We start from the raw sequence: 144,179 nt of genomic DNA, 5'->3' as shown, positions 1-144,179 counted from the left end.
TGCCGGCAAACAGGAATAAAGTCCCAAAGAAGCATGGAAAGTGTGGTGCGACACAACAGAGAGATGGGACGGCCCTGTGCTGCAGCTGCGAACCTGCGAACTTGTCAATTTCCTCGCCCTGCCTGCTACCTGAGGGGAGCTCAGCCCCTCCAGAGGAATATGGAGTGGGCTTAAGCCCCACCGCCCTCCCTCCAAAGTTAATACCTATGGTATCACTACCACCTCTGGGAGCAAATCCCAGTGTTATTGTTTTGTTAAATAATTTTTATAAAAGATGTTCCCTTGCTACAAAACTAACAAAAACGGGGGGGGGGGGGTTTACATTTTTCATCTCCACTTTCAATTCATAAGAGTCTTTTTCAGTTCGTTTGCATGTAAAAGTTGACAGCTATGGGAGATAGTTATGTGTCCCTATTTTCCAGGAACTGTCCCAGATTTACCAAAGCCACCCTGGTTTCTTATTTGATCCCAGAATGTCCCCCTTTTCCTTTGTACATCCCTATTTCTTCAGAGAAATGTTGGAGGGAATGCTGTTGTCTGACACACCCCCCCCCCCCAGCCGTCTGAAGGCAGCCCTGTATAGGGAAGTTTTTGGATGTTTAATGTTTTGTTACGTTTTTATATATGTTGGAAGCCGCCCAGAGTGGCTGAGGCCAACCAGTCAGGTGGGCAGGGTATAAATAGTAAAATAGTCCCCATTTTCACTGGAGAAATATTGGCGGGTATGCAACACTCAGCTTCAATGGATGTGCACAAGTTCTAGTGTTATGAAAGAGAAAAGCTTTTACCTATTCCCTTTCTACTCACCATGTATAATTTTATACGCCTCTTACTTGTCTTTTCTGTGAACGAAAGTCTCACATGCTACAACCTTTCCTCATAGTTAACTTGCTAATAGCCTCAAATCATTTTGGTTGCCCTTTTCTGAAGATTTTTCAGCTCTGCAAGATCCTTTCTTAGGGTTGGCTTAGCCTGGAGCCATGAAACCCTACAACCCTGTGTCCTAAAAACCCCCACTATTAGCCTAAAGTAGGACTCTTTAAGAAATCTAAGCCGTTATCTCCTCTCATACAGACACTTGACCCCAAGAGTGAGCAAGAGAGTTATAGCCATGAAGCCACAAAGACCTGCAATTTAATTTTTAAATGCTGTATTATAATTTTTAAAAGATTCTGATGACCGGTTTTACAAATGCAGCCGAGGTCTTAAATGTGTTGACCTAATCTCATTAATTACTTGATGACAGTGGCAGTTAATATTCGTGTTTGAGTGATAAATAGAAGAGGTTGGTGAAGCTTATTATCAGTGTCATAAATCTCACACCCAATTACATTAGCAGTCAGTGGTTCCCCCCACCCCCTTGTGAGGAGGAAACTACAGTAACTCATAAAAACAGGATATATGGTGTAGTGGTTTGTGTGCTGGATTAGGACTGGGAGGATTTGAGTTGCCCATTCAGCCCTGGAGAAAACCACTTGGGAAAACCACTTTTTGTTAGCCTAACCTGCCTCACAAGGCTGTTGAGGGAATAAAACGGGTTCCTTGGAAGAAAAGATGGATATAAATGTAACAAAACATCAATTAATCCCAGCTCTTCCTGTAGGGAGAAGCTTTCTCTTCATAACCAGAAATAAATTCAACAACATGCAACCCCTCCTTTGCTTTAAACGCTTGTTCAGTCAATTATTTAAACTGAGGTAGACAAGCCGTTTGACATATTATGCAGAGGTAAACTCAGGTTTATCACAAAATGAAATCTCAGCAAGCAGCTGCAGCTAATCATATGTTTAGTGCAAATAGGTCCCGAAAGCTGGGAGCAGGTTGGCTTCTCAGGTTCTACAAATGCCGGAAACTTAAAAAAGAATAAAGAAAATACTAAGAATATCATATAGTAAAAGGCCAGAGGCATTCCTTTTAGGAATTTTAAACGATATTCCAAAAGACGAAACTATATGCAACGTCTGCAACAAGAATCCTGGTGGCTAGGTATTGGAAAGGGAATCAGTTATCCCTTAGGGGAGAATGGTTATGTAAGCTTTCAGAATATTTAGAATTAGCCAAATTGACAGATATAATAAGATAAAAACCAAAAAGTGAAGTGAAAAAGGCATCGGAGTGCCTAAATGAATACCTCAAAAGCCAAGGTTCAAGGACAGAAATCTGGCTGAGTTTGGAATAACCTTGTGAAGTGAAAGGATAAGAAATAGGGATTTATATCTAGATGCTAGGATAGAGATAAGGAAAACAGGAAGATACAATGAGAGGTAAAGGGGGTGCTGTGGGATTGGTGGAAGTCAATGTTTGTTTTCCTTTTTAGTGTTTATATTCTTAATTTGTAAAATTTGGATTTTTTTTTAATATGCTTGTTTTTGTGTTTTGTGTATTGTTATTTTTCTTTTGTTGTTGTTGTGTGGAAAATACTAATAAAATTTACTATTTAAAAAAGAAGAAAGGAATGCATTTACTGGCTGAGGGAACATAAGGGGGTGTCAGGGGTGTGACTACAGCCATGGAACTTTTCTAAATTCAACCTCAACTTGCCATTGGTGTGGAAAGGAAAACCTCGCATTGACTCTCTAATAATAATGACACGTGAGGTGATGACACATTCACTCTTAAAAAATATTGGATCAAAACAGCAACTATTCCACTATGAATGGTATGTGAGGAAAAGTCCCAAGTCTTCAGATAACAGCAATATTAGATACTGAGCCACATGCATTGCTTCAGCACTTTCTCTTCAAATCCTTAAAGAACCACCTTGCAAGGTGGCCAGTATTATGATTATCTCCATCTTCTCCCTGTTTCCTGAGGTAAAGTGGCCACTGTTTTCATGAAAGAGGAATTGGGTTAAAGAGCAGGCTATGTTCGGCGTTCCTCTCTCCCCTGACCTTATTCAGGGAGTTCCAAATAAAAATACTAACTAATAAAATAGGGATAACACCAAGCCTGACCGTCTAGGATGCTGCTTTGAAGTTACCAATAGAAATGTGGTGCTTTACCACCACCTAGTGTTGGTTTATGAGACCTATCAAAATACCATTTCGTGAAATAATTTCCCTTGTTTATTTTTGGATGGCATCCCCGTTTCCGCTGTATTATTGGATAAGGTGAATGGGGAATGTGCATAGGCTCTCCCAGTGTGATTCACATGACACCTCTCCCTCCAGTTGCTTAAAAAGCATGTGAGGGAGATGTTTAATACTGGGTGTGATGGGGGCGGGCACAGCCAGTGGATTCAGCTTCCCCTCTCCTGATCATTGCCAATTTAAGATCAGGTCCAGCCTGTAATCCAGAGGAGCATCATCTTTGGAGGCAACCTCCATTTGATCAACTTTTGAAAGCCTTCATTTTAATAGCATTTGCAGCCCCAATAGCAAAATCTGCATGTAGGCTTTAAAAACTGAAACTAGATACTGCTTGCTCAACAGAGGTAAGGTAAGGTAAAGGACCCCTGGGCAGTTAAGTCCAGTCAAAGGTGACTGGGGTTGTGGTGCTCACCTCGCTTTCAGGCCAAGGGAGCCATTGTTTGTCATAGACATATTTACCTAACAAAACACGCACCACCATAGTGGCGTACATTAATAACCTTTTTTGACACCTGGGAATTTCCATCTGATTTATTCCCAACAAAAAGGACTCTGGTTATTCTGGAAAGGTGCTTTTAAACATTCCCCCCCCCCAATTCATTATAACTTATTTCCTAATAATAATTTCCCTTTTACATGTCCACCACATATGAAAGAGCATACCCTCAACCTCATTACATTTCCAGCACTTATCTGATTCAGTCTTATACATCTTAGCAAGTCTGCTTAGAGTTAAATACCATCTGTAAATCTTTTTCAGGTAGTTCTCCGTGAATTATACTGTCGTGGGAGGGGGGAACTTTTCTCTATGCACATTCTCCAGTTTAGAAACTTCTATCATGGCACTTCTTACTTGCCTTATCTTTAAATGAAATCCCCAAATGCTGATGATGATCTCCTAATGTCTGCAGATCAAGCTGCTTTCAAAGGGAGAGAGGTTTCAAAAAATAAACCCTACCTACATCCAACCTCCGTGCGAGGGCAGTGACTTAAAATCTGAAAGTGCCAATGTTTATTACATCTGGGATTAGGTGTTTGCATTGTACGGCTCTTCACGGAACACCTCCTGGGTACAGCTATATTTGTAACAATGCTAATTGGAAATATGGCCTAGAAAATAATAGCTCTATCAGTCACTTAACAGTCCCAGGAGCTCCCTTGCTTTTTGTAAGGTTGGTCTGAAAAGCTTCATAGCCTGAAATTGACAAGGAGATACTTGAAACTGTCAAGCAAAACCAAAGATTTGCACAGCCAATGTGGTGTGCCATCTGTCCTGCCTGTCCAGAACTCCTATGCATTTAAATAAGGGTATGAAAACAAGAAATCCCACTGGAGCAGCCATTTCTGAATTCTTAACAGTGATGGCAGAAGCTTCACTTCACTCAGGGTACAGAACTTGTGGCCCTCCAGATACAGTTAGGACTACAATAGCTGACCTCCAGCTACTGCTGACAAAAGACACTCAATTTGGGGGATGGACTATTGCTCCAACTTTCTTTCGGAAGTCTTGAGGATCCAGTTCTTCCTCATGGTCATGTGTAACACAGGAATACTGCAGGTCCTTTTTCAGCAACCAGTTGGCATCCACCTGCCTCGAGAAACAATGGAGTGTGCCTCTGGGGGTGAAGTCCAATCCCTGGAGAATCACAGCACCTGCTGTGGCTGCAGAGATCAGTACCTCAGAACTGCAGTCGCCTGTGTTGTTTTTGCTGTGTTAGCAGCACCAAAGTGACCCCTCCGAGGTGCAAGCCTGGGCAGTGCGTATGGAGGTTCTGGGCTGCCCAGAAGACAAGACCCCTCTCTCAGCCTCACTGATGTGGTCCAAAGGAAAGCAGAGCAATATATTTGGCACCAGCTTGACTGCAGGAGTTGCTGGAATGAGGCATACAAGGTGTCATCCAAGCATTGTAGGGACTCAACTCTGGATTTGTGCAGGATTTACTCCTTAGCCTTTTCTTTTCCTGAAGCCATCCCACAAGGCAGTTTTACATGCAAGCTCCTTGTTTCTTGAATGAATTTCATTTAATTATTATTTTATTACTGAATATAGCTTCACAGAGCCTCCAGGGCAGCTGGCTAACACAAATAATAATAGAAATATCCCCTGACTTTGAGAAAGGTATACATCTTTCTTCAGGTAGGAAACAGCTGTAACACAAACAAATTTTGGTAAACTATTCCAAAGTTGTGAGTGGTAGAGCATATATGTAACCAAATGACCTTGTAAAGACTGTCAAGCAGCATAGTTGTGCTTATCCTCCTACCCACCTGTTTTTCAGTCAGTAATTTTCCATTGCAAACTAGAAATATACATAACTTACTTGAACTGATTTCCTGCATGAAGTTTCTAAGTTGCTGAGGGCAATGAATTCTGAAATTGTAATTTGCTTTCAAACGCCTCCATAAAGCTACCCTTCCCCCTGATCTTTCTGTAAACAAGCAAACAAACCCACCTCTCCAGTGGATCAGGGATTTTCCTGAACAGCAAAAAGAGAAAGATGGGCTGTACCTTCTTCTCCCACAACCACTGGATACATTGGAAGGGCCCCTATTGTCTCATTGCCTCTGTTTTATGTGCTTTGCATGTAATAAAAATGCTAATAAAAAGTTTTACAAATATTTTAATATAGACTTCAGCTGGGCAAGTTAAGAACAGGAAGGAATTCATTCTCTAATTTACTTTAGGGCACAGTATATTTAGGGTCACGCTTTAGGGTCACGATGGCCACGTGACCCGGAAGTGTCTTCGGACAGCGCTGGCCCCCGGCCTCTTAAGCGAGATGGGCGCGCAACCCCAGAGTTGGTCACGACTGGCCCAAATGGGCAGGGGTACCTTTACCTTACAGTCTATTACCCCCCCCGACATGTTTTAGTTTCTTCTTTCCGCAGAAGAGAAGATTCCCCACAATTTAAAGCATCAAATGCTAATGCAATATTCGAAGAATTACAAACATAGGATTTTCTTTAGAAACGCATATGCAATGCCCTGCAACACCCTGCAACTTAAATGAATAAATGAACTTGATTAAAAGGATACAGAATTGATACACACACATTTATGCTTACCTACTCCTCTGGGCTCACTGCTACCTCTGCAGTTGCTTCTACACAACCCCAATCACGTGCAATGATTTCCACTCACCTAGTTCTTTCAGGTGGCATGTTTTACACAAAACTCAAGACACTGGACATCACCTGCATGTCAGGTAAACTCAGCACCAAGAAGGACCATGTGGGTGGGTGTCTGTACATGCACGTTGACTGACTTGAGAGAAGCAACAGGAGAGGAAGCAGCAATCATTCTAGAAGAGGTCTGTGCTTAAAAGCGGTCTGAGCATCCAGTGGCTGAGAAGGGGAGAATTAAGTGTTCCTTATCTTGCACCCCCAAAATGTCCCATCACTTCTTTAACTTCTCTGCATTTTGCTGTGGTTTCTTCTTCATCTTCTTCTTCGCTTTTGCTTTTGACATGGTGTCCAATGCAGACTGAGAATGTTCTTCCGAAATATCGGACAAGAGCAGTTTCCCAGACTGGGTTGGGTATTTGGTCTTCATCAAGCTTTTAAAAACAGACTGAGAGAGCAAGTGTTTCAGATGTTTCTTCATCCCCTTTAGCATCTTCTGTTTTTCACTCTCATTTTGCTCGTCGGGTCGGCCTCCTGTAGACACACACGCACAGGAAGGGGGGAAACATAAATCCCAGCACAAATAATCAAGAGGGGTTCTAGAAGTTTTGTTACTTAAAGCTGGGGGCTGGTGAAAAGCATAGGGAAATCTACTGATAGATCACTGGACAATTTACAGTACATAGTTAAGGGTTTCTGACTCCCAATAATTAAATGATGGCATGTAAAACAAGATTCAGTGTGAGCCAGTGTGGTGTAGTGGTTAAGAGCGGTAGATTCGTAATCTGGGGAACCAGATTCGCGTCTCTGCTCCTCCACATGCAGCTGCTGGGTGACCTTGGGCCAGTCACACTTCTTTGAAGTCTCTCAGCCCCACTCACCTCACAGAGTGTTTGTTGTGGGGGAGGAGGGGAAAGGAGAATGTTAGCCGCTTTGAGACTCCTTCGGGTAGTGATAAAGCGGGATATCAAATCCAAACTCTTCTTCTTCATTGTACACCTTTAGGCACCAGGCAAAACCACTCCTCTTTAATCTTGCCTTGACAAGATGAAACATGAACATCTGCTACACTTGGACTCCAAGTGCATTGATCCTTCAGGAAGCATTAAAATATGAGACTGGCATTACTGAGGTTTGCAGCTTTTTCTTTTTCTGAATGTCTGAACTGGTGCTAAGCTGTGCCCACTCTTGCTGAGTCTGAATGAAGTTTATGCCTTACCTGCTCTCCCCCCACTGCCCAACTTGTATACAACCTCAAACATTTTCCAAATGCATTTTAGATAAATACAACAGTCCATAAATAGAGCTCTTTAGATGTGTGAGAGTACCCAGGTTATTGCCTTCATTGCTGCATCCAGGAGATATGCCCCTTATTACACCTTTCTCGGGGTGGTTCCTCCCTCCCAAGCCCAAACACACACACACACACACACACACACACACAACTGCTACTTGCCTATTAGTTCATCATCATCTAAATCAAGCTCCAGCGCTTCTGCAGCTTGCTGGAGCCATGAGTTGTGCTGCTTCGCTCGGCTGTTGAAATATTCCACCTTCTCAATCTTTCTTGCCAAGTTCACCCGCTCCTGCAACGAAGCACAGTGAGGTTATGCAGGGACAGGACGTGGGCACGCAAAGCAGTACATGGACAAAGGCAATATAAGGGCTAAGTTAGACATGGCACTTTTTCACTGGGTGGGTCTTTCACAATTGCTTTTTCTTCAACAAATAGATGGTACAGGTCTGTGGATGTCTCTGGCCATTGTTATTATTATCATTATTAATATTTTAATTACCTGCCCTTCACCTTGTTAGATTGCTTCTCTCACAATAGCAGGGGAGATGAAAAAGCTTCCACAAACTTTGCCTTTGTAAGGAATTCACTAATTCTAATGAACTCATGGGACTCTAGGTTAACCATTACTCCCTAAATTTTGCCATCCCTGTTATCTTCTGGAGATACTTCAAGGTGATGGTTTGTAAAGTAACCCTTGGACCTCAGTCTACAAACATTACTGACTAACAAAGGGGTCAAGCTGACTTGGAATGAGGAGACCACCTGGGTTGGAACTGGCACTCAGTTGCAAAGTTCACTGGGTGATCTTGGGTAAATCATGGGCTAGTTTGTCCAGCTACCTTGTTTTGGAGGACTGCCATTAGGCCAAAATGGAAAGAGGGTCTAAGTACGCTAAACTTGAAGCTCCAGCATGCCTTACATTGGTCTTTTATGGAACATCAGCAGACTCAAATGGGGAAGGACGAAGCCAACAATTCTGAATTAGAAAAGCTTTCCCCACTGACAACAATTAGTTATCTTCCACTTGTAACATTGTGGTGTACAAGCCTGCCTTAAGAAGTTTGGGTGCAGTGTAACTTAAGTCAACCAAGCTCTGTGGATATAAACATATCCTATGTTTCGGTGGTTTAACTGGACTTTTGTTCAACTGCAATTATTAATAAAAAGATTGGAAAATTATTTGTAAGACTACTGCTGTTTCCTCTATTTTGTTCCCCAAAACATTTGGGATGGAGCAAGCTACCACCTCAAAACAGACAGAAACAAATAATATAGACCCAGCTTCAAATTACAGTGGTACCTCGGGTTACAGACGCTTCAGGTTACATACGCTTCAAGTTACAGACTCCGCTAACCCAGAAATAGTACCTCGGGTTAAGAACTTTGCTTCAGGATGAGAACAGAAATTGCACGGCGGCGGCACAGTGGCAGCGGGAGGCCCCATTAGCTAAAGTGGTGCTTCAGGTTAAGAACAGACCTCCGGAACGAATTAAGTACTTAACCCGAGGTACCACTGTACATAGCATTTAAAACAAGCAAAATGACAAAGAAACTGGAGGGGAAATATATTTATTTTTCACTGTTATTTTATTAATTGAATTTATATTCTGCTTATCCTCCTAAAGGATCCTTTTCTACAATGCAAAGCAATGGAAGCGATTATGCTCCACTAAGTTATATTAGAACCACCAGAACAATTCCCAGTCTTTTGCCCTTAGCTTTCAACACATTTTAATTCAACAGTTCTGCTAGATGAATGTTCTAGATGAAAAATGAGATCTGGCAGGGCGCTGCCAACATTAAGAGCTTAGAATGTAGGCACCAAAGAAAGTCCCATGCAAGTCTGCAAATGGGACATGGTGATTTATCTATGCCTATATTCCATATTTAATAAGGGATTAAATTATTAAAGCCGCAGAAGTGACAGCAGGGTGATGAGCAATTTGAAATTCTTAAGCAGCCAAATAAAGGAAAAATTAGTCCTGAAAAACATTCATTACTTGCAATCAACTACTGAAAACTAAGCTCATTAAAAACAGCTTTGATTTTAATGTCTCCACATAACTCCTGCTCTCCTCTTGTCTTTTTCTCTACTAGTGATAACGTAATGTTTTCTTTTCTGGTCTTCCAACCCTGGCTGGCAAGATCTAAAGGAGAGATGAGCACTGAAGAAGCTGAACCCTGGCTCTACTCGAGTGGAGCAGCACATATCTGTCATGGATGATTTGGTTTAGATTCCTGCATTGCAGGGGGCTGGACTAGATGACCTGTGGGACCTCTTCCAATTCTACAATTCTATGATTCTATATCCAACTTTATGCCACCTCGCTTTCAACAACTTGTCACATGTGACCAGGACATTAATGCAGGCTAATATGTTGACTGGCAGAGAAGGGATGGATCACTCTGTCTCTCCTCCACCAGCCCACTTGCTAGAAGCATTTTTTAAAACAAAAAATTTACAGCAAGCTTGGCTCATGAACAGCCATCTCAGTCAGAACCACTGTTCCAGATCTCACTTCCCAACCAAGTTCCAAAATCAGGTGTTAGGAACAGACATCTGTTACAAAGCCTTGAGCAACTGTGAAAAGCGCTGCGGTTGAGAAATAAAATAAAAACCACAAACACACTACTTTCAAAGGAAATATCTATTTCACCTTGATTGCAGTCATGCATTTTGTTTCAACGGGGAAAAACGGAAGCTCTTCGTTCTTCTCCAGCGTCTTGTAAATCCTTTTGAAATTCATCATGTCGCTTGGGCCAATCAGAAGCAAGCTCAGGCCCTCATTGGCAGCTCTGGCAGTCCTGCCGCTTCTGTGCACGTAAATCTCAGAGGTGCGAGGAACCTGCAACAGCGAAAGAGATTAAGCACTTCTGTGGGAACGGGTCTGAAGTACACAAAAAGAGAACAACGCATAACGCTCCCCAGCAGCAAGCAATTTCACACCTACTATGGCACTGTTTCAGTTTATCTCAATGTGCGCTAACTCTTGGGAGATATTGGATTCCACAATTATGTGCAAGCCCAGAAATGTCAGAGATATCTGAAACGACAGGCTGGTTGGCACATGCCACAGTTGCAAACAATGCTACTAACCAAAAAAAATCATTTCTACAGGGCTGAGCAACAGCAGAATAAAGAAGAAAGGAGCAACACTCAGAAGGTCCAAGTGTGTCTGTTCCTACATTCTCTTAAGTTTACCTAACAGACTACTAGTCTTGAGAACCTACATGGGAATATTTTAATGACAGTCCATCTTAGGTAGAAGAATGGAAAACATATAAATTATATTGTTGACATCTGTCTTGGAAGGCAATGGAGGAGTGTGCCTTTGTTATATACAGTGCAACAAACAGACACAACACCTTGGCTTTAAGAATTAAAAAACAGTGTAAATAATAACCTATTCAGTTGCAATTAAGAGCTAAATTTGCACCATGAAGTATAAATGGAAAACTTGATTTTCAATCCCCCTTAAATCAATGATTTAAATCAGCTTCCCTGCCTCCCTGCTAACTGAAATCATCTTGATTAAAACCAATTCACCATGCCTCTCTTTCTTCTTCTGTGTTACAACCCGAAGACAGGCCACGAAGATCGCTTGTGGTCTTCAATTTACCGCCAGGCATCAATGTATTACAAATTCATGAACAGAGAACAGTAGTACATTTTGTTCTGGTACCTGGTAATGTATGACATGCTGCACGTGAGGAATGTCAAGACCACGAGCGGCAACATCTGTTGTCAAGAGGGCACAGCTGAAATTGCAGAAGTGGAGACAATGGTTGTTTTATTAAGGAAAGAGGGGGAGGGGAAGAGCTCCCTAAAGTGCATTAACACTGAATTCAGTATTACCAGAAGGCCAGATACAGTAACATAAGCAAAATAGGGCTGTGTCATAAGTACTGCAGAATGAAAAGAAAGGCATAAGGGACAAAAAAGAAGATAACCTATCTATTTAAGACTGCTTTACTTAGCCTATGAAGGAGGGGTGGAGAAACCTTCAGGGCTACTGTTTTGTTTCCAGTTACAATTCAGACTGCTAGTTTTCGCTTGCAAGTCTTGGGAGCAAGGTTATCTGAAAGGCTTCTTCCATGTCAGCCTGCACAGGTTTTAAGCTCTATGGGAGAGGCATCTGAAGCACACAGGGCAAATGTTCAGTAGAGAGCCTTCTTGACGGCTGCGCCCAAGCTCTGAAAAAGCCCAGGACACAAATTCTCACGGCCCTCTAGCAGCTACGGTGCATAGCTGTCACTTTTTCCCTTTTCTTGCGATGAATCCTATTCGGAATAAGGGAATTTCCCTTTAAAAAAAGGGAAACGTTGACAGCTATGCTACGGTGGCTCATCTACCAGAAGCGATATATTTAGCTCTGGACACATATACCTGATTCTGACCAAACTAAGCCTCCTGATGCAAATCATGCTCTAGGAGGCTTAGTTTGGTCAGAATCGAGTATAAAGTTCCATAAGGTAAAGGTAAAGAGACCCCTGACCATTAGGTCCAGTCGTGGCTGACTCTGGGGTTGCGGCGCTCATCTCGCTTTATTGGCCGAGGGAGCCGGTGTACAGCTTCCGGGTCATGTGGCCAGCATGACAAAGGAGCTTCTGGCGAACCAGAGCAGCGCACGGAAAAACCATTTACCTTCCCGCCGGAGTGGTACTTGCTTTCGAACTGCTAGGTTGGCAGGAGCAGGGACCGAGCAACAGCAGCTCACCCCGTTGTGGGGATTCGAACCGCCGACCTTCTGATCGGCAAGTCTTGGCTCTGTGGTTTAACCCACAGCGTCACCCGCATCCCATAAACTTCCATAGTTAATGCTAAATAAACTACTTCTGGTAACTGAGCCACCATAGCAGCTAGAGTTCTGGGCTTTTTAGACTCGTCTACCCATGTACTATCTGAAACCAGATGTGAAATATATTGGCATTATTTTCAGTTCTGAATTGATTTTAGAATGTATTTCAATTAATTGATTGTGATTTTATGTAAATTGCGCTATTTTTACTGTGGTTAGTCGCTCTGAGCCCAACTTTGGCTGGGGAGGGCAGGATATAAATAAAATATTTTAATAATAATAATAATAATAATAATAATAATAATAATAATAATAATAATAATTGTCAGGGAATCAGGAGCAGGAGCACTGGGGAGAGAGGATTGGGAGAGCGAAGGGGAAGAATCTGAGGGCAGTGTAGGGGAGTATGACAGTGGCCCGAGAGATTCCATGAGCTTCTCCAGCGAATCAGAAGATTCCCAGAAGGGGGCGCCGATGGTCAGGGCAAGGGGGGTCCCAGGGGGGACGCACCAGAAACAAGGAGCCAGAGGGGAACCCCAAAGCAGCAGTGGAGGATCGGGACCAGTTTCCCCACCAGAGCATAGTGGGGGGGAGGAGTCACATGTGTCAGGGCCAGCGTCTCCTCCAGAGAGGGAGTCAGGGCTGACCACGCCTCCATCGGAGAGTGGGGGAACGGAAGGGAGGTCAGTTGCAGCTAGCCCCCCCGAAGGGGGAAGCAGTGGCAGCAGCAGTGAAACGGTCAGGAGGAAAGCTGCTGGCTGGGCGCGCGCGCCAAGTTCAAATGTGCAGGCGCGCGGAACAGCAGGAGACCCGGATGGGGAACCAGCTCCTAAAGCCCGCCGGAGGGAGGGAGAAGGCTCAGGGGAATCAGCGGGAGAAGAGGCTAGAAAGGGCGGAACCCCGGCGGGCAGGCGGACCCAGAGGAGGAAGGAGCAGCGGAGAAGGTGGAGCAAGGCTAGGATCTTAAATTGGTGTCAGGGGGGAGGAGACTCAGACGGAGCATCAGTGGTCTGACACTTTAGACGTGGGGCTGCGCGCTGCGGCTCTGGAAGTGAAACTGAACTTCAATAAAGACTTTTATACTTAACAACGAAGCAGCGTTGGTCCTTTGTGAGCTGGGACCTAGGGCAGCCCTGACAGTATGCTCCGTCCCCAATAAAAACCTCGCAGCGTGAGTTGGTGCAGCGAGGGGCAAGACTTGGTGTTTTGCGAGCTCACGAAGATAGGCAAAGATGACTACAGAGAGCCAGGTGAAAGAACTGCAAGAAGCAGTCACGACGCTTTACGCAGAAGTAGCTGCATCCAGGAAAAGAGAAGAAGAAGCAGTAGCGCTCTGCCGGGATCTGCAGGCCAGGTGGGACCGTTGGGGCAAAGAGGGGCTGCCAGGACCCAAACCGGAGGGAGTTGGCCTCGGGAAGAGGGGGGGCAGCCTAGTAGCCCACTTTGATGGGAACCTGCAGCAATACCCTAACTTCAGAGCTGACGTGGTTTACGCGCTCAATTTGCTTCGGAAAGACTTTAGAGATGAGGAAGAGAAGGTGGGCTTCATAATCACTCATTTGCATGGGGAAGCAAAAGCGTGGCTGCGGAATTTGTGGCGCGAAAAAGACCCCGCCCTCAAAGATTCCGATGCATTTATCAAAGCTATGGACGCTTGCTTTAAATCTACGGTAGATGTAGATATTGCTCGGAGGGAAATGCATGGACTACAGCAAGGGAAAGCGACGGTGAGGCAATATCACTCGCGCTTTTTTGCCTTACTGAACGTGCTGGGCTGGGAGAAGGACTCTATTGCTGTCAGAGACCTGTTCTGGGAGGGGCTAAGTGGAGAGGTGAAAGATGAGCTGGCAAGAGGGGAACGACCCCAAAGTACCCAAGAAGTTGCCCAAAGAGCGTTGGCAATTGGTGTGCGCCTGGAAGGACGCCCTTGGAGCAGGGAGGAAGGACGTAAGGCAAGCACCCCAGCCAGGACAACCCCTTTCTTTCCCAGAGAGGCGGGGCGGGCGCTGTCCATGCCTCCTTTGGGAAGGGGAGAAGAGCCGATGGAGATTGGTGGGGCCAGGGCTCAGACTGCCAGCAGAGCCCAAACACCGGGAGCAGTCAAGGGGAAGGCTCCTAGAGGGACCAGGAAGTGTTACATCTGCGACAGTGCACAGCACATGGCCAAAGAGTGTCCCCAGAGGCTCCAGAAGCACACTGCAGCCTCAGCAACAGTAAAGGGAACAGGTGAGCAGCCGAAACAGCTGCAGGGGGAAGAAGAAGCCTGGTTGGAAACAGAGCCACTGGGGCCCAACCAGGCAAGTCAGTGAAGCAGTCCCCAGAGATTTTACAGCCCACAGACCCCCTCCCACCCAAACCAGTGGTGCAACTCACCGCATCGCTCCAGTTGCCCAATGGGCACACCATGCAAGTACCAATAACCATTGACTCTGGGAGCAACGCAGACTTTATTGGAGTGGACTTTATCAAGCAACATCGCATAGCACTCATGCCAGCCACGATGCCCCTAAACGTCGTCACGGTCGATGGCAGGAAGCTACTGGGAGGAGAGGTGGTACAGCAAACACCACCGATGGTGATGCAAATTGGAAACCACCGCGAAGTCATCAGCTTCAACGTCACCCACCTGTCGGACATGCCCATAGTGTTGGGTATGAGTTGGCTGGATAGGCACAGCCCGGCATTGGCATGGTACCAGCGGCAGTTGACCTTCTGCTCCTCCTACTGCGCAGAACACTGCATCCAGACCCGCCAGGAGGAGGAGGGGCAAGAGGATGAACCGCAGCTACACCTAGGCATGGTGCAAGCGGTACCCAACAAGTACAAGGAGTTTTTGGAGGTCTTCTGCGAGAGGGAAGCGGATAAGCTGCCTCCCCACAGGCCTTACGACTGCAAGATTGACCTCCTGCCGGGAGCGACGCTGCCGACTGGGAAACTGTATTCCATGTCTGAAGATGAACTGCAGGAACTCAGGGAGTTCATAGATCACAACTTGAAGCGGGGGTTCATCCAAGAATCTAAAGCAGTGGGGGGCAGTCCCGTGTTTTTCGTGAAGAAGAAGGACACGCCCCAACGGAGACTCATAGTTGATTATAGGACCATAAATTCCAAAACAAAGCCCGCAGCATTCCCCATGCCCAAGATCGACGACCTGCTCGCGACGGTGAGGAAGGGACGGATCTTCACCAAGTTGGATCTACGAGGGGCGTACAACCTTATACGCATGCGGGAGGGCGATGAGTGGAAGACAGCCATGTTTACACCTTTAGGCACCTATGAATATCGCGTAATGCCTTTTGGTCTGCAAAATGGCTCCCATACCTTCCAAGCTTTCATGCATCACGTGTTAGCGGGACTCCTCTACAAGAAGTGCGTCTGCTTCCTGGACGACATCCTGATCTTCTCGGAATCGCAGGAGGCTCACGAGAGGGACGTCAAGGAGGTCCTGCAGAGGCTACGGGAGCACAGACTTTACGCCAAATTAGAGAAGTGCCAGTTCGACATGACGGAGGTGGATTTTCTGGGCTACAAGCTGTCCGACAAGGGACTCGCCATGGACAGCGCCAAGGTCCGCGCGGTGTTGGACTGGAAGAGCCCGCGCAATCGGAAGGAGGTCCAGAAGTTCGTCGGCTTCGCCAACTTTTATCGCAAGTTCATCAAAGGGTTCGCGAAGGAGACGGCGGCCATCACGGACACCCTCAGCTCCAAGAAGAAGAAGTTCACCTGGACGGACCAGGCGGAGCAGTCCTTTCGGAGACTCAAGCGTCTCTTCGCGTCCGAAGAACAGCTGCTACATGTAAACCCCAGCAGACCAATGAGGGTTGAGACGGACGCCTCAGACAGAGCGGTGGGGGCCGTCCTGTTGCAGTCAGATCCGCAAGGGGAATGGAGGCCGTGCGCATTCTACTCCAGGAAACTCAGCAAGGCGGAACAGAACTACACCATCTGGGACAGGGAGTTGCTGGCCATTCATGCAGCTTTCAAGGCGTGGCGGCACTTCCTCGTTGGAGCCAGACACACAGTGCAAGTCCGCACGGACCATAAGAACCTGGAGTACTGGCGCACGGCGCGGTTCCTGAACCAGAGACACATCCGCTGGGCGGAGTTCTTTGCGGATTTCGATTTCCGGATAGAATACATCCCGGGAGACAACAACGTCATGGCGGATGCACTATCCAGGAAGCCGCAGTATCTCGAGGAAGCGGCGCCGGTGGCGGCCAAGCACATTTTCGCACCGAAAGCGTGGGCGTGCGCTTCAGCTGCCGTGGACCTGGACGCGGTGCGTCGAGCGCTGCAGACGGATTCGTTCGCACAATCCAAGATGGAGGAGGTGCGAAAAGGCACAGCGAAGGACGACGAGTTCCAGATACGAGACGGACTGCTCATCCGCAAAGGGGCTCTCTACGTGCCCGGAGACGACCTCCGCGCGAAAGTCTTGCAGCAGCTACACGACGCGCCCAGCGCTGGGCACTTCGGCAAGGACAAAACGGCGGAATTAGTAACCAGAGACTTTTGGTGGCCCAAGGTGAGGGGAGAAGTCGCGGATTACGTCTCCAGGTGTGACACCTGCCAAAGGGCCAAGCCAGTACACAGGAAGCCGGCGGGTCTACTAGAACCCCTACAGACGCCGCTCGAACCGTGGGAGAGAGTGGCCCTGGACTTTGTCACAGATCTGCCCAGCTCGCGAGGCAAAACAGCGGTGCTCGTGGTCGTAGACATGTTCACCAAGATGGCGCACTTTATTCCGTGCGCGAAGGTGGCCACAGCGGAACAGACCGCCAAGCTGTTCATAGACCACGTGTTCAAAGCTCACGGCTTGCCGCGGTCCATCCTGTCCGACCGGGGTCGCCAATTCGTCTCGAGCTTCTGGCAGAAGCTGCTGGGCATCCTGAACGTCAAGATCAACTTAGCGTCGGCACGACACCCGCAGACCAACGGACAAGCGGAGAGGGTCAACGCCATCATGCAGCAGTACCTGCGATGCTATGCCAATCAACAACCCTCGACCTGGGTGGACTACCTACCGCTGGCCGAGTTTGCCTACAACAACACGAAGCACGGGTCTACGGGAGTGACACCGTTCTTCGCCAATAATGGGCGGCATCCCAGAACTTTCCCGGGGTTAGAGACGAAGGGGGAGGGGGAGCCAAGGGGAGCAGAGCACTTAGCAGCAGAGTTACAGGAGGTCCACGAGCAACTCCGAAGGCAATTGGAACTGGCGAAACACGCCTACAAAATGCAGGCAGACAAGCACAGGAGGGTCGGGGAGGACATCCAGGTGGGGGACTGGGTCTGGTTAGCAGCCCAGGCAGTGCCGGCCAGGACGCTAGCTAAGAGGAAGCTCAAGCACAAGCAGCTGGGACCTTACCAGGTCGCGGCACAAATCAATCCAGTGGCCTTCCGGTTGACACTCCCGGAGGGCTCCAGAATGCACCCAGTCTTTCATAGGTCAGTGCTCACACCCTACAGGGAACCCCACAGGTTTCAGGCGACAGGGAACGCGCCAGACACACTTAGTGAATCTCCGAAGAGGGAGGGGTCACGGAGGGCGACGCCACTCAACGAGGTCACAGAGATTTTGGACTCGAGGTGGGGGGAAGAGGGGGTGGAATACCTCCTCGCCAGGGAAGGTACCCCAGCCAGTGCCAACAGGTGGGTACCGTGCTATGCCGTGGAGGAGCACTATCTTAAAGACGAGTTCCATGCACTCTTCCCACACAGACCTATGCCGGCAGAGTTTTTCGACGACTGGCTCTTCACACCCACACTTTCAGCCAGCACGTTCCAGGGTTTTTCATCAGCTGAAGAGATGACGCCGGACACTAGCTCCTCGGAGGGGTCTCTCTCGGGGTTTGCCACTGACCGCTCCTATTGGTGGGACACTCAACCGGAGGTGGGGTGGCGCAGGGAGCTGCTGCGGGGACCTTTGCAAGCAGTCTCACCAGAGGTACCCGGGGGAGGGGAGGACATGGACGTGTTGGGGGAGGATCCTGGATTCGAGCACATCAGCAGAGAGATGGAAGCAGAGGAAATCGACTTCGACGAGCCCGTTGCGGTTGGGCCGGATCCAGTGGACCGGCTACACACCAGGGGGGAAGAATGGTATCCCGCACTCACACCCACAGGACTGGAGCACCCGGAACCCACACCCGAAGAGGGGGAGGGGGGAAGGGGGGGCTTCGAGGGGGGGATGGATGTCAGGGAATCAGGAGCAGGAGCACTGGGGAGAGAGGATTGGGAGAGCGAAGGGGAAGAATCTGAGGGCAGCGTAGGGGAGTATGACAGTGGCCCGAGAGATTCCATGAGCTTCTCCAGCGAATCAGAAGATTCCCAGAAGGGGGCGCCGATGGTCAGGGCAAGGGGGGTCCCAGGGGGGACGCACCAGAAACAAGGAGCCAGAGGGGAACCCCAAAGCAGCAGTGGAGGATCGGGACCAGTTTCCCCACCAGAGCATAGTGGGGGGGAGGAGTCACATGTGTCAGGGCCAGCGTCTCCTCCAGAGAGGGAGTCAGGGCTGACCACGCCTCCATCGGAGAGTGGGGGAACGGAAGGGAGGTCAGTTGCAGCTAGCCCCCCCGAAGGGGGAAGCAGTGGCAGCAGCAGTGAAACGGTCAGGAGGAAAGCTGCTGGCTGGGCGCGCGCGCCAAGTTCAAATGTGCAGGCGCGCGGAACAGCAGGAGACCCGGATGGGGAACCAGCTCCTAAAGCCCGCCGGAGGGAGGGAGAAGGCTCAGGGGAATCAGCGGGAGAAGAGGCTAGAAAGGGCGGAACCCCGGCGGGCAGGCGGACCCAGAGGAGGAAGGAGCAGCGGAGAAGGTGGAGCAAGGCTAGGATCTTAAATTGGTGTCAGGGGGGAGGAGACTCAGACGGAGCATCAGTGGTCTGACACTTTAGACGTGGGGCTGCGCGCTGCGGCTCTGGAAGTGAAACTGAACTTCAATAAAGACTTTTATACTTAACAACGAAGCAGCGTTGGTCCTTTGTGAGCTGGGACCTAGGGCAGCCCTGACAATAATATTTTAGGCACCAAGAGAAAACGTTTCTGTTCAACCAGGCCTTGGGCTGATTAATATTCTACAGCCTTTTAAATGTGCCTTTGGGAAGGGTGTGTGTGTTACTGTTTCGCTGTTTTGTTTTTAATTATTCTGTATTTTATTCTGTGAACCGCGCTGAGATCAAATCAATCAATAAATAAATAAATGTTCCCATTCTTACTGATAAAGCCCTAAAGGTTTTTGAAGGTCCACCTCCTATTCTTTATTTAATTCACAGCTCGAAGTTCCTCCCTGAAGAGACCCCAAGGAAGTTAACAGCATCAAGTCAAAGTATCCAGGACACAACAATTAAAATGAAAGTCATGATACCCCATGGCCTAACAATGCCAATCCCCTCCCAAAGGCCTGGACAAATAGAACTGTCTTTGAATTCCTCCCAAGCACAGCTAGGGGGTGGGGACTACACCATTACCTCCAGGAGGGGTTCTGAACGTGGTGGGCCACTACAGAGAAAGCCCTCTTGTGCACTCTCATCCTCCTTGCCACTTGCAACAGCTATACTGCTTTCAGGGTGTCTGCCCTCCACCGCAAATTATGGGTTGCGGCATATGGAGAATATGGCTTCTTCAAGTACCCATTTAAGGCCTTGCACACTAGTTCCAACACCTAGAATTGGGCCCAGTAGCTCCCCAGCACCCAGTGCAGTGCTCTCAAAATTGGAGAGATGTGCCTTTCTCCGGCAGCTCTGCTCTGCCCAGAGCTACTGCATTCTACTGCTGCAGCTTCTGGACCATCTTCAAGGGAAGCCCCATGTGGAATGCATTGCAGCAATCTGCATGGGAGGTTAGCAGAGCATGGGTAACTGAAGCCATGCTATTGGATCCTGTCACTCAACTGTGTTCAGTATCAAAGGCCTTGCTCTGTGTTCTACCTCCACTGCAGGTGTAGCTGGTAGCACTTAAGACAGGGCCTTCTCTACTATGGCCCCCATGCTTCCCACCAAGTTCCCCAGAGAGAATGCCTTCCCAAATTGGTTCCCTCCGTTTTAAGCTTTAGGCGCGTTGTTATTACTTTTCCCCTTAAACGTTTTGCCCAGCTTTAAATTCTGGTAAGTTTTTCAGCGTTTCCTTGCTAACTGTGCTGCGTCGCATTACTCTGTTCTTGTTCTCATTGTGTTTTTGTCAATTCAAGCAATGCACTTTTGAAAAGCGGCATGATCTTAATCGATAAAATAAACCAAAGGGGGGGGGGAGAGAGAGAGAGAGAGAGAGAGAGAGAGAGAGAGAGAGAGAGAGAAACCGACCTGGGGCGTTCAGCAAACCTCTCCAGGTTTTTCAACCTTTGCTTTTGGTGCATGTTTGCATGAAGAGGCAGGAGGTCGCAGTCCAATATCGTCAGGAGGGCAGTGAGCCGCTTGATGCAATCTATACTATTTGCAAAAACCATGGTTCTGCCTGGGTACTGGAGGAGGAAATAATACAGGTAGTAGTCTTTCTCCTCTGTATCACAGTGGATCCTGGTCTCGGTGAGGGTCTCCACGGTTGCCTCTTTCCTGGTCAAGTCTATCACTTTGGGCTTGCCCTTGATGCCAACTTTTTCCATCAGCATTTCCAGCTTGGTCTTCTTGTCTATTTTGACAGCTCTCTTCTTGTGGAGAACCCTAGTCGGAGCCTGGTGGATCAAAGTCAGGGTGGCAGAAAAGACAAACGTCTGGCGTTTTGGGTTATATTGCGAGTCGCTCAGCATTTCCAGCAACTGAGAGAGTTCCTCGAAATGCCCCCTCTCCACCATCCGGTCCGCTTCGTCGATCACCAGGCACCTGTCAGACGGACGCGAGAGACAGTTTTAAGAGTGTTTCATTTTGAGATAAGAGTAGATCCGACACGCTTCAAAAGAGCCCTACCTGCTACGGCACACACAGAAAAGAACAATGGCCTGGGGTGTGTAAACAGAACCACAAGCCGATTCTTATTCCGTAGGCTTGTATAGATACCAAAGTGGGAAACCAAGGTGCAAGGAAACAAAAGTCTGATGGAATTTGCACCAGCAAATTCAAGGACTTTGCTGTTGCAAAGTGACGACCGCTAGGCCTGGTGTATCAATGCATCTCCCAGGACTGGTTTGAGGGCCAAAGCATGATGGCGCCTTCACCCGACTGTAGACTGTGGGTGAAACTGCCACCACTCCTGACCGTAAGGTGCCAGAGCTGATGCAGCTTGTTATTCCCTTAGCACACTGGTGGCAGAGGAACTCTCTGTCGCCAGCACATGGTAGAACAGGTTCCATCAGCGCTGTGGCCAATGGAGGTCATTATTCCCTTGGCATGCCAGGCACTGACAATGGAGGGACTCCCTCTGCTGCCACTGCTTGGCGCACCAAGGGAGGAATGAGCACTGGTGGAGGAAGAGGAGTGCGGGGGGAGTGCCCCGCCTCCGGCAGGGTGCCATCACAACTGCCCCCTGCCCGTGCTGGGCGCCCCACCCCCGCAGGCGGCACCCCCCATCCCCAGGACATGTGCCATGCTCCAGTGGGTGGCGTGCCCCACCCCCAGGATGCGCCCCACGCCCCTGCGGGTGGCGCGCCCCACCCCAGGACGCATGCCAGCCCTGTCCCCTGGTGCCGGAGCATGAAACTCCGCCACTGGGAATGAGCTGTAGTCTGGGCCCAGGAGGAACCAGGGTGAAACTGATGCCACTCCCGCTAACCCGCAAATGAAATCTTAAATGTAGGTTGTGGTTGCCACCATGGAATGTCTAGGCGCCATTTCTTTTCAATGGGATTTGTTATCATCATCATCATCTTGTTCATTTCTATACCACTTTATATTTTAAAGAACAAATCTCAAAACGGTTTACAGCATATTGAAACATCAAATAATGCAATCCGGAATACAACAAATTCAGGCTTCAAGGAAAATATTTCAGATCCTTCCCTAAGTGACATTTTGCTTTCCCCAGAGATCTCCAGGTGATCACAGCTGGACCCACGGCAGTCGCAAAATGCACCTGGCGCCTGGCTGATTTCTAAGACTGGTCGCCACTTGCCAGTGCCTGGAAATTTGCTTTGAAACGTGGCATGAGCTGGGTGGAGGAGAAAATCTGGTAAGTCAGGCCAATTATGGAAACCGTTTCCATCCTCCACCCACCTCAATTGTTCTATAGTAGCTTCATGGTCTCTGCTGTTCATCTGAATGAGCCACAGTATGTTCAGGCAGGTGCAACAGAGCTAAGCAGTCCAAGTGCAACATCAAGCATGCGTAAGTGTCCCCCGATTCTCAAAGCAGCAACTGTGAACTTCAAGGGAAAACCCTAAAAGATCCTGCAAAGTGTTTACTGCAGAGGTGGCTAACCATGGTGCCCTTGGTGTTGCTGAACTCCAAATCCCATCAGCCCCAGTGAGAACCACCAATGGTCAGGGCTGATGGGAGCTGTAGTCCAAAAACATCTGGAAGGTGATACACTGACTACCTCTGTACTATTGCTTAAGCAGGAAGTTCTTTAGCATTGATGATCTTAAAAATACCCAGATAGTATTTGCTCGTTTGGGAGAAGGAAGACATATTTGAAAAGGGATCTTGAGTACCTGAGTTGCCGCAGGTTTGAGAGATGTGGCTGCTTCTCCTGTATTAGCTCCCACAGGCGCCCCGGGGTTGCGATTACAATCTCGGGCTTCCTTTTCAGAACTCGCTGCTGCTTCTGAGGTGCCATTCCTCCAACAAGAATGGTTGCTTTAATGCCTAAAAGACAGAAGACCAATAGGACATTAAGGTCCCTGGAGCATTGTTGCAGCAGCTATATTTCATAAAATTTTCTGGCATGAAAGTCATGAGATGCTGCACCATGTTTGTAAGAAATCACTGGATTTACCTCCCCTCTTTTAGGAGCACAAACCTCCACAAAAGCATTTCCCAATTTTTTTAAAAAAACCAACGAACTACAAAGATGACCTGCATCTCCAAAACAGCATTTATCCCGTATTCAAGATGGTGTGCACTCCTCCTAGTAGTGGATCATTTTAAAAATTTAAAAAATCCTTACTGATGCGATGCTGAGCCCCCCCAAAAGTGGAATTCTCAACCTGTATAAATTATGCAAATAACAACCACTCTTATTCTTAATAATTTATCTTGGCTTTCTAGTTGTGTGAGAAAATGAACCGGGCAGGTCATTGAAGCGCCACCACCAATCACTGGACTTCTTACTCAACCACCTCTCTGGGTTCTCAGATGTCCACAGGCCATGCCCAGACACCTTCAAACATAGCCTCACAGCAAGGAAGGTTAGAAAGCTGCATTTCAAAAAAGAAAAGAAAAAAACCAAGGATTTTCTCAGCAAACTGATTGTGCATACCATAGTCTGTGCTTTCCCTACAGAGAAGACAGAAAACTGTAGGAAACTTTCTCTGCAGAGCATATTTCCATTTTAGGAAAGGGAAACTGAAGCAATGTACTTCAGCAGCAAAGTAAGTAATGGAAGACAGACCTTTATATGTATGTTAGATGAAAATAAAACTGATTTTATATATGCTATTGTCTCATCTCTCTTCACTGTATTGTAGAATCACTTCCAGATGCGTCATAGGAAGTGATTCACAAATGAAATAATAACCACAACAATAGCATTGATGGATGGCCATCTGTCATGGGGGCTTTAGTTGAGATTGCTGCATTGCAGAGCGTTGGACCCATGGAGCCCCTTCCAATTCTATGATTACCAGGAATTGACATTACCTGTGAATCTGTTCACCGCATCAATGTGATGCTTCACTTGGACAGCAAGTTCTCTTGTAGGAGTCAAGACCAATCCCAGAAGAGGATTGTTTTTATGTGTAGCAGTATTAGGTTTTGGGGAACCCAGATCACGTCCTGCACCCTCCAACACCTTCAGGTTTCCTGCTGCCAAAGACTTGTCACCGTTGCCATCATCATCGCCAGTAGCTTCACCTCCATCAGGGCTCAAGCCTCCTATATCCACACTCTCTTCCTGCTTGGGTACCTCATCCTCACCGTCCTCTCCTTCGTCAAGTGGGCTGTCCCTTCCACTTGCCAGTCCTGTTGACTTGCGCCACTTGAGAATGGAATGGATCATCGGAATGGCGAAAGCAAGAGTCTTACCACTTCCTAAACATGGACAAATGAAACGCAGGTTAGAAACCTAGGAACACAAGAGGAGCCTGCTGGATCAGGCCAATGGCCCACCTAGTTGTCATGGGGTTGCCAGGGTACACCTTTGAGGAGCGGGAACAGTCAGAGGGAGATAGAGAGGAAGTGACGGATGGGGAAGAGGGAGAGAGCCAGGAGGCGGGAAGGCTCTCTGATGCTGAAGCAGAGCCCCAGAACCGCCCAGGAAGTTCAGGAACAGATGAAGAGCCTGTCCCTGTGCCGTCTGCACAGGAAAGGAGAGGGTTAAAACGCAAGGATCAGAGACGTCCCATGAAACTTCCCTGCCTTTTCTGTTGGAGGAGAAGCCGGAGAAGACCACTCCCCGAATCTGAACGGGATGATTCGGACGCATGATTGTAATGTGCTGCTTGTACACGTGTAAAATAAAGAACTGTAAATACCTCTCTGAGTGATCAGAGGGTGCTTATTGTGAAGAGCATACACAAGCCATCACACTAGTCCAGCATCTTGTCACAGCAGCCACCCAGATGCCTGGGGGAAACTGGCAAACCCAGGAGTCCTCCGCCCCCCCCCCATGTGGTTTCCAGCATTGCTGCCTCCAACCATGGAGGCAGTCTAGACAACATGGCTGGTAGTCCTTGGTAGGCTTGCCCTCCATGATGTTGCCTAACCCTCTTTTAAAGCCATCCAAGCTGATGGCCATCATTGCCTCCCACAGAACTAAGCTCCAGAGTTTAACTAGGCACTTTCTTTTACCAGTCCTGAATCTTCCAACATTCAGCTTCATTGGATGAGTTCTAGCGTGAGGAGAAAGGGGGGGGGACATTTCTATATCCACTTTCTCCATGCATAATTTTATAAACTTCTACCATGTTGCCTCTCTTTGCCTTCTACCATGTTGCCTCTCTTTGCCTTTTCCCTAAACTAAAAAGCCCCAAATTCTGCACCATTTTTATAGGGAACTTGCTCCATCCCATTTCTTTTTAACACATCTTTATTTTTGTTTTTAAAAAACTCATTTAACAAACCATCCCCATACATCCCCACACCCCAAGAAACACTCCATCCCTATACAGTGTAAATGAGAGTCAAACATTCAACAGGTTGCTCTTTTCCGAATGTTTTCTAAACTGCCTTACGCTAGTGTAGCCAGGTAATTCCATATCAAGTGATTCAACTTTTTTACCTCATGTCATCCAATTTTCTTAATATTTTGTACACTTGTTGAATGATCAAAACTAAGCTTAAATCTAAAATTAAGAAACCAAACCAGCCAGTTTCCCCTGACTAGTCTGGTATTGTCTACTCTTCTTTGACTGCCAGCTCTTTTCCAGGATCTCAGGCAAGGGATTCTTTTACTTCAGCAGCTTCCTGCTCCTTGAAGTTGGTGAGGATTGAACCTCAGAAATTCTGGATGCAAAGGATATGCATTATCCCTCAGCCAGGGCTCCCTCTCTTAATTAAAGCCATGTAAATATATGTAGTTGCCTTATAATGAGTCAAATTGGCGCTTCTTAAAGCAGGCACCTGTCGTTGCTTATCTCACCAAGGCACTTCACAGTGGGTTCCTTTTCAACAGTAGCAATTAATAAATATAAATCATTGTGAAATCTTTTGAACAGATACATATTTTTTAAAACCAACAAATAAGTGCCTGGACTCTTAAAAAGTACTGGTTCCTTTGTAGGCTCCTAGTCTGTAATAAGACTCATCGCAAAGCAAAATGGCTACTGTGCTTAAAAAATAATTTAAAATTGCAGTGGTTTTTGGCCTGCTTGTTGTTGGGGTGTGCAAAGGCTGCTCTGCGGCTTCCACTATCCTAAGGTAACATACAAAGTAGTGTAATGCTACTGACGTGCAACATGTGTACTTGGTTGGATTTTTCATTCTACTCTCTGTCTTTTTGAAAAAGCTCTATAAAAGGAATTGTCTTAATTGACAGCTCTGATCAGCGCTCTCCACACACAGAAATGAAAACTAGGCCAAGGACAAACTGCATTCTACTCAACTCATCTCTCGTGATGCAATTTTCTGTTGCTGCCTTTGACATTTTTACTCCTTCTGTAGGAAATATGGAGTCACTAACCCAGTGGTTTCCCTCATAAGGAGTGGAGGGACTTTTCCCAAGTGAAAACTGGCAAACACACCAAATCTCCCTGCGCATATGTCCCTGCCCCCAGGTCTTGTGGTAAAGGTTGCTCACCCAGGCTGGCCTCTGAATTTGGAAGACAGTCCACCTAGGGAAGAGGGAACTGGCAGACATGTCTTCTATCACACCAATGCTCCCCCTCAGTAAGTGTTGAGATAATGTGAATTCAAGGGAAACGAAGTTGGGACCTTCTCAATTCAATAAGCCAGGGGTGGTTAACCAGCAGCCCTCCAGATGTTGCTGAACTACGAATCTCGTAAGTCCCAGACAGCATGGCCAATGGTGGAGGATTATGGGAGCTGTAGTTCAGCAACATCAGCAGAATGGCTCTGTAGCTTAAGCTCTCCAAAAAAATGAACGAATCTCTCCCCACCAAAATGAAACAAAACCGAGAGGGGAGTTGCCCAGAGCTCAAAAGGGGAAGGGGTGCAATCTGTCATGTTGACAGACAGGTCTTGGCTTGAATCACAGATAATCATTTTCTCAGGGCACTCCAATCACAATGTAGAGGTCTCTCACTCTCCTAGGGAAGAAAAGTTGCAATCCCTAAGTCTTAGGGGGCATGGGGAGCTCACACACTCCACCAATAAACCTTCTACCACCACCTTATGATTCATTCTGAAATTCAGAAAGCTTCATCCCCTCAGAAGGAGTGGTTATGCCTGCAAACTGCATCCAATTCGGCCAGAACATCAAAAAAGTAATAGACTTTTCCTTTAGTTAAGATTCATCAAATTTTAAAGGCGCCCTTCATGGAAATTTCTCTATCGGTCTACAATTTGGCAGGCTCACTACATTCCGGAAGAGTATTTGTCTCTCAAAATTTTATCCACTTTGGCCAAAAAGGGGAAAATGTTATAGTCACTGCAGGTTCCCCAGTACAGTGAATAAGGAAAACACAGAGCTTTGTTTTAGGCATAGTGGCTTAGAAGCCAGAGCACAGATTGAAAAAGAGAGTACAAAGCAACTCGGAACAGATTGGAATATTTAAAAACACACAAACACACAGATATGAGTTGAATCTTAGTGCCCGTGCAGCTGTCTGTGATTTGTTATTGACAATTGGCAGGTTATAAGAATCCATATTTGATGCCTGCCAAATTTGGCTGAGAGATGCCAACAAATCTAATACACTGAAATTGCCATATAAAATTTTACAATCAAAAAGCACGCTTCAAAGTTGAAAATTTGCACTCTTGCTTTTAACTTGTATTTTATTCTGTGAACCGCCTTGAGATCTTACGATGGAGAGTGTTATATAAATTTAATAAATAAAAATAATAAATTAATTGTTGTGGTGAAGAGGGAATTGCTGGTCTTGCCTACAGCAGTAAAATGTCTTGGGCCGGCCCTGTCCTCACCACTGATGTCCTGTTGGCCCTCTTCAATTTCACCAGCCCCTGCACCCAAATATTTTTCACCCACAAAAGAAAAAGCTGAAATTCTCAGCACACTGTACTTTGTGCTCAATTACCAAAATCCATGCTTCTATCATGTGCTTATGGAGGTACAGAATCAAGACATCTGGGACAGTGGAAGCAAAACAACCACCGTAGCAATGAGTTATACCTGTCTCTGCAGCTCCAAGGACGTCCATGCCATCTCGAATCGCAGAAGGCAGAGTCAGGGCCTGAATCGGAGTTGGCGCACTGAACCCTAATTCACTCAGTGCCTGAAGAACAGGCTTAGGAACGAAGAGGCCTTTCCATGCAGACATGTCCACTTCCTGACCTGAAGATAAAGACAGGAGTTCTGCCGTCCAGTTTTTAGGCTTTTTAGAAGCTTTAGCTGGTTCAGCAACATCTTGGGGAGGACATGTTTTCTTCTTCAACTCTCTCTTCCTCTTTTTCTTCGCTTTCCTTTTCAGGATTGTGGTGTCTCCTTCCACTCTCTCATCTTGCTCAAAGCTAGGGATGGCCTCTTTATATTCAGCCTCCTTCTCAGTTGTTACCAATTCCTTCACTTTGGGTTCATCACCACTCCTCATCTCCTGTTCCAGATTTTTCTCCTTCTTCCTCTTCTTTTTGGGAATTGTGCTATGTTCTTCCTCTTCTCCAGGCCTCCTAGTAGATTTTCTCCCCTTGGCATTTTCTTCTCCCGCTTTTGAGGAAGACACCAGTTTATAATCTGTAAGCTCCTCAAAGCATACTAAACCTCCAAGTTGCTCGTCGGCAAAGAGATTTGGGTCAATCTCAATGGGCTTCCATGCCCCTGTCACTTTGATGCCTCTTCGCTTAAGCTTGGATGGAGTCTTAAACTTACTTGAACCTCGCTTCAGCTTCATGACTGACCTTCAAAGAAGAACAAAGGAAAATATTTCAAAAATGGCTATCAGTTAAATTCATTATATAAAGTAAAGGTAAAGGTAAAGGGACCCCTGACCATTAGGTCCAGTCGTGACCGACTCTGGGGTTGCGGCACTCATCTCGCTTTATTGGCTGAGGGAGCCGGTGTACAGCTTCAGGGTCATGTAGCCAGAATGACTAAGCCGCTTCTGGCGAACCAGAGCAGCACACGGAAACGCCGTTTACCTTCCCGCCAGAGTGGTACCGATTTATCTACTTGCACTTTGAGGTGCTTTTGAACTGCTAGGTTGGCAGGAGCTGGGAACGAGCAATGGGAGCTCACCCCGTCGCAGGGATTCGAACCGCTGACCTTCTGATCGGCAAGTCCTAGGCTCTGTGGTTTCACCCACAGCGCCACCTGCGTCCCATTATATAAAGTACATAACATGAAATTGCAGAAAAGGAAGAGATGAAAGAAAAAAAGGATACTACTGTGCACTGTTTTAACACTTTATGCAATTATTAAATCTTTTTTTTTAAGTGACTCATAATGCAGAAAAAGTGATAAATGGCAGTACATCATGAAATTTGTTGTTTTTAGAATTAATAAACAAAGTCTGTTTTGTGCTGCTATAGCTGCTTGTAAAAAAAGCCAATCTGGATATTAAAACCATGTCCCAGATTTTCTTAAGCCAGTCAGAATTTGTGTGGTTTTCAAGGATTGAGCTATATATTCCTGCCACTGTCAATAAATTTAATATTAATTGTAAATCTACTTTGCTCTGCCTCTTCTTTGATTTGATGGAAGGGTATATCTTTATAAACTGGACTAAGCAGGTGTATCTGATGAGGCCATTTCAAATCAAAATGTAATTCTCTACAGCTCCCAGCTATGAGCATCTCTCCTTCATGCAATCAGCAGTCTAGTTTCTCTTCCCCTCTTGTTCATTCAGGCCATTCCCACCCTCCTTTCCTAGTCCTTCCCTGCTTCCCATGCCATGCTACCTTCTCCCAAGACCCTGTCTTTCCCTAGACCAGAGTTTCCCAACCTAATGCATTCCAGATGTTTTGGACTACAACTCCAATCATTCCAGACCATGGGTGAGCGGGGATTTGAACCCTGGTCTCCCTAGCCTGACACCCTAACCACTAGTCCAACAGCATTTAGAGGGCACCACATTGGCTAACTAGCAGAGACCTTCTCCTTACAGTCGTCCTTACCAGCCTGCTAAGTCCATTCATATGAAAAGTGACAACAGCTACTAGGACTTTTACTGTTAACATTTATCTTGGGGGCCGGGGGAGTTGAATAATCACTCATGTGAGCAACTCCTACAGAAACATGTCTCAATATGCCCTTCATAGGCTTGTGTTCTCTTCCTGGTTCTTTGAACATTTGGTTCTACATATTTTGTTCTGAACAACAATCCTCTCAGATTTGGTAGTGACTGTATTTTAAAAAAAACAACCTTCAGGCAGCAAGCATGGACAACGCAAGCTATAACTGGCAGTTGTGGCATTGGAATCATTAGACTCAAAAGCTGGTAGAAGATTACATGTACAAAAGAAATACAATTTTTCCTTCTGAAATTTGCAAAGGGAAGACATGAAATGAAATGGTGCCTTGTACTGTCAGCTGCATATTCCCTTATAAAGGATCCGAAACATTCAGCTGGGCATTCACAGAATCATAGAGTTGGAAGGGATCCTGAGGATCATCTAGTCCAACCCCCGCAGTGCAGGGAATCAGAATCAGAATAGTATTTATTTGCATCAGCCACTAGCCATAGCAATAACATAGAATAAACGTACTGAAGATAGATGTAAAAGCTTAACTATCCAAAATACATTTGCAATGCTGGGATTTTTTGCCCAACGTGGGGCTTGAACCCATGAACCTGAGATTAAGGGTCTCATGCTCTACTGACTGAGCTATCTCAGGCATTTGACCAGCCCCATAATGGTCACAATAAAGTTACAGCAGGAGGTCAAATGCTAATCAACAGGTCTGACACTTAGATGGCCCTTACAGTGGTATCTTGGGTTACAGACGCTTCAGGTTACATATGCTTCAGGTTACAGACTCTGCTAACCCAGAAATAGTATCTCAGGTTAAGAACTTTGCTTCAGGATGAGAACAGAAATCGTGCCACAGCAGCGCCATTAGCTAAAGTGGAGCATCAACAGTTTCAGGTTAAGAACGGACCTCCAGAATGAATTAAGTTCTTAACTAGAGGTACCACTGTACTATGAAACAATGACATCAACTTTTAAAAAATGTGATATATTATTTTAATTCTGCCCCTCCTCCACGGGACCCACATTATCATGCATACTACCCATTCCCCATTATTCTCCTTGGAACAGCCCTGTGAAGCAGACTGTGCAAACTGTGTGCAACTAACCCAACATCACACCATAAGCTTCATGATTGAATGAAGAACTGAACCTGGATCGTTCCAGTCCCAGTGGCTTCTGTAACTGATGGCAGCTTACTCACAGAACCTTGTGTGCCTGTTTGGAAATGCCTGCAGTTACATCTGGTAGCCAAGGGGGTACATTTTTCCATGCGCCTAGGTCCAGCCCCACCCCCCCAAAAAATAGGGCTAGGGAGCTGAAATAAAAGTGTGAGGTTCTACACCTTTATTCAATGCTAGTCATACTCAGAACAGCCCCACTGAAATAAGCTGACTTAAATAACTGACGTCCACTGGTTTCAATGGGTCTACTCAGAGTATGACTCAGCTGGATATCGCTCAGTGGCTTACTTCAAATATCTGAGTATTTAACATGGTTAATTGTCCAACAGGTCGATCCTATTCCTAAACTACAGTTTTTGTGGGATTCAGTATCCAGGTTTAAACATACAGTTGTTAAAACAGGGCTGCAACTTTGGGAAAGTAAGGCAGAAGTACCCACATTAACAGATGTACAATAGGTGGAAATTAAATAGCTGCATCTTTCTCCACCCTATACTGTACATGAAATGATTTATTTGGGGCGGGGGGGGGGAGAAGAGCTGTTCACATCAAATTTGGCTGTCACCTATGCTAAGGTAATGTGATTTTAAAATATATTTTAAAAATGTTTTTATATTATTGTAAACCCCTGTGATATATATTTATGATACAGCAGTATATTTTTATTTTAATAAGCAAACAAATAAACAACAGAAAATGTTATTTACCCCAACCAATTTGCAGGTGAACATACAAGGAAGAATCAAAAATAGAAATGAACTGTAAGTGTTCGGTTTTCAGATAACGCGAGACTTTTGGATCTCTGCTAATCAGCAACCTCCCAATTGGCCAGTCCACCCAGTAAAAGTGGTACGCAACAACATTAAGTTGCGAGCTTGCATCCAACACGCAGCCAACTGCACGAATGAACAGTTGACCAGGAAGCCATCCTAAATACGTTTTATTCAGAAGTTTAACTGATTCACCAGGGATTTACTTCCAAGTACTGAGGAGACCAATCTCCAAACCACCATAGCGCCATGAAGCTCAGTGGGGTGAACCCCCAGCTGATCGCCCTCCCCCGACGTTTCTCAACCAATCTTACCGTTACTGTCTAGAGAGAGAGCGCGCGCGCGAGAGAGAGAGAGAGAAGTACCCACTCAGCGAGGCATTAAACCGGCAATAACAAGCATTTTTAAGGATGCAGCCTTATAAATGGTAATGAAACTACAAGAACAGTAAATAGCAACCTCGATTTTACTTCTTTGGGAGCTGCCCTCCGTCCTTTCCTGCTACCCGCCCCACGCGGTTATCTCCTTCCAAGTTCTTATTATTTATTCTTATTAGCTGAACTTATTAGTCGCTTGTCACCCAAGGTCTCCAAGAGACTTACACTGAAATATCTATATGCATAAATATATTACACCACACAAATCTCTACGGCTGCACAAAAGTAATCCTTGCCTTCCTTCCTCCGCTCGCCTCCGAGGCTACTTCAGCGCGCTTGCCGGGTTTAACGGCCCAGCGAGCGCCGTTTGCACCCGCCGAGAAAAGTCCCTGCGAAGATCCCACCAGACACTGCACAGCGACGCTTCCGGGAAATCCCACCACGTGGGAGCCTCACGGGGGCGGCCATGATGCCGTGACGTCATCCCCCAGCGCCGGGCTTCAGAACTTTTATCAGGCTGCATGCTGGCTGCCTCTCCAGCATTCGAGAAGGCTGCGGTTGCTGCGTTGGGGCGGTCGTGTTTCTATGGGAAGGGTGGGGGAAAGCACAGGATGAGGCATCCGATTCTGCTGGTTGTTGTTATCCGATGGTCGGTTTAGATGAGCGTTACTACTCTGGTATCAGTTGAGTGGAGTTTTGGAGGAGTTATGTTATGAGGAAGGGTTCTTCCCCCCCCCCGTTGCTTAATTATGGCTGTTTTATTTTATTTTATTTATTATTTATTTATTTTATCCTCAGAGAATGTTCAGCACTTCATTAGCTCGAGTAACCAAGGCATAAAGGTAAAGGGACCCCTGACCATTAGGCCCCTATTAGGTCCAGTCATGACTGACTCTGGGGTTGCGGCACTCATCTTGCTTTATTGGCCGAGGGAGCCGGCGTACAGCTTCCGGGTCATGTAGCCAGCATGACTAAGCCGCTTCTGGCGAACCAGAGCAGCACACGGAAACGCCGTTTACCTTCCCTGCGGAGTGGTACCTATTTATCTACTTGCACTTTGCACTGCTAGGTTGGCAGGAGCAGGGACCAAGCAATGCAAGCAAGTCCTAGGCTCTGTGGTTTAACCCACAGCGCCACCCGCGTCCCTCTCAGCTAATCACAGATTAACAGGAGGATGATATTGCACACTTTCTGAGCACTTATGCTCTCATGCCCATAGGTCTGAATCGTTTGGCCCCTATTTTTTCTCGTTAAAAGTTCCTGAAGTCTCTTCACCTTGTATTGTTGTTACTACTGCTTCTTTTAAAATTGATTTTACTAATTATTGAAAAGGAGGGGACGAGAAATGGCATCCAACAAACATTCCCCCTCCACCCAAGCCCATTTCACAATTTTATTTTTTTAACAATGTCCTATATAGAATAGCAAATTGAAGCAGTAAAAATGTCAAAGCATATTCAATAAAATATCATTATTTTCCTAAATTCTCCATTTTCTTAATGTTACCGTCTTTCATGTGACCTATTTGCCCATTTTCCCATAAATGCCAGATTCAAATCTTGTGCACAACAAACTTTGAATAAATCCACACCCATCTACTGTTACTTGTCCTTCACCAAAAAGTCCAATTCTTGCCATTTGCGATATTAAAAACAGTTTAAATCAAATTAGTCACAAGAATAGGGCAGGTTCTGGGGGGGAAACCATACATAGCTCAACAGTAGAACGTATGCTTTGACTACAGGCTCAATTCTGCCTTTCCACTTAGGGGGGGGAAACAGGTTGTAGGTGGTGGGAAAGATCTTTTTCAGGGACACTGGTGAGTAGCTGATAGGCAGAGTAGCAAATATCAGGCGTAATGGACGAATAGTCTGACTTAATTTGGACAGCTTCCTAACTCTGCATATTGTGCATTGAATTCATTTATGGTGCTGGCTGGGCTTTGCAGAGGAGTAGAACTACTGTGGCATCTGCAGCCCTCCTGCTCAGGATGGATATGGCAAAAGTGCAGGCAGGATTATATAGGCCTGGATTAGATCTAATACTGTCAAGTGATAGCAGTGGAAACAGCTTGGTTGCCCCAGATTCCAGGAATGCCCTTTGGTTGGTTTGTTTTCTTGCAGATAGCTATCCCAACTTCAGCTGGTGGGGAGTCAACTGGGAGAGGTGGGCAGATAAACCTCACTACTTAATCCACCAGCATCCTGTCTAGTGCTAAGTGTGTGTGCATTGCTTTGCTATTGCTCGATCATGGGCTTAAAGCCCACATTAGAGGGTTGAGGAGCATCACAGACCAGTCTTGGCTCCTGCTAATAAACTTTGCTGCTACATCTCCACCTTAACAACCATACATTGGGTGACCATGTGCAGGAGCCCTGTGCATGTGCCAATGCACATCACATTTCTCCATCTGAGAAAGGACTCTGACTCAGAATACCATCCTTACACAGAAGAGCTGTGAGTGCCTATGTCAGTAGAGTCATACCTCGGGTTACAGACACTTCGGGTTGCGCACTGCGCCAAACCCAGAAGTACCAGAACGATTACTTCTGGGTTTCGGTGCTTGCGCATGTGCAGAAGTGCTAAATTGCGACCCGTGTGGGTCGCAGGTTGCGAACACTGCGGGTTGCAAAAGTGCCTTCTGCACGGATCACGTTCGCAACCCAAGCGTCCACTGTATACACAAGTCACCTGTCTCATGGTTGCTTCACGTGTGGCTGGCGGTGTGGCTGGCCTGCTAGCCTCCTGACACTTTGGACGGACATGTGACGGGCTGATGGAGCAGCAGTTCTTACCTGTAATCAGAGTTCTACTAGTCAAGCGGCTGCCAAAGGCCAATCTAGTCCAGCATCCTGCTCTCACAGTGGCCAGCCAGATGTTTTTGGGAATCCCCCAAGCAGGACATGAATGCAACAGCAGTCTCCCCCATCAGTAGCCTTGGACAGATGTGAATGTGAAGATGCATTTCCTGGAATTCTCTTTTCTGCCCAGCTGTTATGGGAGCAGCCCCATCTTCCGCTGCATCCAGTAACCTTAAAATAGTCCTCACCACACTGATAGAATTAAGGAACAGGGAGTGCAGAACTCCTCTGGAGTGCTGTGCACTTATATCATTTCCCTTTAAGTGTCTGCTGTTCTGACCCAGCAAGGCTGTTAATGTTCTTAATACAATGGCTGTATGGATTTGAATGTCACTTCAAGCTTCACCTAAGAAAGAACCATGTTATTTTCTCTTACTTTTCCTATTGTTCTCCTCCTCTTGCCCTCCCCGCACCTCCGGTGTTTTTCACTGAGAGAAGGGGCATGTGGAGAGTAACATGATGAGCGGGGGGGGGGGGTGAGTTCCAAGTAGCTAAAGTGCACTGCCAGAAGACACAGCATGTTATTTTCTCCTGTGCGATCGAGAGCATTTTGCAGGTTGATCTTGGCAAAAAAAAATATGTACGGCTTAAATTATACACCAGAAACAATGGAGAGTTTTTGAGTTAAGCATGAAGACAGACAGATGGCCGGAACAGCTTCTCTTATACTATGACACATAGGCAGAGACAGCAAACAGGAGATTTCTGGAAGGGAAAGGATGGGGCCAGACAGTGAAATGCAATTATTGCAATAATTAGTATGATTTCATCTCTCTAAGACTATCTCCGGTTGCTTCTCAGTCATTGGGGTGCTTGAAAAATATTCCTTGATGCATCCGTATTAGTAAAGAGAGGCTGAAAAGCAGCACCTTGAAACCATTTTCTGTCCTTGGAAATCATTACTATACATTACCTCAGAGGCACAGGCATAAGGAGATTGAACCACTCTGCCAACTCCTTAGGCTTTGAGGAGGACTGTTCAGGTGGCTTCTGCAACTGTGCCTTTAACAGACGCTTGATCTTCAGGGATTGTGCTTTTCAGAGCAGGAGAAAGATTTTATCATCTGCTAATAGCTACAGATGAAGCTGCTGTTACAGTAGGGTAGCCATGTGTCCAACTTTATAGCCCTCTATTTCAAGGGAGGTCAAGAAGGCCCTATGAAGGGCTCTCTGATCCTAGGTAAAGGTAAAGGGACCCCTGAGCATTAGGTCCAGTCGTGACCGACTCTGGGGTTGCGGCGCTCATCTCGCTTTAGTGGCCGAGGGAGCCGGCGTACAGCGTCTGGGTCATGTGGCCAGCATGACTAAGCCGCTTCTGGCAAAGCAGAGCAGCGCACGGAAACGCCGTTTACCTTCCTGCCAGAGCGGTACCTATTTATCTACTTGCACTTTGAGGTGCTTTCGAACTGCTAGGTTGGCAGGAGCTGGGACCAAGTAACAGGAAATCATCCCGCCCCGGGATTCGAACCGCTGACCTTCTGATCGGCAAGCCCTAGGCTCTGTGGTAGTCCAGTTTAAAAATAAAAAACTAGAGAAGGAGGAGCAGGGGCTTTGAAGATGCCCATCAGCCATTAGCATCCGGATAGGAGACTGAGCAGGCCCACAAGCCACTATCTTCTCAGTTATGGTGAGATGTGTTTCTAGTAATTTTTATAGTAATTTTTTATAAATGTGCATCTATAAATGTAAATTAGACTATGCAAGGTTTACGCTAATTTTTTTGGCCGCCTTTTTGTGTGATGCATTCCCCCCCCCCCCTTTTTGGCAACACATAAGTTGCCCTATGTTACAGGCACAGCTGCAGAAGCCCATTGGAAAAATTGGGAACCCTATTAAAATCTATCATGACAAAGAACTGACGACCCCAAATTATTATTTGTTTGTTTTGCAAACTGTCACCTTGCCTGGCAGCTCCTCAAAGTGGATGACACAAGAGTCCAGTAAAAATGAAAAAATACAGAATTAAACTCAACATAAAAAAGACTTTGATCTACAACATGCTTACTGACACTTCCAAATAACTCTAATAGCATTGTGAAACAGGGCTTGTCCTTCAGAAGCCATGCTGGCTTTCCTTCAGCAAGGTTTATTATATGCTTCTCAACTTTTAAAAAACAATACAATAAATTCCACCAGTTTTCGCAGGAAAAATGTTAAGCTAACCAGCCTATAATCTCTAGGATCCCCCCGCATCCTTTTTGAAATACTGGCATTAAATTGGATTCTTTCCAATTCTTCAGGAATGGAGGCTGATCTGAGGGACAAGTTATATGTTTCCATTAGAAGATCAGCAGTTTCACATTTGACTCCTGACTCCTTGAAGCATTACGCCTTCAAATCGACAGAATTACATATCATGCCAGTTCTTTAAAGTACAACACGCTTTAAAGAATTTGAAAGTTGTAACACATGAAGTTCCCAGTCTTCCCTACCAGCTGCACAAACATTGTTACATAAAAAGAATTCAGGGCCTTAATGAATTAAACAATTTTTTTGTCAAGCCCTTTCTTTACAACTTAACTGGAAAACGGTTTCTACTTATAATTTTTCAATGCTATTACAAACACCTTATGAGGAAATCCCTTCCACAGAAATTACTTGTGTCAATTGATTTTGAACCTCAAGGAGACATTTTCTTTTGAGAGACTGGCTCACATTTTTATGTATTTATTTAGTGGTTTTATGTAATGTGATCTTGTGCCACCTGATTAACAGAACATCAAGGTTTTAGGATAATGATTATGTTTGTGTTTCTTAAATATTCATTGTGTTTTGTAAGCCTCCTTGATTTCAGCTTAGAAGACACGGTTGAAATTTAGAGAGCAAATGATGAATAAAAATGAGGCCCTTTTTGAAAGGCGTTTATAAAGCCTTAAGGGCTTCAGTGAAGCAAAAAAATTCACAATAGTCCAGAACTTAAGTGCCATACTATTATAACTTCTGTCTGAGTCATAATGCCTGCCTTCAAGTTATCAAAACGTCATTATGAGTCTCCGACTCATATCAACTAAACAACCAATATCAAGGTTCTTGAGTCACAAACCAGATCCAGGCGCTCTTGGAGGAAACTGATTTTCTAAATCCATTACAGTTGGGGTTTAGACCTGGTTATGGTACAGGAACTAACTGCATTCATAGAATCTTAGAGCTGGAAGGGACCCAAGGGTCATCTAGTCCAACTCCATGCAATGCAGGAATCTTAGCTAAAGCATCCATGACAGATGGCCATCCAAAATCTGCTTAAAAACCTCCCAAGGAAGGAGAGTCCGCCACCTCTTACTCTCAGAAAGTTTTTTCAAATGTTTAGTTGGAATCTCCTTTCTCACAACTTGAAGCTGTTGCCTCGAGTCCTACCCTTCAGAGCAGGAGAAAACAATAATGTTCCCTCTTACTGTGTCCAGTTCTGGGCACCACAGTTCAAGAAGGACACTGACAAACTGGAACGTGTCCAGAGGAGGGCAACAAAATGGTCAAAGGCCTGGAAATGATGCCTTATGAGGAACGGCTAAGGGAGCTGGGCATGTTTAGCCTGGAGAAGAGGAGGCTAAGGGGTGATATGATAGCCATGTTCAAATATATAAAAGGATGTCACATAGAGGAGGGAGAAAGGTTGTTTTCTGCTGCTCCAGAGAAGCGGACACGGAGCAATGGATCCAAACTACATGAAAGAAGATTCCACCTAAACATTAGGAAGAACTTCCTGACAGTAAGAGCTGTTTGACAGTGGAATTTGCTGCCAAGGAGTGTGGTGGAGTCTCCTTCTTTGGAGGTCTTTAAGCAGAGGCTTGACAACCATATGTCAGGAGTGCTCTGATGGTGTTTCCTGCTTGGCAGGGGGTTGGACTCGATGGCCCTTGTGGTCTCTTCCAACTCTATGATTCTATGTGACAGCCCTTAAAATATTTAAAGATGGCATTGATTGCTCTGTATGATGTCAGGATAGAAACAGGGAAAATGTGTCCCTGTTCATTTTGACTTTTCAGCAGCTTTTGATATTATCAATGGTGGTATCCTTATCTGCTCCATCTGGGCTGTGCAGAAGAGTTTCCCAGGTTATTTGCAAACTTCTAGATCGATGCATATAAACTTCCACCCACCAGGTGCAGTTGGTTAAATGTGTTGGCCCTACCTGGTGCTAAGTTCTTGTAATATTGGCATAGCTTCTTCTGAAGAAGAGTAGTAGTGATAGGGAATAGTAGTCCTGTTCAGTCCTAGTTCCTGTCCCCTTGTGTGATTAATTGTGTGAAGCATGGGAGTCTGTAGGAGTTTTTCTAGAGGAGAAGACTGACCAAGTAAAACACTGAAGGGGGCAGGCAAGCCAGTTTCTCACTATATAAAAATAATGGAAAGAATAGTGCATGTACAAATTTGTCTTATACCTTAGGTTCTAGAACTGTTAGACTTTTTTTAAAAAAAGAAAGCAGGGGATTCAGAAATTATCGTTCATCCAGAGGTGGGTGAGATTGGTGAGGAATCCCCCTACCCCATGGATGCTCATGGTATGAAGGACAGAGTGAAGCATAGATAAGAGTTCTGCATCCAGAGGGAGTTGATGCATGTAGAGCAGACTTACCTCTATATACATGCACCCACAAAACACTTGGATTGTAGGGGAATTACACATTGCTGGGAACTGCAGCTGGTCAGAGTGCTGCTGCACTCATTTCCAGCTTGTTTGCAGGTTTCCCATAGGAGGTCTACATGGTCTGATCCAGCAGGGTCACCTTATGTTTATTTATTAAATGCATTTCTATCCCACTTTTCTCCCAAATTAGGACTCGTAGAGCCAATGGGGATGTGGGTGTCATGGGTGTTGCCTTGCTCTCTCTTGCACAAACTGTGACAACTGTCAAAGGCTACATTGTCTTCTGAATGTGGTGCAGCCTTTCTTCATAGGACTGGAGTCCTGCTTGCTCTTGGGAGATGAAGATCTCTATAGCCAAAACACATACAGATACTACCATTCAGTAGAGCCCATGTGTTTTTGGTAAAGAAAAAAAGAGATGGTACTTTTGAGGCTTTTCCTACATTAGTAAAACAAACTGTTTTCACTAGGTGAAATTCCTACTTTAAATATGTTGTCATTTTAAGTGTTGGTTTCTTTCTCCTTTTCTTGACAAAACATTTGTGCCTTTCAAAGCTGCACAACTGCCAGAACTTCAACAGACTAGACCTCATTACTGTTTTTCAATCTACAGAAAAAACTGTCCTAGCTGAATTACTACATATTGGGCAGTTGCTAAATGCACAGTGCACCTATCTGGATAAAAGGTAGCAATCATTGTTGTCATCATAACCTCCTCATATATATGGCAAGGGAGAGGGTGGGGGAAGTGAAATATCTGCACGTATAAAAAATCCTAGAATAGAGATGCCAAACTGCCAATACACACAAGCCCCGATAAAAATAAGAACATTACTTAACACAGCTTCCAGTTTGTTGCTAAGAAACTACTGCTTCATAGTTTCATTATTTTCATTTGCAGAAACATTACTGGTTGTTCTCTTGCATCTTAGTATCTGCTTAGTATAAAAAGTATAATTAGAATGTGCATGAAGTCAAATAATATTTCACATAATTTGATTTCCCCCTGCCCCAAGCCTTGTGGGGTCAGTCGGTCTACCATTTCCTGTTAGTGTAGTGAGTTATCCAGCATAACATGGAGGAAAAGGAAGAGTTACAGGAGTCCAGAGAGGCAATGCACTAGCAGCAAAGCATTTTGAGCGCAAGAATGTCTACTGAAATCATTTTTCAGTACGGCTTTCAGCAACAGCAGAGTAATTTGGGGCTTGTAGCCTTGGGGTGTAACCCTAAATCCATCTGTATAAATGGAGGTATCTCCTGTAATTAATGCTGTTCCGTTTGTACAATAGCACTCAGGCCTTTCCATACTGTGAGTGAAAGCGTGCCCCTCCTTCACTTCAAACCTTGCTTGCCTGCTGTTCCCAAATGCTCATCTCCGGTGCCATACGCTTGCTATCCATGACCAACTGTGCCTGTTTTCTGCTACCTGTCCCTGATAAATAACTGTCCCTGTTTGTTCCTCTTTATTTCTGCCTTTTCCTGAGATGCTTTCAAAACTCTGTGCCTGTGACGTAATGCTCTAGAGAGCTTTCAAGGAATTTAAACTCAAATAGAACTCAACTCAAATAGAAAATGCCAGACAAATAGGATGCGAGCCATAAAGATGTCAGGGCAGAATCACACTGTTATCTATGTTCATGGAGAGTAATGACCAATGTCTGCTTGTTCAGGGTGTATGTCATTTTAATCATTTTACCCTATCTGTGGTATAACCCTGTTTCTTTTCAACATTAAGTACATCTCAGATTATTATTCCTTACTTTTTAAAACGAAAGCTAAGAGTCCGGGGGCCCTGCTGCCATGGGGTATGGTACATGTGCACAAACCTGTGCTGTGTAGAGCAACAACAAATGCAATTCTTGCCTTTGAGCTGATGGCAACATTCCAGTCACACACAACTCAGAGGGTTCTGTACCCTCCTCACACATCTCTCCATGGAAGAGGAAAATTTCCAGCCCAGCAAAACAAACAAACAAAAAACAACTCAAGGAGACTGCAGGGCTGGTGAGGGTGCATGGACTTGGGAGACTCTGTGCTTGCCAGACAGTGTGACCTGGAAGGCCACATCCAGCCCCAAGGCCTGAGGTCTCCCAGCCCAGTGAGAACACAAAATTGAGGAAATTGGTTCTCCATATTTATTCCTAGCAACTCTTGGCAGAATTTTCCCCAGGGAATGTCAGTTCACCCTGCCCTTTGTAGGATCTGTACGATGAAAATCTGTGTATCTAGTTCTGATTCTCCAGTGCTCTATGCGAACAGATTAATTGACATTTATTGGTTAAAAGTAACAGTTAATTGACTAATTAAATTGGCGGGCTCACCAATAAATATATAAAGTGCCAGTAAAAGTGTATTCAGTCTTCCATTACATCTTATTATTGAAAATGAATTTTGACATGCCTAATTAGGAAGCAACCACCTCCAGGCCCAACCTTAACATGAAACAGCATGAAAGGTTTGCCTTGGGTAGCACATTCCAAAGGGGTTGTCCCTCCTGTCTCTTTGCATATTCAGAGCTGCCTGATTCTTAAAAGTGACTTCTGAAGTATAAGCAGTGGAATAAGAAATTGTTTATGTCCCCACAGCAGTATGGGCAAGTTGCAGAGACATCTAGGACTTGTTCCATCCTGCCTGGGGGTGCAGAAGTGAGGAAACACCACCACATTTAACGATTTCTTTACCATGAACCAAAGCAACTCTCAGTGTGCTTCCAGATAGGTGTTTATTGTGGAAGGGTACTCCTCATGCATGCAAGCTTTTTACAGCATCTACAAAACAATGCAGGCTCACTTTTTTTTTTTTATGTCTGTAATTTCCCAGATATAGCTGGGATTTGGCTTTAAAAATAGCTCAAAAACTACTTTTTTTGAGATTCTGCAAAAAATGCTCCACAATCTTCAATCTTTTGAAACATGGCAACCTTAACTGTTGTCAGTGACCAAGGACCAGCTTGCAAATGAAGCTCCCACATGGATGTATGTGCCCATAAGGTGGCCTGTCTCATTACAGTGGCCAATGGGCCTGGGTTGATGCAAAAAACTAAAGATGAATTTCAATAGGGACAAATGTAAGGTGCTAAACTTAGGCAGTGATAACCAGCTGAACAAATATAAGATGGGGGGCACCTGGCTTGCTAGCAATACATGTGAAAAGGATCTAGTAGTCTTGGCGGACCAGAAGCTTAACATAAGCCAACAGTGTGATGCCGCAGCAGCAGCAGCAGCAGCAGCAGCAGCAGCAAAAAGCTAATGCTATTCTAGGCTGCATCAACAGAAGTATAGTGTCCAGATTAAGGGAAATAATAATACTACACTATTCTGCCTTGCTGCCTTTTTTTTGTTTTGGCAGGGGAGGCCCAAGAGCATAAGGAGGCCCTGCTGGATCAGGCCAGTGGCCTATATTTTGAGTACATATTTTCTTCTGTGAACTGCCCTGAGACCTCTGGGTATAGGGCGGTATATGAATTCAATAAAGAAGAAGATCTGGTCCAGCCTCCTGTTTTCACAGCGCCCAACCAGACGTCCCAATGGGAAGCAGGGCCAATACATTTTGGCACTTGAGGCAAACCATTGTGAGGCCTGTTGTACAGGTGGCATGGTGGTGTGCGCATGTTGCTAATAAGGGGGCAGATTTGGCTTTCACAGAGTGCGCTGCTGTCGCTGTGTCAGCGGGTGATGCGTTCCTTGGAGGCCAGGTCTGCTGCCCCTGCTGATCCTTGCCCCCCTGAGGCCATCACCTCACCTTGTCTTACAGGTGGGCCGGCCCTTGGTCCCTGAGCACGTGACCACCCCCCTCCCGAGGGGGAAGAGAGCAGCCAACGAACGGCCAGCAGCCGTGGATTAAAAACGCCGTTTTATCCTTCACCACCTGAAGCGGGGCAAAGGGGTTGACAGTGCGCGTAGCAGGCGGCGGCGGCGGCTAGTTTCCTCATGAGGCGGGCCCATGTGGCAAACGGGAATGTCAAATTTACCTCAGGGAGAGGGGTGGGAAACAACAAATTAAGCCGAAACGGAGCCTTGGCCCGTCATATATAATATAATACTGTATATATGATGTGCCTGGACCGTCTTTCCGGGCGCGTTGCGATATTGGCGCGTTCGGGTCGGCCCTTTTTGCCCCTCCGGGGCCTCTGTAGCGGCTTCGTTGCCCTGGCGACGGGCTCGGCGCTGCCACACTGCCCGCGGAGGCGAAGGCGGCTCCGGCTCCCTCGCCCCTCGGGCTCCTCGAGTCGCGGGGGAGGGAGCGCGGCGCCTCTGGGAGCTGCAGGGCGAGGGAAAGCAGGCAGCCCGCCTGGGCCCATGAAGCCGCGTCCCTCGGAAGGGCCCTAAGTGGCCCAGCATCTCCCGGGGTTGGCATCCGGCCTTCCCGGCTTGGCGCTCTCTTGTCTCTCTCTCCGCTCGCGGAGCCCCATCCTGGCCCGTCACCAAGAGGGGGGCGGGGGAATCGCTGCGCTTCGGGGGCGGCGGGAAGGCAGGAGAGCCGCTCCTTTGGCGGGGGTGGGAACGCACCGCACTCTCGGGCTTATATATATGATAGAGTCGCTGCGTTTCCCTCCGTAAGCGCCCCCCCCCCAATCCATCTTTCCCGCCCTACAAAAAAAGGGCTATAAATCTTGTCATTCGCCCACCTCCCCGTTCTGCCACCCAAACCACCCCGTCCCCCCCCCCGGGAAATCTCCCCTGTTCTTGGAGCATCTAGGAAACGGCGCCTGCCCTCCCCAACCAACCCTTCTTGCGGGGGTGCAGGTCCCTCTAATCCGCACGCCCCCTAAATTTACATTTAAAATACAAACCAATAATCCCTTTGCACTCGTTCGGGGAAGAAGTTGTCGATTTCGCCTCCATCCCCCCCCCCCACTGCAAAACCCTCTTCAGTGTTAGCTTTCAGGTGGGCACCTGCCCCCATCTGTCCTGGAGCAGGGGGTCCCAAGATCTGCCTCCTTTCCTGGGCCAAAGAGGAGAAAAGTTGCAGCCTCAGATCCGACTCCACCCCCCCCCCCACCCCACGCCTTGCATTTCCACCCTTAGCGCCCCCACCAAAAAGAGAGAGGGAGAGAAAAGCAAGCAGGAGCGAAGTGAAAGGAGGACGTGCGTATATGCGTATGTGTGGTGGAGGAGGTGGAGGAGGAGGAAGGGAGATGTTGGTGTCTCCTTCTCCCTGGAAACGCTGGAGGGACTGAGGCGAAAGTGAAGCAGCAGCAGGAGTGAAAGTTTCCTTGCCGGAGCCTGGGCTGAGTGGCGAGTGATGCTCTTGGAGCAGCAACGGCGGCGGGCTGTGCTGGTGCCGCATTGTGTTTGCTGAGGCTCCTCCTGGGCGGTGGGGGCTCAGTAGCGTCCTACGAAGAGGAGGAGGAGGAGGAAGCAGCAAGAGCAGCAGCAGCAGAGCAGCCTCTACTCGCCCACCTCCACCAGTGCATCCTTTTAAGACGAGGAGAGGGTGTTTGTTGCCTGCTTGCTCTCTCCTCTCTCTCTCCCACCCTCTCTCCCTCTCTCTGGCCTCAGTGCAATGTGAAGCTTGCACTCAACCCTGGTTTTGTCAAAGACTGGACCTCCAACCTAGTACATGCATCCGATAATCATCTTCTCCTACAAAATGGATTTTAGCCAGAACAATCTATTTGGTTATATAGAAGATCTGCAGGAACTTACTATTATTGAAAGGCCAGTACGCAGGAGTCTAAAGGTATACCCCTCTCCCTCTCTCTCTCTCTCTCTCTCTCTATATATATATATATAAAACTGTACTTTCTAATCAAACTGCAGTTATTTCAGATTGGAATCTATTAAACAAATGGTACTACTATCTGCTATGTGCAGGCTCAGCTTGTTTTACAATGAAGAGATAGTTTGCACAGATAAGGGCATTAAATCATGTCATCCGACAGTAGAATTATTTCAGAAATGGGGTTTTAAATGTGAGGTGAGGGAAGAAATACTAGATATAAACTGCTTTAACTTGAATTAGGTTTTGTGATTATATAATTTGGGATCTTTTCCCTTTCCTTTCTTTCAGGATGTAGTTTAATAAATGGGGGGGGGGGACTATTCCTGATTTTTAAAAAGTGCACTACCTAATTTTTGAAATGTTAACAGAGATTCTGAGTATTAAAAACCAAAGGCCTCAAAACCCTGGAACTGTTTATAGACTTCCAGGAGACTGTTCCAGAGAAAGTGAGTTAAAAATTACAGCCTGACATTCTGATTCAGAAACTGAGGAAGGGGACAGCTATAGACCACATGTTTTGCATGCACAAAATCCTAGCTTCAGTTCTTACTATCTCTAGTTAGCAGGGTCAGGAAAGACCCTTACCTAAGAGCTTGGAAAGCAGATGCTAGTTGGTATAGATCATATTGAGCTAAATGGATCAATGGTCTGACTCATACAAGACAGCTTCATAACCAATTAAGCAGGAGCTTAATTTTCCATTGGCATCTTTTTAATTTCATGTACTCTGATTTAACTTATTTGTGTTTCGAGCTGTACAGCATAATTAACAGCATCATCCTAGGCATAGTCACTCAGGAATAAGTCACAGTGATCTCAATGATTAAGTATATTTATGTACTGTAAACTTGGGATGGAAGTAGTTGTTAACAGATTCAAGCATGGACTTGAGATGTTAATTATGTTAATTTGTGTTTCACACTTGACAGACACCAGAAGAAATAGAGAGATTGACAGTTGATGAAGAACTCAATGATATTGAAAGGGCTGTATATCTACTCAGGTATTTCTTCAGATAATGTTGTAGAGGGTTTTGTAATGTTACTTTTTCTCTAAATGTTTCCATCTCCATGCTTCATGGGGGTTTTTAAAGGGGTATTTAGGTTTGTTTTTTTAAAAAAAAATAGGTTTGGAATAACACCATGGAAGAAAGTTTAAAATGTGTGATGGTAGCATTTTATTTATTAAATTTGTATAAGGCCCTTCATGCACGTAGAGCATGAAGAAACGATGGGCATGCACAGATGCTTAGCTACTTTCTATTAAGTTGGCTACTTTCTACTATGGTCCTTCCCTCTGATGAGTTGGGCTGCTATTGTTTTTCTTTTTGAGGGTCACCAAATTGTGTGGTGGTATTAATAAGATTTCACATTGACTAACTCCATAGTACAACTTAATGTTTTAAAGGATTTGTTGTGTAGCACCTGAGAAATGCAGAGATGCAGATAACATTGACACAATCATCTGGTACCCTTCCCCACCCAGTCTGCTTGAAATTCTTTCTTAACAGATGTTTAACTGCCTTGAACATTTACTGTCCGAAACATGGGCTTCCTTTGACTTTCATGTAGATATCATCTTTGAAGGAGGTGCTGTTCTGAAAGATTTTCATTTAAACTTGCATTTTTATACAATGCTCACTAATTGAAGTGCCAGCTGTAAGCTTCCTTTCAGTTTGATCAGTTATTTTTAGAGTGCTCCAGAGCCATGTTTGTCTCGTTCTTTAAAATGTGCTCTGCTAATATAATCTATTTGTCACTTTTTAAGCCAGCATTTTTATCTGCCACTTATGCTTCTGATAATAGTTCCTAACTGGCAATAGCCATCATCTTGCTCTGTTTTTTTTTTTTTTAATTATCTCACTCACATGTGATTCGGAAGTACTTGCTTGAATTCACCATTTACCTTTTTCAGTGTTATCAACAGTATACTGTTCATGCAGATATTGGGTTCCATAGCTCTGGGTGACCTTTGTGTTGTTTGGAGACATAAAATAATTTTGTACATGGCTACTACCTCCACCTCATGAATATTGTTCCTCCAGTCTGCAAACCATGTCATATTTAATCACTTGCCTGGTCAACTTAGATGAAAAGGAAATGTATACAGGAAAGCGAATGGACAGACAAAGGATGGATGGAACACTCCATTGCTGCTGCTCTAACCTGTCTTAGCAGGCTACAAACCTTTTAGGAGGCTAGTAACTTTGGGGGGGGGGTTGTTTAAAAAGATATGGTAAATAATGAAATTTTTTTCTTGCACCATAGTTTGTTATTTTTCAAATGGGAGCCATATCTCATTTCCTTGGGCAGCCAAAAGGAACTGACCTCCACACAATCCAATATTTATATGTCTTGACTGGGTAAGCAGAGATTGGACCAATGTCTGCTCACCAATCACTGTAGTAGAGGCCACTCTGGTGGCTGTCATTGGTGATTCTATGCCTACCCTTAGCGTTTGCACAGTCTGATGTGCAAGGCAGGTTTCTGCCACTTTTTGGCCTCACAAGAATAGAACACGTTGCAAGCTGTCAGAGATGGAGAAAGAGAATAATGCAATTGTATTGGAAGGTTGCAGGCCTCAAATATTTTTTTGAAACAAAAAAAGATAAGATTGTATAATTGCTGATGTAGCTAGATAATTGCTATGCCACCCGTATATTTAACAGTTCTTAAAAGTTTAAGAGGATTTTTAACTGGTTTTGTATTCTTCTTGACTCCCCCCCCGCCCCCACTTTACTATACAGTGGCCCAGTTCACCTGTCATAGTATACTCTAGTTCATGGTTTACTATGAATGCACTGAGTTGAGCTGTTTCTCCTCTCTTTGCTCACACTGGGGAGAAACAAACTATGACCTATAGTTTAGTGTTACAACAGTTACGTCTGATCCTGTTTGTTCCAACAAACCTTAGTCCCTGTTTTGATTGTAACGTTAAGCCAAAGGTCATGGCTTGTTTCCTCCTGGCATGAGCTGGGAAGAGGGCGGGGCAAAACCGGAGCAATTTGCTTGTGCACAGTAAGCCATGGTTTATGGCTTATGACATGAGAATTAGGTCAATTTGTAGTCTCGTGTTGGTGGAACACAAATTCTTTCGAGTGTTCCTTTATTCTGGTTGAGGTATGTACATTTGGCTTTTAATTCTTTTCTTTTTGAGACACATGGTGAAATACGGTAAATAGTGTCGAGTGTCATCAGTGTAGCAACACTAGCATGCTTTTCTTGTTTGGGTAGTCTAGTTGTTCCTTGGTGCATCCCTGTGCCCCCCCCAACCAGTGATGCCAACCTCACCTAGTTTTTTCTGTACATTCAGTGGCACATAGAATACCTCTTCCTGACTGACCACACTTTTCAGAACAGGCTTTTCTGTAACAACTGCAACAAAATGGGTTGTGTTTTTTCCCCTATAGACTAGTTTTGCTTGTTTGCTTGTTGTTTTTTGCCATTCTATTTTCTTCCAGTTAGACATTTATTGTCATATTTCTGGCTGAACATCACCAGCATGCTGTTGGCTTGACTGATATGTGTTCTTTCTTTATTTTTTTGCTGTATGATTCTCTCCTTGAATCTCTAGCATTATTACATAACTTTTGGACATTATTTCATTATGGTCTGGTTCACGCTGTTCCCCGGAACACAGGCTCTACTTGTAGTAGGGTGCAAGAATGAGCTTTGGGCAGACATTTCCTCCTTGCCTCTGTCTTTCACATAGGCTTTTTAGAATCTTTTCTAGAATCATAGAATTGTAGAGTTTCAAGGGACTGCAAGGGTCATCCAGTCCAACCCCTTGCAATGCAGAAATCTCAGCTAAAGCATCTATGGCAGATGACCATCCCACCTCTGCTTAAAAACCTCCAAGGAAGGAGAGCCCACAACCTCCTGAGGGTGTCTGTTCCACTGTCGAACAGCTCTTGCTGTCAAGAAAGTTCTTCCTGATGTTTAGTTGGAATATCTTTTCTTGTAATTTGAAGCCATTGGTTTGAGTCCTATCCTCCAGAGCAGGAGAAAATAAGCTTGCTCCACATATTGTTGTATGCATGTAGGTCCTGCCCATCTACCTATCCCCTTTTTGCAGCACGTAGATGACAGGACTACTTTTGTAGAAATTTTTAGTTAATTGTAGTGTGCAAATCTGCGAATTGACCCAGGGTGAACAGGTTGCTGCCACTGTGTGCTGTATCAAATAGCAGAGCTTTCTCTTGCTCTCTTGCTCTTTCTTTCTTTGCCTTGCAAGTGAAGCCTGCCTTATTTGGACATTTGACCTCCAGACTTTGCTGGTTTCCATTTTATTTTGAAATCTGAAGATTTTTGTGTGAAATGTGTAAAAATGAGTGTGCTTTCTGAATCTGGATTGTAGGGGGGGAATGTGTTGAAGGTAACCTTTTAAAAAAAATATTTGACAAGTTGTGCCCCAGACAACATGGGACTAATGAGGTCATTTGACTTGATTGGTCAAACCATGGAACTTTATATTACTCTGATTTCATGTTTTGTACTAGAGAAATAGGAATAGCATTGAGATACTCAATGACCTGTTCATCCCAGGATCCCATCTCTGACAAAGCCACTTACTTGGTCACCTGTCCCAAGTAAGAATTGCTCCAAGGGATCAGGAGTTCTTACACAGCCACCAATCAGCCTCATGGGTGTAGGCAGGGGGAGGCACCTGTCCCCCCCTAAATCAATGCAAATCTTAGGTTCTGCCCCCCTAACAAAAGCCTGCTTCCCCAACAAAAATCCTGGCTACGCCCATGGTCACCCCCTTCCCCTTGCACCTGGAAATACTTTTATTAGAAACAATAAGAGAAAGCATGCACAAGGTATACAAAATGTACAAAGAGACATACTCAAATGACAGCCAAAATGTTAAGGGAAATTAATTTGAAATATCCAAATTGGGGGGTTGGATGGAAGAGAGAAAACTCTTATATGAAAATGAATCTGTAATAATAATAAAAAGCCAGCTATTTCTAAAATATATTCCTGAGAGCATTGCAGACATTATTAATTATTTTACATTTATTTATTAAATTTGTATACCGCCCTTCATCTGAAGATCACAGGGTGGTTTACAACATAAAAATGCAAAATACATAGTAAAGCAAAAGCAAAAACAAACCAATAATACCCCTCTCTCTCACACATTTAAAAGGTCACTGAATGTTACTTAGCCAAAGAACTGGTTATAGAGAAATGTTTTCCCCTGGTGCCTAAAGATAGGTAATGAACTTGCCCTGGGATATTTCAATTGGAATACTTTTTGCCCTATTCTTTTTGTGGCAAAATTTGGCAATCTTTCCCTAGTTTGCCCCAAAAGAAAGCATTGTGCTTGTGTGTCCTGCCTTTGCAGTTTATTTGCACATGATCAACACATACCAAATTTTCTTGCAAGTTAAGGTGACTTCTGATTTTCCCATTTTTGTCCAGCATTTTGCTTGTCCTGCTTACTCCTTGCAGTTTCTCCTAGTTCATACTTACAGCTTACTACTATCCTTTTTGCCTTTTTTCTTTAACCGATCAAAATATGTTCATAGTAGTAGCTATACAGCGGTACCTCTGGTTAAGAACTTAATTTGTTCTGGAGGTCCGTTCTAAACCTGAAACTGTTCTTAACCTGAGGTACCACTTTAGCTAATGGGGCCTCCAGCTGCCGGCACACAATTTCTGTTCTCATCCTGAAGCAAAGTTCTTAACCTGAAGTACTATTTCTGGGTTAGTGGTGTCTGTAACTGAAGCGTCTGTAACTTGAAGTGTCTGTAACCCAAGGTACCACTGTATATACTCAAAATGTTCTCACATACTCTTGTCATCCTTTCATCAACTCTGTGGGGTAGATCAGTATTATTATCCCCATGCATAATACTAGGGATAGGAATGGGGACTGAAACGGAGAGAATATTGGCAACTGAAGTGAGATTTGAATGTGGAACTTTCTGATTCATTGCTTAGTCACTGTGCTATACAAGTGTTGTACTTCATTTTAGGCTTTATTATCCGCCTCTGAAAAGCAGTTCAACATGCAATTGCCTTCAACCCTTATGATTACTAATGTTACAAGGATATGAGCATGTGGTAAGGTAACATTCTAAATATCATTCTTATAAGGGAAAGGACACAGACTATGATATTTTCCTGTTGTTCTTGAATTTGACTTCCATTGCTTTTGCTTTGTTATCCTGTTCCATATGTATTTGGAAAAGCCACTTTAGCCTCTCAAACCACCTAATTAGAACATAAGCTCTAATAGGTCTTGCCTCTTGGGGCTTAGCTTCTGACTTGGGAGAGCCTCAGGACATTTCGTTTTGATGCTCAATATTCCTCCGCCTCCTTTATTGCATTCTCCCCTCCCCTTTAAAATCAAGGCCTTACACTTTCAAAGAATAACATAACCAATGGGTTATGCCTCCTGGGGTATTATGTATTCTTATTAAAGACTGGGGGAGAAACTGTTTGCTGCTCATTATCCTTGTGAGGAGTCATTAGAGCTGCCACTCATGGTAAAAATGAAGAAGAATCTTCACGTGTGCATTTATCTAGTCATACATTTTATTGCCTAGGATCATGCCATTCATCTCATGTACCAAATAGTCCAAATATGTAAGCCAAATTTCTTCTCTCAACCCTTCGGTGAGGAAGGATCTTGTTCCTCATGCACTTTGATTCTTTAGTTTGAAGAGAAAATATGATCACCTGAGGGAAGCGGATGGGGGTGGGGATCTTGGCAAGGGAAGCCTTGTTACTCTTTCACAAAGGTAGCTTTCATGAATGGTTGTGTGTAACAGTGCTGTCAGGGTTTCTACAGTGATTACAGAGTATTCATCAAAAGCTGGAAAAGTATTACAGTGGTACCTCGGGTTAAGTACTTAATTCGTTCCAGAGGTCTGTACTTAACCTGAAACTGTTCTTAACCTGAAGCACCACTTTAGCCTCCTGCTGCTGCCGTGCCGCCAGAGCACGATTTCTGTTCTCCTGAAGCAAAGTTCTTAACCTGAAGCACTATTTCTTGGTTAGCGGAGTCTGTAACCTGAAGCGTATGTAACCTGAAGCATATGTAACCTGAGGTACCACTGTACAAGGGAAAGGATCCAGGAGAAGGGCACAAATGGAAAACAGGGACCAACTATTTCTGATAGCCAGCCTAGCTGCCCCAGAGTAAGACAATGGACAGAGGGTGCATTTCCCCTTCAAGAGGTGGCATTCAAACATGTACAGTCTTGATGCTGAACCAAATGTGTTGAATGTAGAAGCACATCTAGATATGCCTTTGCATGGCATTTGGAAATGCATTTATGGCAGAAATAGCACACGTGTTGCAAAATGCCCACTGCAGCACTTCTGGAAGTTTGTGACGCTGGCTATCGAGCTGACAATAATTTTGTCCCGTGGGTCACCTTCTCGCAGATTCTACCAGATCCTGAGTTTGTAATAAGTCAGGGACAGCCTTTCATTTTAAATACCCATGATATTTTATGTTTGTTGTAATTGTAACTTTTTGCACTGAAGAGAAATTAATTATTGCTTCAGAACAAATTCACTTGAACCAGAGAAGGGGGAGGAGAGAGTGAAGGACCCATATGGATGCCATGTACACAATACTGAAAGTATTAGTTATGCTGTCATGCAGATGAAATAGTTAGCTCTGGGAGGAAGAGCAGAGAAAATGTTACTCGTACTGATGCAGCCGAGCTTTTGGATCAGGAAGCTTTGCACTGATATCAAGCAATGGATGAGTCACTGGCTCAGCGTTGCTTGTCCTGAAATTCCACTGATAATTGTAAACAGTAAAATCCTTCCTATTGTTTTCATTAAGTATCTGTTTCAAGATTATGATGTGCAGTGAGACGTTGCTACTTCTTCCAGTTTAAGTAGTAGTGGGGGGTGTGTGTGTGTACATGCACACAAATGCACACATGGGACCTACAGCAAAATATTGCATTGTAAAGTGCTCGTGTTCAGGATGCAAGCCAGCCAGATTTTTCAGGATACTTCATTCTGCCATCACTGAGCCCTGGATTTCTGACCACACTCTTAAAAGACACTCAGTATTCTGTGTACATTGAACATGCTCAGTTTGGATGTTTCTCCCACCCCCAGGGCCTCCTCACCCTAATTTTTAAAGATTACATCCTCAGTCTTGAGGTTCCCCAAGCCTGCTGCTTCCTCCATCCTATGTGTGAATGGTGCCATTTTGGCTACATGAGGCTTGACACTTGGCGAATGAGTTCATTATCATTGTGTGTGGGATGCTTATGTATATATATTTGTATTTTGGACCACGAGAAGAAAAAACAAGTAGGGGAAATAATATATGGATAGATAAGAATAGAAAATTATTCTGCATGTTGAGTATATTGTTTTTATATAGGTTTACTCTTATCTCCTTTTATTTGTGATTCACAGGTTGAAAACTGTTTTAGCATCACATTAAGTACCCTTTTAATGTCACCCTCACTTGTGATGTGCTTATTTTTTTTAAAAAAAAACATTTTGTTTAACATGTCTCTACTACTAGTCAAACTATTATTATTTTTTTGCATATAATGTAAATTTAATAGATTTTATGGTGGTCAGGGCAATACTTCCTTATTCTCCTGATATCTCTAAAATTTAAGATGCTGGGGGATAGCAATGAATGATAGGAGAAGCAGAACTCTGCTAGTACCTTTGGTTTTTGTATACCATTGGACTGATCCACCAAGAGTATTATATTTTCTTTTTTCATATATTTTTAAGTGTGCAGTTCAGCTCTTGGGCATTCCTTAATGCTCATCCTTAACTGTTACACTGTAGATGTTTTTGTACTGTGATTTTCTTTTCCAGCTGTGGAAGGATGTTAATTCTCTTACTGGAAGTTTTACCAGCTGAGCCCTGTCCCTGTGTGTGTCATTAAGATACACATAAAGAAATAAAACACAGCAATCTTAATTTTGGAAAATGGTGAATTACAATAAAATGCAGTAAAACTGACAGTTAAGTTAGTAGGTGAAACGATTTTGTTGGCTGAGCTCAGAATACTGGAATTTTAGTGTATAAAAGTGATGAGAGGCCCCGATCCAGAGAAAATTAGTTACCAAGAGTTCCACTGAAATCAAGGAAATGTTGGTAGTAACTCACTTAAGTCTCCCTGATTTCAACATCATTCTAGATTCAGGTAGGTAGCCATGTTGGTCTGACGCAGTCGAAATAAATTAAATTAAAAAATTGTCCAGTAGCACCTTAGAGACCAACTAAGTTTGTTCTGGGTATAAGCTTTCGTGTGCATGCTTCTTCAGATACACCTGAAAAAAATCATTTTTTTATTGATTTAAACATGGCTTAGGCAAGGATCTGTTCCAGGATATGTATGCCTGTGTAAAAATGAAGTTCCCAAAATGATAAATTAGATATTTGTTTCATTAATTATTTGAGTGTGTGTATGCCAACCTAGCAGTTCGAAAGCACGTCAAAAGTGCAAGTAGATAAATAGGTACCGCTCCGGCGGGAAGGTAAATGGCATTTCCATGCGCTGCTCTGGTTCACCAGAAGTGGCCTAGTCATGCTGGCCACATGACCCGAAAGCTGTACGCCGGCTCCCTCAGCCAATAAAGCGAGATGAGTGCCACAACCCCAGAGTTGGCCACGACTGGACCTAAAGGTCAGGGGTCCCTTTACCTTTATGATCTACATATATGAAACCTTTCCAGTGGCTTAAATGAGACCTGGGCCTATTCAGTAAATAACCACTTACCACCATTTTTTCATTGCTGTGTTAATATAAGTGCAGCACTTTTTAAAAAGCTGAGTATGAATCAGCTGTGGCAAGAAAGCAAAGTCACCTTAAATGATTCATTCATGCTGTAAGAAAGATGTCTCTTATCTATGGCTAACTCCTAATAAAATTACAGGGCAAAATTACAGGGCGACAAATTACAGGGCAAAATATTAAAAACGAACTGGCCAGTAGCAGTGCGCACCTGGCTGATCAACTGAATCAATTTTTTAGTCGCTTTGAGGTGGGAACTGGAACTACCGTCACTACAGCATTGGCTACCAGCACATCATCAGAAACTACTACTGATAGACAACCATTTTTATTACAGACCTCTGACGTACAACGTGCCTTTCGGAGCATTAACATTAGGAAGGCAGCTGGACCGGATGGAATCACGGGACGGGTTATTAGGGACTGCGCTGCAGAATTAGCTGGGGTATTTACGGACATTTTTAACCTATCCCTGTTGCAGGGTTCTGTCCCTACCTGCCTGAAGACATCGATTATAGTGCCAGTCCCCAAGCAGTCAGTGGTGGTATCTCTCAATGACTATAGACCAATAGCTCTAACATCTGTCGTTATGAAATGTTTTGAGAGATTGGTGCTAGATCATATTAAGGCTGGTCTTCCATCCACTCTAGACCCGTTCCAGTTTGCATACAGAAGAAACAGATCTACTGATGATGCTATTTCCATCGCTGTCCATACTGTACTGAGTCATCTAGAACGACAGGGAACCTACGCAAGGCTGTTGTTTGTGGACTACAGTTCTGCCTTCAATACAATTCTGCCAGACAGGTTATTTCTTAAAATGACCAACTTGGGTATACATCAGAAGATCTGTCTGTGGGTAAGGAATTTCCTGACTGATAGGCCGCAGACAGTGAGAATGGGACCTCACTATTCTTCTACTCTAGTGTTAAGCACAGGAGCCCCTCAGGGATGTGTGCTAAGTCCCTTTCTCTATTCCCTGTACACATTTGATTGCACCCCACTGTATAAGTCCAACACAATCATCAAATTTGCGGATGATACAACGGTGGTGGGGCTCATTAGTGAGAACAATGAGACTGCTTATAGGAAAGAAGTACAGGGGTTAATTCAATGGTGTAAAGAAAACAATCTTATGCTTAACACCAAAAAAACCAAAGAACTCATAATTGACTTTAGGAGAAAGAAAAGTGTATTTTTACCATTGCACATAAATGGCGAGGAGGTGGAGAGGGTTGGTAGTTTTAAATACCTGGGCATTTATATCTCTGAGGACCTCTCATGGACTGCAAATATTAATATGGTTGTGAGGAAGGTGCAGGGGAGGTTGTATCTCCTGAGAATGCTCAGGGGACTGAATCTATCTCAGCACCTACTTCTGTCCTATTATCACAGTACCATTGAGAGTGTCTTAACCTTTAGTGTATTATCGTGGTATGGGAGCAGCTCTGAAACGGATAAAAAAGCTTTACAGAGAATAATTAAAATTGCCCAGAATGTTATTGGGCTCCAACTACCAACCCTGGATGAGATCTTCACGTCTCGCACTTTGAAGAAGTCACACAATATCCTGAGAGATCCCACCCATCCTGCTCACAACTTCTTTGAACTGTTGCCTTCGGGCAGAAGATATAGGACAATGAAAACACGAACCACACGCCTTCTGAATAGTTTCTATCCAAGAGCTCTGATTGCACTAAATAATGATCTTAGGGCCAGTTGCAAGAAATAGCAAGCAGGAAGTAGGAAGGAATGAGATAGGTTTTAGGTTATGTTATGCCTTTAAATAGGTTATGTTATATTCTGGATTATGTTATGTTTTATAGATTATGTCTGAATAGGATGAGAATGTTGGAGATACGTGCAAATGTGTATGTGAACCCGGTCTTTGGGTGGGTGTTTGATTTTCGTTGTTGTGTATACTGTGTATATATGGACAATGACAATAAATTTATCTTATCTTATCTTATCTTATCTAAAAATAAAACATGGCAGCTTAGTTGATATGGTGTAGCTGTTACTTCTGAGAACCTGATCCTGGGCAATGGAGATGGTTCAAAAGGCTGAAATAATGTGGGTGGGGAGGGGATCCTAAACTTAACTAGTGATCCCCTTATTTGGCTAAGGTCCAGAAAAGTGGCAACTCAGAGAATGGGAGGACAATAAGACATTAAAATGGTCCTGTCAGGTGGTATTTTGGGAAGAACTGAGGGAATGGTGCTCTTTGACTTTGTCAGAAGGTAGCAGACGTTATCAACAGTTAATTTTTTGATAAATAAAAGCACACACATAAACATGAAATAGCTAATATTTGGAATAGGCTCAAAATATTCTGTAACTTGAACGTCTTCATTTGAGGAGAGCATGGAGCAGGGTGTGTGTATGTGGCCTGAGTAGGGGTGTGGCTTGGGAAAGAGGCCTGAAGAGTTTTTTGAGAGCTGAAGGGCCACATTCAGTCCCTGGTCCTGAGGTTTCTTACCAATGTTTTTGAAAATCCTTAAAGAAGTTGCACCAGTTTACATCACTTTAAATTAAGATTTGAGTCATGAACATACATGTTTTCAGTGTTGAAGATTTAAATGAACAAATTGTCGTTCCAAGAATGTAGATTGTGTGAAACTTTGTAAAGTTTGGCATACAGGGAAGTACGGTGTGGTTGTTTCATCATAGTATTAATTTACATTAACCTCACTCATATTGAATGAACTACAGATCATTCCACTTTAGGCAGATTTTGTGATAATCATTTGTGAAGTAATCACATGGCACCTTCACCAGCTACTACAGTTTGCTTGGATCTAGTCAACCCATATTTGTAAGATGACAAAGCAGTGCTCATAAACTTTCTATCTTTGTACCATTCTACTGCACATAAGGGTGATGTGGAAAAAGTAAGATGTTGATAAAAGCAGATGCAAGTTTGCTGTATGTTGGTTTGTACAATTATAGCACAATCTGTGCATGCTGTTAGATCAGCTTGTTGGATATAAAATGGTTTCTTAAAATTATTCCCTCACGGTGACATAAAATGTGCAATTTTGTGGATTGCACATTTATCTGAAATATGACACACACAGCAGTGATTTATTCATACTTTTGCCTCTGCTGTACGTCACGCCTGAATCACAGTTTTCCCCATAACAGTATAAGCATGACAACTCAGGCCAAGCCATTTGAGGTACACAAAGTGCACCATTAAAATGCATTGCCCTAGCTGGAGCATTCCCTTCTTTGAAGTGCTGACCCATCTTTAACAGAGTTGTCAGGTTTGCATGTGCAGGCTATTTTCATGAAAGGGTCCCATGTGTACTTGAAAATGCTCTGAGTCGCAGAGCTCTTGATTAGTGTGCATGAGTCCAACTGTAAATAGTTGCCAGCCTCTCATTCTTGTGTCCGTCTGTCATTCCACCTGGAGATCTCAAGCTGCTGCTTCTCCACTGGTGATGGTGGGGGTGGGCAGGGTGCCCACAGGCGTATGTGTGTGTTATAAACTGCTTAGAGATTCTGTTTGCATTCAAGCAGTATGTAAATTTTGTACATTATCACAAACCTAGCCTACTCTAGATACGCTTTTCACATTGATCTGCAGACAGCTCCATTCATGATAGCATTTTATACCTCAGTGGAACTTTTGCAGGCAAAAACTGTAGGACATGATGGAACACTAAATGTTACATTGTATTATCCAGCAGTGCTGCATCTCATGACCAAGATCCTCCTATGTTTACCGGCAAGCAAATGCTGCAAGATTCCCCACAATGTTTATTAATAGATTCCTCAATGTAGGTTCTACCTCTTTCATTGCTTCTTGTACAGTGGGGCTGAGAGAATTGATGAATTGGGGTGGGGGCTTTAATTATTACATTTCTTTTTTATTTTATTTTACAGCAAACTTTATAAAAGAAAGAAAAAGTGATGAAAGGAATAGGTCATTAAAGCCTCATCAAGAGTTGAAGATAATCAAAGGGTATTAATTACTATTCTCACATGGAACAGGAAGCAATAAAATGAGAAGACCCTACAAGCAGGAAGCTTCTAAAGGCCTAGAAGCTTCACTAGTGTAGATCATATTACCCTATTGTATTATCAGCCACCTTGTGGAGTAAGTAGGTTAAGGACCAGTGCCTGATTCAAGGTCACAATTGAGTGAGGATTTGAATTCTGACTTTCCTGGTCCAAGTCCAGCACTATGTTTGCTATACAGTGGTACCTCGGGTTAAGAACTTAATTCGTTCTAGAGGTCCATTCTTAACCTGAAACTGTTCTCAGCCTGAGGTACCACTTTAGCTAATGGGGCCTCCTGCTGTTGCCACGCCGCCGGAGCACGATTTCTGTTCTCATCCTGAAGCAAAGTTCTTAACCCAAGGTACTATTTCTGGGTTAGCGGAGTCTGTAACCTGAAGCGTCTGTAACCCAAGGTACCACTGTACTGGCTTTCAGAATGTTTAAAACATGAGATCTCCCTCCCTTAGCTGTAGTTCAAAGCGGTACGATCCAGGAAGTTCTGCAGTGTGTGCTATTTTTGCATGTTTGAATCTTTAGAACTTTGCTGATTACGATTGCATGTACATTCCAGGTATCGTACCCACTGTCCATGACCTTATCCTACATTAATTTAGCGGAAGGTCCAAGTAGAGTCTAAAAACTTAGAACTATATGCACAATTAGGGTCCTTTCCTTTTTGAGGGCACCTAATAATGCAGAGAGAGACTACACAAGTGCAAGTTGTAAACTTGTAGACTTTATCCTTACCTTCCCCTGAATATGGAGATCAAGAGGGGGGATGGTGCATCCCTTTCCTTCCATTTAATGTGTGAAAAGGGCTTCTAGCTTCAAAGTCATGAGCGGAAGGATGAACACCCACACAAGCTTGTTGGTGATTTCCAATTACTTCTTCAGTAAGAAGGAAACAGCATGTCAACTTGCCATTAAGGAAATGCTTTCCACTATTTCTAGTACTGTGTAGCTAAAGCTTTTCTAGACGGGAGATATATTTCCTTATGTTTATAGCATTTCCTTAATTTTTAGATTGTGAGTGGGGGAGTTTTCTGTTGGCAAACAGCAATTAAAGCTTGAACTTGGTGAAATAAACTCCAAAAAAGAAAGAAAGAGGTTACCGGCATACACTTGATTTGGCAATGTCTCAAAATAGCCATTTGTCTGAATTATTCCATTCTTGCTGGCAGTTCTTTCGTTAGAAAACAAAGGAATAAGAAACTTGGATTGAGCAAGCTGATCTTGGTAAACAAGGTTACTATGATACATAGCTACAGTAGCATGCAGCCAATTCTTGTTTTTATTTAATCATAGTTAAACAACAGTGGGCTAATCATGTTGACTATCTAATGGTAAATTAAATAAACCATTGAAATGTAAGGACTCCCTTCTTTAAAACAGAAGTAGTAGGAAACCTGTGTAGAATTAGCCCATTAAATAATTCAGACACAAGCTTTGTGGCAGGTAAAGGCCAGTTTGTAACTAGATATCTTAATGAGAACAGCAGCAAATTAAACTAAGTGTATAGAGTGCGTTAGTTTTGGTTCCAGACAACTGAGACAGACAATGTAAGTAAGGTGAGATCTTTTGTTCTAAAGGTCTTCTAGCTGTCAAAGTGGGAGGTGGACTTTCCCAGCAAGGTGTGGAGAGTTGCCAGAGTGGCTTCAGATTTCTTTTGTTTTTTTATTGACATGAACAACTTAAAAAACAACAACAATCAAAGCATAATAAAACATTAAAAGTTCATAACGGGTAAAAAATAAAGAAGAAGCAGCAGCTTGCAAAAGCCCAGTTCCCAAAGCCTTGTGAATAGTAGTGGTGATATTAATATAAAAACAGTAACAACAACACCTTTTCACCTGTCTCTCTGAAAGAAGACACGTGAGTCCGACAAATGGGCTTCCCAGGCTCTGGGGGCCACTATTGAGAAACAAGGATGTCTTTTGACCTCCCTCAGTGTCTCACTTGGGCCAAGTCAGACAAACAGAAATGATGAGATTCTTCTTTTAGGCTTTGTGTTTTCACTACAGCACCATTAGTGCATATTATCATTTACAGAGTACAGTGGTACCTCAGGTTAAGAACTTAATTCGTTCTGGAGGTCTGTCCTTAACATAATAATAATAATAATTTATTATTTGTACCCCGCCCATCTGGCTGGGTTTCCCCAGCCACTCTGGGCGGCTTCCACAGAAACCAAAAATACACTAAAATCACACATTAAAAACTTCCCTGAACAGGGCTGCCTTAAGATGTCTTCTGAATGTCAGGTAGTTGTTGATCGCTTTGACATCTGATGGGAGGGCGTTCCACAGGGCGGGCGCCACTACCTGAAACTGTTCTTAACCTGAAGCACCACTTTAGCTAATGGAGCCTCCTGCTACTGCCGTGCCACCGGAGCACGATTTCTGTTCTCATCCTGAAACAAAGTTCTTAACCCGAGGTACTATTTCTGGGTTAGCGGAGTCTGTAATCTGAAGCGTATGTAACCTGAAGCGTGTGTAACCCAAGGTACCACTGTATCATAAACCTAGCAACTCCCCTATGAGGAAAGATTACACTGTTTGGGACTTTTAAGTTTAGAAAAAAGGTAATGCTTGTTTTTATATGAGGAGGTGCTCATTTATGCCACCAGACACCCACAGCTAGAAGAGCTGCATGGTGTGCTATTTCTGCACATTTTAAATGGCTGCTGCCCTCCTGCCAATCTGTTTACCTGGGGCCAAGTGTGAACTGTGTCAGAGGAATACTATGGGCTCCGCGCCTTCCTGTTGGGGAGGCTCAAATTGTCCTAGGGAGACTCACTGTATGAAAAGTTCTGTTTTGTAAAACCATATTGAGGAAAGAGTGAATTGAGTTAAGACCTTAATAGACATTGTAGATTGCTATAGCACCCTGTGGCTTGGTTAAATAACACAGCAAGCCTACCCCACCTTCTTTGTCCAGTATATGTAGATTGCAGTTTGGTGCTTGCAGGAGTATTATGGCATTGTGTAAACAAAGGTTGAAATGTGACTAGCACCTGCTTTCCATTGCGCAGAATATTCTAAGATGCTTATAGACCGATAATTTCTTGAGTGTTAGGTATGCCTGCTCAGATTGCCATGAACTCAAAAACTTATGTTGACCCCTGTATTGATCTCTGCTAGCCATAACAGACTGGGGATAAGTGGAATTAATGTAGGCAGCACAAGGGGAAGGGAAAAAAAAAAGGTTATTGTGCAATTGCCCCATGCTAGCTGGAACTTTTTTCCTGGCACCTTTCACTGGTTTTCAGGTTGAGGCCCGGGAATTTCCTATCCACAGAAATGGGGTGGGGGGACATCTTTGGAGAACCTCTGATAGAGCATGCAGTATTGGACAAGATGGACTAATGGTCGTGTGTGTGTGTGTGTGTGTTTCTGCTTGCTCGCATAAGCGCATGTCCCCCCCCCCCCCCCAATATCTCAGATTCATATTTTCGTATAACAGACAACACATTTTTCTTCTGCATAAAATGTTTCCTTTATAAGATGAAATAAGACTGTACCTGTATTATTATTATTATTCATATGCATATCTTCTGTGGGTGTTTCTAATCTCTTTGTGTAGAGAATGTAAGCACAATCAGAAGTGGCAACTATGCCCAAAGCGATGTCAAACTTGTAACGTTGTAATCTCCTAAAATTTTGATAACAAAATGCTAACAACAGATTAGTAACAATTCACACTGATTGAAACTGATGTTATAACTCTCTGCTATCAGTACTGAAATTAGCAGTTGGGTTGCTGCCACAAAGGCAATGATATGTATCTGCAGTTCTTTTTTGTCTTGGCAACTAGTGCACTTTGGAGATGGAGAACTGAAAACCTGGAAGGGAAGTTGATGTTGACTAATCACTGATGCCATATGCTGAGTCTTCTCAGATAGTGGGTGAATGAATATTAGACATATCATGTCTTAAAGAATGTGGTTCTTGAATTCTAATAGGTGAAACAAAGAGGATAGTAGCAATGATTATTCAAAGAACATGGTATCATTGAAGAGGTTGTACATAAAGTACAGTAAACCCCAACACGCCCAATTCAATTTCTATAATAGCTCTTGATATTGTTACAGGCTTCTCCAATCTTTGTCAACTGGTGTGAGATTCCAGGGGTCTTGGCACTCAGCCAGGTTTGTGGTTCCTTTAGAAATTAGGCACAGCAGACACTGCAGTGTCTTTATGAAATATGGTTTATTTACAACCTGCGTCTAGATGGAGAGAGATCCCAGCATTCACATCTCAAGAGGGGCTTGCTTCCTGTAGGAGCACAGCAATGGATTTCAAGGACAGAAAAAAAGCCATCCTCTGTGACTCTTTGTTCCAGCCTGTCATTCCCAGCACACATGAAGTTCAGCCTCTCCTTCTCCTTCTCGACTCCAAGAACCTTTCCCCAGCCTACATAATTGAAAATTGAAATCCTAAACCTGGCCTTTGCATGCTACCATTGGCCTTTGCTTCTGCTACTCACTTGGAGCCGTGGGCGGGGGGGGGTGGGCTTTGCAGTGCTAGTTGTTCTTAATGGCCCAGTACTCTGCTCTCTCTGTTTCTTGCTAATGGCCCATCTTCAAAACTGTTTTGGCCCACTGCTAGATTCAGTGTCTGTCAGTTTCCCTTAATACTCCAAGCATTGATTTATTCCTGTCATTTACTAAATCTAAGATTTAGTAAAAATCTTAAAAAGCAGAAAAGCCTCATAGCAATATATACACATGAGAGGGTAAGCTAAGGGTCTTTGCCACAACAGGGTGCTTGCTGGAGACTTCACATGATGTGATTCTCATATGTTCAACTCCTGGGCTACTGCAGTGGTTAGAAATTCAGTAGAGTGTCAGCCGGGGGATGGATATCATACACCATACTTTTCTGTGTATAAGATGAGCATTTTTTATTAAAAAATTATGTCCAAAAATGGGTGTCTTCTTATACATGGATAGTGCATATTTGGAAGTTGGGATTGGTTTGTGTCGTGAGCCGGAAATTGTTGAGTTGGTTTTTAGCATGTTATTGGTGTCTGTGACAAGGGCTGTTGTTGATTGGCTGTCACTGCAGCCCTAGGGTGGGTGATTGGCGGCTTCTGGTGTTGTGGGGACAGACGATAGGTGGCCTTTGTGACATGTGCGAGTGGTAGCATAGGTCAGGCGGGTGAGCGATTTTTGACAATTCCCCCTAAAAAAAGCTGAACAACTTTTGGCCACCTCCCCCCAAAAGCGCAACAACTCAGGGCAATCTCCCCCCCATTTTCTTCATTTTGCGTCCCCAAAAATAGGGGGCATCTTATACACAGGGGCATCACGGAAAAATAGTATGTTAAGTATGGTATGGTATTATGTTAAGAATTGGAATGATAACCTAAGGAAGAGGAATTGTGGCGGGAGGAAAGAGAGATGCTTTAGAAGTGGTTGTGGGCCTTATCAAGCATTGGAGAGTAATATTTTACATACTTTCAGCAAAACATTTCCTTTGAAGACAGTAGGACATTCTGGATACCTTGCCCTGCGTTTTACCTTTCATTTATTGTTCATTGCCACAAGAGCATAAGCAGAGCCCTTCTGGATCAGAGTATCCATTTAGCTCAGCATTTCAATTGAAACACTACTCTGACCTGAAAACCAAAGCAGGCAAACAGTGAGCACAGTCATGCTTTTGATTTGTACAAGAGATTTCTTTTTTTAAGTACAGAAGGAACCCATTGTGCTAATTTCAAAGCTGTTTCTTCAAAAGAAGTCTTCACCTGTTCTTGAAGTCTCTAGTTTTTCTTTGTAACATAGCCAGACATTTTCACACATTTGTGGTTTGACTTCCATAAGTATTCATATCCACATTACCGGTAGTTCTAAAACCTGGCTATTAGTTTATGTTCCTGGATGAGCTTCCACCACTTTTGGTTTAACCACTTGACCCTTTGTCAACATTGTAGCCTCTATGTTGTTTTACAGTGGATGTGAATCACAGTAAGTGTTTTGCATACGAAAAAACCATAATACGAATCAGTATTAGGCATTTGTAGCTTGACACCATTGGTACAAACTGAATGGAACAAATAAATGTCCAACTTTTGCTATTCTTGCCATTTGCATTTTGCAGTCACAAGTGATTGACCTGGTAGGAAGGAATTTGATTGTGTTTAATACTTTGTTCATAGCTATGTGAATTAAATAAACTGGATATGAAATGTACATTATGACTCAAATGCTTCTAGTTGTCCAAAAACTTTTCTGTTGTGTAATCTGCTGAATCACCATTAGCAAGCTACAGTGTCTGTGAATTTGAGCCTTTATTTGCAAAAAACCCAAAAAACAAAAACAGAACCACTAGTTGCTGATATTATGGAGCAAAGCTAAGTTTTCATCAGTGTCAGATATCCGAAGGAAAGATATGCTTGCTTTATTTAACCATGACCTTCCTAATACCTTTTAGAATTTAATGAGAATTTATAAGCTGCTTCCTATATTAGTTTCCAAACCAGAGTATGGAAACAGAAATATAGAGCTTGTTCCAGTTGAACATAGGCACAGTGCATGGATATATGCAGAAGAGTCCTAGTGGCCTTATTCCTTTTTTTCCTACCAATGTGAGAGTGTTAAGTTGAATAGCAAGGAAAAGGAGATTTATACATGCGTTTTGTTTCCCATGAGTTACTTGTGCTCCAGAGCATAAAAACCTCCATATGTGTGTGCTATGCTTGTCCTTGACTGAATCCATAGTATCAGGGGAAGCTTATTGCAATCTGGGCTTCCCAACACATAAATCTCTTAACAGCGCAGACATTTATACTGATTTATAGTTCTGATGGTTATTAGTGTGTTTGTGTACTTCTGTATTGCAGCTTATGTATTGTACCCCACCCAGACCTCTGATGAAGGCTGTACATATGACTACAAATATCTTTGTATTTAACCCAAATACTATTTGGGCAAAATAACTTGGTGATGCATTTGTATACATTTCCCTTAATTAAAATTCACACTGTGTAGTATGTGTGTGTGTGACTTCATATGCCTCGTATCTCTATGCACTGTTGGTGTGAGCATCTACTTTTGGGTTTTCATTTATTTCTGCAGCAGAGTTCTTTTTACAGAAAAGTTTTCCTGCACCTTCTACTTCTTTACAGCAGCAGCAGCATTCCAGCTATCTCTTACTGAAATTCCCATTACAGTCATACCTTGGGTTACAGATGCTTCAGGTTGCGTTTTTTCGGGTTATGGACCCGCTGAAACCCCGAAGTACCGGAACAGGTTACTTCTGGGTTTCGGCGGCCGTGCATGCACAGAAGTGCTAAATCGCACTTTGCACATGCTCAGAAGCGCTGAATCACAACCCACGCGTGCGCAGATGCGGCAGTGCGGGTTGCAAAAGCTGTGGGTTGTGAACATGCCTCCCGCATGGATCACGTTTGCAGCCCGAGTGTCCACTGTACAGGAATAAACACCATTTGGCTCAGAGTCTTTATTATTTACAAAACTTTACATTGGTCATCAGTAAAGAACAAAACAAATAAAGAAACATAATCTTTTCCTCCTTTTAGCCATCCGGCCAGAGACCTAACGCTGACTCATTCACATTCTCATTCATGCTGACCCCAACTTAGTTGATCTCATGCCCTGATAAGGACACCTGTTCCTGGGGAAATTTTCCGTTGCCTAGCAACTTGTTCAAGGCCATTTACAAGTTTCTTCTAGAATATTCCAACAGCCCTCCTAACTTGAAATTCTGCCTTGAACACCTGGTATTCTCCCCCCTCCTTTTATTCAGTAAGTCCCAATTCCATAGTCAGCATTTGAAATTTTACAGCAGTCAAATGCTTTGTAAAAATATCTGTAGTCATAAGCTCTGTGGAACAATACCTGAGCTTGAGCCACACTTTAAAAATGCAATATTTCACATGTGCATAGAGTATATCTAAGTGTTTTGTTTTAGGTAGTATCTGGGTTAGCGGAGTCTGTAACCTGAAGTGTATGTAACCTGAAGCATATGTAACCCGAGGTACCGCTGTGTGATGAATGGTTCCTTTAAGGTATCTTAAAACACGTTTCATTGCATTCCAATCTTGCTGTGTTGGCTTGGACATTTTTCTGCTAAGTATGTCAGTTGCATTTGATATGTCAGGCCTGGATATGTTTGCTAAATAAAGCAAACTTCCAATTACACTTCTGTATTTGTCAATATCCTCAAATTCATTTTCATCATCTTGCTTTTAATATTCTAGAGTCATTGGAGTAGCAACTGGATTACAATTCTCCATGCCATTTGACTCCAGCAGAGCCTGAATTTTACTACTTGGGCTAATCAGAAAAGAGCCTGATTCATCTCTGTCTATTTGCATGCCTAGGTAATTTGCCTGTATTCTGTTAGAAGTTAGATTTTTCTATTTTACCTTATCCAGTCAGCTGTTCCAACCAGTAAGAGCTCACAAGCTGGGTGTTGCTCAGTGGTTAATAAATAAAAAAGGAGAAGACAAACAAGCAAGTCAACATTATTCTAGAAAAGAACACAATATGTATTACAGTGTTCCTTTACCCTTTGAGTCTGAAAATTTTTAAGTACAGTCGTACCTTGGTTTTCGAACAGCTTAGTTCTCAAATGTTTTGGCTCCTGGTTTGCAAACTATTTTTGGAAGCCGAACGTCCAGTGGGGATTCTGCAGCTTCAAATTGGCTGCAGGAGCTTCCTGCAGCCAATCAGAAGCCGTGCTTTGGTTTCCAAACATTTTGGAAGTTGAACGAACTTCCAGAATTGATTCTGTTTGACTTCCAAGGTACGACTGTATTGTAAATTGATCTTGATTTTCTTGTTTTATCTATTTGTACACCACTTTCTTGTTGTTGTTGATGATGATGATACAATAAAGTGGTGTACATTTTTTTATGAAATAAATAAAATCAGCTGGACTCCAACTTAGTCTATATGAGTGGATCCCTTAGAACTTACCTTTAGAGATGATGGAAAGTTGACTGAAACCACCAGCCATTATTGTTGAGAAGGCAGTTCTGGATGAATTCTGTCTCTAGTATTTTTAACTGTCCAATCCCTGACCCACTGACCAAGTTTATATCACATGTTAAACTTTAGTGAAATGTGCAGAAGCAAGAAGGAGTTGCCATGAGCCTTAGTCTCTTGTGGTCCCCCTCGCTTTTCTCCTACAGCCAGAAGGAAGACTTCAGTAGGCTTTTGCTTTGCTGAATCTTGCTTTCCTTTGTCCTGTGCATCACAGCTTGTGGTTTATAATGAATGTTGGTTAATTTAACAACCCATGGTTCAAAGTTTACTTGTTTTGAAACTGAGCTTCTTATATGCCCAGATGACAAAACAAGCTGAGATTTGGGGAAAGTGGTGTGTGTGTGTGTGTGTGTTGGGAAGCTGTTGAAGTCCTCTTCCTGGCTACCTGGTTGGAGGCTTGTGCTGGCTCCTTCCATACCATGCACATTTCACTGGATGCTAAGTTGCACCCTAGCCTGTTTTGTAATACAGGTTTAACAGTTGTTGATGTAGGTCTGACTGTATATAAATTTAAATCTCCCATTGGTCAGTGGGAAAGAAAATCAAGGGGTAGCCACTAACAAGTTGTGCCATCAGTCGAGATCTAACCATGGACGGAAGGAGTATTGGGTATGACACATGTGTGCTCCTCTCCTGTGCTGCCCATGACTCATCTATGTTTCTGCCCTGTTTTGCCTTGCATATATGTTTGGTGGTGGAGCCGCTCAGCCAGCAGAACGACTCTGCTAGCATATCTGTAACTGTGGTGTCATATCTTGTATTCCTCTAGTGTAGGGTTTCCCAAATTTCGGTCTCCAGCTGGTTTTGGACTACAGTTCCCACCATCCCTGACCACTGGTCCTGTTAGTTAGGGATGATGGGAGTGGTAGTCCAAAAACAGCTGGAGACCTAAGTTTGGGAAACGCTGCAAGTGTATTGGGGGTTCTGCCAAATGCTAAAACCTTCTTGACCAGTGGTTCTTGAGAATCTGTACCTCGTGTCATGCACGTGGCTGATTAAATTATTGTTTCTTTGCATATGAGTAGAAACAATAGTTCTGAAGCAAAAATTATACTTTCTTTTTAGGACTTCTGAGTAGACTTGGCAAGGATTGTTTGAGCCCTAACAAAGATGATTGATTGGTTGTGCCCATGTTTTGGAAGAAAATGGGTTTTTAAAGTTGGTATTGGTCACGGGGACTTGCTTGATGCTAAAGACAGTTCCCTAAATATATCTTGAGTTGGAATATCACGGTTAAGATGCACACTTGAGTTGCATGAAATCTGTAATTTGCATATCTTTCTCATGAATATGCAAGTTCCTGTTCTGTGAACGCCTTGTACTAATTCTATCGCACTCTGATAATAGTAACCTTTAATTGTGAAAAGCTTTCAGTAACTCATGGAAATTTTTACTATGTGGGTCAGAATATTGAGTGCTAATAATTTGTGGTGAATTTGGGCTCCATTTTATCTTGAGGTTTCTTATTTAAGTAAGTCACATATTTAAATGTATCTTTTAAATCACAAGGGACTAGGAGCTTGCTTTTTATATTTTATCTATAACAATAGTGAACTGAATCCTTATGAAGTCTGAATGGCCCTATCCATCAACAAGAGGGAGGTGTCAGCATAAGAGGGAGGTATCAAAGGTTTGCAGAAGTACAAAAAACCACATGCACAACCCTTTAGAAAAAGGCCCAAAGTGGTGGAGGACGTGAAAGACAGCTCAGTGAGGACTGACCATGCTTAGTGGGCTTAGGACGGTAGTGAAATGGAGTATCCTGCAAAAGGGCATGAACATTTCTTGCTGAACAGGAGCACTCCAAACCACAACATTTTGTTGCCATTCCTACGTGTATTAACTCAACATAAATATTAAAACCTTGACAGATGGAGCTCTGTAGCTAAATGTGACTCTGGTTATTATGATTTGTGGAATTGTTCTATTTTAAATTTATTTTATCTTATATTTCTGCATTGTTTATCCTTTTTTTGTACATCATTTTGGAATTTCTCCATATGTTAAAGCAGTTTATATATATTTTAACACAAATAATCATACTGCTGTTGTCAGGATTCCAATGAGCTTTCAGGTTGTTCAAAAGTTATTTGGAAGACTGCAAAGAATATATATTGCCCCCAGCCATGTGAAATGACTTTTTTATATACTGTGGAGAGTCTTGTCATTTCTATCCTTTGTCCCACTATGTTTCATGATGCGCAGCTTGAACAGATTAGGGCCCACTGAATTCAACTGGAGTTGCTCCCAAGTAATTTAAGAATTGCAGCCTTACTATTTCTGAGGCATGCATCCAAAACTGTTAATGGATCTGCTTATCCACTTAGTAATGGTGATAAGAAAGCTTTCTAAATATGTTTCTGAAGGCAAGGCATTGAGAGAAGCTCATATTTAGAGTTTGCATCAGTCATTATCTTGAAGTCTATTTGAGCAGAACGCTCTGCCTTGACTTTAGAAACATAGTGCTAGAGCAGGGTCCTCCAGCTTCTACAACCTTCAATATGCTCTAGACTAGCTAGAAAAGTTGAGCTTTGTATTTATTGGGTGTGATCTATTCCTCTCTGTGTGTGTGTTTGTATGTAGAGGGGAGGAATCAATAACGTACATGTAGATTTCGCAGCCTACTCCTTTACAGACCAGTAGCAGAAGTATACCCATGACTACTGGATTGTTCTGTCTAGGAGGTTTTTGCATTTGTTACTCACTGAATTACCTCTCACCATGGAAATAGCTGGAGCAGAACTTGTCCAACTGTGCAGATCTTCCTACTGGAATCAAAGAGTGTAGATATTGTGCAGTCTTGTATATAACAGCACAAAAGGTAACACCCAACTCTGCCATTCCGCTAGCAGAGCAAATTTATCTTGAACAATGCAAAGTTAACTTGGTAACCCCCACTCAAGTTGCAATAAGACATACAAGCAAGGCAAACATCCCCATAATATATACAAGCACTCTAGGACTATAGTTCAGTCTTTTTCACAGGCTCCATCAACAGTCTTAAGGGAGCCCCAAGGTTGGTAAAAGTTATTTAGGGGGCTTGGCACCCATTCCCCAAAATGCCTAAGAGGACAGACTGTAGTCTGTAGCCACAGGATACTGACTTAGTGTTGCCATTGGGGTTTTTTTGTAGTTGGGGTGATGACAAACTAACTGGGTGGAAGCTGGGAATGGGATGAAGCTGGGAATGGGATGAAGCGCTGAAATCCTGAGCAACAGCATTGAGCACTGCAACATTTTGTTGCAGGACCTGCTTGTTTGTAATCTAATATCACAATATACATAGCTTAACTTCTATAGAAAAAAATTGAAAATGTAGAAATTATTTTCCCTCCATGAAAACCTTAGCATTGTGAAGTTTGTTCACACAATGGCAGAATAGTTAAGTTGACTTTAAGTTTTGGGAGAGCTTTCCTGTGGTTAGTGCTTTTAATAAAATGACAGTTTCTAGACAATGCTGAATTTGCAGCAACCCCTGATTGAAATAAAAAGTGTGTGTGTATATATTGATGCATCTTATAGTGTTAAAACTGCTGGAGTGACCACAATATGATAGATGGTTTTAATTCAGAATCGCTAAAGAGCAGAGGATCACCAATTTTGCTATTTCAGTAGAAATAAAAGAAAAATCTTCCACAGTTGGAAAATTACAGCTTGTGTAGGTGTTAAAAACCCTCTGCTTCTCATTTTAAATTGACAGCAAGCCAGCCACTTGGAGCTTTTTTTTTTAAAGGAAAGGCCTCGTTTTTCTTTAGAATTGCATATCATCACACCACTTTTTTGCGTTAACATACAGTTTACACAAATGCTGGCTTCCTCTTTGTGCCAAAATGAACGAATCTCTTCCCATCCCCCCTGCCACATCATTTTATTGGTTAACTTCACGGAAAAGGATTCACATATATGTGTTTATTATAGTATAGCATGTTCACGTGTGATGAAGATTTTTTTTAAAGCAGGATTAATATGAAAAAGATTTATCTAGTATAGAATTAAAAACTTCCCATGAAGACAAATCTTGGAAGCAATTCAAAACTTTGCTATAGTTTGAGAGACTGACGCTGTGTACTTAACATTTCCATCTGGACCCTTTTATTTTTTAAAATATGTGTGAATTTATTAACAGAAACATGAACATGTGAAAGTGCCTTATACTGAGTGAGATAGTTACTGCATCTGGGCATACTGTCTTCAAGGTTTCAGACAGATGTATTTTCTAGTAACGCTATCTGAATTCCTTTTAACCATATATGTTGTGGTTTGAATCTAGAACGTTGTGCATTCAATTTTGAGTTTTTGTTATGTGCCTCTTTCAACTACAAATAAGCAATGAGCTTATTCTTATGTTCCTGATCTTTCTTCCCTCCCCAGCCCTTCAAAAGGACCCCAGTTGAATATCCCTAAAGTTTTCATAACAGATGTTATATTATTCAAGGATAATGATTCCCCAGTATGAGAGTTGTCTAATACATATATATACATATACCTATCTATCTATTAGTTAAATTAGTGAAATCCAATATTCTTCATAATAGCCTGCCTTATTACTGAAGAAACCCATTCTGATTGTATGTCAGGATGTAGATTGGAGTCCGTAACTGAATGTTGGTTTTCATCTCAAATTTGTCTACCAAGGGTATTTCCTCAGCACTCAAGTTACAGTTTCCCCCATATATAGCATAAGGCTCAAGTGCCAGAACCAGCTATTGTGAGGCTCCTAAAATATCATCCCATGCTCATGTTATAAATTTGTCTCCTGTCCTGTATGTAGAGAAGCCCATGGATGAGAAGAGATTCTGGAAGGAGCAGGAGTAGGCAAAGGGGAAGGGCCGTAGCTCAGTGGTAGAGCATTTGCTCTGCATGCAGAAAGTGCTTGGTTCCATCCTTGGCATCTCCAGGTAGGGCTAGGAAGGGATTCCTTGTCTGAGACCCTGGAGAGGCACTCCCAGTCAGCACAGATTATACTAAGCTACATGGACCAATACTATAATTCAGTATTATGCAGCTGCCTATGTTCTGTTCCTATGTAAGCCATAGACAATCAAAAGCATACTAGCCACTCACTCAGTAGCAAGTACTAGCCTGGAGGAGCTGGACTTTGGACAACTCCATGTTAACAGCTTGTTCCAACAAGGTCTGGAACCCAACTGAGCTGTTGTGGCAAGAATGGACAGCCTGCAGCCCTACAAATATTTCTGGACTCCAGCTCCCGTTAGGCCAGGAAGCATGGCCAGTGGTCACAGATGATGGGAGTTGCAGTCCCACAGCACTTGGAGAGCCACAGGTTCTCAATCCCTGCTTTATGGGGAGGAATATAGAAGGACCTTTTCCAGGTTCTGCTTCCTCTGGATGAAAAGGTTGGTGGATGAAGGAAGAGTATCTTACGGTACTTTGAAAGCAGAGCTACAATAATTTGATTCCAAGCACCTAGCATCTTCACTCCTTTTGTTCACTGAGATCCAGCTCTGTGAGAAGTGAAATGACAAGGAACCTGGCAGAGGGCCTTCTTGGTAGTGGCACCAACCCTGTGGAATGCCCTCTCATCAGATGTCAAGGAGATAAGTAGCTATGCAACCTTTAGAAGGCATCCGAAGGCAGCCCTATATAGGCAACTTTTAAATGTTTAATGTTTTATTATGTTTTTTTATATCTTGGTAGCTGCTCAGAGTGACTGGGGCAACCCAGTCTGGTGGGTGGGGTACAATTATTATTATTATTAACAACAACAACAACAACAACTGGTTATTACAGATTACTCTTGCTTGTTGTTTCAGGGTTGAGATTACATTCTTACCAAGCCCCCTCAAGTTAGCAGTTGCTTTATTGGTGATGCAAAAATAATACTTGCTACGCATCTGAAAATGATAACACTTTCATTGGCTTGTAACAGTTTCTTGCCTCACTGCATGTTGCGTCTGTTTTGGTAAAACAATTAAAATGGTGTTTTAAGGATACATTGTGACTTTACTGAATGCATTTCAATCACATCACATAGGAGGTAGAATGTTTTCGTTGTGTATTGTTATGCTACTTCTAGTTAATTAAATGAAGATTTGTGTTGTATGCACTTTTAAATTAAATTTCAAAGCGTTAAATACGTGTAATTTATGTATTGTAATGTTTAAACAAGAGAGATATGAGCAAAAGTGGTTTTTTTGGTCTTTTGCTAAAGATGTTCTCATTGCAAAATACTTTAAAACAAATGTGTTTTTTTATAAGTTCTGGTCAGGATATCCAAGGAACAAGCGTGGTTGCAAGTCTTCCAGTTCTGATGCGACAGAATCCTGCAGAGACGCTAAGGAGAGTCCTGCCAAAAGTTAGAGTAAGTGTAGTTTGCCTTACTTTGATTGTTGTTTTTTATCTTATTTAAAATAATTGAATGCGACCCACATCCCATACTTGCTAATGACAAAGCTCCCATTGATTTTAACAGTTGTGAGTCAGACCTTCAATAAAGAAGGCAACAAAAGAAAACATGTTTTTCAGATTGAATAACATACTCCAATAGCACTGTATTGGTAACTCTTTATAATTAGTGTATTTGTATGCGATTTTAGTTATTTAACCATATATGGAAAATTAAAACTAGCTATCCTGATGAGATGAATGCATGTTTATTGCATTATTCTGGGATATCAGTGCTATTGGTTTCCAATAGTTGTCTCCAGTCAATAATTTGTCTACTCGTTTATTTATGTATGCATTTAAGGCTTGCTTATACTATCCAGGGCTGAGGGCAGATTGCAAAACATTTATATTTTTGTCAACAAGGGAGTGACAGAGACAGGTTTTGACTCAAAAGGGCTTGCAATCATATATATATATGTATATATATATATATGGTGTATATATGAATGGAATAATGTTTTAGTTTGAAAACTTTAGACTTTTCACAAACCCTTAGGTATAATTTTAATTTCGTCCTCCAAAACCCTAAGCTTTCACCAAGAGAACTCCTTCCACCCAGTTCAAACACCTGCTCTTTCACTTGCATGTTTTATGTGAGCCAAAGAACCCATTATTTAAGGAGCTATTCAGCTAGCTCTGGGCACTCAGTGTGGCCTTGGACTTGTCATTCTTGAACAATAGTGCTCCATGCTGTGTTGTAAGATGAAAAGACCTATGGAACATGCAGAAGCTCTTTGGTACACCTAAAGTAGTGGAAGGGACTGCAGACAATAGTGCCTCTGTGTAGACTGTGCTAATGGAATCCTGTTGTAGCTTTGAAATGCTTGTATAAAATATGAAGTTGTTTGAGATCCTTATTGGAAGCCATGGTCCAAGTGTCCTTTCCATCTGAGTTGAGGAAGGTGGAGACTGGTGACAGTGTCTTCTTGGTGGCGGCACTATGGTTGTAGAGCAACATCCCAAGGGACACTTGAATGGTGCCTATCCTTCTAACTTTTAGGCACCAGATAAATACATTCATGGGGGGTTTGGAGCTTTTAATTAGATTTTTCTTTCTGTAATGTTGTTTTTATTGTTCTCTGGTACGCCTATGAATTTCTACTTGTATACATTCTTAATCTTACTGTTTCCTTTTGGATTTTTTTTCTCTAATTGGCTTTGTATGAACTAGTGTTTTTTTTGTTGTTGTGGCTGCTTTGGATATTTAGGATGTAATTCTATACTGCAGTCTAACACTTGAGGTCCTATGGGTTTAGACATGATCCTTCCTCTGCTGGTGGAATGCGGCCATGACTCAGTCATCGAAGCCATTCTGCTTATGACGTTGTGCTGTCAGAAAGGCTGAAATGGGATGGGAATGTGGGCAGCATGGCAAAGAAGCACACTTAATTTGTATCCTGCAAAATAAGTCTCCATCTCCATTGCAGAGCTAGAACCAAGAATTTTACTCCCACTGATTTCAGAGTAAGGGGATTTTTTTTTTAGCCAACAATTAAAGATTTTGACTGTGCTGTATGTGTTGTTTCTTTGTTGTCAAGGATTGAAAGACAGGGATCCATTCCCCCCACCCTAGTAGTGGAATATAGTGTTTTTAAAAAAATGTTTTTAGAAGTTTTTATTGTTTTTAAATACTTTATTTTTATTTTTAAATTGATTGCTTTGCTTCTTTGCTGACTGCTGCCATGATCTCCTTTTGGGAGGAAGCATGGGAGTGATGATGATGATGATGATGATGATGATGATGATGATGATACTACTAATAATAATTATATATGACCTCAGGGGTGGGCAAGAGGCTTGATGGGCTCGAAGACAGTGAGCTCTCCTTTATCGACTCAGTCAGGTCCCCTGATTGGATGCTGCCAGGGTGTACGAGACAGTGAGTGGTGTTCAGAAGAGATGAGGGGGGAGAAAGACGGGTTGAGAGAAGAACTCCAGGCCCTCCTGAGTTGGCCACTGGAGGTCGCTGCTGTCAGTGTGTTTCTGTGGCTGCCTTCATTGCATATCCCTGCTATTGGCTGCTTGCCAGAAAAGTGGCTCACGAACCCCTGAGTGGCTGATGACCCCTTGTCTGTTCCTGTGTGTATGTGTGCTCACGTGTGGTGCTTGTAAAACTGGTTGTGAGGAGCATTAGGGGATTCAAGCCCCTGTCTGTAGGGAGAGATGCATGGGGACTAGCAGTTGGGGGAACATCATTGTCTGCGCCACTGAGGCTGATGGAGTGGGGCGGACGTGGTGTTGTGCATGTTTTGTGTGTGGTGAAGCAGGTTGTGTGCCTTAGCCCCTTCATGTATGCTTACCATGTGGTGGACGCTGGCAGAATTTTCAGGGACGTTGTGGGTGTGTCTGTCATTGCTATGCTGTTTGTGTGTTTTCTGTGTTATGTGTTTTCACCTTGTCCCCTTGGGCCAAGCACGCATGGATGCAGCGGCTGTTCCATCAGTGGAGTGGCAGCACAATATTAACGTAGAATTGCTCTGTCTATTTTTGCAGCCTCTTCAGTCTGACTTACAGGAAGCATTTCCCTTTTGTTTAAAGATTTGTTCCCTTAGATTTCCCTTTTGTTTAAAGAATTCTATTTTCTTTCTGTTACAAGTGTGACATCTACTGAAGGGTTCAGTTGTTGTTAGTTGTTAGGTATGTGGCCTTCTAGTAAGGAAGTAGTAGGAGTCCTAATGATAAATTGCCCCCTTTTAATTGGCTGAGCCATGTGTGGCATTTGAAATCTTGCCGACTGAAGTTCTGGAACACATCTGAACATTTGTTTGTTGGTTCTTCTTTCATTTAAGTTCTGAACAAAGTGGCAATTTTCTAATTTAGCCCAAGGGCTCTTTAATATATTTCCAGCATATTCCCATCCGCCTCTTTCTTCCTGCGTTTCCCTGAATTATTTGATAGACTTTAAAGGTCATCCATAATAGTGACTGTGGAGGCTTTGGGGGGAAACAGAAGAAACGGGAAAGGAGTAATAATTGTAAGTGCTTGCAAGAGCCTCAGACTATCATTGCTAATAATTTGGGCTAATCTTTCTCATGTTGTCATGGCTCTTATTCTGAGGTGGTCTGCAAGCTGAAAATTACGCTGGTTCACTTTTCTCTTTAAAATGACAAGATGAGAAGAAACCTTTGACTTATTAAAAATGTCAGCTTACTTGACTATAGTGTTGTGATATGGGTATCTTCTGACTTTTTACTGAAGGAAGAAGACTTCTAAGAATAGCTTGACTGTGAGGTCTCTCTCAGCAGAGTAGGTGAAGAGTATTTTGAAACATACTTCCTGTTTGGGTACTATTTGGCCCTTGGGCTTCAGGCTCCCATGTAACCCTCCTCAACTCTCACCTTTGCCCTCAGCACAGAGAAAAGGTACTGAGTGAGGGCAACCTTCTACCTTTAAATCATGAGTTCAGATAAATAGGAGGTTTCTCTGGTGCATTCTTTTGTCTTCTGCAAGCAACAAGATAAATGGGATAGGAAGTGTACAAGCCCAGAGATTATATTCAGAAAAACATGTGGGAGCTCAAATTTTGTAAGCCATCAAGGGTGTACACACTTAGTGTCCCTTCTTCAACCTTTTTGCATCCAGTTCTGCAGTAACAGCATTTTACAGAATGCAATTAGATTTCTCCAATTAGGAATCCTGATTATGCAGGGTAGGACCAGGAGCCAGTCGAGTCATTGGGGGAAAGGCTTGTGTGGACAGGCATCTTTTCCCAACCCATTATATGCCCACATGTACTCTTTTGTTGCCTGGAGAGGGCTTAGGCCTGTTTCAGATCCTACTCTAAAAATAGCATCCTCATCCAAAGAAGACCTGGACAAGTGAAGTTTCTACTTCTTTGAGTTGCTGTTCATAGCAGTTGAATGTTATAATTTGAGATGACTATTGTTGCCATTAGTAGTATTGCACAAAGTTCAGGCTTGTTAGTAATTATTTATTTCACTACTGTGGCATCTAGATTTTTCAGAAGTATGTTAACATATTAATTTGCATTTATTTGAATATACTGTATAAGCTAATTCATTTTGAGATTTCAGGATAGCATACAAGCAATCATTGGGGGGGGGATCTAAATATAACAAAATGGCTTAAAGCACAACATATTTTGCATTCTGTCATCCTTATCCAGCTCAGCTAACACAATCAGAAAGGTCTTATACTGCTTTCAAAATATTCACAGGTTTTCTGTAGGTAGTTTCACCATTTCTTAGAAAACTTTATTTCAGTGGAGTGGAAATGGTTCTTCAACACGTTTTTTAACACACCCGGCAATAAACAGGATTCTTACTTTGCCTGGGAATGTGGTTGATAATTGGATAATCTTGCACTAATTATTATTTCACATAAGAAAACTAGCTGGTCAGCTGATGTGGAACTGCCAGGCAGTGACTTGTTCTTGGGTGCCGAATAGCAAGTAAATCCATGACTACTTTTGCCTCTCTTCTTAGATAGTATATCATTCTATTATGGCTGTAGTCCAACCTGCTCCTGTTGACATTATTTTGTCATATATCATGGGCTGAATAATGATTCTGCATATCAGCATGGGTGGGGACTTGGCAAAAGCAGCAATTATGCCTGCCCTGTGTATCCTTCCATGCTTTATGAATCATGGTTGGGCTACCATGAAACCCAAAACTCCTCAGTCTCCCAGCTCAGTGCAGTCTTCCTATTTCACTTGCAAATGGCAGTTAAAGAGCACTCAAGCCAGGAGACAAGAAATGAATTATTATTATTATTATTATTATTATTATTATTATTATTATTATTATTATTAAATTTGTATACCACCCTATACCTGCAGTTCTCAGGGTGGTTCACAGGATAAAATATGTGAAGTCCCATTTGTGATCATGTTTCAAACTAACGTTATAATAGTCTGACCTTATGTAGTCTGGTTCTAACCTCTTTCACATGAATAGGAAGTGGATCTGAGCTGCAGAAATGATTCAGTTGAGCCTTTCATCCCATCCTTGGCTCCCAGTCCTTTCCACCTGATTTTTTCATGACAGGATGCAGTGGGAAAGAGTGAAACGAACACCAAGACTTAGGGTTTCTTCCATAACTGGAACAGAAGCAAAGGGGGGGCGCATCTTGCTACTTCCTCCAAGCTTGTCACCTTTGACAACTGTCTTATTTGTCTAATGGGCAAGCCAGCACTGTTCATTCTGAGTTTCTTGCTATTGCAAGCTAAGCAGCTGGTATGTGGGAGAAGATTGGAAGGAGATGCTTAGTATGCATTAAAAAAAGGACATGTAATGGTTTGCTCCCGGAATCTTGGGATTTATGCTGCTGTTTACAAGCTAGTTAAATGTAAACCATTCTGAGAAGATGGATTTAGACAGAGGAGTGGCTAATGGGCATGCTCTGACATCCTCAAATTACGGGTATAATAACAACACTGGTCCTCAAAACGTTCTTATCAAGGTGTGGCAATGTGATAAATACAGATTTTGTACTGTAACTTTTTGACTCCTGGCCTGTTACATATGTTCTAAATAATAGAATTTTAGTGTAAAGTCGATTGCTTTTGTTCTGGTAATGCCTTAGGGGTGTATCCAATGCTGCTCATGTATAAACAGAGCAGACTTCTGCTTATGCAATGGGACTTCACCTTCCACTCCTGCCTGCAGTCTGCTGTGTTCCCTCAAAATCTGCTCCAAGTGATTGAAGGAATGCACTGGGACAGCTTTTGGTAGTGCAAGGGGGACTGCAGGGGAGAGCAGGGAAGTTAGGCTCCTCTTGTGTAATATTGGGTCCTTCCCATAGTTAATTTTCTTGCCAAAACTCAAAAGCCAAGTTGGCTTAGTGCTCAATATGTCTTGCAATCAGGAATGCAGCAAGTGTGCACATTACATACAAGGATGATGCATTCTTTTATTTAAAAAAAACACCTGTATTTTCGAGGAGAAGGAAGTGAACATCTTTGTAAATCCTGATTGCTAGGATCCTTTTGTGTCAACAAAAGGAGTATTGCACTTATGGCAAGTTCAGTTTAAGTTCATGTGAGTTAGAGCTCAGGCTGCCCAATGGCCCAGCACAAGGTTTGGTTTAGTAACTTCACTCCTCTAGGTCACAGTTCCAAAGCTGCCATTGTTTTTCTTGGGAACAGAGAACTGACCGTCATTTGAGAAGGCTTTTTTAGATATCATCTGTTGCCTTTCCCAAGCAGCAACCACTATTGCACGAATCGCCATGGGACCTTTCTTCTGGGTAGGCTGATACTTTTTAAAGACTGTGGCAGGCAGTCTGTTGATCATTGTGTTTATTTATATACCGCTTGATATTAAGGAAAGCTCCAAGTGGATTACAAAAATACTGAAATGAAATAATGAAATCAACAGTGGCCAAAAAGAAATAAAACATATCTAACTTCTACATGTCTCTATAGGCTTGCCTAATCAAAAACATTTTAATCAGGCACCAAAAAAGAGTACAGAGAAGATTCCTGCCTGATGTCAATAAGCAGGCAGTTCCAAAGTGTAGGTGCTGCCACACCAAAATATTGATTTCTTAGAAGTATGGATCTAGTATTATATGCTACCTATAACAGTGCCATTGGGACGCGGGTGGCGCTGCGGGTAAAACCTCAGCGCCTAGGACTTGCCGATCGTCAGGTCGGCAGTTCGAATCCCCGTGGCGAGGTGTGCTCCCGTTGCTCGGTCCCAGCGCCTGCCAACCTAGCAGTTCGAAAGCACCCCCAGGTGCAAGTAGATAAATAGGGACCGCTTACTGGCGGGAAGGTAAACGGCGTTCCGTGTGCTGCGCTGGCTCGCCACATGCAGCTTGTCACGCTGGCCACGTGACCCGGAAGTGTCTGCGGACAGCGCTGGCCCCCGGCCTCTTAAGTGAGATGGGCGCACAACCCTAGAGTCTGGCAGGACTGGCCCAAACGGGCAGGGGTACCTTTACCTTTACCTTTACCTTTTACCTATAACAGTGCCAGTTCTGCAGATCCAAGTAGTTGAGTGGGCATAAATGAGGTAAAGTGACCCTAGTCAGCTCATGCTCCTAATCTGTTGGTGCTTTCTTGCCTTTCTCTGTCACTCTCAATTTGTTTTCCCAGTACAAAATATCTGTGCCTTGTTCTATGGCAAATTACAGGATATTTAATGGCATTCAAGCCCTTGTAGACATCCCTTAGTGAAAAATCAGAGAAACATGGAATTGTAAAATATATTTGAATTACACATATCATCCAGTAAAATGCTAAAGATAGCTCTTTAATCAAGGCACACAGGCACTATGGTGAACATACCTAAATCTTCTTCCTTAAAGGTGAATAATTGATTTTCCTTATAGTTTTATGTTTCATATGTTTAATTCTGGATTGACATTTCCATATTGAGCTATCATGGTTGTTTGTCTTGCATAGAGGAAATGACGTGCACACGTTCTATTCACGCAACAGCTGTCAGCAAAATCTTTAAGCTGGGATGTTTCACTTGGATGTCAAACGTTTCAATTTTGTGCCATAAATTTCCACCTTGTTGCAGCTCTTTCTATGTATCAGAGTCATCAAGGAAAGTTGAAGCAATGCACCTTTTTTATTCCTTTGTAATACCTTTGTGTAGGTTTTAAAAGAGCTTGACAGTTTATATTGTCAGCTTTCACTCTGACAGCATACTAGAAATTAGAACTTATTTAACATTTCATTTATTATATTGTTAACCATTTGAGCAGATTACTTTACCATTTAACAAATAGGTTGGTGTATCAATAAATCTCATTCTACGTATACGTATACGGTATGTCTTGCCTTCCCACCTCCCAGATGATATACCTCATCTTATGTGCATTTGACTTGTGCAATTTCAACTGTACACAGTGGAAGACAGTCTGGTTGAAATTGTGCAAGTCAAGTCCCAAGCAAGCCCAATAACTTACAAGCTCTTTCAATGGCAGGTTCACTTGGGGTCACTCAGGCAAGACCCACTTGGTGGGCTGGTTCTGGGACTGGTAGTAATAATAATAATAATAATAATAATAATAATAATAATAATAATAATAATAATTTATTATTTGTACCCCGCCCATCTGGCTGTTGTTTCCCCAGCCACTATGGGTGGCTTCCAACAAAGATTAAAAATACATTAAAATGTCACACATTAAAAACTTCCCTGAATAGGGCTGCCTTCAGATGTCTTCTAAATGTCAGGTAGTTGTTTATCTCTTTGACATCTGATGGGAGGGCGTTCCACAGGGCGGGCGCCACTACCGAGAAGGCCCTCTGCCTGGTTCCTTGTAGCTTTGCTACTTGCAATGAGGGAACCGCCAGAAGGCCCTCGGCGCTGGACCTCAGTGTCCGGGCAGAACGATGGGGGTGGAGATGCTCCTTCTGGTATATTGGGCCGAGGCCATTTAGGGCTTTAAAGGTCAACACCAACACTTTGAATTGTGCTCGGAAATGTACTGGGAGCCAATGTAGGTCTTTCAAGACTGGTGTTATGTGGTCTCAGCAGCCGCCCCCAGTCACCAGTCTAGCTGCCGCATTCTGGAGTAGTTGTAGTTTCTTGGTCCCCTTCAAAGGTAGCCCCACATAGAGCGCATTGCAGTAGTCCAAGCATGAGATAACTAGAGGATGCACCACTCTGGTAAGACAGTCCGTGGGCAGGTAGGGTCTCAGCCTGCATACCAGATGGAGCTGGTAGACAGCTGCCCAGGATACAGAATTGACCTGCGCCTCCATGGACAGCTGTGAGTCCAAAATGACTCCCAGGCTGCGCACCTGGTCCTTCGGGGCACAGTTACCCCATTCAGGATCAGGGAGTCCTCCACACCAGCCCCACAAGAACAGTACTTTTGTCTTGTCAGGATTCAACTTCAATCCATTAGCCACCATCCATTCTCCAACCACCTCCAGGGACTCGCACAGGACGTTCACCGCCTTCACTGGTTCTGATTTGAAAGAGAGGTAGAGCTCTCACAAGACCTCGTGGGACAATGTGACTTCCCGCAAGATCTCATGGGAGCATCCCTAGCACTTTTAGAGCTGGTGTGCCAGTAAGGCTGAGAGCTTAAAAGCTCTTTTCTTACTGGGTAACCCCAAGCGGCCCCGGAGTGAAAAGAGCTTTTCAGCTCTTGGCCTTGTTTGCTGGGCAAGGCCCACTCAGGACACTAGCTCTAGGATTGCTGGGGATGCTCTCTCTCTCCTGCCCCCCCCCCATCAGCGACTTTAGAGGAGGCAGGCTGGCTAGCTGCAGGGCAGCTCCAAGGGTTTGGCTATACGCAATTTTGGTATATACACATAACCCTGGTAACCGAACCCCCATTTAAGATGAGGCATTGCTGTACTATAAACGTTCTTTCTATATCAATAATTTAGGAAGTAAAGTTAAATATTGGCCTGTACATTTTAGATGTCTCTTCTAGGTATGCAGTAGATTTGTATCTCCAGCTCAGAGGCACAACACATAAATTGAGATGAGTTCTACTTGATTTGTGGTGACAGACCCATGCTGTGCATGGAGGAAATCACATGAATATAGAAGCCTCACTAAACAGGAAAGATACCTAAAGCCACAGTTAATGATATTCAGTACAAAACATTATAATCCATTTACATCTTTGCCATACTGATGTCTGATGCACAGGAGTCTGTCAGTGCTTTTGGTGTATTTATGCCATTTATTGATTATACAAATGCACGTCATTGTGATAGACTGATTGTGTATGGAGAGAGGGCACCTCTTTAGACTCTGTATGAAGACCCACACTGGGGTGTTTGGGCTGCACTTTGCTGGGGGCAGGGCAGGCAGGTGTTGCTCACACTGCCACATTTCCCCCTACTGAATTTACCTCTCCCCACCACAAGTGAAGTGAGTGGCAGCCATTCTGCAGGAAATAAATGAGTTCACTCAGTACTGGTTAAGAATCCCCATATCCTGCCCCAAGTTAACTCCGTATCTGAGGTGAGGCACAGGTTTTGCCCCCCAAACTGTGTTCCACATTAAAAAGGTAAAGGGACCCCTGACCATTAGGTCCAGTCGTGACTGACTCTGGGGTTGTGGCGCTCATCTCACTTTATTGGCCGAGGGAGCCGGCGTACAGCTTCCGGGTCACGTGGCCAGCATGACTAAGCCGCTTCTGGCGAACCAGAGCAGCGCACGGAAATGGAGTTTACCTTCCCACCTTCCAACCTATTTATCTACTTGCGCTTTGACGTGCTTTTGAACTGCTAGGTTGGCAGGAGGTGTTCCACATTACAGCCCAGTTATTTTGTCCAATAGAATTTAGCAGGATCAATTGAAAACAGAGCCAGATCCCATACACAACAGAATCTTGGGAATATTACTACATCCTGGGTGAACTCTCCTCAGCTTGTTTGAGTAGTGGCTTTGTATTTTGAAGGTTTTTTTTTTTTTGTGGGTGTTCAAGAAAAAGCTTGTTTGTTTCCAAGAACTCTGTTTGGGCTAAACACTGTGCAAGGATGCTGATTGTGCTGCCGCTTATCAGATTGCCCACTGTGTAATTCCCAGCACCAGCTATGGCTGAAAGCCACTTGGAAAGTGAGCCCCCATCCCACAATGCCAAAAAAGTACACCAGGGAGCAAGTGGGGTTTTGTTTTTTTTACAACTGGATGGTGGCAGCATTAATATAAAGTTTTGGTAACAAACAATTCATAGAAGTGACCTGAGTGGCAAAGATGCCAGACAATAGTGGCTCAGTTTTGTTTGTTTGCATTTTTTAAAGCCAGTAAGAGTTTCAGCAAGAGTAAGGGGTTAATATTAAAGAACAAATGCACATCCACAGACAAAGCAGCCTAAGCAGCCTTGACTGCTGAACTTGCACATGTAGCAGAATTCTAGTTCCAGAAGTTAACTTTTGAGTGAAACGTGTTATAATTCATACAACTTGAGAATTAGCTGGATTATTTTGTATTCCAAGCCAGGAGTGTGACCAATACACAACATTGGGGCTATGATTTATATAGTTGTGTGTGTATATTGAAAGGAACAACCTAAACAATCCAGTGTGAGTTTAGGTAATGAGGATGGGCAGAAATTGTTTGTTTATTTAAAATATTTATATGCCTCTGTTCATGCAATGCCCCACAACTGTTTACAAGATTCAATTATAATAAAAATAATAATTCAGCAAAATCAAATAAAGAAAATAAGAACAAGAACAAGGCAGGTATGGTACATGAATTTTTAGAAGATTTATAGCAGCCACTTTTAATGTTCATAGGCCATATTAGTGTCAGGACTGCCACAGAGTCCTGCTTGGACGAGTGAGCTGCTTGGACGAGTGAAACCAACCACCTGTCTCCTGGATCCTTGCCCATCCTGGCTTATAAAAGCTAGCCGGGAAGGACTGGGCGATGGGCTTCATGGGGTGGTGAATGCTTCCCTCCATGAGGGAGCCTTCCCAGACACGCTGAAAGAGGCGGTTATTAAACCGCTTCTTAAAAAACCATCTTTAGATGCGGCCACGATGGCCAACTATCGCCCAGTCTCAAATCTTCCATTCTTGGGCAAGGTGATTGAGCGAGCGGTTGCCGAACAACTCCAGGCACGCCTGGAAGAAGCGGACCATTTGGATCCCTTCCAGTCGGGATTCAGGCCTCATCATGGGACTGAAACTGCCTTGGTCGCACTGGTTGATGATCTCCGGCGGGCTAGGGACAAAGGTGAGAGCTGTTTCCTAGTTCTGCTGGATCTCTCAGCGGCGTTTGATACCATCGACCATAACATCCTTCTGGACCGTCTTGAGGGGCTGGGAGCTGGGGGCACTGTCATACAGTGGTTCCGCTCCTTCCTCCTGGGCCGTGTTCAGAAAGTGGTGGGGGGGGGTGAGTGTTCAGACCCCTGGGCTCTCACTTGTGGGGTGCCTTAGGGTTCTGTCCTCTCCCCCATGCTTTTCAACATTTACATGCAGCCGCTGGGAGAGATCATCAGGAGGTTTGGGCTGGGTGTTCATCAGTATGCGGATGATACCCAGCTCTACCTCTCTTTTAAATCAGAACCAGTGAAGGCGGTGAAGGTCCTGTGTGAGTGTCTGGAGGCGGTTGGAGGATGGATGGCGGCTAACAGATTGAGGTTGAATCCTGACAAGACAGAAGCACTGTTTTTGGGGGACAGGAGGCGGGCAGGTGTGGAGGATTCCCTGGTCCTGAATGGGGTAACTGTGCCCCTGAAAGACCAGGTGCGCAGCCTGGGAGTCATTTTGGACTCACAGCTGTCCATGGAGGCACAGGTCAAATCTGTGTCCAGGGCAGCTGTTTACCAGCTCCATCTGGTACGTAGGCTGAGACCCTATCTGCATGCGGACTGTCTCGCCAGAGTAGTGCATGCTCTGGTTATCTCCCTCTGCAATGCACTCTACGTGGGGCTACCTTTGAAGGTGACTCGGAAACTACAACTAATCCAGAATGCGGCAGCTAGACTGGTGACTGGGGGCGGCCACCGAGACCATATAACACCAGTCTTGAAAGACCTACATTGGCTCCCAGTACGTTTCCGAGCACAATTCAAAGTGTTGGTGCTGACCTTTAAAGCCCTAAACGGCCTCGGCCCAGTATACCTGAAGGAGCGTCTCCACCCCCATCATTCTGCCCGGACGCTGAGGTCCAGCGCCGAGGGCCTTCTGGCGGTTCCCTCATTGCGAGAAGCAAAGCTACAGGGAACCAGGCAGAGGGCCTTCTCGGTAGTGGCACCCGCCCTGTGGAACGCCCTTCCAGCAGATGTCAAAGCGATAAACAACTACCTGATATTCAGAAGACATCTTAAGGCAGCCCTGTTCAGGGAAGTTTTTAACGTGTGATATTTTACTGTATTTTTGGTTTGCATGGAAGCCGCCCAGAGTGGCTGGGGAGGCCCAGCCAGATGGGCGGGGTATAAATAATAAATTATTATTATTATTATTAGAGTAGGACCTATTTTGGTGGAAACGATCCAACCCTTTGATGAATGTTGCTGTTTATCACACCAGCAGTAAGGTCGGCCTGAATTCTGGTTTTTATTGGCTTTTTTCCAAGAATAGTGATGTGACAGTTATATATAACAGAGGTACATAACATTGGTGACCAAATCAACTGTAGGCTGGATTGTATTCTGCATACACATGGCACAGTCTAAAATGGCAGCACCCATTGGATTGAAATTGATAGGATATTTGTGTGCATGTGGGTCAGTGAAGAGGGGGCAGAAATGAATAATTCAAAACTGAGCTTCTGCCTAGGCAAGAAACTCATCAAAACTAGCTGGGCAGTTTATATTTGGCAAAAAGAGAGGATTTAAGATGAATTATTAGCACGTTGCCTTGCATGCTCTTCTGGTTTTATAAAATTCTGGTGCATTTTGTCTGTTACAGATAATTTTTGGCCTGACCATGCTCTTTCCTGCTGTAATGGTTATGTTTGCCTTTCATATCTATAAGCCTCACCCTTTGATTTAAATCTTCTTCTCTCCCCTGCCTTGGATTACACAGGAGGTCCTGCCTGTTGCAGGGGTGGAAATGCAGTTAACAGCTGCTGTTTCACTTTTGACTATTCTACAAGAGGAGTCAATATCCATCCATACTTATTCCCACTCCTTCCTACACATCATTCTACAGAATCTGGAGCACAGAGATGCAGGTCAGAGGCATGACATGCTGCTGATTTCTTAGCTTGCTATGCTTTTTCTTTCCTCAGTGATATACTATTTAAAGCAGTGCATGCACCAATAAAAAAAATAAAACAGTGACATAGTGCGATCTTGCCAACACTATGTATAATGCAGTATGCAGTTGATTACCCAACACCTGATTTTGAAGTACAGTAGAGCTTTGAGGGCCTTAGCTTGAAGCTCCTAGTCTACATTCCCCTTTAAGTGATCACTGCCTGTGCTTCGGTTCAAATAGCCATGAATTGTATCAGCAGATTTAAAACAGATCTCATGTTGTGTGTATGTGCTTCGGAAGCTGACTTGATTTTGTTAGCACGGTCCAGAAGAAAAATAATGTCCTAGATCAGGAAACAGCCCTTCAACATCCCAGAAATGTTCCGTTTTTTTAAAGATCTACGCAGGAAAGAACTGCAAATGCTACTGCTATTCTAGCCTGCATCAACAGATGTATTGTGTCCAGATCAAGGGAAGTAATAGTACTGCTCTATTCTGCCTTGGTCAGACCACAGCTGGAATACTGTGTCCAGTTCATACCAGGCCACTTGCTTCTAATGAAAAAGATGGCCAAAAAGCACTCCCAAACTCCAGACCTGATCCTTTAGGGTGAGTGCAGGCCCCTCCAGAAAAGGTGGGTCACCATTCACCTGGGAGGGCAAACCCACTTACTAGCGGTACTTTCATTTGGCTTAGATTGAGACTCAGTTTATTGATCCACATCCTATCCATTACTGCAGTCAAGCACTGTTTTAGCTCCTCCTTGATGAAAAAGAGAGTTGCATATCATCTGCATATTGCTGACACATCGTTCTTTAACTCCAGATGACGTTCCCTCAGCAGTTTCACGTGGGTGTGTCCATCCTCATTTTAGTTGCCATTTAAGAGCTTGGTTAATTGAGGTCACAACCTGAAGGAGCTTAATGAAATAGGAATATGATATAACATGTTTATATCTACAGTCTTTTTTGTACCTCACAGGTGTCAGTAATGCATGGCTGGAAACCCTTCTTGCTGCAATAGAAGCTTTGCCAAAAGAAACCATCAGACATGAGGTAATTTTGTTTTCCTTTGAATATAACAGACAACATGAATACAGTCTGGGAAGGGGGGAGGATGTAGTGTGTCCTATAGTTTTCTGAACGTTTGGCCTAACATTTTTATTTAGGGTCAAACTACGCATGCTGTTCAATTATATTTGATTGATTAAAAGCACTTACATACCGCTTAATATTACAAAAAATTCCCAGCTGTGTGCTTCAGGCAGCAAAATGTAGTTGGCTCCAGCACTGTGCTATTGAGTTGCTATAGGGCTGCTGCAGCAAAGTCCATCCATCACTGCTGTCTGCTGTCATAAGCCAAAGTAGGATCCCAGTTCCTGAAGCCACTTCTGCTGTTAATGACACATGTTCCAACTTCCATCAGCTCCAGCCAGCATCACCAACGGTCAAGGATGATAGGAATTTTAGTATTAATCACAGGAGAGCCACAGGTTACTCTTTCCTGCTTCAGGTGTTCTTCCAGCTGCAAGGGAGCCAGTTACCTGTAAGGGCTCCTGTGTGACTAGGAGAAGATCTGAATTCCCTCATCCCCCTGGAGTAGTGCTGATTCCATGAGAAGGACCCAGTAAATAGGTTTCACACCCCTGTGCTTGGTTCCTCTGAATATTCTCTCAGCCCCACTGGAGCTGTTCACAGATAGGTTGCTCTTGTGTGACTAGGAGAACATCTAAAGGGCACCACAAGCGAATTTCAATCCATTCAAAGACAGCAGTGGTTGAGGCGAGGGTGTCTTGCTGGTGACACTGCATTACATCTGCCACGATGGACGAGGTAGGGGTAGCTCTGGGTTGGTAAGGGTGCATGCATCTGACATACTGATTGTTTTAAAGCAAGGTTTCCCCAAATCTGGGTCTGTAGCTGTTTTGGGACCACAGTTCCCATCATCCCTGACCACTGGTCCTGCTAGATAGGGATGATGGAAGTTGTGGTCCAAAAAGAGCTGGAGACCAAAGTTTGGGAAACCCTGTTGAAAAGCAAGCATAGACAACGTGTGGACCATCTAGTTGAATGAATGCAGCTTAGCAGGCCATGTGGCGGCCTGCCATTTTGGTGGTCTGGTGAGCTGTGCTTGTCCAGCTTGGTGAGTCACATGTTTGTTTGTTTGTTTCAAAAATAATTATACACTGCTTAATTGCCCCCCCCCAAACTCCACTCTCAAAGCAGTTTACAAAAAGATAAAGCAAAAAAATCAATAAAAATTTGCAGCCATACTTTAAAACATACAGAAGTTAAAGTACTAAAATAGATTAAAATTCTAAATTGGTGCTTATAAATTTGTGCAGGGCAGTTGTAAAGGTTGAAGGCACAAGGTACGTGAGGGTTTTTGAACAGTCAGAATATCCTGTACAAATGTCAAATATTATTGGCATAGGAATAGTTCTTAGTATGTTGTGCACACTCCATTGTAAATTCTGAGATGGGGCAGGCATCCTACTGAAGGAAAGCTGTATCAAATGAATGGTCACATAGGAAATGAAATAAATGACAATAATTTTTTTAAAATTCAATCAAAGGGTGAAAAAACTATAAACTTTGGTTTCGGGAGGTGCAAAGCACTTCTGGCTTTAAAAAATCCACTTAAGAAATTAATTGACTTCTTGCATTTTCTCCCTGGAAACACTGTAAAACAAGATAATATTAACTTTCATGAGTAGCGTTGCGCAGAATATAATTGGTAAGATGTTTGTAGCTTCGTGTCAGGTATGGCATATAGGCCTTTTCATAATCTAATTAATTAGAGTAGACGAAAGCACTCTGGAGTTTCATTTGCTCTAAATGTCAAGTCTTCCTTTTCAGGTTTGTTTCTGATTTCACACATTTCATTCACAGACACTTCCCCAGAGGCCACTCCTGAAAGAGAGATAACAAAATGGGGATGGCTTACGGTGTGCTCAGACCACTGTAATATTTCAAGTGGTCTGCAATAGAAAATAACATGAAATAAGCAGTCTGGTTTATTTGTTTGAGGCAGGGGTTTTTTGAGCACTGGGTTTTCTTTTGCAGAATCATATGTCTTGTTAAGGAGAAGCAAACGTTCAGTCATTGTTCTGGACAGGAATCTCCCCCCCCCCCGCCCCGCTCCGCTTGTTCACTGCATCAAGACTGAAATTGAAATAAGTGAATGCATATTTATGGCAGTGTGTGTAGGTGTTGGGTGTGGGATGCAAGTATGCAGATTCAGCATTTAATATTGGGAATAGCCTGGCAGGCCCCAAAGAGAGGGAAAAGCCACATCCAGACGTTTGAGTTAGGAAACAGTACTTCTGCTGTAGCGGTTAAGAGAGGACTGAATGGGAAGCCATATGGAGGTTGGGGGCAGGTCAGCCACCAAAACTGACCTAGATGCAGTGCTATTTTTCTAGAAAAAGAGGGGCCAGAATTCATCATGAACACCTCCCTTGTTCCCTTAGAATGACAATGGCGCCCACCTGAGAGGCAAGTTCCGACTGAAAAAAAGCCCTGCCTAGAGGCTTCCTGCACAAATCCATACATATAACTGCACAAACTGGACTCAAACCAATGGCATCAAGTTTCAAGAAAAGAGATTCTGACTAAGCATTTGGGGGGAAACTTTCTGACAGGAAGAGCTGTTTGGCAATGGAACAGACTCCCATGAGAGGTGGCGGGTTCTCCTTCCTTGGAGGTTTTTAAACAGAGATTGGATGCCCATCTGTCATGGAGGCTTTACCATTGCAGGGGGTTGGACTAGATGACCCTTGGGTTCCTTCCAACTCTTTGAGTGTAGCTCTTTGAGTGGTCATTTCATAGAATCTTATTCTATGATTCTATGAAATGACCACTCAAAGAGCTACAGTTATCTCACAGCAATCCTGTGAAGTAGGTTAGGCTGAGAGATAGCGACTGGCTAGTGAACTTCATGGCTGAGAGGGGATTTGAGCCTGAGTCTCCCCAACCATAGTCTGAAACTCTTAATGGCACTCCCCAAAGAAAGAAGTGTCTCTGTTTTGCTCTTACCTGCTGCCCATCCCATCAGGCTGTCCGCGTCCATCACAAGTGCCCATGCGGCACTCCACAGGGACAGGCACGAACCTCATAAATGTTTTCTTTTTGCTTCATCTTGCACTGAGTGCCACCTGCCATCCTGAGAGCAAAAGAACCCCCTGCTGTAAAAATCAATACACATTGTTCCCTACCATTCTCCCACCCACCCTATTCCTTTGTGCTCAAGATGGCGGTTCATTATATTGCATGCCCTGTTAAACGAATCACTAAAGGAAGCCTGTAGGTTAGGGCTGGATGCCTGGAGGCATTGTCAAAGCAGAAGACAGATGATCACTAAGTAAATAGGGCGAATGGGCTGAAGCAGAGCAGATCTTGGCAGAAAGATGGCCAGGTATGTCGGATATACAGCAGCTTGGCATTTTTCCTTCAACATATTTCTCAGAGTGAGGACCTAGGGGAAAATCTGAGGCTTTTTAGGACTGTGTGAAATTCTTTCAGTCCCTCTTGTCGCCTCTTAATTGCAGAGTCAGCAAACAGCAGTATCTTTTAATAACACCTGCTTTGGGGGTGTCCAAGGGCAGCGTATAGCCTGGCAGCAGCTCCATCATTTTGTTGCACTGCTGTGATGTTGCAGATTGTGGAGCTCTTTGGTTTGGCTGCAAGACTCCCTGGCTCCGGACCCCAGGTGCTTTAATGTGAAGCCAGGGAATGAGAAACTGAAATGAAGTCAGAGTACTAGTCTGAATGCATCTATAAACAGGAATACATAGATGTGCTGGTTTTTTCTTGGCCTTTGGACTGCCTGAGACTCATGTCTACAATTTTCACGGAGTGCCTTGTGGGAGCATTCCCATGAATGAAAACTGTAAAGTCAGAAGTGGTTCTTGGTTTATGTGATTCTTACTGCAGATAACTTACATGTTCCTAAATATTTAGAAATCATTTACAAAGCAACATGCTAGTCCGAATTAGTGGGAGTCACAAAGCCTCTGACAAGAAGCACAGAATTGAAAGCATATAATAGTGTTTTGAGCTACGATGCTCTTAATTCACTTTAATGTTGTTAATGTATGTGTTCTTAATGTACTGTGAAAATGTCATCTCCTGGAAAGGGGTGGGAAGTGCTACTTTTGCAATATAATTATAAATGTCCTTGTCCTGTCTTCTTTCTGATCTTACATAAGGAGTACAGCTAATTTACACCAACATTCCCCTTAGTCTGCATTTTGGATTTTTTTGGGAATTAACTTGAAGGCCAATAATTTTCTTACTTGGAGGTCATTCCTCTGAAGGTGAAAGAGTGCACCCCATTTTGCTTCAAGTAGGGTGTGAATGTTGTAACTTGCAAGAATGCTGACTGGCCAGCTGATACTAAGATCAGTTTTAATATGTGAAGTGGTTCTTGATTCTTTTTATTGTTTTGCTTCTGTTTAGCCCTAGATTTGCCATTTGAATTTCTTCTTCTGTTCCCCCATAGATCCTGAATCCTCTTGTTTCCAAGGCACAGCTTTCCCAAACACTTCAGTCTCGCTTGGTTAGTTGCAAAATCTTGGGGAAATTAGCTAACAAGTTTGAAGCTCATATGTGAGTAGCTTGTGTGTTTTTCAGATGTCCTAATAATTAAAACTTGCAGAAAGGGAAACAAATTGACCTGCTTTTGTGTTCTATGTGTAAATGAGCACTTTGTCAATTTATATCAAACTGTATATGGTGGACTTAATCTACCAATGCTGCTGCTGCGCATCCTTATCCTTTCTCCAAAAGCTCACCAAGGTGGCACAGCATGAGTACTTCTTAGGCTGTACCCATAATAAAGACCACAGTGTTTTCTCACACTTAGGGCATGATCCAAAAAGGTGTTCATCTGCACTATTGAATTTTCAAGGTCCCTTAAATGAATTGTCCAATTTCATCCTGATTTCCATAATTTTCCTATTGGCTGTCATGTTTTTCTATGGGATCGTTTCCAAACTCCTTGCCAAGACTGCTGCCCCATATTAGCGATTGTGGATAAAATGGTAGCATCCCATTCTGCATGAAGCCAATTTCAGTAACAGCCAGGGTGTTCCTTTTTCATCTGCAAATGCCACCTTGTTTGTTCCTCTGATGGCCTTGGGATCTCTTTGCTTGTCTTAAAATTTCACAGAATAATAAAAATGTCACAGCAGATGCCCTGAGATTTATTAATGTTGGGTCCATGTTCACAGTAGTCTTGTTTTCAAGGTGGAAGATCTTACTGTCCAATACTTTTTGCCAGTTTGCTTTCAATTTCTCTGCAAAACTCTATTATAATCCCACATAAAGGTTTATTTTCAAGGCATGCCCTCAGCTGTGATGGGTACCCTCTAGCAACTGATTATTTATCTTCTGTCAAAGTCAGTGAAGGCCTGCTATTTGTGTGAGGTTCTGCTGCTGAATTCACAGTAACGTTTTGCTTTATAGGCAGGTATCACAGTTCTAAATATTCTTGGTGGCGTATCCCAATGTGCTCACCAAATGTTAGATTTTACCAAAAGTATGCTGCTTTTGGAATGCCACATCCTGAACGCATGTGCTTGTGCACCAGATTTTAGGATTAAGCTACACAGCTGGTGTCCCAAACTCAGTCCCCTTTTTGTAGCTATACTGATAGGGATGCCTGAGGAGTGCCAGCTTCACGATTTCTGATATGAATGCACCTCCTGGACTAATGTAACATATATAACTACTGCATTCCACACTTTTCTGATGGTTGTAGCACAGTTCTCAGCTTAAAAAATGTTTCAAGATGCACAAATTTTTGTGAGTATTTTGAAAACAATTGACCTATTAATATTGACACATGTGACAATGATGCAAACAAGTAATAGACTGAATTGTCCAAAACTATTCAGTTTGGGGGCTGGTTCACATGACATGCTAAGCCACAGCCTCTCTGCCGCTTCCGCGCCGGGTCACTCCCTCTTCCTCCTTGGGGAGGGGGCAGTGACGGCCGCAGCAGCTATGCCCCCCCCCCTTTGCCCAGCTCAGGGGTGGCACACTCATGAGCGTTCCTTCACTGAGCACAGAGAGATGGGTGCCGCTGCCACCCCAGCCCCAGAGGCCTGACCCTGTGTGGCCGCTGGGACCACATAACACCGGTCCTGAGAGATCTGCATTGGCTCCCAGTACGTTTCCGAGCACAATTCAAAGTGTTGGTGCTGACCTTTAAAGCCCTAAACAGTCTCGGCCCAGTATACCTGAAGGAGCGTCTCCACCCCCATTGTTCAGCCCAGACACTGAAATCCAGTGCCGAGGGCCTTCTGGTGGTTCCCTGATTGTGAGAAGTGGTTACAGGGAAGCAGACAGAGGGCCTTCTCAGTAGTGGTGCCTGCCCTGTGGAACGCCCTCCCATCAGATGTCAAGGAAATAAGCAGCTATCCTATTTTTAAAAGACATCTGAAGGCAGCTCTGTTTAGGGAAGTTTTAATGTCTGACACTGTATTGTTTTTAACTCGATTGGGAGCCGCCCAGAGTGGCTGGAGAAACTCAGCCAGATGGGCAGGGTATAAATGAATTATTATTATTATTATTATTATTATTATTATTATTATTATTATGGCTTCCCTTCCTGTGGCTCCGACCTTTTGATGGGGGAGCATGTTGTGGGGGCGCCTTGTTGCGCCTCTCAAAAATGTGCCTGGGGCCATGGCCCCCCAGCCCCCCATGCTACACCACTGGTCATGCTTATATATTCCTAAAAATTGCAGTATCTCCCTTACATGTTACTTCATTATGCAAAACTCAGAAAGGCAGAAATGCCGTTTATATGTTGAATGTTATGTGATGATTAAGATTTTTCTTTCACATTATTCAACTTGGACATGTCAACTAAATGAAGTGTGTTTTTTCTGTCTATTGATTAATGCAACTCTTGCCTTTTTAGAATTAAAAGAGAAATTCTTCCGCTGGTAAAATCACTCTGCCAGGATGTAGAATATGAAGTTCGTTCCTGCATGTGTCGGCAACTGGAGCTTATAGCTCAAGGAATAGGGTGAGCATAATTACTACAGAGTGGAAATGATTTCAGAAGATTAGCGGTGTAAATCAGGGTGGGCAAGCTGTGGTCCTCAGCCTAATTTATGTGGCCTGTAGCCTAATTCAAGTAAGCCCTTTGCAAATGATCAGCTCAGGAGGAGGAGGAAGGCAGGAGCAGAAAGAACAAGAGAGAAAAGGGGATAGACTTGCCTACTGCTGGCTTCAGTCCTGTTCTCAGTTGACTCCAGCCACTCTTAGAAAAAAGGTTGCCCGTGCCTGATCTGCAACAGAAAGTGCTGTGGCCCCTTAGAATACACCAACTTTACTCTGATGTCTACATGTACACAGGCAAAAACCTACTTCATCAGATGTTTAAAATACTGGTACAAAGTAGTATAGAGGAAAACTTAGTATACTACTCCCTACCTATATAGACTCTCTCCCTGTGCCCAGTGTGAATCACCTACTGCCCACCGTCTCACCCACTGCCATATCTGTTTGCTTCATTTGCTTCCTAACTCTTACAGCCTGCTTCCTCGGCCCTCTTCCTTCAGTTCTGTCTCCCTCCCTCTCAGTTTTGCACACATTCTCAGGGGCTCATCGCATATTGCATGCAGCCAAAGTGTATCTTGTATTCACTGGTTCCTTTTCCTTTTCTCCTTTTCATAGTAACAAAAGCCAACTTCTAAGGCTCCTAGTTTGGGGAGAAAAGTTGTGGGTGCCTCAAAGTACCACCCCAGTTGTGTTTTGGCCCATAGGGGAAAATATACAGGCACCTATATCTTTTGTGTTGCAGAATGAAAAAGCAGCCTGGGACGTGGGTTTCAAAGAGAAAAATAGCCCAAAGTAAAGGACTTTTCTTCTGATGAAGATCACAGCCCCAGAGGCTGCTTTCAGTTAGAAAAGAAAATATTGGACAAATTATGCATGCAGCTATTTGTAGTTTGGCCCTTCGCCTTAATCTTTCTCTGGCTCTCCCTTTTTGTTAAGCATGTTCATGTCTTTCTACTCCTTAAAAAAACACCCTGCCTCTTAACTTTCTGGTCCAATGTTAGGGTGCCTTCTTGGTCCTCCATCTTCTTAACCTGCCTCCTGCATGCTTTTCTACCTCTGACATTTCTTACTTAGCTTCTTGCTCTGTCTCCATCAAGAGATCCACCTGCTGCTTAGCTGTCCTTGATTCCTTCTCCCTGTCCCACCTCTGTGCCCTCTGCTTCTTCTACCTTGGTCTGCACCAGCTTTCTTCTCTGCTTGTCAAGGGACTTCCTTTCTGCATTTCAAGTCTTTCCTCAGGGTCCAGTTCCTCAGCAAAGCTATCTCTGCCCCAGCATAATTTCACCTTATCTGGCTTTATCACTCCCTTGTCACCTTTCGTTACCTTCACTTTTGTCATTCCTGTTTACATCTACTTACAATCAAATCTCACTAATTTCAGTGGAGGAAGCAAACCTACATACATACTCCTTTTTTGTGTGGTCTCTCTGGAAATGAATACAACAATGGACTTCCTGGTTCATTGGAGGCTTCCTACTTTTTCTAAGCATTCAGACAATGGGAGAAAGGACTTCCTGGTTTGGCTTGAAAGAACCTGGGGGTATAACAGATTTTCCTTGGTAAAGAAGTGATTGCTGCCTGGAGGAAACAATGGAGAAATCCAGGGTTTCAGTGTACCAGTGGGGCCAGCCCCACACCCACAGCTCTGGTGGTAGTGATGGGTGTGGGTGTGCAGACAATTTGCTCTGCCAGCCTGGAGGTGGTATAGTAATCATCATGTGATGGCTGCGGGGCCAGCTTAGGATCGGGTGTATCCCAGGCCGCCTCTGCCTCTCCCTGACAGTAAGAGCTGTTCCTCTTACTTCCTGTTCCTGTTACTTCCTGACAGTAAGAGCTGTTCGACAGTGGAATTTGCTGCCAAGGAGTGTGGTGGAGTCTCCTTCTTTGGAGGTCTTTAAGCAGAGGCTTGACAACCATATGTCAGGAGTGCTCTGATGGTGTTTTCTGCTTGGCAGGGGGTTGGACTCGATGGCCCTTGTGGTCTCTTCCAACTCTATGATTCTATGATTCCCTCTCCTCTCCCATGGAATGCTGCATTTGGGGGCTTTCTGCTGGCTATCGGCACTGTGGATCCCACCAGTGTTACTTGCACCTGGCAGGGGGCTAAAAGAGAGCAGCATATGACAACCCTGCGGTGCTGTCCAGTGTTATCCAATCTGTTGGTGTATTGGTCGGGGTGTTTTAAAGTGAAAAGCAGTTAAGGGGGTTGTTGAGTGTAGTAGCAGCAGTGGGTGGGAGGAAAGGGCTTCGCTCCCATTCATGGGTGGGGGAAGATGGGGATTCTTGGGGTTGGGTTTTTGTTGCTGGGATAAACAAACAAATAATTATATCCATGCCAAAGGTCACATTGTTTCTGATAAAAATGAGAAAAGGGAAAGGAAAGGATGGCCATTTGACCTCTGCCTGGTGACTTTTAAGAATTTAACAAAACTTAAATACTGCTTGATTGTAATAAAACCTCTGAGCGGTTTACAAGGTTCGTTGTATGGGGAAATACAAGCTCGTTCTTGAAGCCCCTGCCTGTTTCTGGAGAATCTGTGGATAGTGCAGCAGTTGTCGTTTTTTACTAAATATTTTGATACTTTTTGTAGGACTGAGCTAACCAAAAACGTAGTGCTTCCTGAGCTGGTAGAATTAGCAAGGGATGAAGGCAGCAGTGTACGTCTTGCAGCTTTTGAGACCTTGGTTAATCTGCTGGAAATGTTTGATGCAGGTAAGATCAGAACTGAGTTGCATTGAACCTAGTACTACAGCCATTCCTCTGGTTGCCAGACTATGTTCTTTGTCAATATGCTATTATTCACATTTTAATTAAAGATCACAAAAGGATAGCTCTGTTCATCTTTATAATATTTTCTGTTTTTCAGATGATAGAAGTCAAACAGTCCTCCCATTAGTGAAATCCTTCTGTGAAAAATCGTTCAAAGCAGATGAATCTATTCTGGTTTCACTATCTTTCCATTTAGGGAAGCTTTGTAATGGACTATATGGTACGATCAAATGGTCCTAGTATGATATATATTTTAAGGGGTGCTGGGTTGTTTTTATTTGCATTGGAGTCTTAATCACTGCAACCCCAAATAAATGAAATAAATGATTTTAATAACAAAGTAAATATGATCAAGGTGAAAACTGTGTATAATGACTTGCTGTTGCTCCCTCCCTTGACATGTGACATTTATTTGAATTTATAGTCCACATTTGTTTGCATAGCAATAGCATTGGAAACAGATACAGTACATCCTATGAAAATTCATTTAAAACTTTGTTAACTACTAGCAGAAATGGCAGACTTGTCCGTGAACTGTTGTTCATGACATTTTTCTGAATCCTTTATTTGATGTAACACTTGAAGAGTTAGACTATTTTAAGGTCCATTCCTGTTGTGAGTATTCTTAAGATCTCTGAACAGTATGCAAGTGCCAGAAATTTTAGAACTTTAGGTCTGACCTAAGCTTTTTACACTAAAATGAGGTTTGCCATGGAATGTCGTGAAGGGAATTTGAAAAGGGTTCTGTGCTCTTAACAGTCTGGTTCACATAAATAATTTCCTGATCAGTCAGTGCAGAGGTGTAGCACAGAGTCGAAAGCAGATCAGTGCCACAACACAACAATTCTGCCCCTGCCCCTTACTTGCTTCCAGCTATGAATTATAGAAGCATAGTATTCCAGAGTTAGAAGGAATCTCTAGGGTCATCTAGTCCAAACCCCTGCAATTATGATAGCAAAGACCAAAGCAAGGTTCCCACATAGTTCCAGCAAACACCCTCTTTATAAAGAGGACTGATGTGATGGGACCATTGATGGAAAAACCCATTCCCTTTCTCTCAGTACAGTAGCTGTACCCACACATTTGATAGGTGTTAATAATAACAGATATAGCATGCATACCTCCAGTTACATTTCGCATGAATATTCATTGATCTACATTTGTTATGTATATTGAAGTCATGAAGACTATTCAATATATAATGAATATTCAGTGTGTTAACAATGAATGCCAGCCTGTGGAATGTGTAATATTTTGTCCTTGGATTGTCAGTATTTTCCATATGCATGTGCAAGATAACAATACAAATAGCTTTTTCTCAGTGAGTTCCTCCTCTCAGGATGAGAACTTGGTGTGCCTTAGTTCTTCCTGCTTTGGAATGTAAAATCTCTGCTAGTTTCAGAACTAGCCTCAAGGCCTTATAAACCACAGACAATGCCTTAGCTCTAAGGTCTTATCTTAAATGATCAAAAGTCTACTCCCACAATGCCTTCTCCCTGTAAGATCCAGTGCAGGTTAACACCTATCTGCTTACAACACATTGCAGAAGAGCCCTAATGCAAGAGCTGCAATAGATACCTCTTTCATATTAAATCCTCAGAGCTGGAGTAACAGTCCCCATGGCTGCTGTCTAAAGCAGAGTTTTTCAAGCTGCTTGGGTCCACGGCTCCCTTGACCAACTACATTTTTTCTGCAGCACCCCTGTAGGGCTCAGGAGCCCAGTTATGTCACCCCTTGCCTGCAGAGCTGGCAGCCCCTCATCCCTTTCCAAACACCCTTCTTTGTGGAGTGTTCCCTCAGCCTCTTCTCCCCTTTCCTTGGGTGTCCTCTGGGCAGCCGCAGCTGCTGCCCCTGGTCTCTGAGCTGCCCCCCCCGCCCCAAAGAGAGGTGCCTCCTTATACTGCCCCACAGGGGCCTGGGAAGCACCCCCTGGCCAGCCCCAGACGCACCGTTTCCTTGGAGCATTTGTAGCCAGGGCTGCTGCAACAAACAGCTGTGCAAGCCTTTGGGAGGCAGAGACGCAAGAGGGCATCAGAGGAGGGAGGGAGGGAATGAAAGAAGGACAGAGGTCAGTGTTGCCCACAGCACCCCTGACCATCATTCAAGGCACCCCAGGGTGCCACATCACACTGGTTGAAAACCACTGGTCTAAAGGAATATGTGGCTGAAATCACATGCAGAGGTAATGATGCCTAGTTTTGTGTCTTAGGGAAATTTCATATCACTGTTCGCAGCATGATAGGGAGTGCTGGCTTTTGCAAAGGGGAAAGAAAGCCCTACTATGTGTGAATAAGCCCTTCTACATGCCCGAAGGTGCTTGTTGGGTTGTAGGACTTGTATTTGTAAATTCTATAATACAGAAATAAGAATATTGTGCCTATGGATGAATAGCTAGTTCCTCCAAATTTTCGTGCCTTTTCACACAAACATAAGAAGCTTTCCCAGGGGAGTTGTCTCAGGAGAATGGACAAGGGCGTTGTACTGTGATTTCTGGAACAAATGGGTTTCTTCCACATTATGGTGCAGATAAACCTCACAAGAATTCTGCGAGGTAGGCAAAGCTGAGAGAGGGTGACTTGCCCAATATCAGCTAATGAGCTTCATGGCAAAGCAGAGATGTGCACCCAATCATCAACAGTCCTGACTCCAATGCTGTAGCTGCTATGCAAACCTGACTCACTGGACAGACCATTTTTGTGCTGTTACGTGAACGTAAAATAATAAACACATATTGCATTTGTTTGAAGGGATTTTTACACCAGAGCAGCATTTGCGATTTTTGGAATTCTACAAGAAGCTTTGCACACTGGGATTAGAGCAGGAAAATGGACACAATGACAACCAGGTGCAACTCCAAACCCTAGAACAGGAAAAGAAGTACATCTCAGTGAGAAAGAACTGTGCTTACAATTTACCAGTGAGTGGACTACTATTTTACTTAAAAATCCATTTATAATACGTGCATAATGTGTCTGTAATTCATATAAATCAGTTTAATAGTATTAGTGAAGTTGGTAAATCTTCTGGCTTTAAAGAGGTGGAATGTCCCCATCTCCAGGAGGCTTTCCCCAAACTAGAAAGTGTACTATTAGCAGTGGGGTTTTTCTGGGGGGGGGACTCAGGGGTACACATACCCCTAAACATTTTGTGAATCTTTGTACTTTTGTCCGTTTACTGTATTTATTTTCCCCAATTTGAACAATAAAATGGTGTTTTTTCAAAATAAGAGTACCTCTAAACATTTTTTAAGAAAAAAAGCACTGACTATAAGGCTAGCAGGGCGACATCCCTTGCTGTTACACTGGGAGCGGCAGAGGATGGTAGAACAGGCACTACCACTTGCCTGCTCTCTTGGGTTCTGCAACAAAATGTTGCAGTATAAAGTGCTTCTGTTCAAGTTCCAGCTGCTCCATTCCATTTTTTCCCCATCCTCTGTTTTCTGATCCCTTTCTCCTAAAAGTCAGTCAGCATTATGTGGCCACAGCATACTGCCCCCACCCCCAGTTTGTTTGTTTTTAATATAAAGCTGTTTAAAAAAAAAAAAGCCTTGCAAACCTTGGGATTCCACACAGCCCAGTGTGATGCTTCCTTCTTATATTTTGATTGTTCCTTTTTGGCTATATAAGGGTAGGCATTTGGAGAAAAAGTCCGCTCTTTGTGGTTATAATATGTTCCTGTCCACATTAAATGTTACATCATTTCTATTCCTAGGCCATGATGGTTTTCGTGGATCCCAAAAATTTCAATTTGGAACTGTACTCAACATTCTTCTGTCTATGTCATGACCCTGAAGTCCTAGTCAGGCACACGATGGCTATTGGCTTCTATGAAGTAAGTAAAGGAATACTCCTTGGATTAATTTCAGCAACTATTCATTGTATACAATCTCATTGATATGTTCATCTTTAATATACAGTATTAGTGTATGCTAACCTCCCTAATTGAAACCAGTGCAACTTATAACTTACTAACTTTGGATTCTTACTAGTTTATGGTTGTTTCATACGACTTCATTGAGGTGTCTTTTATGTATAATACATATAATACGATATGATATAAATCCATGTATACTTTTTCCATTACGAACAAATAAAGTGCATGAGGCTACAATCAGGTCATTTTCAACACAAATTGTGTTATTAGGACTCTTGATTTTTCCAGTTGTTTATGTGTGAAATATTTCTTGCTGAAGCAAGTTTGAGTTCACAGGAAGTAAAGGACAACAGATTAATAAAGCTATTGTAGTCAAGATTTTTAAACACAAATATAATACTCCTTCATTTTATTTAATGGTGGCTACTGAGTCTTGTATGTGTTTTATGTGTTTAATATGTCTGTATAACCAATGTTTTATGCATTGTTTTTAATGGTTTTTATTGTCTAAATTATGCCAATAAAGGCTGAATGAGCAAATAAAGCTATTGGCTGTATTCATTCTTCCCCTCCTTCTCCCCCCCTCCATGTACTCCACACCCCCAAATTTGCTCTAGGGGTTACCCCAACCCCTCCAAGCAAATCAGGAGTGGAATGCAGAGAGGCATGTGGGGGAGGTGAGGGAAGGGAAGTTTCTGTTCCTCCTGCACGATGCTTTAATTGATTTAACCCAGCATAATGTAAGTTTTGGATTTTAGGGTCTTGCTTTAGAAAATTAATTTGGGCCAAAGGAGAGTTCTATTTCCTTGTCAACAGACAGAAACAGTACAATGACTGGGGAAAGAGGGAATTGGAACAGAAGGGAATTAGATACAGATGTGAGAGGAGGTGGGAGTGGTGTACTTGGCAATGCTTCTGCATAACTTATGTAGGACTGTAAGACCTGGCATTTTAATTGGCTGTTGCTGTAGAATAATTTTATGTACTCATCTGAAGCACTTTTCATATGAATGAAAAATTACCTATTAGACTTTAAAAATACATATCTTTGGTGCCTTGTGTTAATTACCACCTTGGATTACATCAGCTGTCCTGTACCATAGTAATTTACATATTTCTGCTACTGGATATATTTTAAATATATAGTATTCTGCAGATGACTACAGTTCACTGTTTCTGTTCTGATAGTAAACAATCATAGCTGTTAACAAGTATGTTTCATCCAGAGAGCTAGATAATTTTTTAGATAATTTGACATCCTTATAAAAAAAGTGATCAACCAATCCAGTTTATAGAATCTATCAAAGGATGACAATTCATTAATATATATATTTTATTTTTAAAGTTTCCATTATATTGCCTAACCAAGAAGCTACTTGTGATTCAGTCCAGTCAGTGTCACCATTCCATGGACCTGTGTGGGATGGTGGAAATATATGGAGTGGTTTTCAACTATATTTTACTCAAAGTAAATGTACTCATTAATTTCAGTGGGTCAGCTCTGAGTAAAACCTAGCTGAATGCAACCCATGGTTCCTGTTGGGAATGAGGAAAAAGTGAGGGAACTGTGTTTAGTATAGTAGTATATGTAACCAACTAGGAGTAGATCAGCTATATTATTTTAAGTTAATAGGAATTACATGGCAGAAGGCTAAAATGTTTGGCTGTGTCAAAATATTGGATATTTGAAATGTAAAAAGAAGCAAAATGTCATCTCAGTACCCAAGGGCACAATTTGAAAGTGTGCTGTTGCCAGGATGTTTATTTTCTGTGCTACTGTGTGATGCCACACTGCTTAGTAGTGAGAAAAGGACATGACCTCAACTCTCTTAAGTATGATTGTTGGTATTAGAGATCTAGTCTACATCCTTGTTTCCTTTTGGCTATTCAGACCTTGTTGAAAAATAAATATGACCAGATTAAGAAGGCTAATGTCCCTGTTTTGTTGGTTCTGTATTTTTCAGGTTGCTAAGCTTTTAAATACTGATGTGTATGTAATACATAAAGAACTGGTAGCCCTATTACAGGATGAGTCATTAGAGGTAATAATAACCTATTTGTTGCTTACGTTAAGATCATTTACAATTATCCTAAATGACACTATAACAAAACTAAGTAAGAAAGGCTTGGTGGAATGAATCATTTCTGCTTGTTGCATAGTCTAGTCATAAAGAACATGGTAAGTGTTTAGTAAAGATTTATTTGAAAGTGATGACTGAACTCTTTTCACTTAAGCCCATATGTCATCTTCCCCAGAGAGGTTAAAAAAATGTGGAGCCAAATGAACTAATGTACAGTAAACACAAAACTACCCTTCAAACAGCACTGATTCGTGGACTAACATTAAACCAGAGTAGGGTCAATCTTGGATTAACTATCCTTCAATACCTTTGTAGAATACTTGGACTTGATCAAGTCATCACTTATCAGCAGAAGATGGCACAAAGCAGGGAGAGACTACTGATATTTTATAGGCTGGGTTAAAAAATCATATTCAGGAGTCATCAGTGATAATTCTCTACTTAACACTAATAACAACTCATTTTGCAATGAAGTGCTTAGTTGTGTCACAAAATTTATATTGCTAAATCAAAATGCATGAAGTCAGACTGTAGAATATACCATATTTTCCCGTGTATAGGACTAGGTTTTTTCCTAAAAAATAATGTCAAAAATTTGGGAGTGTCTTGTCTTATACTGTATACAGATACATCTCCCTCCATTTTCTGAAATCGGAGTCCCCCAAAATAGGGGGTGTCTTATACATGGGGGTGTTTTATAGATGGAAAAATACAGTAAGTTATAAGAAGAAAAAATGAGCAGATTGAAGCATGTTCAAATTAGAAAAGAATTGTTCGATAGCTATGTTGATGGTTTCTCAGTATTTTAATACATGCTGGAAAGAGGAGGAATTGTGGAATTGGAGGGGGTTTAGGCCTCTGTCTAACCAATGCTTGATGCAGGAAATTCAGAGATAGACAGATAGCTATCTAGTCTCTGCTTGAAGACCCCCAGGGAGGGTCTGCTTACTTCTTTCCTAAGTAATTGGTTGCATTGTAAAACTGTTATTTCGGTTCAGAAGTTTTTCTTAATTTTCAGCCAACTTAATCATCTTGTGACTTAAGCACATTAGACCTGGTTCTGCAACAGTGAACAAGGTTTTGCTCTCTTCCATGTGACAGCCTTTCAGATATTTGCTCTTTTTTGTAAGTTCTGGGAGACAAAAGATGTTATAGCACCACACGAACATACCGTTGCTGACTGGATAGGCATCTCTGTTGATGTTAACAGCCTTCATCTGCGCCACAGCCAACTAACTGTCCAGTCAGTGACTGTAGACTTGTATAGTGTCTTACCTTCACCACTGCCTCCTGGCTCCTACAGATAAGGGTGGGGATTTTCCTTTCCCCTTCAATTCCCCACACAGCAGCAGCTGTAGTCCTGTGGAGAAGACTAAAATGAAAACTAGAGAGATGTAACGTGAATGATGTCTTTGTCACATAAATGTCAGCGACTCATCTTTTCTTTAACTAGGTGTTAGATGCATTAATAGGCTACCTTCCTGAAATTCTTGAACTATTGTCTACTGGAGGAGAAAACATTGGAACAGAGAGCAAGGTAAGGTGGCAGAATCCTGTTCTGAGCATTGGAAGTGTTTCCCAATTGCCTCTTTGGGGCAACTGACTACCAGCTTGTAGCACAAAGCAACCAGGATAACTCCTTCTGCTGCTTGGTAGACATGGCCCAAGGGTCAAACTCGCACAACCTAAGCTATTTCTGAAACTGACATTGAGGATTTGGTTGGGATCCAAAGAGCCCATGTGAATATGCAAAGCACTTGTGTGCACACTGGGTGGGAGTCCTGGTCCTCCTTTCCAGCTGTAGCCCCCTGCTCTGTCGCTCTAGGGAGAATTCAACTGGGGGTGGGGGAGAACCACAGTGAATGTCCAGAAGACCACGTATGGCAGAGTAAGTAGACTTTGTGTGCATTTGAAAGATGGCAATTTGTTGTTCAGTGATATAATTTGCATTTCTTCTCCTATCCCCTGGATCCTTGCCATCCTTTAGTTATTGAATTTCCCAGAGTTGATCCCAGCGCTAACAAGAGCAGAGCAGAGAGCAGCAACCTCTTTGAAATGGAGGACTCATGAGAAGCTACTACAAAAATATGCCTGCCTGCCTCATGTCATCTCAAGTGATCAAATTTATTATCGCTTTTTGCATAGAATGTTGAGCATCATTATGACAAACGTGAGTTCCCTGTGATCTCTCTCTCTCTCTCTCTTGCTTCCTTGTACTTCCTTCTGAAATATTATAGGAGGCATGGGCATATCCAGGGCGGGGGCAGTTGCCCCCCTAAACCAAGTAAAAAAACAAAAATACTTAACAAAAAGTAGAAATAATCAGAATATTTGAAATTGAGATGATCTCTGAGGTCACCTAGGTGATGTTGTGGCGCATTCTAATGATGCAACTGGCTTCCGAAATGGGAAGGGCAAAAGCAAGCTTAGAGAGCAGCCCTGCTCAGAGAGGGCTGATATATAATTTTATGGTATTACTCCAAAAAGTAGTGGTGTTATGAGCCATCAAACCTCAGAAATACACGTTTTCCAAAAGGTTTCTGCAATTTTGGCCACTAGTGTAGTTGTATGGGGTGGGATGAGCAGAGATTAAATCGTGCTCAGTTTGCCTTCACACTACTGTCCACTGCTGGGAATGGGTGTGCAGCCAATGCAGAATTTAACAATGCCCAAGCACCCGTTAGATGTGTCAGGAGTGATGTCAGTGGGTGGGCATGATTTGGGGGAAATGGCCTTGCAGACAAACTTGGCAAGTTGATTCCACCCTGCTGGCACTATCTGTCAGGTGCAGTGGTGGATCTTTCGCTCTCCTGCTCTCTGAGTAGGGCTGCTATCTAATCTGAAGTTAACCCCACTGAGTTCAATGGGTCTTATCCCCAGGTAATTGGATGTAGGATTTCAACCTTAAACAGTAAACGACACGGCAGTATGAAATGCCAGGTAGTGGAAAAACATTTGTTAGCAGTGTGAAGCATGAGAACTTTATTTTGTTTTGTTTTAATGTTCTTCATTACTATTAAGTATATTTTGTCACTGAAGTATTCAGCAGGTAGCATAACTTCTGAAAATTAAAAGTAAAGTGGAATGTGGTCAAAACTCTACTACTTGTGCTGAGACAGCAAAAAGAGAAAGAGCTCTATTTGAACCTCCCAGAGGGTTTACACCTCTATTCTAAATCCACTCATTTGGAAAGCCAGCTTCTTGTATGTTTTGGATGAAGACCTCAAAGGCATCTGTCTTAATCTATTGATTGCTGCAAAGTTAGCGGTTCAGAAGCACATGGGGTTTGCCTAACGCCAAAGCCTACTCCACTTCAGTGGATTGGGAAGATTGACATCTGCATTTAAACAAAAGTGTTTCCCTCCCCCCATTTCCTAACTCACATGTTCATGAGTGAAATAAAAACTTGCACTGACTTCACACATTTCCCTGCTCCCCTCCCTGCCCAATTGTCTCCCCATAGGAATAATGTCACATTATGAACGCTCTTGGCATATGTTATGTGCAAAAATAAGCAAAATAAAATAAGCTGTAAAACGCAATATATTCAGTAAGAAACCAATCAATTGGGAACGATTTTGAGAATTTACTACCCGCTATCACACAAACATTTGAAATTGCTTCATTTTTTAGATTCAAGTTTTAAGGATTAGGCTTTGGGGAGTAGTGGCAAATTCAATTTAAGTGCATTTCAGATTTCTTAAGTACCAATTCTTCAGTTGCTTCTACTCTCTCCCTTCACCCCCCTCCATACCATTAGCCATTAATTATCCTTAATGCTCTTCAATCAACAATGTGAATACAATCAATCAACAATGTGAAAACAATCTGAATACTTACAGAGACTGTAGGATTAAATGTATTTCCTTTCTTTCTTGAAGAATGTTTTACCTGTCCAAAAAGCAGCTGCTCGAACCCTGTGTGTATATTTACGTTACAATCGCAAACAAGAACAGAGGCATGAAGTCATCCAGAAACTGATTGAGCGTAAGTCCTGATTTTCTCTTTGTTTTGAGGACAGCAGTGTAATTTGGAAAAAGGGGTGGCAACTGTGTGCAGAGTTGTACAAGAGGGGAAGATTCCTATCTTTACAGTGCAGCAAACATTTTACAATCTTAAGGTCCCAGGTTCAGTCATATCTTCAGTTAAAGCAGGGATGAGGAACCTGTGGCCCTAGACATTGTTGTACAGCTTCCACCATCCCTCAGCAGTGGCCCATGCAGGTTGGGACTGTTAGGAGTTGAGTCTAATAAGCTCTGGAGGGCTTCAGGTTCCCCATCTCTGAGCTAAAGGTGTGAAAGAGCCAGTGTAACATAATGGACAGAGTGTTGGACTGGGACTTGACAGAGCAGGGTTTGAAACCCCATTCAGCCATGAAGCTCCCTGAGTGACCTTGGGCCAGTCACCATATCTTAGCCTAACCTACCTCATTACAGGGTTGCTATGAAATAAAATAGGGAGGGGGGAAACCATGTGCACCATCCTTGGAAGGTATGTAAAGGTAATAAATAAAGTAAAATAAATGAAGGATCTCAGTTTAGCAAGTCCTTATAGAACCCCTGCCAATTGGAATAGAAATGGACCAGTGGTCTGACACTATGGTGGTGTAACATGTTCAGACACTTCAACACAGTTATATTGGTATCAGAGTAACCAGAGACTCCATTTTCAAAGTGCTGCATTTTAAAGTTTCTGAAAACTATCTAATCTACATCTATATATCTATACAGTGGTACCTCAGGTTAAGTACTTAATTCGTTCCAGAGGTCTGTACTTAACCTGAAACTGTTCTTAATCTGAAGCACCACTTTAGCTAATGGGACCTCCTGCTGCCGCGCTGCCGGAGCACAATTTCTGTTCTCATCCTGAAGCAAAGTTCTTAACCCGAGGTAATATTTCTGGGTTAGCGGAGTCTGTAACCTGAAGCGTATGTAACCTGAAGCGTATGTAACCCGAGGTTCCACTGTATCTATAAATTTAGAGGTTTTAAATAATGTAATAATGGCTGGTACAGTGTTGGTACAGTGTAATGCTAAACCCTGGTGGAGTTCATGCTAGAGAAAGAGGAAGAAGGGGGAGGGAGCCCATGGTCATCTCTTGATCTTTCAGCTTTGTTTTAAAGATTAACAGTGTTCTGTCTTGACAGGACTTATGACTAATCTTTTCACATTATTGAAAATGACATAAAACATTTTTCAAGATCAGTTTGTATTGAGCTCATCCCATTAAATTAACTTTGAGATTATATATTGCATTTCTATGCATTTCTTGTGCAGTAAAACAAAATGAAATTCTACATATGGTGATTGCCAGTTTCTTTTAATCATTTTTTTTCCAGAGCTGGGCCAAGGAAAAAGCTACTGGAACAGATTGCGTTTTTTAGATACCTGTGAATTCATCATAGAACTCTTTTCCAAATCTTTTTTCTGTGAATACTTCTTTCTCCCAGTGCTTGAGCTTACACATGATCCAGTTGCAAACGTGAGGTACTGCACAACTTGGGTTAAAAAAAATCTATGTGGCTTGTTCAAGATGTTTTATATCAATGTTGTATAGAGCAGGTTGGCAATTTGTTTGGGAAGCCTTGCATTCATTTCTTGAGTATTGTGATAAGAATTCACCTCTACACCACCTTGTTCGTTATCCAGTATTATCTCAGTATTAATGCTGCAATATATTATACTGTTGTGTAACAGTGGCATGGCAATCCTCAGAAGAGGTTATCTATTCTGAGTGCAGTCCTTAGTCTTTTGAAGTCTGAATCTAACATTTCTCCTGATTTAAGCAGGTTTGATATTGGCTGTTTGACAAATTGTGTATTAAGCAGCACAGAAATTAAAATATATAATAGGCATGATGTTGCCCAGAGGCATACGGAGGAGAGAAGGAAATATGAGGAGAGAGGTGTGAAAAATGTTTACAAGGAAGAAGCTGAAGTGGTTTCCTATGTACCCTTCCAGATAATATAAAAAGGAAGCATGAGCAAATAACTTTTTGAAGTTGAAAGGGACTCTGTAATAGACAACTTCAGAGACAAAAAAGCAGGTGGAGATGAGGGCCACACTCCAGCAAGTCCCTAATGGGTGTGTAGCAGAGCTTGTCATGATTATTATTTATTCATTATATTAAATACATTTCTGACCCACCCTTCATCATACGATCTCAGGGCTGGGTACAGTAAAAATTGCAGTCCCCCCCCCAATATGTAAAATACTATAACAATCAAACAAAGAACAAGTATGACTTAGAGTGCAATACAAACTTTAAAATTACGGAAACCATGAGACTGCTGCAAATGCCCAGGGAAACAAATGAATCTTTCTCTGGCAGTAATAATGTCAGTGCCAAATATGTTTCCAGGAGAATGACATTCCATAGATGGAGTGTCACGGCACAGAAGACATTTTTATGTCTCACTGCATGATATACGTGTCTCAATGGTAGAACATCAAGAGGGGCCTCCTCTCCTGATCTTGGCTCATGGGCAGACAGATACAGGGAGAGGTGTCCCTCCAGCTCTTTGGACCCCAAGTCTTTTAGGGCTTTATAGGTTACCAGCACCTCAAATTCATCCCAGAAGCATGTAGATAGCCAATGTAAATCTTCTAGAATCAGCGCCACGTGATTCCAACTAACTGAACTGAACTAATACTATGGCAGCTGCATTCCGCAGTAGTTGAAGCCTCTAAGTCATCTTAAAGTACATTGCAGTAGTCCAAAAAGGAAGTTATTAGAGCAGGGATTATTGTGGTCAAGCTCTTTCTACCCAGAAATGGCTGTGGCTGGTGAACCAGCTGGTTTGTTTGACTTGTGGACACATCTACACAAATTCACATACACAAAGAATAGTGTATGTTTTAAGAGTGTTTGCTTTGAAGGGAGCTTCTGCCCAAAGTGGCATGTCCCGTTGCTCCGAAATGTTCAGCAGATTGTTACTGCATTGCCTTATTTTAGCAAAGATTGCAGTTTTTTACTGGTTCCTTACTATTACTTTATTGCCCTATACGGTACACGAAAGGATAATTAAAAAGCAGGCCAGGAGAAATTGGTTGCTTGAGAGTCCCATGGACTGCAAGAAGATCAAACCTCTCCATTCTGAAGGAAATCAGCCCTGAGTGCTCACTGGAAGGACAGATCCTGAAGCTGAGGCTCCAATACTTTGGCCACCTCATGAGAAGAGAAGACGCCCTGGAGAAGACCCTGATGTTGGGAAAGATGGAGGGCACAAGGAGAAGGGGGTGACAGAGGACGAGATGGTTGGATAGCGTTTTCGAGGTTACCAGCATGAGTTTGACCAAACTGCGGGAGGCAGTGGAGGACAGAGGTGCCTGGCATTCTCTGGTCCATGGGGCCACGAAGAGTCAGACACGACTAAACGACTAAACGACAACAAGTGATGGAACATTATAACTCTCCAACAGCTCATAACATTTATTGTTTAGCGTTTCTACATTGTACGGTGTCTATTGTACTGTTGAGAGGACACATAAATAGCATGGTCATTGCTTCAGAGGCCTAAAACCTTATATAGATAGACAGGACCAAGCTAAAGAAAAGGGCAGTACTTTCTGTTCCTTTGCAATCGAGAACTCAGGAATCCTTTGACCTAGAAAAGGAGAGCGTTTGAAGTGACAGGGCAGAAGAGATGCATGGGTCAAGGTGGATGCACATTTTTAAAAAGAGTAAACAAAACAAAATATATAGGATAGAGCAGTCTTTCTCAACCTTGGGTCCCCAGATGTTGTTGGACTACAACTCCCATCATCCCTGACCACTGGACCCAGAGCTAGGAATGATGGGAGTTGTAGTCCAGCAACATCTGGGGGACCTAAGTTTGAGAGCTTGGGGTAGTCTGCTGTGCACCACAGTATTTTTCACTAAGCTGCTACCAGTCAACGTGGACGATGTTGAGATTAATGGATCAAAGGTCTATCTTGATATAAGGCTACTTCCTGTCGTCCTATGTACATAAACCAAAGGGATACTAATAAAGGAGAGATACACTGTTTTTTTTCTTAACCTATTGCCAGATCTTTACTTTCCTCCTATATAAATCTTGCTTTTCCCTTTGTAGAATGAAGCTTTGTTATTTATTGCCAAAAGTGAAGTCTACTCTCAAGGTTCCCACAGATAAGCATTTACTGCAGCAGCTAGAACTGTGTGTAAGAAAACTTCTGTGTGAGGAGAAAGACAAAGATGTTCTGAGCATTGTTAAAAAAGTAAGTGGGGTGGTTTCTTCTTTTACTCATCCAGTATTTTTTTCATGTTGCCAGTGCATTTTAGTAATTTCCTGGGGTTGTATCAAATGCTAGTCACACACAGAGTAAACCCACTGGGTTGTGCTTAACTAAGTCCTACTTAGAGTAGACCCATTGAAATTAATAGGCCTTAGACATGACCATTAACTTCATTGGTTTTACTCTGAGTAGGACTAGTGTTGAATACCACCCATGAAATATAACGGACATTGCTATCTTATGCCCATTAATTTCAATGTATCTACTCAGTATAATTTAGTTAGACACAACCCTTGGTCATTCAGTGATTGCAAATGTCTTACTTCTTAAAATTGTGTTTATATAGTGTAGTGGGAAGAATTCTGAATATGTTTTACCTATTTGCAAAAGTGTGAACTGTGATTTAGTGCCTGTTTCTAGAGCTGAGACAGTAAAAGACAGTAAATTTCACAATTGTTAGAAATTATTCTAAGTTGTGTTATCTAGATTTCAATAGATCAGAGAATGTTGATGATGACAGAACACTAGCTGGGCTTCCTTACTATAATGTCTTACTGTACTACTCTAACAATGCAAAATGTCTGCACACAAAAAACTTTAGTGAGACTCCCATGTTGCTAGTTAGTTCCTTTTCTTTTTTTCAATACCTATGCCCACATTTATGTGGAAATCTCTGTGGAAAATCCCACAAATATTTCAAGACTCAGTGTTAGGAGATCAAACTGGCTTTTTAAACAAAACAAAACATTAAAACAACCTAAAATAATAATTAAACTTTTTAAATAGATGGTGCTGGAACTGGACAGAATGGAAACCTCTTTGGATGCGGTAAGTATCTTCTAAGATAATAACCTGAAATAACAAGCTGAAACCGTTGGCATGATCACTGATGGCTTGTTTGTTTTAACCTTCAAACAGTTTCAGAAGAGGTTTTATGAAAATGATCTGTTGGACCAGCAAAAAGAAAGAGAGGAGCACCTACTTTTGGAAATGGTATGTTTACGATAGACATTAAGCTAACTGAGTATCATGTAGACTTTCCAGTGGATCCAGAGTGAAGATTTAAAATAATTCCCTGATAAAGCAGGGCCAGGGAACAGCAATCCTAAACATTCTCCATATATGTAACCTAAGACATACTGTGTCACAGTGCTTATTTGTCTGAGAGGAGGTCCTGGTGCAGGAGGAAATGGACAGAGCCTTTAGCAGCTGCACTCTATGTATATAGATTTCAAATTACTGGCAGGAGAAAATGCCCTGTAAACTACATCAAGTTTGTGATTCTTTTAGCAGTAATAATAATATTTATATAGTGTAACCTAACGTTATCTAAATAACCCATACAGCAATTCTGCAAGGTAGACAGAAGCAACTTGCTGGGATAGGCAGAGCTGCTCTGCTCACTTCCTGGCAGATGGGCCCCTGTTGCTTACCAGGAGGGCGAAGTGGTGGGGAGGTCAGAGTGTTGCAGACGCACTGAGGGAGCCAATCTGGCACTCTTAATAGTGTGTTTGCAGTGTGCCACCCTTTCTGCTACCTTGCCCCTGTGCCTCTGTCTCCTGGTAAGCAACAGTGGCCCACCTGCCAGAAAGCTAGCGTGGCAGCTCTGTCCTTCCCGGCAAGCAGCTTTTGAAGGTAGGCTGGCACTGCGATGCAAATAAAGGAACAGTGCCCTAGGGTATCAGATTTCATAGTCAGTTCTAGCAGAAGAGCTTTTGCTGTGTGGAATGGAGCCCAAATGCTACACACACCCTACTGAGGATGACACTTTGCTGCACTATTTGAACCCCCTCGTTTATCTTCCCTGCGGCCAGTGGTGAGGTTGCTTCATCCTGCTGCATGGCAGACCTGTCCCTGTTCATGACCGAGGCAATATTTTATAACTGGGACATCTTGAATCCCAGTTTATATTCTTAGTCTCTGTGCTAACTGTTTTCTTGCAGTAGTCTCAAATGTTTCACCATATATGTCCAGGTCATGAGTTCAAGTTTGGGTTGCTCAATTTTCAGCATAATTCCTATAGTCTACCTCGACATTTCAGAGAGGGAAAGCTGAGGGAAAGCGACCACACTCTGCTTTGTATAAAATATCATAACCCTGTGTGATATTACTGGAGAGGTATTTGTAATTGGGGAGGGGGGCCGCAGAGGAGAGGGACAATTTCTGGGGAGAGTGTGCTATGAGCAAATGGCTGTCTAACCAATAATAATAATAATGATAATAATTTATTACTTATAATTGGTGGCATTTCAGGCTGCATCTTCCTCTCTTCTGAAGCTGACTGGGTTGTGGAAGCATGCCTGTCTGCAGCTTGCAGCCAACAAATTTTAGGTTTTAAGTTTCCATTACCACTGTTGTTAAATTGTTTCCACAACAGGAACAATTAGAAAAAGAGAAACAGCAAAATGAGGGCAGGTCTACCAGTATGAGCGATAAAATGTATGAAAAGAAGCGTAAGTGTTCTTTTGTTTCTTTTCCCAGAGGCTTCTTAATTTCATTCTATGGGGAGTGGAGGATGCTGAGGTGGAGGTGGCAAGGACTATTTCTAAACTGGGTTAATGTTGCATTCACAGACACAGGGGATGGCCATATTAATCTTCTGGCTGCTACTAATTTAGTGTGAGAAATGCATGTCAAAGCATTGCACACTCTTACAACCCAACATTTAGGAAATGCTTTGGCCGCGGTCATACAATCAATAACTTGTGTGACTGAAGTGGGCAGTTGGGGCAGATCCTGTTCTCTGCTGCTTACCAGGCAAAACCTCATTCAATACAGATGAATGAGCAGATGGTTCCAGAGTAGCAGGGTGCCAGGCTTTCTGGATCTGTGGAATCTGAAAATGTCCTTTTGGATAACTTGTAAGGTTCCTCTGACCCTGCCTCCTGTCTGCCTCCTGTAATCTACAACCATCTAGCCTCCCTTCCATTACTAGACCTGACTATGTTTTTGTGTTACATGTGCATTGATCCAAACTATTGTTAGTGAAATCTATGTTCCTTTCAGGCTCAGAAATTCTAATTTGAAGTGGGCTTGCAAACAATAGTTATAAGAAAACATGTCCTGCATAGGTAGCACAAATCCATAGTCAGTACTGGAAAAGAAGTTGGGAGGAATTGCTTTGAAAAATAGAAAAGGAAGGAATATATTTGCTCCTGATTTCAGTCCAATCCAAATAACTTTATTGAACTAGCCATTGGCCATGACAAATCTGAATCAAAACTAAATACAAGCAAAAGGGGTGTAAAACCATGGTTTTCCAGGAGCCAGCATTATATCTACACTAGGCCAATACCTTTTGCTGCATCAGCAACAAATACATTCTAGATGTAGACCCCAATCCACACTTTCCTAAATGCTTCATGCATCAGTTTCAGTGGTCAGCCCCTTAGAGCTGAAAGAAATAACATGGGGCACTTAGTCCAATTCATGCCCTGTAGCAGGAAAAATTCATATCTAAAACATCTGCAATAGATAGTGGTCTGCTCTTCAGTATAGTCAGTTTCTGCTGTGATTGAAAGCATGGCGATGATACATTGATGGGACACGTGATAGATTTTACTCCAGGATAATGTATTATCCCATCTGCTTTCTTCTAGAGTTTCAATATGGTTGTGTGGTGTTTAAGATGTTATGATAGACTGTCATATTGTGCAGTCTTTACCTCTTCAGTTAATCTGAGTGGAATGCTTAAAATGACCTTTGTTTTAGGTAGAGACAGTAAAGCATCAACATCTTTGGCCAAAACTATACCAATGTCTGTTTCTGGAAATCCGGGTGCTGCAGCAGGTAAGGAAAAAAACCTACCTTTTGTCTGTTTTAAAATGTATGTCCACAGCACAATGAACATAAGAAAACACAGGTAGAAAACCCCAAGATAGACAGCTGAGTGGGCTCCAAACCCATTGAAGTTGCCAGTGCAGAGTTGAACAAATGGTGAACGGTAGGAGCCAAGATTCAAAGGTGCTCTAAGAATGTCCCTGCAGTCTTACGCTGCGAGGAACAGGTGTCCTTGCAACCATAGCTTCTATATTCCCTGTGGCTGCCCACCCCTCTGCAGTTGTTGCTTGAACATCCTACTTGTTCTTTAGCTAACTGGACAGTTTGGGTTTCAGGCAACCTGCCTGCTGGCTCTGCTTCCGCAATCTCTCTCCTTAGGTTTCATGGCCATGTACCTGATACAAGTTTTTTCTGCTCATTCTCCTTCAGTTATATCAGGCCCTGTGAATTCGGGTAACTGCTTACATGTTTTGACCAAAAATCACACAAAATTATACATAGACCTTTACGCCCAATGATGAAAACTGATTGCCAGAACTCCATCATGCTTTTCTAGGTCTCTGTTCCAATTGTTCTTTCCCTGCAGCGTGAATCCTCCTATTGTTGCCAGCAAATTATGTAATAAGCCCACAATAAATTGTGTTGGGGTTTTTTAATTGTCCCCTAGGCAAAGAAGTGAAAAAGTCAAAATTGGTTCGAAGCCAGTCTTTCAGTAGTCAAGCCTTGCACTCAAAATATGGAAACATAGACAAGTGTCCCAGGTATGTAATATTTATTTTTTCTATGTGTCTGTGACAGAGATGGCAATCCTATAGACCACTTTGGTTGTTCTTTATAGAAACGTAATTATCTTACTCTAGTTTTGTACTAATAGCATGGTGTTATTCTTTAGTTGATTTCTAAAGAAATGATGGACAGTTAGGGATGGATGGATCAGACAATTTCCATTCTGCATTAGCTTGGCTAGCAGTATATTCTTCCCCAGTTTTTTGCAGTTTTTTTAAAAGCACATCTAAACTATTATTGCTTTATATGCATTTTTCCTAATATGCATTTTGTGTGCCTCTTGTCTGAAAAACAAACATTTTGTGCAAATGTTTGATCAAAAACCACACTGCAAAATTTGGAGAAGTGTAACCAATTGAAAGTTTCATTCTAATCCCCATGTAACTTCACATTGATTTCTCCTTCATCTGCAAGAACAGTAATAAACTGTAATGATACAGTGGTCATTTAGCAGAACCAGTCAGGGATGAAAGTTACAGCCAGTTCTGGATGGAGTAGCACTTCTACTGACCAGTTTTGACATCTAGGATGCTGCTGGAGTCAGTTTTACAGGACTGCCTTTGCAAAGTTTCAGTTAGTATACCATTTGCACCCTTACCTCACATGCCCTAGTTCTCAGTCAGTAGAACATAAGCCTCTTAATATGAGGGTGGTGGGTTTGAGTGCTACATTGGGGAAAGATTCCTGCATTGCAGGGGCTTGGACTAGATGATCCTTGTGGTCCCTTCCAACTCTACAATTCTAAGATTCCGTGCTATCTAGATGAGATGATTGGATCATGCTCTGTGTGGGGCTGCCCTTAAAGAGTGTTCAGAAGCTTTAGCTGGTACAGAATGTGGCAGCTAGAATCACAACTGGGCCATGCCATCTTTATTAGTTACCAATACATTTATGGGCACAAATTGAAGGTTCTGGTCACTATGTATAAAGTCCATACCTGAAGGACTGTTTTCTTTCATGTGAAGCAGCCCACCTATCGTGTCCATCATTGGAGGACATATTCCATATCTGCCAGTTACCAGCATTCTGATTGGCTGGGATGCAGGACAGGTCCTTCTCTGTAGTGGCATCCAGGTTGCAGAATTATCTTACCTTTAAGGCCCAGCACCAGTAGCTTCAGTATTGATATTTATGGACCATTAGGATATTCTTGCACTGTTATGTCTTGCAGTTATTTTATGTCTCTGCTGTATTTTGTGACCCATTAATTTGGTTCTCCCCTCCTTTAAAGCCTTTGTGTTATTAACGTATTATAGATTGTTTTAGTTTCTGTTGTGAGCTTCCATGAAGATTTTTGAACTGAAAGGCAGGATACAAATGTTTTGCAATAAATACATAATGGAGGTCCTGGTGTCAGCCTTCATTGCTGCAAATTCACCAGGCACATTTGAGGGAAGGGGAAAGGAAAGGAAAGGGAAGGGAAGGGAAGGGAAGGGAAGGGAAGGTGGAGGGAAGGTGGAGGGAAGGTGGAGGGAGGGGCTCATGTGAGAAGATTTGGTAGAAGTGCTTAGAATGGGATTTTAAATCATGCAAGTTCTTTTCCATTTGGGAGGGAAATTATATGTTATTTACCTGGGCCCGTTCTGAATGCGAAGGGGAGGGCTTGCCCATGACTAATGATGGTTATGTTTTATAACATCATCACATATTTTTGTACCCCTTCAGCAAAAGTTCTTCAACAGGATATACTTCAGTCTCAGCAGTAGGAAAAGGTTCTATGTTCTCCTTTTCAGGTAAGCAGCTTGTTTACTTTTTGGGGGGTGGGGGGAATGTGGTTATTAGAATTCTTTTATTGGATTCCCCTTGTGCTCAAAGACATTTGGGGCCCATTGTCCTTAGCGCTGGCCAGACTGAAAAAAATATAAAAAAGCAGCAGATCTAATATGTAGAATAAGAGAGCAAGGAGAACAGATATTTAAAGAAGAGTGGAAAAATTTTGTGGAGTATATTGAAAATAATTGTGCACAGTTGAAAACACGGGCAATATTAAAGTAAATTCAACAGTATAACATATATTGAAGTCATGTAAGATAGGAGAACAGAATTAGATGGCTACACTAAAATATGCAGGAATGGTGAATAAGTTAAATGAAGCTTGGAAGGGGAGGGAGAGAAGTCAAAGAAGGTATGGTATAATAAAAAATAATTAATTTGAAATGTAAAATTTTTGAAAATTCAGTAACTATTTTTTAAAGAAATGAAATAAATAAACAAGCACACATGATCTTTATAAACATTCTGTACAAGCAGCTAACAAAATCACAGCTCTGGTAGCAACAGCTGCACCCACATACTGCCAATTACTGTGTTAACATTTCCTCCTTGTCTTTCAGATGATTCCTTCCGTACTCGCTCTAGCAACCCCAGTGGGACGGCTGCGTTCTCCTCTGCTTCCACCTTACCATCTTCCTCTCGTAATACAAGTAATTCAGTTGATCAGAAGAGCAACGGGAGTAAAGAAAGCCATTCGCGGAAGGTTAGCTTGTAAGTGATCGACTAAAGTTAGGGCCCAATTTTAAGGCTATTCAGCCTTAAAGTGAAAGGCTAATTTTCCATCCTTGAATTTTTGGTTAGTTAGCTTTTATGATGAGAATATTCTCCATGTAGACATTTCTGCAAGTATATGAGGAGCCTAGTTATTTAAAATTACTGTGTTTACCCACAGCCTCAGGATCGGTGTGGAGCTGGTGGTTGCAGTAGATTTGCAGTTGTTGCCATGCCTGTTCATTAATAGGACTGGACAAGCCAGAGCTAAGTTACATAGCAAATCAGAATTGAGCCCTCTGCTCTGGTATTTGATAATTTCTTATTGGGGAGGCTGTGCCTATTCTGTTCTTTTGAAAACTATTGCTATTTATTTCTTAAGGTTTATGTCCCTCTCTTCCTCTGATGGAGCGGCAAATATGTCCATTCTAAAACAATACAATCAAAACTTCAAAAAACAGTTTAAATGTGCAACCTTTCTTCCTTATTTTACCTTATTTCCTAAAATTATTGTTTCCCAAAATGGCTCACATCAATAATAAAGAGGGAGAGAGAAAGAAACAGGCCCTGCCATGAGAAGTGCAAACTAACTACAAATATGGTGTTCTGGTTCCCTGGATGTAAGGAGAACTAGAATTCTGGCAGCCTGGCTAGCACGAGGGCTAGAATAATGTCTGTGCTGAAGAAGTTTCTAGAAGTATATAAGTCTGTAAGGGATGGTAGGGAGAGTTCTACACTGCTAACAGTAATTTCCTCCCACCTGGTTTTCATTTTTATGATGAGGGTATTTTCTGATGATATTTTAATGCATTTTGTGTTTGTCTTATTGGATATATATTTTATTGATGTAAACTTCTTTGGGTTACTTCTTACGGGGTGGGTGGGGGGAGGAAACTATAAGTTTTTTAAAAAAATAAAAAATTCATCTAGATTGTGCTGAGAATTTGTAACAGAATTCTTAGCACCTTCACCACACTACAATTCCTGGGATTATTTGGGGAAAGTCAACATAGGTTTGTCTAGTATAGCTAAACTTTGTATGACTGCATCTGTGTGCCCCCAATATATGAATGCTGGAAGGAGGTTAACTACCTGTAGATTTCTGGATCAGAGAAATGTGAGATTCCAGAAGGCACATGTGTTCAGTGTGCACACACGTGTTATTTAATCTGGTTTTGCTGGTTATGTATTATTTCCACCTGAAAATATGAGTGTTACACACGGTTGCACCCCAACGTGTGTGTGTTTTGGTACTACTTAGCTTGGAGCACTGGGAATACTCAGATATCTGAATCAGCCCTCTGCTACAGAAGGCCCATGAATTTCATTTGTAGCACATGGTAGAATGTGGAAGGGTTTCATCCAGCAAGTGCCTCAAACCCACAGGAGACCACACATAGGGGAGGTATTCTTCAGGGGGGCAGGAAGGAAGCACATACAAACTCATTGCCAAATGAGTTTGCGTTAAATGAGTCATCCTAGAATAGATGGCAGCCCTGAATCATAAACATGGGGATTAACAAAAGAATCTGTTCTGCTACTATTATGCTGTTATGCTGGGCTTGGTTTTATTATCCTCTGTGTGTCTGCTCATTGTGAAGGGCTTTAGAAATTTTCTCTCAACATAATAGCTTACACTTACACTCCTACATGGCAACAGATTTGAATATATATCTGGAGAGGAATCAGGTGTCCTTACTTTGTAAGATGAATCACTGCAATATGGGTTAGGGCGAGAATGTGCGTAATAATTTACCACATGGGCATACAGTGCTGAAGTACATGGCAACATTCTAATTAATTCCAGTAATTTAACATCTGCTCCCAAAAGACAGGTATCTTTAACGAGAAGTGAGTTGTTCACATATCAGTGATCTATAATGCTTCTTTTCATGTATACTTTAAGACACATTGTTCAGTGTTGGCTGAACACAGTATGAGCCAGGAGGACTTGACTTCTCGGCCGAGCTCTGTTACCATCTTAAGTTTAAGGAAGGTGGTTGCTTTTGGTCATATTTTCTCACAGTTTATGGAAACAAGTCCTTGCTGAAGACAAGATAAAGAACAGGAGTGGCAAACTACTTTGCCCCATAGACTGGGTCTGGTCCATTTGTTTTTGGCCCCAAGACCACCATCCAATTGGGTCTGCAGCCTGGCAGTGGAATCTGTGGAAAGAGCTGTGGGAAAAAATACAGAGGTCTGAACTGCACATCACCCCCTGGACCTCCTCTGAGGAAGAACCCTCCTTCCCTATCTTCTTGCACTTGGGAGACATAAGTACAGCCCTGAGTGCCCTTTCCTGTTTCTGATCTACTCTGATCAGCGTAGAACCACAATGAAGGAGTCATTTTGTGCCCCCCCCCGAGATTTGTCAAACAGTGAGGATAGAAAGAGAAAGGGGCGAAATTGCTCACCATAGCAAAGCCAGAGAGCAGGGCCAAAGTATGCTGGGTGATCAAATCATCTCCTCTCCAGATTGATCAAGGAGTAGGTGATTTCCATCTGTGATGGCAGTGGCATGGGTGGAAAGATTTCAATAACTCTTTTCAGCCCCCGACATACAAATACAAATCATTCCTCCTCAGTCCTCAATCATCTGAAGAGTAGAAGGGGACAATAAGCCCTCTCCTTCCCTGATCAACACAGATCAGATGAGGAAGGCAGGGGTGTGTGTGTGTGTGTACGCCTGTATGCATGCCTCCAATATGTGGTTTATGGCTAAGATCAAGTGAGCTAATGGTTAGACTTGGGTGTGCCCAGTGGAGTTGTTGACTTTCCCCCCGCACTAAACAAAAGAGACACAGACCTATGCTTTGCAACAAAGAGTGTTTACGAAAACCCCAGTTTCCAAAGCAGTTTGAGACATGCTATGATGTGCTACTTTCCCCCAGCTGTGCAGAACTAGAAGTGCAGTTCTTTGGATCCCAGCCAAAGAGTTTAGAAAGTCAGTATTAGTCGGCTGCCAAGGCATCAGCCTCTAGCTGGGAGAAACAAAGATGTAATAGCCGGTTAACCACTTGAAATGGCCCTTCCAGATGACACTGAGCATATGCACAGGGAGGTGGGGAACAGAACATTCTTATCCCTCACCACTGCCATGTCATAGTTCCCACCGTAGACTGTATGTTGTATTCAGTGATACTTAATGGGTTTTTATGCTCTGTGGCTCCTCTTTTGAATCAGGAAGAAATGTATTGCCAAGGCACAGTTTGACTAAGGGTCCCAATATGGACCAGTGTGAAATTTAGAAGCAGATCGCATCCTGCCTACTTTGAACTGTTGATCAGTTTTTAAAAACTGATGAGAAATAATACTGTGATAGCTCATATTTCTAATAAAATACTCTGAATTAATAGATTTAGTCCTCTCTAGATTGTTGCCTCAGTTGAGGCCGCAATGTGTGCCTTTGTTTAGCATATGCGAGTTTCCACGCTCCTTTCAAAGTATGGAATGGTGGAATCAGTACCAAAGAATTCATTTATTGATTGATTCTCTGCATAGAAACAGATGTGCAAGTTCTTTTACGTGAGGGAGAATTCCATCTGCATTTGGGAAGCCAGACTTCTGTACACCAAAGTCTTTATGGTGGCCAAGGTGACATTGGAGGGATGCAGGAATGGCACACGGAGACACCAAAGTTGAGGCACAGATATCATATCTTCTTGTTCTAGTCAAGGGAGGAGAATGGCTTTGGCTTTTTACCTTGCAATAAATGTGTTGAGGATCACAAAGTCCATAGGAAAGAATTTTTAAAATATGACTGTACTAAGTCAATATTTTTTTTCCAATTGATATACTTAAAAGCAGTGAAGTTCAGCAGTTCTGCTTTATTCTATTCCAATATGACTTGTGTGATTTGGGTTCTTTTGTTTTTGCCTGAAGGAAAAACAGGAAGTCAAACTCCTAGAGCTGGTGAAAAAAAGGATGCACACCAAAGACCACTGGAGGCAACGTGGATGAAGGATTGGCAGGAGTTGGAGTAAAATCTTGAACAATAAGGACCGGAGAGGAGAGACTGACTGCATCTCACAATGTTAACATCTTCTGTCAGTTAAATAAATTCCTATGTTGTAAAATATCTTCATAGAAATAATGTAATATGTGCAGAATTCCAATGTTGTAAGTGAAGTGTTTAATTCAATGTTACTTTAGCAATGTGCTTAAAAACTGCTGCAGCTAAAGAGACAGGGTTTTACCTCCCCTTCCTCCCTCTCAATTATGCCTTTTAATAGTTCAGGTTCTTCAAATTGGAATACAAGTGCCCCCTACTTTAAAATATACTTATTTATGAGTGTAGGGCTCCTACTATATATTTGCTATGGAAATAGGACCATATAGGTGAAATTGCTCTGCATATAGGATTAACCGACCAAGTAACATCTTATCTCTGAAAAAAAGCTTTAGTATTGAACCTGGAAGCATGGACAAAGAAATATTGAGTAGTCATTTACAATACAGTTGTGCTATAATTTTAAGTAAGATTGCTTACCTGGTGTATACAAATTCTCAAGAGGGTTTTCCTTTCACCTTTTAATAAGAACAAATACCTCCAAAAATGCATACAAATGATTATTCATGAGTTTCATATCTCAGTTTCGTTGTATAAATACTTTGTTTTAACTTCTAGTATTTCAGGTTGTAGTTTCTCTTTATCCAACACTTTAGAAATAATGCAATCTAGTTTTTAATTAGTTGTTATTTCAAGCTATCATGCTTTTAGCTATGTCAACGGCATTTTGTTTGTATTCATCCTAACATTTCTATCAAAATTTGCCTGCAACATGCAGTTCTATTAAAAAAGTTCTATTTATGCCAATACTTGAGAGAGACTGTATGAAGCTATTGTCAGCTTCTCTATTTCAGAAATGCAATCAGCAAAACTATATTGATATCAGAAATCTGTTTTTTAAAATATATTGGTGTATGATAAAGATAATCTAATTTGTGAATGAATATGTGTGTGGTTACTTTTTACAATGTGGAATAATGAATGCTTTACGCACAATAAAACGTAGGATATGAAAGTACTTGCATGTTTTGGGTGGGAGAGATCTAATTTTTGCAATTAAGAAGTGCAGTTGAGACATAAAGACATGAATCCTATGTTCTTACTTATTCAAACCTTTATTAGGCATTATACAAATAAAACGATAAAAGAGAAAGTAACATATAAAAGCCTTGAGATATATACAGAAAGGCAGCAGTTGGCTACATACATATATATATATATACATATAAAATCAGTGGTTTTCCTTGCTAACCCGCTCCTTGGAGGGCTACTACCAAAAACTCGGCTACCCCCGCCGTTACCCTTTGGTCAACGTCGGATAGGCAGAATCCCACACATTCACCTTGTTGGGGCTCCAGACCACCCAAAAGAGGGGACAGCACGCGTTGACGGAGCGTACTGTACAATGGGCACTGAAAGAGAATGTGCTCTACCGTGTCCGGGACATTCATAAAACATCTGCAGAATCTCTTGTTTCTGGGGATGTTTTGATATCTTCCCCTGACAAATGCTGAGGGAAAAACATTCAAACGGGCCAGCATAAAGGCCCTACGTTGGGCTGGAATTATTAATTTGGTGACGTAATTGGCTCTGCTATCTAAGATATTTAAATCATAGAATATGGGCGAACAAATTTTGTTTACAGCTGCCATAATATTTTGCCTCTCGACATCCTTTAGTCTAGTTAGGATATTATGGAAAATGTATTGCTCATTAGAATTGTACAGGGGCTCCAGCTCGATGCCTAAAGATTCAATCTTTTTTTCGAGGTACTGATACCATCTTGATTTGTAGGAGTCTTTGAGCAAATCAGCGAGCAGACTTGATGGAGGGCAGCGAAAATGGCAGCGTAACCAGTACTTTATTGAGGTGGACCAGGCCCAATATTCCATTGTGTGTATGCCTATTTCTGCACACATTGTTTCATATTTGATCACAGTTGGGAGTCCAAGAATACGTCTCAGAAAGCTGGAGTGAATCTTTTTTAGATCACTATTATATGCTTGGACCCATAGCGGGATTCCATAGAATATCTGGGATTGCACTTTTGTTTGGAATATCTGATTGGCCGCAGGAATAAATTGATTGCCTTTCTGATAATAAAAACGGGCAACAGCTGATGAGGTGCACTTTGCCTGTTTTATGGCATTTGTGCGATGATTTGCCCACCCTAAATTGCTCTGGAATAAGATTCCCAGATACCTATAGATTTTCACTTGTTGGATTTCCTGCCCTCTTATTTTCCATTTCTCTAATTTCCAACCATTCGAGAAGACCAAAATTTTTGTCTTCTCATAATTTATAGAGAGCTTGTTACATTCGCAGTAAAGGATCAGAGAAGATATAAGACGTTTCAGACCCAAGCTCGTTAATGATAGTAGAACAGCATCGTCTGCGTATAATAACAGAGAAACTGGTTTCTGATTAAGTTTAGGGGCATGTGATTCTATTTTTTGAAGGTGATCTGGCAAGTCTGATAAAAATAAATTAAATAGGAAGGGGGCAAGAATACACCCTTGTTTTACCCCTTTCGAGTTTGGGATGTCTGGTGAGAGGTGACCTTTGGTGTTAAGTTTGACTTGACAGATATTGGAAGAGTATAAATTTTTTATTAGGATCAATAAGCGCTGATCAATTTTTAATTCTGTGAGTTTCCTCCACAGCTTTGGGCGGTCAATTGAATCAAATGCACCACGAAAATCTACAAAAGCAGCATATATCTTAGATTGCCTTTGAGATCTGTATTTTTCAACCAAGTGCATAAGTATAAGGCAGTGGTCTAATGTAGAGCAACCTTTGGAGAAACCTATTTGTTCTTTCCCTGGTAAATTTAGATTTTTCATCCAGGTAAGGAGTTTAGATAAAAGGTGCTTAGCGTAGATTTTCCCTATCACTGATAATAGGCTTATCGGTCTATAATTCCTTGGTTCTTTTGGGTCGCCATTTTTAAAGATTGGGATAATTATTGATCTTAACCATATCTCAGGTATGATCCCATATTTATCTATGAGAGTAAACAATTGAGCTAAGGGTTCTGCCCACCAATCTATATAGGTCTTGAATAATTCTATTGGTAGACCGTCTGGCCCAGGAGATTTCCCCGATTTGAAATTTTTAACTATCTCTCTAATTTCCTCTTCTTCTACCCTTGGCCACTCCTGGAGTTTATTGATTTTATTTTTAGTGGTTTCATTTCCTTTAAGCTCACTGTGTAGATTGTTAAATACCGATGTGAAATATTGGGACCATTTGGATTCTGCAATTGGTGGTAGAGTTAGTTGATTTTCGGCTTTCAATCCTCCGTACACTAGGTTCCAGAACGCTTTGTTATTTTTACTCTGAATTGAGTCGAGTAATTGTAGCCATTTTTGGGTTGCATATTTCTGTTTCTTTTCGGCCAGAATGTAATGATATTTTCTTTTTTCATCAAGATAAGAGGGCTCTAGTTTAGTACGATTATTTTTAAATGTTTGGCGCAGTTTTCTTTTTAGCTGGAAACATTCATCGTCAAACCAAGGGCTAGCGCTATGTTTAAGTACCCAAACTTTAGGTGGAGTACTAAGTTCTACGAACATTTGGAAGATTTCATTATAAATTTTCGGAATATCGCTGTAGGAATTAGTAGTCTTTAAGTTGGATAATACTTGTTTTCTCAGGTTGGCTGTAAGTTTTTGCCCCACTACTGCACTCATTTCCTGGGACCATTTTAATTGGGTCATTTGTTTGTATTGAGAGGGTTCTATAATATTGTGCTTGGTTATTTTGGTTTCGTCCTTTAAGTTAATAGACAACAATAATGGCTGATGGTCGCTTTCAGTACGCGTTCCAATTTTGAGGTCCATGATCGAATTTATAATATTATAAGGGACAAGAATATAGTCGATGACACTGCATCCTCGGGGGGAGAAGTATGTAAACTCCCCGCTTCTATCGCCTTTTGTTGAACCGTTCTAGTATTTCAGGTTGTAGTTTCTCTTTATCCAACACTTTAGAAATAATGCAATCTAGTTTTTAATTAGTTGTTATTTCAAGCTATCATGCTTTTAGCTATGTCAACGGCATTTTGTTTGTATTCATCCTAACATTTCTATCAAAATTTGCCTGCAACATGCAGTTCTATTAAAAAAGTTCTATTTATGCCAATACTTGAGAGAGACTGTATGAAGCTATTGTCAGCTTCTCTATTTCAGAAATGCAATCAGCAAAACTATATTGATATCAGAAATCTGTTTTTTAAAATATATTGGTGTATGATAAAGATAATCTAATTTGTGAATGAATATGTGTGTGGTTACTTTTTACAATGTGGAATAATGAATGCTTTACGCACAATAAAACGTAGGATATGAAAGTACTTGCATGTTTTGGGTGGGAGAGATCTAATTTTTGCAATTAAGAAGTGCAGTTGAGACATAAAGACATGAATCCTATGTTCACTATACCAGCAGCTCTGGCTCCAGGCCTAACACTAGTGTAGTATTTTACATTTCTATAACCAAAGGCTGATATAGCAACTAGGGATGGGTTAGTTTTGGTTTCTCTTATTTTTCCACTCTTGAGTTCAGTTTTCCACATAGGTTTCTTGATTTTTTTATTTTCAAGTCTTCATGGAGGTTCATCAGCATTTTAGAGCAAATTTCTCCCATTACATACATTTTTGTGTACAATCTTGCCCAATACAATTCTTTCCCCAGAACGGTTTCCCCTAATATAATGCACTTTTGTAGGATTTTCATTAATATATTTTCATTAACAATTTAGGCTTCACCACCGTATATGCATTTCTGTACATGTTATCGGGCTGGAAAACTGCACTGCACAATATGGAGAAGTCTGAATTGCAAACCAGTGCCTTTGGCTTTCCCAATGTGGCTAGCAAGAGGAAGTCCAGGTCACAAAGTCAGGCAGTGTGACCACTACCTTCACACACAATAGTCATGATCCTTGCTCGTAACTTATTGATATGGGTATGATAAAATCTTTCGGCAAGGAATATAGATGGGAGCCACAAGGATAAGGTAGAAGATGCTGCACCATCAGGGCGACACAGGGCCAATCCATGAAATGCCCGATGGATGCAATGGATTTAAGATTCACTCTGGGAAGTTGCAACTGTGGCTTCTACAGGGCAACAGTAGACGACAGTAATTTTAGATGGGGAAAGGAAGGTGTATGGAGATAAACCCCGATCTAACTGGTTCTCAAATAGCTCAGTTGGTTAGAGCGTGGTGCTGATAGCACCAAGGTTGCAGGTTCGATCCCTGTAAGGGACAGTGACATATTCCTGCATTGCAGGGAGTTGGACTAGATGATCCTGAGGCTCCTTTCCAACTCTGATCTATGATTCCCTCTCAGCAAGCAAAAGATTGGTGCCTTTTTGGTAATATTTGAGAGTCCAAGCACAGCAGCAGCAGCAGCACATAGGTGGGGTGGGAATGTCTTTGAACTGGCATGTAAAGACGGGAGGAATTAAAATATTTGTACCTACAGAACAGGAACTATCACTGCAAAAACCAAACATCGTGAAAATTTGGTGCAGTGTCAATACAGTCTAATACTGAAAGAGATTTCTGGGGTGTTGCAGCCCAGCTTTAGCAGGTGTGTGGTGGTCCCTATCTCCTGCCTCCCATGTTTAAAGTGACATGAAGAGTTAACATATGCTTACTTGTAACATATGTAGTGAACCAGCATGGCAAAGCACCTGAACTAATAGCCTCAGGAGATTAGCCAGTTCATCCTCAGGGTGCCTTATCCTCATTTATCACATTCCACCACACCTCCCTCCCACTAATTAGGATGATGTCCCCGTCTGCTGGTTGGTTTTTCCATGCTATCCCTTCATCCCTTCCTACTCTCCACTAAGGATGGTCAAATCTGTCAATTTCAGTTCCTCTCTGTTTCTCATTTATCCACTCTTCAGTTCATTTCTCCACATGTCCACATCAGTTTGTGATCCTTAAAAAAAGTCCTCATGCAAATGCATTGGCACTTTAGTGTGAAGTTCTGCCTTTATCTCCTCTTATGAGTTGGGAGAGGGTCATTCTGGATGTCCCCCCTGGGTCGCTTCATATTCTCGGGCTCTTGTATCTGTGAAGCTTGAATGTAAAAGGGACAGCTCACATTAGTCCCTGTCAAGGTAATGGCTTTAGCTGGCCAGTTCACTGCTCATCAGCATCTCAAAGAATGAGCCAAGTGATGGTGCTCTCCCAGAGGTGGGGCAGGCATTTCCCCACTCCCCTCATCTGGCTGGAGAGCATGTGAACCTAGGTAGAAGAACAATAGCCACAGTATTTTGTGAGAGTGTTGGTGCTGACCTTTAAAGCCCAAAACGGCCTCGGTCCAGTATACCTGAAGGAGCGTCTCCACTCCCATTGTTCAGGTCCAGCTCCGAGGGCCTTCTGGCGGTTCCCTCACTGCAAGAAGGGAGGTTACAGGAAACCAGGCAGAGGGCCTTCTCGGTAGTGGTGCCCACCCTGTGGAATGCCCTCCCATCAGATGTCAAGGAAATAAACAACTATCTGACTTTTCAAAGACATGACATCTGAATGCAACCCTGTTTAGGGAAGTTTTTTAATGTTTAATGTTTTATTCTGTTCTATTATTCTGTTGGGAGCCACCCAGAGTGGCTGGGGAAACCTAGCCAGATGGGCGGGGCATTAATTATTATTATTATTATTATTATTATTATTATTATTATTATTATTATTATTATTATTGAGAGAGCTGGCAGGCTGGATGCTAGTGACAGAGAAACACACATTGAATTGGTGCTAGATTTTGGTGCTCCCCTGGAAACCTAAAGCTGCCGTGTTAATGCTGCGAGCTCCTCTATCCTCTGCTCAGGTTGTGTATATGTATAAATAAAGCCATATATCCTAAAGACACCAGTCTGCTTCATTCCAAGGCAACCGGGCCAAATAAGGGCAGGAACCCCTGGAGTGGATCAGAGATTAGGGTGTCATGGAATGATATTTTTGCAAAGCAATTCGCTATAATATGCATTCCTTAATGTTAACGTTCAGAAATACATGCATTTGACCTTTGAACATGCATATATTTACTTGACTGAGAACAGCAGTGCAAATTTCGGAGAAGTGTGAATTTCTAATTTCGCTTCTGAGATCTTGCTAGTGCTCGGGTGGCAATGCAATAGGCAAGGTTCAGACCCCCATCCTTGGGATGTTTGTTTGTGTGTGTTTGTTGAACATCTGATGCATGGCCTCATCAGAAAGACATCTGTGGTGAATAACAAATCGAGGGGGGAGAGGTTCCCTGGCTGCTAACCCTTGTGAGAAAAAGCAACAACATAGCTGAACTATCAGTGTGTTTATTGAGCAGCATTAGGAGCAGAACGAGTTCTGACTGCAGTTCTTCTCAGGCATTATTTGCATGAATGGGACAAGTGTGGTGAAAGGGACTGTGTTTGTGGAGTGCCCGCCTCATTCCCAGAGCTGCGTGACTTCTCTCACTGTCATGTTGGGATGCCTGAATCAGGGAGACAGCTTTAAATGTGGAGGCTCCCGGTGTGATCTAGAACCCTGAGCACCTGGAATTATGCACCACACAGGAAGTTTCTGCATGCAGGAGAGGCTCCCACTTCAGTAATTATGGTCCACTGCGGGTGGTAGTTATGGTGGAATAGGAAGGACCCAACTCTAGGGTTAGGGCTAAATATGCATCCTCTCATCTCCTTTCCCCACATTGCCCCTTTCACATGAGTAAGACCTACAAGCTCCTCTTTGCAGGGGTTGCGGAGATGCAAACAGCCCCTTTAGAGGCAGAGAGCAGCTGTCTCCAATCGAACCATTTGTAGGAAGGAAAGAGCTGATCTCTTCCCCATGTGCTGTGGTCCCAAACACCAGCTTTTTTTCTGGAAGAGGAAATGCAATAAACACAGTTTGAAAAGAGGCATGCTTAATGTAACCTGTAGCTCAACCCATAAAAGACCACTAAAAAGACGGACCAAATAGAAATGTGTGGCTTTTATTCACAGCTCTGTAGGGTCGATAACTCTGCCAAGGAACAGCAATGCATTTATGCTCGCTTCATAGATCATTAAAAGGAACGGCCGGTTCAGACGGATGACTGGCGGCAGCGAGTATGCCATGATTTCTGACCCACTGGCAGCTACAGCTTCGGTCCCCCACTCATCCACTTCAATAGCTGCTCTTTGGAGAACCTGAGAACATTGGAAATGGATGAGGTTTCATAGTAAAGCGGCCTGCCTTTCATGCAACACTGGTCTCCATTGGTCATGTTAACTGGAGCTGATGGGAGTTGTAGTCCAATATCTGGAGGGCGCTATGCTGGGTACCCCTCATGGGGGTCATTAGAGATTTATATGAGAACAGGACTCCCGCCATTATTGAAGCAGCTTCAGATGGCACAACCGTTGCCAACGTGCTTCCCTCAAGTTTGGGGGGTTGGACCACAGAACATCTAGAGGGCATCAGGTTGGCAAAGGCTGAGACAGCAAGTTCAGAAAGGTGATTTTTGCCAGCACCATGGCAAAGAGAGAAGGTACCAATCTTCTGCTTAAACTGCACCCTCTTGGTCTCTCAAGGCTGCTCCATCACTGCAATTAATATAACAAAAACTTTTATGTTAATTGCAGTCATGTTGTCCCATTCCAGCAAAGGTGGTTATCCACACAACTGCAACAAGATTCTGCACACAGATGACTCTTTGGGATTGGGTCCTGCGAAAGCGAAAACACCTCAAATCCAGCACGGGAGTCTGCAAGTTATTGGGTAGGTCAGAGATACGTGCACACCACCAAAGCAATCTAAGCACCATCACTTTTGATTGCATTAAGATCCTAGTTTCCTTTCCGTTTTCCTGCCTCCAAATGGGTGATCAGTGTTGTCTAATCTGGCAATGCCAATCTTTTTCCCAGCACACTGATACTGAACAAATGCTACCCAGCAGTGTGCCTGGATCTCAATGTTGGGGCTGTTGAGCCTTGTGAAATGGGATAGCATGCACTTATGCACGAAAAGCGGTCACACTTACCTGGGATACTTTTACATCTCTCTCATTTGTGAGGTGGCTGAGGTCTGCTTCATTGGAGAAAAGATATTTAATTCCCAGATCTTGTAGCAACTGATGCATGTGGTATTTCTGGTCTAGCTTGAACTTTGGAAAGTAAATGTCCATTTTCCTGTAATGCAAATAAACAATATTTGGTGACGAATGTAAGTTGAATGGAGGATGTGCATAAAAACTGCTCATTGTGCACATTGACTAGACAGCTATGAAGAATGGGCATAAATGAACATTGACAAACAGGTACGGTTGCCATATTCCCCAAAGTGAAAATCCGGACAAAAGTTGCTGAGCTTTCATTTGCAGGGGTGAGGTGGGGAGGTCAAAGTTGTTCAGTTGTGTGGTTTTTTTTCAAAGTTGTTGGGCTTTTAATGGGCTTTTCTGGGTTTGTTGAAGATTTTTTAAAAAAATAAAACCCTACTTGCCCTACATCCGGGTTTTCCCAGACACTTTGCCCATTCACAGAAATCCTCCCTGGACTCCATTTTCAAGCCCGTTTCCTGGCTGTGTCCAGGGAAATCCGGACGTATGGCAGCTCTACAAGCAGGAGATTTTGTTTATTGCCTTCTCAGTCTGCATACTCTCTGAATGAACTCGGGGAATATGCAAAGGAATGAATGTTGCTTGGTCAGTGTGCATATTCTTCTCTTGGAGACTGCACATTCACCAGTCAATGTGTAAAATATATCATCTAAAAGACTTGGCATATCCACTGTTGCAGTTGACTCGCAACTTATGCACATTTAACTTGAGTGAATAAAAAAAAAGAGAGGATGGGCTGGGGGGGCGATATCGGCAACCCCCCTCCAGCATTGTACTCAGCTTGGGAGAGCATTTGGAGGTATAAGGAGAGTGTTTGGTGGCCTTGGGAAGGTCAAGGAGGCGCAGGGAGTATTTTGACTATTCATGATTTTGGCTTTATGCACTATCCCCAGATTGTAACCCCTGTGTAGGAGAGTCAACTATATCATTCAGAGAATGTGGACTTTGACAAACATATAAAATCCCTTAATGTAGTTCATTTGTTCATACAAGTGTTCATTTGTGATGCCGGGAGCCATGGGAAATGTAACTTCTATGGTTCCCATCATCTCTGCATACTGTAGGAAGTTTGGGCCTAGATACAGGAATACACACACACACACAATTTTTTAAAATATAATTATATTTAATATTATATCTCTATCTATCATCTATCTATCTATCTATCTATCTATCTATCTATCTATCTATCTCTGTTTTTGTGGCCCAGTGCTTGATCATTTCCCAGAAGAAGTGAAAGCAAAGAACTTGTCTTTGCGGAAAAGGTGACAAGCTCCAGGGATCCATCATAGTTAAACCCCTTTCCTTCCTTATTCAGCTACATTGCCCTCTTTCTTTCCTTCTCCTTTGAATATTCTAGCTTGCATCAATCTAGCATCTTAGCAACAAAAAGCACAACGTTTCCTGTACCTGCTATTCATGGTCCTAAGCCAAGACTCCACCAGCTCATTTGTTAAATGGTCTTCAATGGACATAAAATCAGCGCCCTTCTCAGGTATGACGACCAGCATGTGTGCGCTCCCTTTGTATGGGAGCTTCAGCACAACGCAGCTCAAGCTCTTATCAAATGTGATGGCAACCCTCTCTGTCTTGGACATCATCGGCACTTGGACAGTCCTGTAATTGTCAATATAGAAGGTGGCCAGTTCTGTGTGCTTGGGAGGAAACGGGTGTAGCCAGTTGCCTGTGAATAGACACAGAAACACAACCATTTATTCTATAATGCTGACATAATCCACATCAGCTGCAGGAAACTTCAAGGACAATCTGGACAAAGCCAAGTCCCCATTGATTGCCATTTCAGCATGTGCTTAACCCTTCCGCTGAAATGAATGGGACTTCAAAGCATGTAACTTTGGCATGGTTGATCACTGCTTTTCTAATACAGTTCCTGGTGTATAGCCCTCAAAGGCAGCTCCTTCCAAGGCATGCCTCCGTTGGCCATACTTCATACATATTTTTGTCGTGATGAAAGGTGTGCTTGAAGTGTGATGATGCCTCAGGCTTATATGGGGGGGGGGGGAGTATATGTTGGGATACTGCCAGGGAGACGGAGGCATCAGGCAGGCCCCCAGTTATCTCCAGATGATCACCAGTCTCCCGTGGAACAGCATCAGTCAATTAGCGACATAAGCCTCAGAGACATTCTAAGACCCGTGCACACCCTTTCAGCAGAGTCTCCACAATGGAAGATGCAGACAGGAGAGCATATTTACAGCTTTATTCAATGTAGATCAGAACAAAGGGAAAACATAACTGCTTGCCTCCGTGTCCAGGAAAATAGCCAGAACAAAAACTATATACAAAACGGAAGTTCCCAGCGAGAAGCTGGGAATAAACAGGCATGTGATACACAACAATCATGCCTGATCCTTTAAGGTGGAACGGAACTATCCTAACAGTATGGAGATGGGGGTTGTGTGTGCATGTGCAGGAACTAGCTTATTGGGCAAAAATAAGGTTTACATTCATTGCTGTTCCCACTTTTGCCTCTGGTCCTGCCTGGAAAATTGCCCAGAAGGAAATGTGGCTTTTGGGTTATCATAACACCTTCAAAAGTCTCTTGTTTGTCCCCACCCTGAACAGTTGGCTAGGTAGCTCAGTTGATTAGAGCATGGTGCTGATAAGTTGCAGGTTTGATCCCCAGAAGGGACAACTGCATATTGGTTGGACTGGGTGATCCTCAGGTTCCCTTCCGATTCTATGATTCTATGACATCTTTTTCTCCCCACTCCACATAGTTTCTCTTCTTCTCTATGAGTCACCTTTTAGACCTCCCAGGCTTGCCCTTTCAATCGCAGAAGGGGTGCCATCCTGCATACTTGTAGGTTGCTTAAAGCCCACCGAAGCCAATGGAGCTTCTGTAGCCTCCCTGCGCTCAAGATAGCTCTATCTTCTTTTTCTCTCATCAGCACACTTTATCGCAACTCAACAATTAGTGAAGGAGTGAAAAATGAGAACAGGAGCTAAAAATATAGAAGAGAGAAATTAGGGGATATTTAATTGCAGTGTCTTTTTGGTTGCCATGGAGCCCTTTGAAAATATTCCCGACAAGCAACACCCAGTGGCTGGAAACATTCCTTGCAGTCTTTTTCTCCACTTATTAAAAGGGTCGACAGAAATTGAGGGAGGACACAGATGGCCTTGATTTTTGCCAATGTGTGAAATTCTGCAATAGCAAAGAGGACCCACGTGGGTCCGCATCTATAAGACATCCCAAGAGATGTGCTGATGACCACCAACCTGGATGACTTTGAAAGAGGATCAGGACAAATTCATGGAGGAGAAAGGCTCTCAATGGCTACAAGGCATGATGGCGATGTTCTACCTTATGGTTGGAGCCACTGCACTTCTGAATGACAATTGCTGGGAATCACAATTGAGAAGAGTGATATTGGCACCTGGCTGGTCACTGGATGCTGAACTAGACGAGCCTTTGGAATGACTCAAGAGGACTTTTTTTTATGTTCCTAACAAAACACAGTGCCAGACCCACCGGTTTCCTCTCTGAAAGTCATGTAAGTTCATGGCCACCACTTCATCTTGTGGGAGAAAACTCCTTAGTATCTTCAAGTAGCACATCTTTAAACTTTGAATTCACTCCCACAAGAGACAGTGACAGCCGCCAACCTGTATGGCTTTAAAAGAGGTTTAGAGACATTCATGTAGGATACGGCTATTAATAACTACCAGTCATGATGGCTATATTCTGCCTTCACTGTATGCCTGTGAATACCAGTTGCAGGGAATCACAACAGCTGTTGCACTCACATCCTGCTTGCAGGCTTCCCATTGGCCTCTGGCCACTGTGAGACCAGAATGCTACATTTAGATGGGCCATGGGCCTGATCCTGCAGGGCTCTTCTTGTATTTTTATGTTATGTTCTTATGAGAGGACCAGCTCCTACATTGAAAACTGCAGGGAGAGCTGCAATGGACATGCACACATTTTACGAATCCTATTTTCACTTCCTGAAATTCATTGAATACGTGGGAGGAGAGAGCTCCTTTTACAACTTCCACCTTCTGCATGGAGGTCAGGGGCAGACTGCAAGCAGAACACGACTTCACCCTGAGTGTGGTTTGAAGGTTCACATAGCTACACTACATTGGTGAGGGGTGACTGGTCACTCCTGTTTCATAGATTTGGTTACAGTGGTACCTCTGGATACTAACGGAATCCGTTCCGGATCCCTGTTAGCATCCTGAAACGAACTTAACCCACGCCCGTGCGGGTCGTGATTTGCTGCTTCCGTGCATGCGCATGATGTCATTTTAACCATCTGCGCATGCGCGAGTGGCAAAATCCGAAGTAATGTGTTCTGCTACTTCCGGGTCACCGCGGAGCGCAACCCAAAAGCGCTTAACCCGAAGCATATTTAACCCGGGGTATGACTGTACTGCTTTTTGGGGCAATTATGGCAACAATGCTAGCTTCAGATACATAGATTTATCTGGAATAGCCCTAGTCTAGGGATGGGCAGCTGGTCCCTAGAGCCCCTTAACGAGAAGCAGCTGACCCTTCAGGTGCCAATAAAGGAACGAGAGAGATAAGAGAAAAGGAATTAATGTGGTGATAAGACTTGCATGCCCTCCAACATTTCTCCAGTGAAAGTAGAAATGTTGAGTGCTATTTTTCTAGAAAAGGAAGTGCTGGAACTCACCATGAACACCTCCCTCATTCTCTTAGAATGGCAATGGTGCCCACCTAAGAGGGGCCAGAACTGAGTTCTGGTGAGTTCCGGCTGAAAAAAAGCCCTGGGGACATCCTATTCCATACCCTCCAACATTTCTCCGATGAAAATAGGTATGTCCTAAGAAAAAGTAGGACATAGTGGGATCAAATAAGAAACCAGAATGGCTTCTGTAAATTTTTGACTGTCCCTGGAAAATAGGGACACTTGGAGGGTCTGGTCTTGCTGGTAATGTAGAATGGGAGGCAGAAAGACTCTTCCATAAACCTAGCTGTTAACCACAGCTCTGTTCACCTCTCTTAAGAAGTGAAACAAAAAACAGCAAAGATATCTATGATCACAATAATTGTTACCTTTAAAGAGAATGCAGTTCACCAGGATGATTCTAGCCTGGTGATCGACTTCTTCGAACAAGCTAGGGATTTTCCCTCTTGTCTTTTGTTTCACATGTTGGTTGATGGCGTTCTTGGCATGAGTAGAGTTGCGGAAATCAACCGTCAGAAACTCCATATCGAAGTATCGCTTGGACAAGTTGCGGAAGACGTCCTTGATCTGGAAGCCTTTCTGGACGAAAGAGAAGCTGTCCTGCAAAAGAGTGAACTCCTTGTTCTTGGCGAGGCTGACACTTAGCTGCTGGAACAAAGATGGCAGCCGGTTCTCTTTGTCATCCAGAAGGTGGAGGTTTAGAGCCTGAAGCATTTGGTGGTGTGTGTCCCCTTCGGAAGCCAGCAAGAAGGCTGCCAAAGCGAAGGACAAGGACAATGGGGAAAAGAACACATTGTTGTCATGCTTCAGCGCTATTTTTCTGTAGAGATTGAATCCAAAATTGGTGTTCTTTTCTGTGAAGTTGCGCATGGAGGACTCCGGCACAAACTCTTCCCCAGATGGATCTGGCACAGTATTATATAGGGATAGTTTATCAGTGTCATTGAAAGGCCAGAGGTTCAGGATGATACTCTGCTCTGTCTCCACCCCTGAAACACCAGGTGTTTCATTTGATAAGCACATGCCAGCCCACAGTTCAAGTAAGACAAGAAAAAAGGCAGATTTCATGTTGGAGTACAGCAATGAACTTCTTTCTGGTGAATAAAGTGAAAACGGGTTAGAGAAATGGATGAAGATGCTTTATTTTTGCAGTCCCAGAATTTTTGATCCCAGAATGTCCCTCTTTTCCTTAGGACACCCCTATTTTCATCAGAGAAACATTGGAGGGTATGGAGTTATGCAATGCCTGAGCCAAGGAGATTAATAACTAATGTATATAATCTTTAGAAGACATCTGAAGGCTGTCCTGTAGAGTGAGGTTTGGAACGTTTAATGTTTTATTATGTTTTTATATACGTACATTGGAAACTGCTCAAAGTGCCTGGGTCAATTCAGTCAGATGGGCAGGGTATAACAACAACAACAACAACAACAACAACAACAACAACTGAATAGGACATCCCTATTTTCATCAGAGAAATGTTGGAGGGTATATTTATCCCATGCATCATACTCATATCTAATCTTTTCTCCAAGATTGGCTTCCTTAACCTGGGGTTCCCAGATATTGGTGGACTCCAGCTCCCACCAGCCTTGCCCATTGGCCATGCTAACTGGGAATGATGGACGTTGGAGGCATCCAAATTCGGAAAAGGCTCCTCTAAGGCAGCATTCACATTATAAATTTACAGCACATTCCCAACCCAAGAATCCTGGGAACTGTAGTTTACCCACCACAGAGCTACAATTCCCAGCACATTTAACAAACTGTGTATGGTATGTACACAGCCTAAGATTAAATAGGCTCCCCCCCCCATTTTATCCTTGCAGCCACCCAAGCCACTTGCCAAGTTTAATTCTCCTCTTAAATACTTAGTGACTAAGTTTTTAAATCTTAGTTTGAGGCTGAACAATGTGAATGTGAATGGAAAGACCCCTGCAGTGCCATTCTCAAATAGGTATAACAATGACATTCTGATTAGATGAAAAATTAAAAATGGGGTGTTCTAGGAGTGGGCTTTGGAATTTACACAAACTGTTTTAGAGTCACATTCAAAATAATGTGGGTTAGAAAGCAGGGTCTCCCTCCTTCAAGGCTCCCAGAGGAAGAAGGAGATGTGTGAATGCAGAATAAGAAAAGAGCTTGGTTTTAAATATTGCTTAGCTTGAATGTAAATGACACAGGCTTAGGGATACCAGTCTGAGAATTTTTTTAAGAGTCACATGGCAAGCATTAAGAAAGCATCACCTGAGACCCTGGAGAGCTGCTGCCAAAGTAGACCGTACTGGGCTAGGTGGACAAATAGCCTAACCTGGTATATAGCAGCTTCCTATTTTTGGTACAGCTATTCCAAGCAAATGGTGCAGTTCCATAGTTGCTTGTAATGTAAGGCATTAATCCCAAACATTTTAAGGATTTACCAATGAAATGCCACCACTGTAGATGCATCTTCTTATAGGGATTACTTTTGGAACAACAAAAAAGTTCAAAAATACAGAGGAGAATCCCTGTGGAGCTATTCACATTGCCCCTTAAGAGTAGTAAGGCATTCAAAAGTAGGAGATACATTTTGAACTGCCCGAAAACACACACAAACCCTCAGTGTTTAAAATACAGCAGTGAATTAACTAGTGACCACTTTCAATTGACCTCCCTTCCATTATATCCTTTTAAAATGAATTTAGTTTTGCAAATCTTACCAACGGGACAGCTTGTCTCTTACTTTTCTGACTCCCGTGCAAATCAAGTTGCAATGTTATTATTCCAAATGAGTGAGATCCTGAGGTAAATATTTGCCGTTCCAAAGTGTAGCTTCATACTTTTGTCTGTTGCAAATTAACTAAAGGACAAACAGGACATATGACTTCCATAGAAGGACTAAGTGCTGCAATGCCAGGCAGGTTCCAGTAAGTGGCATGTGGAGTTAAAAGAACAACAGCATGAAAGGGCTTTCAAGAAGTTTAACATAAACACTTCTGAAAGGCAACACCAAAGTCGGTTTCCTGTCCACATACTTGGAAGAACAGCGTAGTTTTGGTAGGTATTAAGCACTGGTTCTCAAGGACATGCACCTCAGAGCTTTGAAAGAACACTTTTCCCTCAGCTGGCTTCCCTTGCACAATCAATCTTGGGGTATTATTATTGTTATTACTAGGCATTTTGAAATGCTTATCGTAAATTATTATTATTATTAGGCATTTTAAACGTTTATCATAAAACTGAAAACTATCTTAAAATGCTGTGGGAGCAAGAAAGTCAGGAACAGCAAGATCTAATCTCACAGGCTTGGGCCCACTACAATGCATTCATGCCTTCTAGTAGTTATGAGCCATGGGGGACCGTCAAAGGAGACTCCCCCAAAGATCTCAGTGGTTGGGCCAGGATATAAAGAACCAGGTGGTCCTGGAACCATGTTGTTAAGGGCTTCATAAGAACCTTGAAACGACCCTGTAGCAAAAGGGTTAGCCAATCCAAGCATCTAAGCATCAGACCTATGTGCTGGCAATGGTCTTCTTTAAGATCACCAATGAAGTAGCGTGTGACCTAAGTTGCATCACCCATAATCACTGTAATGGGGACCTTCCTCAGGCGGAGCCCAGAGAGAAAGAGCAGACTAGTGTGCCTATCTCAGTAGCACTGAGCTTACCTTTCCTTACTCCCCAATGGGTCCAAGCTACCTTGGGGACCACCTGAACCCTTGAATCCCAGCTTGACCGCTGAGATTATCTGTAGGAGCATTGCTGGTTGCCCCAGATTGGTGAGGCTCATTTGATATCAACACAAAACCGAGCCTTCTGTGTTATTGGCCCGTTCTGCCAATAGAGATTCAGCAGGTGCCTTCTCCACTAAACTTCTTCATCACCATCATCTGAACAGCCTCTGTGTGGCGAGACCAGGATGATAAAATCGAACTGGAGTCTTTAGAAAAGTTAGGCCTTGAACCCAGTTACAAGATTAACAAAAGGCATTAGAGTACATCGGCTGCAGCCTTTTACAAGAGGGAGGGGGGCTCATACTCAAAAGCTGGCGGCAATAAGCTTTAAGATTAAACACCATTTCATTTTAAAAAATATGTATCTTTTGAAAACAGCTGGATATGCCATTTTAAATGGCTTGATTTATGCCTCGTTTCTAGGCTTACTCAGTTTCTAGGGAAACTGAAGTTCCACGGTTACTAAAATTGCACTGAGTTCAATTGTACCCTGCAGTTTCTTTTAAAAGCATGCATTCAAATACACAGGCCACTGCTGTGCAATATTGAACTTTACTAAAATGAGCTGGACAAAACAATTTTTTGAAAGCCTTATATAATCTGCTAGGGATAGAAGCATCCTCAGAAGCATTTGGACGAAGACCACATAATTCTTGGATGGCAGCCATCCATCAAACATTATTGCACCATTTCCCAGAACCTGCAAATCTTGCAAAATGAACAATGAACAGGTGAAAACAGAATGAGAGAGAGTGTGTGGAAATTACTAACAAAGACGTAATTCGTTTAGAGCAACAAGAAATGCTGCACAAGACTTTTTGCATTAGGCCAAAGTAGGAGAAATCTTGTCATAGTCTTTGGGAATAATTTCGTGCACTCTTGCTAGGACTGCTAGTATTTCTGGCCAATTTGCCTTTATGATATTCTATCCAAAAGTAAAGACCTCCTTATTAAACAAATTCAGAAAATGGTGCAATGGCCCTTGACAGAACATTTGTCATCCGATAATTGTGTTCTGTTCCTTCAACGTGTGGTGAACTCGAAAAAAGAATTTTTATTGCACATTGCAAAAGTTGCAGCAGAGGGCAAATGTGCCTGACTGGATTATGTCCCAGATTAGTATCTGATGGGAGCATAAAAATGTGGGGTGGTTCCATCAGTCAATACATAGTTCACAAGCTCTTAAAAATATTTGGGAAAGACAATAGAAAACCCTACTCAGTGATGGCAAAACAAACAAACAAACAAACAAAAACAAACAAACAAACAAAATTTGCAGTTGCAAAAAATAAAGATGCCATTTAGAGGTTCTTGTAATCTGTATGGTGGGATGGACTTTTGCCATTCCTTCACTACAGGTGAGAACCTCACACATCATAGCACATGCTAAGGATGCCACTGAATATTCAGGATGGTTCAGGCACAGAATGATGATTTAAGTTGTGACCAGGAAGAAGATGACCCCACCAAGTACAAAATGCAGAGATCATAATCCTCAGGAGTTTGCCACAAAACAACCCTATAATGGACTTTGCCTCATTATAGTCTGCCCATGGACTGTCTTGCCAGAGTGGTGCATGCTCTAGTTATCTCCTGCTTGGACTACTGCAATGTACTCTACGTGGGGCTACCTTTGAAAGTGACCTGGAAACTACAACTAATCCAGAATGTGGCAGGTAGACTGGTGACTGGGAGTGGCTGCCAAGTAACACCGGTCCTGAAAGACCTACATTGGCTCTGTTTCCGAGCACAATTCAAAGTGTTGGTGCTGACCTTTAAAGCCCTAAACGGCTTCAGCCCAGTATATCTGAAGGAGCATCTCCACGAAGTTAGAGAGAACCTTCTCAGTAGTGGCGCCCACCCTGTGGAACACCCTCCCATCCGATGTCAAGGAAATAAACAACTATCTGACTTTTAGAAGACATCTGAAGACAGCCCTGTTTAGGGAAGTTTTTAATGTTTGATGCTTTATCGTATTTTAAATATTTTGTTGGAAGCCGCCCAGAGTGGCTGGGGAAACCTAGCCAGATGGGAAGCGTATAAATCAATCATCATCATCATCATCTAACGTTAAGGCTTAGCTCCTTAGCATCCTTTCAGTTATTGGAAGAGAAACGCAGTCGGCTTTTGTTCAGATCCAGCTGGCGCCACTAGATGTCATGGCAGTCCTTTTCGATCGG

At 43.0% G+C, this 144,179-nt stretch overlaps 3 protein-coding genes and 1 long non-coding RNA gene across 9 annotated transcripts; 1 reads left to right on the top strand and 3 right to left on the bottom strand.

The window, feature by feature from the left end:
- Positions 1–5,693: 5,693 nt before the first annotated feature.
- Positions 5,694–5,995, bottom strand: LOC128407544 (uncharacterized). The gene is made up of 2 exons (XR_008328830.1): positions 5,923–5,995; positions 5,694–5,768 (listed from the first exon to the last, which is right to left on the bottom strand). It is a non-coding gene; the product is annotated as an uncharacterized LOC128407544 (long non-coding RNA).
- Positions 5,996–7,643: 1,648 nt separating this feature from the next.
- DDX24 (DEAD-box helicase 24) lies at positions 7,644–33,039 on the bottom strand. 4 transcript variants are annotated; one of them, XM_053375999.1, is made up of 8 exons: positions 32,891–33,039; positions 28,144–28,865; positions 24,033–24,422; positions 22,886–23,039; positions 20,607–21,122; positions 11,193–11,268; positions 10,167–10,355; positions 7,644–7,798 (listed from the first exon to the last, which is right to left on the bottom strand). In XM_053375999.1, exons 1-8 carry the CDS (start codon positions 33,007–33,009, stop codon positions 7,661–7,663), a joined length of 2,304 nt encoding a protein of 767 aa, XP_053231974.1. In that variant the 5' UTR covers positions 33,010–33,039; the 3' UTR covers positions 7,644–7,660. The 4 variants fall into 4 exon arrangements, with proteins under 4 accessions (XP_053231974.1, XP_053231990.1, XP_053231980.1 ...); XM_053376015.1 differs by having other exon boundaries at positions 32,783–32,932; XM_053376005.1 differs by lacking the exon at positions 32,891–33,039 and adding an exon at positions 32,712–32,736.
- A 10,803-nt stretch (positions 33,040–43,842) lies between these two features.
- PPP4R4 (protein phosphatase 4 regulatory subunit 4) lies at positions 43,843–125,464 on the top strand. 3 transcript variants are annotated; one of them, XM_053375970.1, is made up of 25 exons: positions 43,847–45,614; positions 46,586–46,659; positions 74,635–74,737; positions 88,253–88,400; positions 89,407–89,480; positions 93,928–94,034; positions 96,355–96,462; positions 99,092–99,213; positions 99,368–99,490; positions 102,018–102,187; positions 102,982–103,101; positions 105,108–105,185; positions 106,678–106,761; positions 107,212–107,394; positions 109,106–109,211; positions 110,563–110,710; positions 113,299–113,443; positions 114,248–114,289; positions 114,380–114,454; positions 115,839–115,914; positions 117,173–117,250; positions 117,909–118,002; positions 119,693–119,760; positions 120,361–120,503; positions 124,394–125,464. In XM_053375970.1, exons 1-25 carry the CDS (start codon positions 45,495–45,497, stop codon positions 124,469–124,471), a joined length of 2,667 nt encoding a protein of 888 aa, XP_053231945.1. In that variant the 5' UTR covers positions 43,847–45,494; the 3' UTR covers positions 124,472–125,464. The 3 variants fall into 3 exon arrangements, with proteins under 3 accessions (XP_053231964.1, XP_053231945.1, XP_053231953.1); XM_053375978.1 differs by having other exon boundaries at positions 43,850–45,614; positions 120,361–120,511; XM_053375989.1 differs by lacking the exon at positions 105,108–105,185 and having other exon boundaries at positions 43,843–45,614.
- Positions 125,465–132,487: 7,023 nt separating this feature from the next.
- Positions 132,488–141,186, bottom strand: SERPINA10 (serpin family A member 10). The gene is made up of 5 exons (XM_053375956.1): positions 140,987–141,186; positions 138,655–139,380; positions 135,018–135,291; positions 133,533–133,680; positions 132,488–132,699 (listed from the first exon to the last, which is right to left on the bottom strand). The coding sequence occupies exons 2-5, from the start codon at positions 139,352–139,354 to the stop codon at positions 132,508–132,510; spliced, it is 1,314 nt and encodes a 437-aa protein (XP_053231931.1). The 5' UTR covers positions 139,355–139,380; positions 140,987–141,186; the 3' UTR covers positions 132,488–132,507.
- Between the last annotated feature and the right edge of the window lie 2,993 nt (positions 141,187–144,179).

The sequence above is a fragment of the Podarcis raffonei genome, chromosome 1 (assembly GCF_027172205.1).
Source record: "Podarcis raffonei isolate rPodRaf1 chromosome 1, rPodRaf1.pri, whole genome shotgun sequence".
In the NCBI taxonomy this organism is placed as follows: domain Eukaryota; kingdom Metazoa; phylum Chordata; class Lepidosauria; order Squamata; family Lacertidae; genus Podarcis; species Podarcis raffonei.
The sequence above is the reverse complement of the archived record's forward strand: the minus strand, read 5'-3'. Positions and strand labels throughout refer to the sequence as shown.

Excerpts from the sequence above, each read along its gene's own strand:
- DDX24 (XM_053375999.1), bottom strand. The coding sequence starts at position 33,009 with ATGCAGCCTGATAAAAGTTCTGAAGCCCGGCGCTGGGGGATGACGTCA. Across the intron at positions 28,866-32,890 it reads GCGTCGCTGTGCAGTGTCTG|GTCAGTCATGAAGCTGAAGC; the intron begins GTGGGATCTTCG and ends TCTTCTTTGAAG. Across the intron at positions 11,269-20,606 it reads AGGTTTGCTGAACGCCCCAG|CTGTGCCCTCTTGACAACAG; the intron begins GTCGGTTTCTCT and ends CTGCAATTTCAG.
- PPP4R4 (XM_053375970.1), top strand. The coding sequence starts at position 45,495 with ATGCATCCGATAATCATCTTCTCCTACAAAATGGATTTTAGCCAGAAC. Across the intron at positions 88,401-89,406 it reads TCTGGAGCACAGAGATGCAG|GTGTCAGTAATGCATGGCTG; the intron begins GTCAGAGGCATG and ends TGTACCTCACAG. Across the intron at positions 99,214-99,367 it reads GCTGGAAATGTTTGATGCAG|ATGATAGAAGTCAAACAGTC; the intron begins GTAAGATCAGAA and ends TCTGTTTTTCAG.
- SERPINA10 (XM_053375956.1), bottom strand. The coding sequence starts at position 139,354 with ATGAAATCTGCCTTTTTTCTTGTCTTACTTGAACTGTGGGCTGGCATG. Across the intron at positions 135,292-138,654 it reads GAACTGCATTCTCTTTAAAG|GCAACTGGCTACACCCGTTT; the intron begins GTAACAATTATT and ends GTCTATTCACAG. Across the intron at positions 132,700-133,532 it reads GAGATGTAAAAGTATCCCAG|GTTCTCCAAAGAGCAGCTAT; the intron begins GTAAGTGTGACC and ends CAATGTTCTCAG.